Below are 133,580 nucleotides of genomic sequence, written 5' to 3'. Positions count from 1 at the left end.
AAAACTGGAGTTTTGAAAGATGGAGAGTCCAGGGAGATTGTGAATTCTCTGACAGGGAGGTCACAAGTTATCCCTGCATGAGTGTGAGGTTTCTGATTTTTAAAAGCTGTTTAGACTGTTTTGGTTTTTTTGTTTTTTTTTTTTGACTGAGACCATCTGCAAGATAGAAGGTTCCTGAATGTTGAGGTTGGAGGTACAGAAGAGCAGACAGACATGGGGGAACTCACCAGTCCATTGTGGGAGTAACCAGGATGACAAAGGGGTTGCTGTGGTGAGAAACCTTTGATTGCACGGATACTGCGTGTCAGTGGCAGGATGTCCTGTTGTCCTCTTAATGGCGGAGGTACTGTGAGGGTTCGAAAGGCCACTCACTTGGCTGGTGCCTAAGGTCAAGCTGTACTCCCAGCCCAGCCACCTCGCCCTTGCCAAGTCCTCCAGACTCAACTCACTGAACTTGCTTGAATTAAAACAAAAAAACAAAAAAAAAAAAAAAACAAAAAAAAAACCAAACACTCCCCACCCTGGCAAGCAGCCTGGACAGTTGTGAAACCAGATAATATGGCTCAGATGCTGCAAGCCCAGGGACTGTTTTGAGTGGGAGTGAGAAAGGCCCGGGCACCTCCTATGGCCATCTATGGGGCTGGGCAGCCTCTCAGATGCCCAGTGGGAGTAGGTGGAGCTGTTGACTCCCACCAGAACCCCCGCCCCCGCCCCCAAAGCAGGTCCTACTGTAAACCTGGCTCCTCCTCTGTGTGGAGTTATCACACATATGAGTGTAGCGATGCAGACCCCTGATGGTTTGGGGTCTCTGCAGAAAGCAGATGTTGGAGGTCTCTGTGCTTTAGATGGTTGAGAGGCCTAGACATTGCTCGAATGGGATAGGTGGGGACATAGCAGGGCAGCAGCTCCTGTTGGAGGGTGCAACTGGGCTAGAAAGGCTCTCCATACCAACTTAGAGTCAGAACCCTCAAATATCTCTACATTTGAACTTTTTTTAAAAAGTGAAATCTCTCAATTTTGACAAGTACATTTTTTTTTTTTTTTTAAACCAAACTGAATGCTGTGGGCCAAAGAAGACAGTCTGTGAACAGGAATGTCTCACGTGTCCTGAACAGCTCTGGCTGAAATGGAAATATGGAAACAGATGACTAGTAAGGCCCCCCAAAAGTGTTCATCAGGCCAGTCACCTGGAAGGCAGAAAGACCACACCCCGCCACAAAGGGTTCTGGGAGAGTCATGAAATGAGCCATTTGTGGCATGATCAAAATAGAAGCTGAGGCCATGGGACCTCAGAGGTGTGGGGACAGCCTGTCAAACAGAAGGGGGTTATTAATGCCACACACTAGGGGACTTATGATGGAGTAAGCATCCATGTCACAGTCACATGGGAAACAGGAAAAAACAAATGACTGTCAGAGTAGACAGTTGCTGAACCAAGCTGTCACCAGCTGCTGGGGAGGCTGATGCTGGAGGCTCACAAGTTCAAGGTCTGCTGGGGCAAGTTAGTGACATCTTACCTCAAAATGGAGCATAAAGTACGGGCTGCAGGCTGGGACTAGAGCTCAGTGGTAATATTTGTATGACATGTGTTCGTTTCTGTGGTACCTGTGTAAGACACCAAGGACAGAAAGTCAGTTAGTTGTCCTAGCCTGGTTGTAACTCAGGTCAAACCCTACATCCATGTGTCCATCTACAGAAGCCAGCTGAGCTGGGTTTAAGCCTGGCTGAGGGAGTGGAGGTATCTGCTGCCTTGGTGGCCTTGATCCAAGAACTAGTCAGAGCTTATCCCCACACCCCCACCCCCACCCCATATTTCCCATTGGCTACAGAGGAACCTGGGAAATGTAGTCTTTACTCTGGTAGGTCATTCTACCACTGAAAACAGATCCTGAAGGGAGAGACTTCAATCACAGCCACAGTGCTTTTGTTGTTGTTTTGGTTTTTTGAGACAGGGTTTCTCTGTGTAACAGCTCTGGATGTCCTGGACTCATTCTGTAGACCAGGTTGGCCTCGAACTCACAGCTGTGTGCTACCACACCCGGCTGGCTCACATTCTTAACCATTTGTATTGGTGATACCCTTGAAGCCAGAAGGCCAGCTGAGGTGAAAAAGACGATGCCAAAATTCACAGTGCAGAGGGCTGCTAATGGAGCCAGTCCGGGTGCAAATCTTAATTGCAGCTCCCACGACGGAGGCCAGGATGTGCTTGTTGCCCTCTTGATAACAGAGTCCCGGAGCTCACACATGGCTCCGTGCCTGCTAGACTTCGGTAGAGATGGTGGCATATCTTCTGCACCCCCATACATGTGCCGGAATGTTCCTGGGAAGCTGAGAACAGGCCATTCATTCCAAGTTCAGGCTCTGTCAGGACTCCCCGTGAGGTGCTGTTTTCAGATTGTACTGTGTACCCCGGTTCTTTCCACACAGAGCTTGGGGAAGGACACTGGCTGAGGATTTAGATTCTGTCATTCACTGTGGGTGGCCACCACAGTGTAGCCTTAGTGCCCCATACCTGCAGAGACCCTCACATGGGGGCCGGGGCTGGCACTGGGCACACTGATGGTCGCTGCTATGTGTGTGCAGGCATGTGTGTGCAGGCATGTGTGTGCACATGCGCATATGGCTTGTTTCCCCTAAAGGGGCAGAGAGTCATGAGGAAGCCCACCATATTACTTTCCTTCTGTAACCACTCCTCTCCTACCTCCTCGTCCTGCTGTGAGCTCCATCAGACCATGTCCAGCTGCCCACTGACATCTTTCTTAGGGTCCCCATGTGTCACACTTACCATACCCAGCGTGACCTCTTAGTTTTGTCACGCCTCTCTCTGGGGTTGCTCACAGGCTTCCCCGTGGCACTTCCAACTTTCCGTTCACTCAGCCAAGACCTTAGAGCCGTGCCTGACTTCCTGTCACTGTCACTGTCACTGTCACAGTCCATCAACAAACCTCATCGTTCTTCCTGAAACATTTGCTGAGTCCCTCTTCCCAGCTGCCCTGTTCCCACCCTAATCCCCAAGGTCTGTCCTTCCTGGCCCTTCCCCACTCCCTCCCCCCCACCCCCATCCCCCCCCACAGCAGGTAGTACAGTCCCATCAGAACCACTGTAAAGCCCCACCTACTAGGGATGGAGACCTGCCCCCCACAGCTGCCACAGGGTCCCGGAAGCGGCCCCTCCTGTTCCCCTTCTCTTGGCCTCCTCCATCCCTGCTAGTCCTCCACCCGCAGGACTCCTTCCTGTTGCTCCAGTGGTGGATTTGACACACACACCTCAGGGTCTTGGCACTTCTTTTCCTCTATATAGCAGTGGTTCTCAGCCTGTGGGTCGTGACCCCCCTGGGGAGTGGGGGGGGGGATTGCCTAAGTCCATCAGAAAACACAGATATTTACGCTGTGATTCATAACAGTAGCAAAATTACAGTTATGAGGTAGCAACAGAAAAATGATCTTATGGTTGGGGGGGGTCAGTACAACATGAGGAGCTGTCTTAAAGAGTGGCAGCATTAGGAATCCTCAACTCATGGCATGTACATTTTTGAATATCCTTCCTTGGGTCTGTGTTCCCATGCCTCCTCCTCCTCAGAGGACCCTTCTGTGAACATCCCAGCCCCACAGGGATCTGCTGGCTTCTGCCGTCTTCTCCTCTCACCAGCCTGTGCTCCCGGCCTGCTTCTTGCTTCCTCTGACCCTTGCTCTGGCCCTTTCTCCCACATGGCTTGTTGACTGCCTGGCTTCTAGACTGCCAAGTCTGTGCTGGGTTCCCTCCTGCGTGCCTCCCAGGCCCAAGAGAGCCTGGCCCACAATGGGTGCATGGATGGCTTCACACAGCAGCCCACCCCATCACATCTTCTCCCACTACCACCCCCAACTCCCCCATCCCCACCCCCATCCCCGCCCCCACCAGCTACCAATTCTCCCTTTTCATCTTAATGCACACACAGGGGACTTCAGCTGTCCTGGACGCTTCTCTGGACCCTGGTGCAGCTGTCCCCACCTTCACAATGGCAGCCTTCTCTGCCCTCAGCCTTCATTCTGCACATCTGCTGCCTCCAGCACAGAGCTCACAGCGGCACACTAGAGTGTGTGCACACGGCGCCCTTCTTCCCTCGTCTAGCTGCCCCCTCGCCTGCCCACCTGTAGGCCTGTGGCAGCAGAGTTCCCATCTGCCCCCTGGAGTCTGGGCTCCTCTAGCAGTAGGGACCTCCCCTGAGAGATTTGCCTCTGAGTGTGTGTTGGGGGGTGGCGGGGGTCTGGGCTTTGCCTGGGTCATCCAGCCCACTCACTGAAGGTCTACTTTCCCCTGCCTCGTCTGCCTCTCAGATCCAGCTCTGTGTCCTTTAACTGAGCCAAGCATAGGGGCACACGCCTGTAATCTCAGCCCATAGGAGGTGGAGGCAGGAGGACCAGGACTGGAAGCTCATCCTTGTCTTTGTAGTAAGTCTGAGACTAGCCTGGGCTACAGGAGACCATCTTAAAACAGTGGTTCTCTGCCAGGTGGTGGTGGCGCATGCCTTTAATCCCAGCACTTGGGAGGCAGAGGCAGGCGGATCTCTGTGAGTTCAAGGCAAGCCTGGTCTACAAAGTGAGTCTAGGGCAGCCAAGATTACATAGAGAAACCCTATCTCGGGGGGGGGGGGGGACCCAAAACAAAAAACCAAACAAACAAACAAAAAAACCCAACTAACCAACCAACCAAAACAAAACAAAAAACCTAGTGGTTCTCATCCTTCCTAACGCTGTCACCCTTTAATACAGCCCCTCACACTGTGGTGACCCCCAACCAAAAAATTATTTCGTTGCTACTTCGTAGCTGTAATGTTGCTACTGTTATAAATTATCATGTAAATATTTTTTGGAAATAGAGGCTTGAGAATGTGTGATCACAAATAAAATAGCCCAGCAGTTAAGAGCAATTACTACTCTTGCAGAGGACCTAGCTTTGGTCCCTAGCACTCACGTGAGCTTGCAAACTCCCTATAACTCCAGTTCCAGAGGATCTGGTGCCCTCTTCTGGCTTCCTTTGCACCAAGCATGCATGCAGTGCACACATATATATGTAGATCACACATACACATAAATCAATCTTTTTTTTTTTAATCCCCAAATTCCCTTAAACCCTGAATCTCTAGCCTTAGCACCTTTAAGATCAACAGTACTCTAACATTGCTTGTGACTGGGACCTTTCCCCCGAGTCTCAGTTTCCCCTTCTGAACAGCAGTGTTTTGACATGGGTAAGTTGCCCAGTGCCCATGATATGCACTACCCTAGGACGGTGTGACCAGGCTCCACAGTTTCAGGAGGAGGAAGCCCCTGGGAGGGGGAGGAAGAGTGAGGCCTGGGAGAGTATTCTGTCAGACTTGAGTTTCATTTCTGAGACCTGTATAAAAAACCTGCTGTGGCAGTTTGTGCCTCTCATGAGCCCTGAAGAGCCAGAGACAGGAGGACACTTGGGGATCACTGGCCAGCCAGTCTAGCCAATTGGGGAGCATCAGGTTCAGTGAGGGATATTGAGGAAGATGCCTGATACTGGTTTCTGGTCTCCACACTTACATATGCAAGTATACTTAGAGACATGCACACACACACACACACACACACACACACACACACACACACACACACGCATGCATGTGCCACACACAAATAAAAAAGTGGAGAAAGCACAGCCATGAGTGTCCTCAGTTCCCTGAGTGTGAGGTGTGGGGTGGGTGGTCAAGGTGTCCATCTGAGTCCTGACTGTCCCTCACCCTTACCCTCACCCTCACCCTCAACCACACACAGGTTTCCTAGTATTATAGAGACCAGGTGCCACCACCCAAGAGCTTAAAATGAGATGTTTTCCCCCTCTGACATCCCAAATCAGCTGTCCCCAGGGTCAGGCTCTGGCTAACCCGCTCGCTCTCCACACCCCAGGCCTCTGTGGCTAAGTGGACTCCTCCTCTTTCTCTGCCTCCATCTTCTAGGGGCTCTCAGTTCCAGGTATCTGTGTCTGGATTTCCCTGTAGAAGGGGACTGGCCTAACCCACTGTAATTTTATCTAAGCTTGATCAGCACAGAAGCCGTCACTGTGCAGGAACCAGGAATGAGAGCGAGTTCCTAGAATGTCACAGTATGGCTCACATGGTGTTCATCTCCCACAGGCCACTGGCCTCCCTTCAAGAGCCGCCCTCAGGCCTGACTTCAGAAGAGGCTTCAGTGGTGCCCAAAGCTTACCTCTACATTTTGTTTGATGTTTGAGACAAAGTCTTATGTAGCCAAGCTGGCCTTGAACTTGCCATGTGCCTTACTAGTCCCTTCCCAGTGCTGGGCCCCTTAGCGGTGTGCCTCCCATGCCTGCCCACTGGGTTTTAACTCTGCAAACAGGAAGCTAACTCACACCAAGGTGGGGGGGGGGGGTGGTCCCAGGGGATGGGGTGGGTTAGGCCCTAGGCCACATAGTTGCAAGCCTTTTTCGCAAGGAAACACAGCGCCCCCTATGGGTCAAATCATGAGAGCAGTGATACAGGATGCTGGCTGCATCCTGGAGCAAGGGAACTGACTGGCGGCTGCTTGGTGGTCCACATGGCTTCTTCACTTCCCACCAAGTCATTCGTCTGCGTGGATTAGTTTATGCTTATTGTTCTGAGTTTTGAACCTGAGTGTGTTTTGTATATAAATAAGGAAAAGTGTGTGCATGTGGGGTTTTTGTTTTGTTTGGTTTGGTTTTGGCAGAGTTTTAATATGCTCAAATTTTCCCAGCATTAGACCTGACAGGAAAGGATGTTATAATTGATTGCGAAACTTTTCCAAGAGTTATTCCTTATTTCTGGAGATCCTGCCCCTGATGGTGGTGGCAGCCAGTATTTGAATCGCAGATGCCACACGCCTGCCAGCCGGCGCTGGTCACCAACATCCCCCAGGGAATCTGCCTCCTTGCTGGCACCTGAGTGCCACCCCATGTCTCCTTGATGGACATGCTGGAGAAGTTTCCTATCAAAACCTCCCTTTGTGACAAAACTCCCAGCTTTGTTCTTGAAAACTGCTGTTCTAGCAGCCGTTCAAGTTGGGGAGTAACTGGCATAGAGATTTTTGCAACTGTGAATTCCTTTCGGGAGGAAATAAGGGAGGCTTACAGATTGGTTGTTGTTGGAAAGGGTTGTTGGTGAGTCGCCTCTGAGAGCAGCTTTGAGGGGTCTGATGAATGCCCCAGTCCCTGAGGAGATGTGCACTGCCAGGGTCGGTGGAGCCTCCAGGCCTGCTGTAAAGGCTCCTGTGGATTGTCTCCTCCTCCTCCTCCATCCCATCCTTCTCCACGTGTCTGCACTTTTAAGAGGGTGGAGGGCTGGGCTGGGGACAGAGCGGGGAAAGCGTTTGCTTTGCAAACAGAAGGACCAGGGTGAGATTCCCCAGCACCCCAGTAAAAGTCAGGATAGGTGAGCCCATGTATAGACCCAATCTCAAGAAAGACAGGATCCCTGGAGCCAGCTGGTAGGACTGGTGAATTCTGGGTACATGTGGGAGACACTTCAGTATGTAAGGTGGAGAGTGACCAAGGAAGACACCTGATATCAACCTATGCTCACATACACACACACACACACACACACACACACACACACACACACACACCCTCAGGCATACATACAAGTAAACACACACACCACAAGCATGCACACACACAAAACACACAACACACAACACAGGCATGCAATACATACACACACACATACACACCCCACAGGCATACACATACACACACACCACATAACACAGGCATGCAATACACACACACAAATACACACACCACACCACAGGCACACATACACAAACAACACACAACACAGGCATGCAATACACACACACTACACAACACAGGCATGCAATATACACACACCATACCACAGGCACACACACACACACACACACACACACACACACCACAGGCATGCAATACACACACACACATCACCACAGGCATGCATACACACACACACACACACACACACACACCCTACACACACCACAGGTATGCATACACACACAACACATAACACAAGTATGCAATACACACACACCACACTGTATCATAAGCATGCACACACACACCACACAACAGGCATGCATACATAAGGGAAAAGAGCAGAAAAGGTCTGACACTATAGCTACGTTTGGGGAGCGCTTGCTTAGCATGCAGGAAACCCTGGGTTTGGCTGGTCCCCATCTCTGCATAAAGGTGTGGGGGTACACACCTATAATCCTAGCACTCAGAACATGGAGGCTGGATTGAGAAAGTTCATGGCCAGTTTACCCCAATAGTAATTGAACAGGCCTCAGAGCCTCTCCCTGATGCGAGCACAGTCCCTCCCAGCTAACTGGGTTTGTGCGGAATGAATGGGCTCTGTCATTTGCTACAGCTGCCTGAGTCTGGCAGGGGAGGCTGAAGGCTGCATTCAGTTAGAAACCCAAGCAACCCTCTGCCTGTCCCCTCCACCCACAGCCCAGCCTTGGCCCGATGCTCTGGGGTGCTCCACAACTCAAGCTCTCTCCATAGCAACAGCCCCACTAGGAACAAGCAGGTAGGAAAAAGAAAAAAGAGCCTAGAAGAGATGGGCTCAGCCCTAGTAAGCTGCCTGGCCCTTCTTTCCCCTGCTCCAAAGAGGACCACAGGGGACGCCTTGAAAACTGGCATGCCAATTAAAACCCTCCCCTGGCTGTTCTGGGTTCACAGCACCTTCTCTGGTGGGCCCACCAGTTCTGATCCTTCTCAGGCCACACAGCCCTCTCTCTGCTGGCTTTCAAGCATGAGGCAGTCAGTCATTCCTGCCCTGGGACCTTGGTACTTGTCTCTAACACGCAGTTTGCCCACTCCTCTGCTGTGGAGAACTTTGCAGACCCATCCCCACTCTGCCCTGGGGAGAAGGTAGCACTCCCATCCAGGCAAGGAGAGAGAACAGGCATCCACCACAGAAACCTAATGATGGGTTGGGGCTGAGGGCGTGGCTCGGCCCAGAGCTGTGTGGAGGAGAGGGCTCTGGATTCAGCCCCCAGCACTTCCTAAACCAGGCATGCAGGCACATGCCTGTTATCCCAGGGTTCAGAAGGTGGAGGCAGGAGGACAGGGAGTTCAAGGTCATTCTTAGTGGCACAGCTATTTCCAGGCCAGACTGGGCTTACAAGAGGCCCTGTCTCAAAAGAGGGAGGGAGGGAGGAGGCTTTCCCACAGCCTCTGACCCTCTGCTCCCACACCCACTGCTCCGCGGAACAGCATCACCGGGCAGCTTCCTCTTTGCCTCCACTCATCTCTCATCTCAGAACACTCCCAGAATGTAACGGAGTTGATTTATCCACACTCTGGCAGTTCACCATTCAAATGCAGACTGAGCCACGTGCTAACCTTGAGTGCAGCAGCCTTGAGTGAAACAGAGCTGGTTGCAGTTCTCAGAAGAGCCTGGCTCAGCCCGAGGGACCCGAGGTTTATTTAACATACTTCCATCCCCCCCTCCTCAGTCCAGACAGTTTGTCTGCCAAAAACCTGAGGACTTCAGGCCTGCGGCGCGGCACGTCACGTGTAATTGTTAGATCAGCCTGGACTTTGTCAAAGTCTTGTGGCTCTGTTCCCGGGAACCCCCAGCTCCCCCAGCTTAGTGGGACTGTCTGTGCTGTTCAGACCAGGAACCCCCAGAAACCCAGTGATAGCAGGTCAGAGTTGCCCAGTTCAGAAGCTTCTAGAACTACAGGTGCCAGGGATGGGATTTGAACTGTTGGGCCTGCTCACCTTCTGTTTGGCATTTGTTAAAATGCAAGTGAAGCCATTATCGAAAATGGCTCCCATGGGAAGTAGACACTCCTACTTCCTATAACGGCATAATCAGAAATCGCAGGCACTCAATACACCGACTTAACTCGTGGAAGAAAATGCCCAGAGTCACAAAGGAAGCCAGTTACATCACAGTGTCTTATAAACTGGTGTGTGCCTGTTCCACACTTGTGTCCAGGTTGCACTGCTGATGCTGGGCAGGTCTGGTACCAAGGGTAATAGTTCCAATATAAGTGGCTGTCCCATGATAGGTAGATACTCCTGACTCCACTGGTGACAGAGTCCCAGATCCTGTCACTGGAGCGTGTAGCCTTCCCTCAGATTGTGGGGGTATATGCTAGTTAGAGGGTAAAGGAAATAAACAGATATGAACTCTCCCACCCAAGTTCACAGGCCGCCTGATTTCCGGCTCCAAACAGCAGGTTAGGAAACCCTTCCTGGAGCTGGAGAGTGTGGTTTAAGAGACCCTGGGTTCAGTTCCCAGAACCTAAGTCAGGCCTGTAAGTCAGACCAGAAGACAGGACCTCCACCCCAGAAGCACTATACCCGTGCACACATACACACATGTACACATACATATGTGTATATACACATACACACATATTTGTACATGTACACACACACACATATATATATTCACACACATATACATGTAGACATACATATATACAAATAAAACCCTTTTTTTTTTTTTAATCTTGAAAGAAAAGAAACCCTTCCCTTGCTTGCAATGGCACACACTACTTGTCACTCAGGAGGCTTAGAGAAGAGTGTTTGAGTATGGGGTTAGCCTAGCTTACATGGTAAGTCTTACCTCACAGAAAAGAACTCTCCTTAGAATGTATTGAACCCATGACTATCTTGTGCCACTAGAATGCTTAGAGGCTCCAGACTTCCCCCTCCACCCATTACCTTCCCCTTGAGCCCTGTCCCGCCCCTTGAGTGCCTTGCCCGCTTCAGGTCCACCTCAGTGGATGACCAGTGCCTCAGCATCACATGCCTGGCCTCCTTACATTCCTGCTCAGGCCTGCTCCTGCCACAGGGAGGATCCAGCAGCACGCAGCACACCAGCAAGGCAGGAGGCAGGCTGGAAGCGCCCGCAGCCTCCACAGCCTGGCTGGTGTCTGGAGGGTCTCTCACTGACACTGCTGCCCATCCCCCACACCCCAGAGGTTTACTGTGGGCTTGCTCACAGGGCTGTCGTGTGTAGACATAGGATGCAGAAGGAACAGAACACAAGAGCTCTTTCTTTGCTTGACATTTAAGTTCAGTCACAGAGGATCAGAAACAAACAAACAAAAATTGTAAATTGCTGACAATACCATAGAGACTAAGTCAGGAAGGAGAGGCCGCTCAGGCGTGACCCAGCAAACTTCTGGCAAAGATGAAGAACTGTCTGAGAGCATCTGCAGTAGAGAAGGTCTTCTCAAGAGAAGCACCAGAGCAGAGGCCCTGGGGCAGGAAAAGGTGCTGCCAGGGCTGAGGAAGAGCTGCGGGATGGAGTCTAGGTGACCCAGTAGGAGGCGGTCACGCAGGACTTTGCAGTGCTGACACACACTCTGGCTTTTGTTCAGGTGTGACAGGGAACTGACGATGGGTTTTTCAGAGTATGGTAGAACCAGATTGGTGGCTTCAGAAAGTGTCTCTGGCTACTATGGAGGAGGGACTGGAGGTTAGAAGGAAGTGGTGGGAAGGCTCGGGCGGGGACAGGCAGGGAGGGTCCTAGCCTGGACCTGTGCTGTAAACAGAGCTGCCAGGCTTCGAGGACAGTTTGAGGACTCCTAAAGAGCTTCAAGGTATGACCCTCCTGACCACAGCGCTGGGTGAGGAACAGGCTGGGGCAGATAGGAGGCCATACTGAAACCTGCTCAGTGTCAAATGAGTCAATTTGGAGGGAAATATGTGTGCACCAGATACAGAGGGTCTGTGAAACCAGCAAAACATGCGCCAAGGCAGTGACAGCCGCAGCAAGAAGTTGGCGTGTGGGGCGATGGCCCCGTTCTGTTCCTCAGAGCCCTCTCGTGTGAAGCGGAGCAGTCTGGTTTTGGCAGGCTGGACTTTTGCGTGTTCCGCCTCATTTGTCGCTGACCTTCCTAGTTCCCCCAGGGAATGTTGTTTATTGTCGTTGGCTGGGTTCCTCCATCACCAGTCTAATAGATGCGTGTCTCTCCAGGCAGATGGCCTGACAGTATTTCCCCTGTCCCAGGAGTCTCTAGGCCAAGACCAGTCACATCTGGCTTCAAACATTTTCAGTTCTTCAAAGACAAGTGTTCAGCTCCTCCGTACAGAAGAGTCAGGACCCTGATTTCTTTGGCGTTCTTCCCGTGAGCTGACTGTGGTCACACTGGTGACTGTCCCGTGGTGTAGGTGCAGTCACCACGGCTTAGAGGGAAGTTCTTGCGGGAGGCCAGCTGAGTCTACATGCTCTGAGTGAACACCAGGCCCTTCAGACTCCCAGGCCACACAATTCTTGACTGTGGGTTCAGTCTGAGTGTTGGCAGATGTGTTTGTGGTCCCCCTCGCCTCTGCCTACCAGTGCCAGGAGCACGTGCTCTCAGCGTGGCAGACAAAACTCCAACAGTGTCCCCAGGGAGGTAGAGCCACCCCTGCTGGTCCTACGCACCTTCATGGTGCTCTGCACACAAACTGCACTGGGTTGACAGATCCCCCTGCACCCCGTTCTTGTCACGTTGTATATATATATTACAGACACTAAAATAGGAAGCCTTTGGGATTTTGTTTTGGTTCGCTTTTCATTTTAGTTACACTGTGTACGACACGTGGGTGGAGGACAGGGAACGCCCTGCAGATGTCTGTTCACTCCCTCCTCTACCACGTGCATCCTGGAAATTTGAACTTAGGTCATCAGGATTGGCAGAGGATGTCTTTACCCACTGAGCCATCTCTCCAGCCCGTAGACAGCCTTTGGACTAAAGTGCCTGGCCTTGCCCAGAGGCTGTACAGTGCGGCCTGTATGGCCTGACCACCTCAGTCAGCTCCATCCTGTCACTGCTGGCTCAGCCTGGACTCAGCTTTGGCAGGTGCTGTGCTGGGGCCAGTGTCCAGACAAGCTTGCTGTCTCTGGGCCTCCATCTGTGGGGGAGGGGGAGAAACAAACAAACAGGGAAGCAGGGCCTCGGTGGGTTGGTCTCAGAGAACGCTGTGGAAAGAAGTGACCAGTGAGTGCAGAGGGAAAAGGGGAAGGCGGGGGCATCTTGGGTCAGGTGTCACACTGAGAAGAGGCTGGTCCACGAGTGGACAGATGGGGTATGGGTGTCCAAGGCAGAGGGAGGAATTGTGTGCAGATAGATAGATGTCTTGGGGTGCATACGTTAGAGGTCTGGGGCATCTGAACTCTGTGAGCCAAGTGCAAGTCAATGAAATAGCCAATGGTCATGAGTTTGGGGCGGGGGGGAGTCCATCTGGCTATTTGCAGATGATTGTAAGAGGAGATGAGAGTGGAGGTTGAAGTCCAGGCATGGGTGGGTGTGGGTATGTGCGCTCTCTCCTCGCCTCTTCTCTTCTCTCTCCCACCCTCCTTTCCCCCTCCCACCTCCCCCTCCCTCCCCCTCAAGGGTCTTGTATGCATTTGAGACACACATTCTACTAGTGAGCTGGACCCTCTAGTCCCTAAACATCTCTTTTTGGACTTTCTTGCCCAGTGGACTCTTCACTTGAGTTCTGGACATAGGCTCAGGAGAGCTACCTGCAGGGCTCCGGAGACTTGGGTAGAGCTCTTGATCAGTGGTCTCCTGGTAGCTCCTTAGGACCCAGCACCCTTTTCCGCTTTTAGGTCTCTGACCTCAAGGACGGAGTATGACCTCTCCAGCCTTCCTAGGAACAGGAGGACATGTTGACTGACAGTGGCGACCTTGATGACTGAGGCACCAAAGTCAGGTGGCTGTGGTACTCCCAGGGTTACAAGAAAGGGAGGGAAGGAAGAGGAAACCCTGTGCCTGTGGGTGTATTGGAAGGGAACTGCCGCACGAAAATAAGTGTTGAATGAAATGTCAGCGTGCGTAGTGTGAGTCAGCGGGTCCACTCCAGAACACCGTGACTCCTTAGTGGTTATTTATCAGTTCTGTTGATAGATGTGGGTAGAGGTGGCGTAGGATCAGCCTGTGCCAAAATAGCTGTTGTCCTTGAACCATCCCTGTTGACAGCCCTACCCAGATGGTCAGGGACCAGAGAGGGAGGAATGGTCTGTGTGCTGCAGGCTAAGCGAGCCCTCCAGGCAGCTCTGCAGCAGTCCGCAGGACGTATCCGTCACCGTCGCACCTTCCGCAGGTGCCTGACCTCTTGCACAACAGTGAACCGTAGTGCTCAGCCATCACTGCCAAACAGGGGGGTGATGCCCTCTGCGTGGTGTTCTGCAAGGAGCTGGCAGGTCCAAAGTGCAGATGTGGTCACTCTGCAGGCTTGTCCTTGCCCATTCTGTCACATGCCACCTGCATCCCAGGGTAAACGGGGAGCAGCACACACACACACACACACACACACACACACACACACACACACACACAGAGTCAGTGTTCCCTGGGCTGGGGAGATGCTTAGAAATGAAAATGCTTGCTATCTTATCTGATCATGAGGACCCGAGTTCGAATTCCCAGCACCCACAGGAAAAAGCCAGGTGGGATAACACATATCTAAACTAGCACTGGGGACACAGACAGGGAGATCCTTGAGCATGCTAGCTAGTCAGGCTAACCAACTGGTGTGCAGAGTGAGCCAATCTAGGTCCAGTGAAAAATCTGTCTAAAGGATAAGAAGGAGAGAGCTAGGAGAATAAACCCCATGTCAGCCCCTGGCCTCTACATGCACACACACCCCTACACACACAAACACACACACTCCTACACACACACACACCTGGCCTCCACATGCACACACATACACACACATACACACCTGGCCTCCACATGCACACACACCGCTACACACACACACACACACACACACACACACACACACACACACACACACACACACCAGAATGTGTCCTGAGATTCCCGTTTGTTGTGGCCATCATACCCACAGTGATGCCTTCCAGCCAGCTCGTCGCTTTCCCCAGTCACTGCAAGACACAGCTTTTCCAGACCACAAATACATCGTTATGAGGCAATTTGAGTTTGTTTCAGGGCTGGGAGAGATAACAGAAGGGCCTGGGCCTCCCATCAGGCGTCGAATGGCTCCCCAGCAGCCCTTAATGCAGGCAAGTGGAGTGAGACAGCCAGGAGGGGAGGTGCTTGCCAGCCAAGCTGCCTGCTCCGAATGTCAGGCACTGGGCAGGGCAGAGCAGGGAAGGACTCAGGGCCGGTCCCTCACAAAGGAAGGTGAGCAGGCACGTGGATTCACACATCTGGCATCAATTAGCATAGGTACAAACGGGCAAGAAAGGAGCTGGTAGGATGAGGAACAGATGTTTGTTGCAACTTTAGACGTTTGCAACTTTAGAAACTTGTAGCAAAATACATGAACAGTGAGTGAACAGCCAGCCTCCATCTCTGCAGGTCCAACCTCTGCATCCACCCCTGCATCGGAAGGGCTGGGAACAAAGCGCATCTGGGCTGGGCACAGCTAGGATTGTTTTCTTGTCATGATATTCCAGACAGGAAGGTGTAACAACTATCCACATAGCTTTATGTCAACTCGAGTGGTAGTAGGAACCCGGGGACCTGCTAAAGTGTCGTGGACTCTGCATGTGGGTCTGCAGCCTAGAAAAGCTGTGTCTCATGGTGATCGGGGTTAGAATTAGCTTCCGGTATCCACAAGGCCCTGGAATCACTTTGGAGACAGAGGGGAACCCTGGTATTGCCACTATAGATGGGGAGACTGGGGTGTCAAGAGATTGAAAGAGCCGGGCACAGTGCCTCAGTCTTGTAATCCGAGCACTCAGGAGGCTGAGGCAGGAGGACCAAGTGTTCTAAACCAGCCTGAGCTACAGAGCAAGACCCTATTTCTAGAAGCAAAGAAAGAATAAAAGATTTGCCAACGGCACAGAGCTTTCAATGCATAAATGCATAAATGCATAAATTCCTTTAAGGTGAGGATTTGGGAGGTGATGGGTTTGTGAAGTTGTTAGGGTTTGTTTGTTTGCTGTTTTGGTGCGTGCACGCGTGCATGTATGTAGAGGTCAGAGGTTAACTTCAGGAGCCCCTTCTCCTAGCACGTGGATCCCAAGGATTGAACTCCGTTGTCAGACTTGGTGACAAATGTTTTCACCCACTAAGACATCCTGTTTGGTTTTTGTTTGTTTGTTTGGTTGGTTGGTTGGTTGGTTTTACCTAAAAGGGCCGTCGCTTCCTTTGGGAAGCACAATACCCTCACAGACTCTGACAGTCGGAAAGCTGTCCCTGGGTTCCCTACGTCATGTATGCTCATTATTTTTGCCATGCCCATTTTTCTTCACTGATGTCATTTAGGATTGCCCCCAGATACCAGTGGCATCCTAGGAACGGTGGTGACCCCCGCCCCCTGTGCATTTCTTATCTGCTGTGTCTTCCTGGAGTATTTTCTTTGTCACCGAGGAGCACTCTCTGGTGACTGCTCTGTCACTGGGTGTGTGAAGTATCACTCACCACTGCTCACCTTGCTGTCCACCCAGGAACTGAATGGCTTGTGTAGCAATTGTGTCAACTGCACACCGTGCAGGAAGGGTCACACCTGACCCTTGACCCTGATGTCCCGGCCACACAGTTTTGTCCTTTACTTAATTCATTCATGCATTGTGGTGACGGGCTCCACCACGTAACGAAGGGCATTTGTAACTAAACCATGGCAGCTGGCACTTGTGCACCTCACCAGAATCGGGAATCGCCGGCCACTGTCAGGCCAGGGCGTACAAATCACTTCCCCACCCTAAGTGTGTAAGACCTGGACCTGGCTCACCGGACCAGCTTGCTGCGCACTCTTTCGGGGGAAGTCAATCCAGCCCTGCTTCCTGGGAACAGGCATCAGCTTGCAGGTTGTCTCTGGCCTTTCCTGACCTGCCGTAGTCTTAATCTGTTGCCAAATTGTTCTACCACTGCCCCAGCCCCCAACCTCCTCCTCCCCTGTGCACTATCTCAGCCACCGTCACTCTGAGAGTACAAGTTTTCCAGCTCCAGCTACGATCTTGGCTCTCACTCCAGCGCTCTCTCTCTCTCTCTCTCTTGGCTGCATCTCCCAGCCCCCGGCCCACGCTAATCTGCTTCTCCCACCTCCACTGGTGCCGGAATAACCATTTTAAAAACTGCCCTGGGGAAATCTAATCAAATGAAAGCGGAATCTAATTTGGTACTAAAAGCCTCTGACTGAAGCCCTGATTTGTGGGGCTTCGTGGAGCCTGGATAATAATAAGGTCTTTCTGGGTTTCGTAAGGGTCCAGGACTGGAGAGAAGAGAGGGTGAGAGATGATGACAGCAACTCTGATGCCCCCGGTACGGTACACGAGGTGGATGGGCAGGGAAGAGCACTGTGCCCTGAGCCCGCTGGCCTGGCCAGGCACTGAGAGTTGCGAGCATTCAGAGCACTCCAGCATCACCTTGGCCTCAGTCTTTGGGGGTCCCCAGCTGGGAACCCAGAAGGGCTGGGAGGGAACCCAGTGCCACCATGGGATTCAGCCATCTTTCTCCGGTTCTCACTCACTTATCTGTACTGTGAGGTGCTGATTCATATACTTCCTGAGCAAGCTATGGTCCTGGGTTCCTTTTGGGGGCACGGCAAAGGCTGTGAACATATCCCAGGACACCACACATGAAATGCAACATCTAGTGGGTATGGACTCTGTAAGACTTTAGCCACTTTGCTGTTCATCGTAGCTTCTAAGAGCTGCAAGATCCAGCCTCTTTTCCTGTGACATCACCTCCTCCCTCCCTCTGTCCTTCTTGGATTCCTCAAATGTCCCAAATGTGCTCCTACCACAGGACCTTTGTTTGTACTTGGCAGTTCCCCCTGCCTGGCACAGTATCTCTCACCCCCCCCCCCACCCCAGGCTGCCACACTACAAGTGGATACACTTCAAGCCTGCTCCCAGCAGGTCACTTGGCTAGCTAGGCTGCATGTTCCCATGGCTACACAACCTTCTGAAACAGTGCCACCTGCTGGGGAATCGAGTGTTCAAACACCTGAGCCTGTGGGGTACATTTTAGACTCAAACCATAACACCATCTCAGGAAGTGCAGTCTGTAGGTGACCAACCAGCTCTGTACATATATGACAAAGGGTGTTGAGTAGATCTGAAGCCATACATGTCCTGGGGCTGTTAACCTACATTCAGCAATTCCGTGTGGTATCACTGTGGTTTTTATTGATAACTGGTTCTGGGTTATTTTGTTGTTTTGTTTTTGTTTTCCGAGACAGGGTTTCTCTGTGTAGCCTTGGCTGTCCTGGACTCCCTTTGTAGACCAGGCTGGCCTCGAACTCACAGAGATCCTTCTGCCTCCCTGACACCACCACCACCACCACCTCTAAGTGCTGGGATTAAAGGCATATGCCATGCGCCTCGCTTTGGTTCTGTTTTCTTATTTCACTCTTTATGCTTCAGTGACTTCAAAAAAATTTCCCATCCTCATGCATATATATTTTTTGCATTAAATATAATTTTTAAATTTAAAATTTTTATTTACATATATATATCTAAATGTAAGTATATGCTATGTGTGTGCAATTGCCCACCATGGCCATAAGAGGGCGCCAGATCTACTACAGTTGAAGTTACATGCAGTTGTGAGCCACCTGACTTGGGTGCTGGGGACCAAACCTGGGTCCTCTGCAAGAGCAGTATGCTTTCACTAACTAGCATCTCTCCATAACTAGCATCTCTCCACTAGCATCCTAGTATTAGGGTAGGGGGGCATAGTGGTGGCGGTACCCTATTTACCTTCTTCCTTCTCAAAAGAATGGTAATAGTAATGGAAGCCAACCTGTGACTGGTAAAGACAACGTGGAAGGGCCTGGCTTCTTCTGATGTTGTTTGGGCTTCCTGGCCATGTTCCAAGCTCCAGGTGAAACACACACACACACACACACACACACACACACACACACACACACCATGCGCTTACGCTAAAAATTCTTTTACAAACTGCATCCCACCCCACAGCTCCCTCTTAAGGATAAGCCAAAATGCTGTGAGCTCCAGAGTTCCCAGTTTGTCCCATCAAACCCACCAGTCATCTGTGCTAGTGGTCAGCAAACTATGGCCCATGGACTACATCCAGCCCTCTATCTGTTCTTGTAAATAAAGGTTTATTGGGACACGGCCACATCCATTTGTTGATGTCTTTTCTGTGTCTGTTTTCTACAAGAGTAACTTTCACAGAGCACTAGCGTACTGTGGAAGGGCCCGCTGGCTGGCCCCCGCTATCTGTGGGCTCTCCCCAAGCAGGAGAGGCAGCGGGGCAGGGAGTGGAGAGGTAGGACTGTGAGGAAGTAGCCTGTGGCAGAAAAGTCACCTGCAATGAGGAGAGAGGTCACCAAGACACTGGGGATCATTAGATCTGGTTTGAGGCGGCTTTGATCCCCTACGGCCTTTTAAACTCTCAGAGTGTGGTTTCAAAGAACCCAGAGATGCTCCAGGGCCTCATGATGGTAGAGGTTTTCCATAAGGTCACGGTTTCTCCTCTTGAGCACCACTGACATTTTATTCTGGAAGGTTCTTTGTGGCTGGGAGGCTGCCTCGGGTGTTGGAGGGAGGGGCATCCATCCAGCAGCCCTGGCGTCATCCGTTATAACACTAGCAGTGCCACCTCTGTGAGTTGCCAGGGTTGTCTGGGGACAAGGACAGCCTGGATGGAAGGGCCACTGAGGGAACTGAGCACTGCGAGGCATCCTGACCTTGGCCCTAGGCAATCCTGGAAGTGACCTTACCATGCTCTGGAGGAAGAGAAAGGTTGGCCTCCTGCTCTCTCAGAGAGCATCTGTCAAATCTGCATGCCTCAGGTCTTAGTCACCCCTGTCAGCCAGCCAGGAAGTTCCTGAGGCACCCACCGCCTAATCACATCTCATGCTAAATATCTGAAGTTCCTGGGACTCCCATGGTGCAACTGCCTCACGCACTCCCAACTTCACGTGCCCTGGCATGCACGCACGCCTGCACGCATGCATGCGCACACACACCAGGTTCTGCCTGCTCATCTCTCCATCTCCCCGCAGAAGGCTCTTCCTGCTTTCACCCCTCTCTGGGGCCTAGATCATTCCCAGCAGTCTTCTCTCTGCATGCCCTCATGCGCGGCTGCCCATGGTCCTGCACTACTGTGCGGTCCTCAGAAGACATGTCTCCTTCGACCTGTACCTTAGGGACTCTGGAATCCAGCGGCCCAAGCTCCAAGGAGATAGTTCTATCCCTCAGCTACCTGCCAGGTCCCCAGAGAGCCCACTCTGTCGCAACCCTAACCTCTGAGCCAGCAGGTTGCCCTAGTTCTGTTCTCAAAGGTCCCCAAACGGTGTCTTCTGGGCCCACAGGAACTCAGCTCCCTTCTGCCTTCCCCTGTAAGCACCCCTCCCCCACCTCTTCATATATATATATATATATATATATATATATATTGTTTGTTTGTTTTGTTTTTGTTTTTCGAGACAGGGGTTTCAGGACTCACTCTGTAGAACACACTGGCCTCGAACTCAGAGAGAGCCGCCTGCTTCTGCCTCCCTGAGTGCTGGGGTTACAGGCATGTGCTACCGTATCTGGCTCTCTCTTCATGTCTTGAGTTTTGCACCAGCATCCACTGTACACTAGCTGGCACAGGGCTCAGCTCCCGTCAGTGTGCTCTGGAGCTCTCCTCCCCTCCTACCACAGACCGTTAAGGTCCTATGCTGGCCTCCACAGTGGTGCAGTGACCTCAGTGTCACCATGTGGAGATAGAGGACTAGGGTGTTGAAAACAGTCTGTCCCCCGCTCCCCAGTCCCCAGGGAGAAGCTCCAGTGCTCCTCTCCTGATCAAGTATGGGCTGGTGTGATTTTTGTTAACAGCAGGCATCGTGGTTGACAAGCACAGACACAGAAGTGCGCAGTGGCCAGATGGCTGCTCCACAAAGGCCACCAGTGAGGCCTCTATGTTTCTGCAAGAGAGAAAGCAGACTGTGGTGCTAAAGCCCCCCCGCCTCCCCAAGCCCCTCCCACCTCATCCCCTCCCTACATCCAACACTGCCCAGCACCATAGATATTTTTCTTTCTGCCCAGCTTTTGAATGTCATTAAATTAGAGCTTTTAAAAGCACCACTGGAAATGGATATTTTAATATTTATTTGGAGTTTACCAAGCACTGCCCAGAGTAGATGGCAGGAACCAAACCTAGGTTCTCTGCAAGAACAGGATGGTGCTCTTAACCTCTGAGCCGTCTCCAGCCATGTAAAGAGCCTTCGTGGTCTTGCTGTCGTACCGTTGGCATGGACCCACACGCTTGAACGGAGCGCAAGCCTGTGCCATTTTCTATTATATAAATACATTCCAGAGTGTCATCTCCATGCCTTCCCGCTAATGGCCTTGTTTCTATTTGCTTTCTGAGCGTGCCACCGCCGCCAGTGTGTGACATGATGAACAAGCGCACGCTTTTCCATGGAGTAAATACTCAAGTTTCAAGTTGCTGGGTCAGAGCCCTGTGTTCAAGTTTTGCAGGTGGTGCCAAAGAGATTCCAAAGTGTTGTGCCAGCCCACCCACCCACACCCCAGCTATCTTCAAGAACCTCAGTTGCTCCCCATCCCCATCAACTTCCGGGGAGCCATCAATTTATCTGAGACTATGGAATATAGACTCCAGAGCACCCATAAGCCTGACCAAGCAGAATCTTGGTCACTGTTCTATTGTGGTGAAGAGACGCCATGACCAAGGCAACTCTTATAAAAGGAAGTATTTAAGTGGGGCTGGCTTACAGTTTCGGAGGCCTGCTGCCAGTGTCACGGCAGGGAGTAGCTGCAAGTTACATCTCAATCCACGGGCCGCAGGGACAGGGGGACGAGACTGCGCCTGGCATGGCTTTTGAAACCTCAAAGCCCACTTGCAGCAACACACCTGCTCTGGCAAGGGCGCACACCCTCTAACCTTTCCAAGCACGCAACTCTGTGACCCCATGGAACCTTCTCATTCACGCCACCACAGGAAGGGCTTGCCATTCTTCTCCCTAATGCACAGCAGCAGAAACAGCCTGTTTGCGTCCCACACTCACAGGCCACAAACCAGCATCCAGGATGCTCATCCATAGAAATCAGTGACGTGGTTGGTTGGTTGGTTGGTTTTTCAAGACCGGGTTTCTCTGTGCAGCCCTGGCTGCCCTGGAACTCGCTCTGGAGACCAGGCTGGCCTCGAACTCAGCCTCCTGCCTCTGCCTCCCGAGTGCTGGGATTAAAGGTGTGCGCCACCACCGCCCAGCTTGATATCTTTTTTTTTTTTTTTTTCCAAGACAGGGTTTCTCTGTGTAGCCTTGGCTGTCCTGGACTCGCTTTGTAGACCAGGCTGGGCTCGAACTCACAGCAATCCGCCTGCCTCTGCCTCCGGGGTGCTGGGATGAAAGGCATGCGCCCCCACCGCCTGGCTAATTTTTAAAGGACATATTATCTGCTGTAAATTATTTTAGTTATTTCTATGGCCATATTTCAAAATTCCTTGATTTCCTTCTGTAGTCCTACTATATGTTTTATCTTGTACATATGAACGCCTGTGAGAAGAGGCGCTGGGCTCCCCCTCTTGGCACGGGGCAGAGGAGGGCATTGGTTGGTGTCTGGCTGTGACTGTTTGCATCATGTAGTGATGCCAAGGCCACGTCAGGCTGTCCCCTCACCACCTCTTACCTCTGCTCCCTGCTCCCTTGCAGCTTTCTTTGGAAAATACCTGAATGAGTACAACGGATCCTACGTGCCGCCTGGCTGGAAGGAGTGGGTCGGACTCCTTAAAAATTCCCGCTTTTATAACTACACGCTCTGCCGGAATGGGGTGAAGGAAAGGCACGGCTCCGACTACTCCACGGTAAGCTGTGCACCCCCAACCCTCACCCCTCACTGCCGCAGCTAGGAGAGCCCTGCTCTTAGCTCATCTCCCGGGGTTGCAACGCATCCCCCAAGAGGCCCCCCCTCACTGTTCACAGAGTGGGGACCAGTTGCAGCCTTTCCCACTGTGCTCCCCACTCTCCTACCCTGTTTCCCTCCACCAAGCTTCATTCGGGTCTTGGTTCCTTTTCTGTTGTTGTAATGCCTTGACAAAAGCAATGACCACATGCTGCCGTCAGGTCCCCTCGCCACCCACACATCCAGGAGCCCAGCCAGGGAATGGTGCCACCCATGGTGGGCAAGTTTTCCCACCTCCTTTAAAGCAATGGAGATAATCCCTGCCTCAGCCATGTCCTAGATTCTGTTAAGGTGACAGTGAACACTGTCATAGCGTGCTGTACTTGCGTATGTGCTGCCTACCCTACCCTCAGCTCCTTGGGGGCGGTGATCAAGGTACAGTCATAGCTCTATCCCTGATGCCTAGCATGACGCAGGGCACACAGGGTGCATTCAGTCTAAATGCCCCAGTCCTCACCATCCTCCTGTCTCTCCCTCCACCAGGATTACCTCACGGATCTCATAACCAATGACAGCGTGAGCTTCTTCCGCACATCCAAGAAGATGTACCCACACAGGCCTGTGCTCATGGTCATCAGCCACGCCGCTCCCCATGGCCCTGAGGACTCAGCCCCCAAGTACTCACACCTCTTCCCCAATGCGTCCCAGCACATGTAAGCCTCAGCCTTTGACATGGCAGAGTCGCCTCCACCAGGGATGGGAGGGTCAGGGCTTAGCCACAATGGGACAACAAATAGCGATGTGCCTGAGCCTTCCCTATACCCCTCCTGGTTAAAGAAGCCAAAAGCTACCCATCCATGCCAGCACGTGAGAGAGTCAAGAGTGCAAGGCCAACCTCAGCTACATAGACAGGCTAGCCTGAGGTACATGCAACCCTGTCTCAAAAAAAACAAGTAAACACCAAGAACAGGGAAATGGGGGAACTAGCTGGAGAGATAGCTCAGTCTGTAAAACACAGAAAGATCCCAGAGACCGGCTCTGGGACATAGGCTAGCCAGCCTGGCTCAGCCCACAATGGAAGGTTCCTGGGTTGGGATCTGTGTCCTCAGACTCAGCGGCTTTGCACACCTGAGGTTTCCTCTGTGAGCCTGTGTTTACATGATACATTTAAACCGTTCTTCTTGCATGGAGCCTGTCTGTGCTCTTCACATTGCTGTGACGAAAGGAACTTAGGAAAGATTCGCTTTCGTTCCCAGTTTGAGGGTCCATGGCAGATGGTAGCTAGAGCAGAAGGCAGCTGGTCACATGGCATTTGCAGTCGGGATACGGCTTTCTTTTTATTCAGCCCAGGACCTCAGCCTAGGGGATGGTGCTATTTTCCACATCCATGAAGGCCCATCCCGCTTCAGTTAAATCTCTCTGGAAACACGCTCCCAGTCCCTAGGTGACAGCAAACATACAGGGGTCACAGCTCTACCAGCTACATGGGGGTGGCAGGCCTTCGATCTTCATGGTGACCCTGGTGTATCTGTTCTCTGTTGCCACACAGCAAATGACTCCAAACTTTAGTACCATTAAGCAGCAAGCACACATGGCCTGACGGCCCTGTGCTAGGAGCCTGGGGCGGTGACTGAGCTGGGGTCCCAACTCAGCTGGTTGGTTGCATGGAGCCTGGGGCAGAGAGAGAGAGCTAAGGTCCTGACCCAGGTCTTAGTTCTTGTGCGAGTCTCTCCATAAGGCAATGCACATAGGGAAAGAGCTCCAAGATGGATGTTGCCATCCTTTCTACCCAGTCGGGCTGGGCACACATATCACTGTGCCATCAGAGAAGCCTACATAGGGGTGTGAAGACCAGGAAGAGGATCATCAGGGCCACCTTTGATGCTGTCACACATAGTGTTCCCATGTTACAGATAGGGAAACACGGAGAGGTACTAGGTACCCGAGGTGACCCAGCTGCGGAACGCCAGAGCCAGGGTTCAACCCCAACCACCACTAGGCTTCTCCTCTCACTGCCCATCCCCCACAAGTCCTCCACCCAGCTCCCTAGTACAGCTTTCTGGAAAGTTTTTCTTGGCCTTACACTACCTCAGGATCAGCAGTGACACTCAGAAACTCTTGCTGTGACATTCTAAGGTGACAAGGACAGGGCAATTTGAACTCCGCCTTAATATCCAGGGTGTTTAATTTTCATTACAGTCAGAATGCACCGCCCTCCCCCAGCTCAGCTCTAATTGCTTTGTGACAGTGTGAAGCTTGCAGAGGGGACAACAGGGTATGGTGACCTTTTGCTCCCCGGGCTTCAGGGAGGAACTGACAGAAGATAATGAACTGCATTTGCGGGACAGCAGGCTACCCTCACATACAAGGACAAATAAATGCCTACCTGCCCAGCTCCCTGACACCCACTGCCCCCTTTCCCACAGTGGGAAGCCAACAGTCACTCCATCACCGGCCAGGGCCAGGCTCCTGACAGCCAGGTGTGTGATGTTTGACTGCCTGCTCCTGTACTGTTCCTTTGAAGTGAAATTACAAACTCTGACAATGAATAGCAACCCCCAGCTGCTTGCCCAGAGACTCTTCATGCCACCATGGGGGGGCTCTTGACTCTGGAAAACAGCTCCTAGCAGTTCTACAGTGGTCAAGGAGAGGCGAGAAAGAGGGCGGAGTTCTGCATGGATGATGGAGTGCAGAGCCTCCAGGTAGATACCCCCCACCCTCAGCAAGCTTGGAGAGCACTACACAGCTAGTGGCAGCCCCTGTTCACTCCTCTCAATACCCCCAAGGCCCCACTCCCATGCAGACACACTTTCAGACACTGAAATATAGACACACAGGAACATGGGCCACACAAGCATACATGTTCAGACACATACCTGGACATAGACAGATACATGCACACAAGTACGCATAGACGCTCCATACATATGCAGACACATACAACAGACACAAAAGAACTCACAGAGAAAAACATTGGTAAACACATTTACACATACACACACACACACACACAAAAAAAAAAATACGAATGCAAACAAACAATTATGCACAGGCACATATACACACAAATACAAAGACACACACAGATATGTAGATACACACATGACTAGGTGAACATACAGGTACAAAAGCTCACAGATGTGTGCACATATACCTGCCAGCCCTTAGCACATCTTCCAACACATGACATCTGAGGGCAAGCCGTCCCAAGGCCTGTGAAGACGGGGGCTGTGCTGATAGACTGGTGTGGCCGGTCGGTATAAGGGGTCCCACTGGCTGATATGAGGCGGGGGTCACCTCATTGCATCACCTAGTGTAGGGAAAGGCCCTTTAGGGACACCCAGACAGCCATCAGGTGTTTGGGGAGCCGAGCCTGGGGCAGGTCACTAGCTGGCACTGAGGACCAGCTCTCCAGCCTCTGGCTCCATACAGCCTTCCAAAGTGAAAGGTTGATGGAGATCCCTCACTAGCTCCCAGTGGCCACCTGCACCACCCTCTGGGAAAGATGCTCCCAGATAAGAGAGATGTCAGCCTGACTCCTAGTGAAGTCAGGGACAGCCATCGCATCCTGCTGTCTAAGCCCGGGTTACAGGAGTGGCTTCCCCATACTGCAGCTGACAGCATGGCTCTGCCACCACCCCAGCAGCCTCTTCTGGCTCCCTGAGAAGGAGGCTTGTTCCACACGCAGGTCATGCCTAGGCCAGCCGCATGGGACACGGGCATTTCTCATAATCAAAGAACGCATGGGCTGGGAAGAATTTGGTGGCAGGAGGCTGCCAGGAGTCGGGAGCCTTGAGGCTCTGGCTTCCTCAGAGGCACACAGTGGCAGGTTCCTGTCTGTCAGGAACCTGCTGACAGTGGTGCCATCTCTGTACAAGACCCTTTGACATGTGACAGAGTGCTGGGGTTCCCAAGTGGGGCCAATGCCAGGGAGAACATTGGCTGTTCTGACGAGAAAACCTGTCCCTCCTCTGCCTCACACAGCCTCCCATTCCCCTCTTCCAACTCCACTCCGAGAAGTCTGTCTCAAGCAAGAAACACTCTCGGCTGTGCTTTTAGCTTTAGGGGTAGGGATGGGATCTGAGGGAACCAGGTGCTCATGTTCTGAGACCCAGTGGATGGTGGAGCAAGGCCTTCTTCCTGTGGTTAGGTTTTGGTTTTACAGTTTGTGGTTTTTGTTTTGTTTTCCCAGAGAGGGTCTCACTGTGTTCAAGCAAGCCTTGAACCTGTGATCTTCCTGACCTAGTTTAAAGGGAGACAAACCACAACTGGACGAATAGTTGTGATAAAGGGTCAAAAGCGTGTCTTATGTCCCAGATGTGGACTTCGTCAAAGTACATGGGCCCTGCATGCACAACTGTGTGTGACATCCTTCATCTATTTGTTGCTTTCTCGAATCAAGGTCGAATGCAAAGAGATCACCTATCTGTAGCCCTCCCTTCGCCAGAGGGTCAGCCATTTGTGTCCCCCAGGGCCGAGGGATAAATACCACACACAGTGCAGGGATGGGAACTTAGCTCCCGGCTCTGAACTGGAACCTCTTTTAAAGGGTTGATGACTGAGCTCCGGAAAGTTCTCAAAGAAGGACTCGTGCCAAGCTGCTGGCTTTCTGCACTTGGGGACTCAAGTTCACTCCATGCTCCGCCACCTCCATCTACACCTTATGTTGGAGAAGTGAGGAGATGGTGTTTAGTGGAGCCCCGAGTCTCAGTCGCCAGTCCACTTGCCCCCTGCCCCCCCCCCCCCCACTGCAGCAAGCTGCCATGGCACTTTTCCTGACTGCCTGTGTTTGTCACCAGCACGCCGAGTTATAACTATGCGCCCAACCCAGACAAGCATTGGATCATGCGCTACACGGGACCCATGAAGCCCATCCACATGGAATTCACCAACATGCTACAGCGCAAACGCCTGCAGACCCTCATGTCTGTGGACGACTCCATGGAGACGGTAGGCCCCGCCCTCGAGAACCTGAGTCAGAGGGCCAAGCATTATGTGGACCTGGGAAAGCATGCTTAGAGCAACCCAGAGAGGGCCTCTGACTCCTGACATTTTCCCATGAGCCTATGCTTCTTGATGAAACCACTGCTTTTCTTTTCTTTCTTTCTTTTTTTTTTTTTTTTTTTTTTCCCCAGGCTGGCCTAGAACTCACTAAGTAGAGAAACTGGCCTCCTGTCTCAGCCTCCAAGTTCTGGAATTACATCCAAAAGCCACCGTGCCCGTTGCTTCAGGTTTCTTTAAAAAACAAAACAAAGCTGGGCATGGTGGCACACGCCTTTAATCCCAGCACTCGGGAAGCAGAGGCTGTGAGTTCAAGGCCAGCCTGGTGTACAAAGTGAGTCCAGGACAGCCAAGGCTACACAGAGAGACCCTGTCTCGAAAAAAACAAAAAACAGAAAAACAAAACAAACACACAATTTCAGTAGCTTTGAGCTATAACTCATGTGCCATGCAGTTCATTCAGTTAATGTAGGATGCAAGGTGTGTTTTGTTTTGTTTTTAAGACAGTCTATTGTAGCTCAGACTGGCCTAGCACTCACTATATAACTGAGGAGGACCTTGAATTCCTGATCCTCCTGCCTCAAACCTCCCAAGTGCTAAGATGACAGGTGTGCATCACATGGTTTATGTGCTGGCCTTGTGCCTGCTGGGCAAGCGCCCTGTCCAGCTAAGCCACATCCATAGCCCTCGCTGACTTACATCTACTCCAAGTTGTACATTCCCACTGTTCATTTTGAACAGTCTCATCATCCCCCATCCCCCAGGGGGGGAAACACTTTCCCTCAGCTGTCACCCTGAGTCTCAGCAGATACTAAGCTCTTTCTGTCATTCTGGACATTTTGTGCAAATGGGTCATATGAAATATGGCCTTTTGGGACTGGCTTTGTCCCCCCAAAGCACAATGTTGTCAGGGCTCACCCATAGTGAAGCATACGTCAGAATCCCCAGGACCCCAGGCTAGGGTGAGCTGACTCCCACAAGTTGTCTTGTGACTTTCACACACACACACACACACACACACACACATGCAGGCAAGTACACACGCACTTCTTGTATTGAGGAATCATACTGCATTGTGTGGGCTAACAGCTCACTCACTAGGGATCCATAGCTATCTAAATTTAAATTAATTAAAATGCTATAAAACTCAGATTCCATTCCTTGGTCACACGAGACATATAGTTCATGAGCTCCATAGCCACACTGGGCAGTGCTGACTTTCATGGTCACCATCACAGGAAGTTCTGTCTCAGGTCACAAACTCCTGCTCAGGCCATATCTAGATTCATTCATTCATTCATTCATTCATTCATCTGATGCCATTTATTAAGGGTTAGTGCAACTGGGACCCAGTTGGCACAGAGCAAAACAGCAAGATTCCCACCCGTGGAGCTTCCTTCTCAGTGTGGGGACTGTGCACAGACAAGGGGACAGATGTAAGGAACAGTGAGGAGGGGAGCAAGCTCATAATCAGTCCAGTCCCACAGGCCTTGTGGAGAATTGGGTTTACCCCACGGTGTGGAGGGGTGGTGAGACTGGAGGGCTCCGGTTCCCTGCCCCTCGCACTGGGTCCAGCCACCTCACCTCTGGCCTCTGTTGCAGATTTATGACATGCTAGTAGAGACCGGTGAGCTGGAAAACACCTACATCGTGTATACTGCCGACCATGGCTACCACATTGGCCAGTTTGGCCTGGTGAAGGGCAAGTCCATGCCCTATGAGTTCGACATCCGGGTCCCGTTCTATGTGAGGGGCCCCAACGTGGAGGCTGGCTCTCTGTAAGTGTGTCACCTGTCCCCATACCCCAGGTCCCAGGCTCACAGGGAAGCCTTGGATTCGCCTTGGTCTGAAGCTTAGCCTCAGGCCAAAGCACGCCCCCCCCCCCCCCACCAGGGGCACAATTCCAGAACAGTTAAACCAGCCAGGGAGGACTCTAAGGAGTCCTTTTTATACCCTTCAGAGGCAGAAGCCAAGAGCTGTGAGCTCCTTGTAAAAAACAGCCAGGTGGGGTTTTGTGCCAGAAAATACCAGAACCTGGGTGTTCCCAGTGCGTGGGAAGGCTCCCTGAGCTGGGCTGTCACTCTGGTGGCTGTTGGGGAGAAATCTCAGACCTAAGGCAGGAGCCATCATCAGCTGAGCCTGCTCCGGGTGGCAGCACCGAGCAAGCCTATCTACCTCCCTTCTATTCGTTCTTCATGGACCACATGGGCCATGGCCCTCAGCCATTCTCCTTGGCCTAACCTTTGAGGTGGCAACCTGGAGCAGAGATGAAAGAAAAGGCTGGCAGTCAGGGTGGCCTTGTCCCTGTCATAGTTGAGGATGTAGGGAAGATTAGAATTTGCACAGCAGACCTTCAAAGCCAGCAAGAGTGAGACAAAGAAAATTCCAGAGAGATGGGCTGAACATCTGACCACATAACCACTGGAATGGTTAACTGCCACCCTGTTGCTAGTTAACCATGGTCTGTGCGGGGCCACTGTCACACGGATGGCCACTGAGCGGATCACCCAGCAATCACTGACTAAGATGTGATCCCAGAATCCCCCAAACACCCTGGCGTTGCCACCAGACTCCTTAATTAGAGCCAGAAGTGTCACCCAGCTGCCTGGAGGAAGGTCGTTCTGGGGAGAGGACAGCAGGGGCTTAGAGGCCAGACTGTGCATGCCCAGCCAGTAAGAGGGTGGGCATGGGCCTAGAAGCAGAGGAGGTTAGTCTTAGAGCAGGTGACCTTGTCAACTCAGCGCCTTGGTAAACAAAGGACAGTCCAGCTGGAGCTGGCCTCCATACGTGTCAGAGTAGCAGGACAGAGGCTCCCTCATCTGCAGATGTACCTCCTCCTCGCCTCCAGCTGCCTCTGTCCCAAGCTAAGCTAACATCCAGGTGGCCAAGTTTCCACTCCCCCTGTCCCCCGCCCCAGGAACCCCCACATCGTCCTCAACATTGACCTGGCCCCCACCATACTGGATATCGCCGGACTGGACATCCCTGCGGACATGGATGGGAAATCCATCCTCAAGCTACTGGACTCAGAGCGGCCAGTGAACCGGTGAGAACAGACCCAGGGAAGAAGGGTCGGCTCCCTAGCCAATGTGAACTCAATGGAAGCGTTGGGAACAGGAAAGGTTGCTTAGCATTAGGAACTAAGGATCTAGGTGCCCCACTGTAACCCACGAGAGAACAAAGAACCAGCCCCATCTGGGATTCTGTCCTCCCATCTGGAAATGATAAGACAGCCTGAAGTAACAGTACCAACTGTGTGATGGCAGGGGCACGGGGACTGTGCCGTGTGCCGGGGATTCCAGCATGTTGGCCCTCACAGAAACCCAGGAAAGGGGACTTAAATTATCTGAATCCTAGAGAGGAAAGATGATGTCGGGGAATTCACTCTCGTGACAGCTATGGCTTTTATGGCCCTAGTGATGGGTGGTGTGGCTGTGACATGTTCCAGGTGTCCTGGGCAGCAGAAAGGAGCAGAGATTAGGGGCTGGGGTGGGGGTAGGAGCGTGGGGTGGAGTTGAGATGAGGGTCCAGAAGGGCAAGAGTGACCCCTAGTGGCCACCACTGAAACTGCCCACTGGATAACAGGCTTGATGCTTGGTGCCACCCTTGGCCTTGCTCTGAGACCTTCCTGGCCTTTCCTCCCAGAGGGTCCAGCCCTGAGGTTCTGCATGTGGCTGGCTGCCCTGTAAGGCAGTAGATCCTCCACCTGAGGGAGCTGGGAGAGTCTGAGATGTACATGTGCTGGGGGTGTGGGAACACAGGGCACTTAGAATTGGGGTCCAGAGTAGAATATTGTCTCTCAATGTCCCCATATGTGAAATGGAGAAGACAGCATGCTTTATATACACGGGCTCCAATTACACAAACCCTACCCCTGCAGACACTCATTAGCCCAGAAGAGGGGGGTTATACCTCTGCCAGCATTTAGGGGCCTACGTTCCTGGGAGACCACCAAAATTGACACACACACACACACACACACACACACACACACACAGGCACACAGATGTCGATGTAACTAGGTAACATCAACCCCAGAGAGGCATTCAGATCACATCTTGGAGAAGCTGCCCTGCCCTTAGGGTATTGGGACATTTCCAGGGTCCCAGTGGCCTTAGGGTATTGGGACATTTCCAGGGTCCCAGTGGCCACTGCCACCTGCCCCAAGGTCTGGGGCACCTGTGCACAGGGCTAGGGGAGAGCGGACCTCACCGATAGGAAGCTGGATCTGCTTGTTTTCTAGGTTCCACTTGAAAAAGAAGCTGAGGGTCTGGCGAGACTCCTTCCTGGTGGAGAGAGGGTGAGTGCTGGGCAGGGAGACCCCTGTGAGGAGCGCCTGCAACTGCAGGCTGTAGGAGGCAGACTAGTGATGTCCTGGTGACAGGGAGCTCAAGAGGCTGTGTGTCCAAAGCCCCGGTCACAATTAGGTAGCTGATACAGAATTCTAATCCGGGGCTGGAGAGATGGCTCAGTGGTTAAGAGCACTGACTGCTCTTCCAGAGGTCGTGAGTTCAATTCCCAGCAACCACATAGTGGCTCACAGCTATCTATAATGTGATCTGATGCCCTCTTCTAGCCTGAAGGTGTACATTGCAGGCAGAGTGCTGTGTACATAATAGTAAATAAATAAATCTTTAAAAATAAAGTATAAAATAATTCTAGCATGTTCCACGAAAGCCTTCACTTACCAGGAAACTGGGACAGAGGGGAGGACATCCTATTGGGACTCTAAATGAGAGAAACATGAGAGAATAGCAAAGTAGAAGGATCCAGAGGGTCCTAGAAACCTACAAGTAGAACATTATGATAGGCAGATTTGGGCCCAGGGGTCCCACTCAAACTAAGGCACCAGCCAAGGACAATACAGGCGGTAAACTTTAAACCCCTACCCAGATCTAGCCAATGGTCAGAACATTCTCCACAGTTGAGTGGAGAGTGGGATACGACTTTCTCACGTACTCTGGCGCCTCACATTTGACCATGTCCCCTGGAGGGGGAGACCTGGTGGCACTCAGAGGAAGGACAGCAGGTTACCAAGAAGAGACTTGATACCCTATGAGCATATACAGGGGAAGGTAATCCCCCTCATGGAACAGTCATAGGGAAGGGGAATAATGGGAAAATGGGAGGGAGGGAAGAATGGGAGGATACAAGGGATGGAATAAACATTGAGATGTAACAAGAATAAATTTTTTTTTTTTTTTTTTTTTTTTTGGTTTTTCGAGACAGGATTTCTCTGTGTAGCCTTGGCCATCCTGGACTCACTTTGTAGACCAGGTTGGCCTCGAACTCACAGCGATCCGCCTGCCTCTGCCTCCCGAGTGCTGGGATTAAAGGCGTGCGCCACCACGCCCGGCTTTTTTTTGCTTTTTTTTTTTTTTTTTTTTTGGTTTTTCGAGACAGGGTTTCTCTGTGTAGCCTTAGCCATCCTGGACTCACTTTGTAGACCAGGCTGACCTCGAACTCACAGTGATCCGCCCGCCTCTGCCTCCTAAGTGCTGGGATTACAGGCATGCGCCACCACATCCGGCTTAACAAGAATAAATTAATAAAAAAAAAAAAAGAATTCTAATCCGAAGGCCACATGTCTCCTTTCAACGTATTTGGCAGAGCCTGGACAATGTCTTTGTTGCTCATTTAATTCAACTCAGGCCATCTAGGACAACCAGCTCCGATAGACTTCCCATTAAAACCCCGGGTACTTTCGACAGCTAGACACCCATCCTCCACAGTAGGTCTCCATAGAGCTGTGTAAGGTGCCCCAGGGCTCCCCGCCCAGTTCAACCAGCCCCACATCTCCTTCAGCAAACTGCTCCATAAGAGGGATGGTGACAAAGTGGACGCCCAGGAGGAGAACTTCCTGCCCAAGTACCAGCGCGTGAAGGATCTATGTCAGCGCGCCGAGTACCAGACAGCATGCGAACAGCTGGGCCAGGTGAGGAGAGGGCCTCCAGGAGGCCCTGGTCCCTGTCAGAGTAGCAGTGACCTTGCACCCTTCCTGCAGGAAAGCACCAGCAGGCAGCTCAAGTGTCGGATGGCCTTGCCTTCCTGCTGACTTCTGTGGTATCCTCTTTGTGGCTGGCTTTCCATTTATAGGGGAATTAGGAAGCGGCTTTTAAGATTTCTTTTAAGAGCATTGATTACCAGAGAAATGCTAAATATAATCCTGGTTGTACCCAGGGAGAGCAAGGGCTGGCGTCCAGAAGAGGGTTTTCCAAGGTGGGCTGTGGAGAGTGGGGAAGAGTTCACTGGGTGTGTGAGCCTCAGAAGGTAGAGAAACCGGAAGGAAGAGGTGAGAGAAGAAAGCGCCTGTGGGAACACAGAACAAGCAGGAGTGGGGCTCCCCTGGCCCACATCAAAGGGTGTGAGGGCAGTAGGAAGCCATGACACAAGAGACTCTGGCCACTGGGTAAGTGGATTGGTGGGGAGAGGGCAGGGTAAGCAAGACCTTGAAAAGCAGTCGAGGACACTGGGCTACATGTCATAGCTCCAGCACACCTCCAGTTCTTTGACCCCCACCCCAGCCGTGCTTTCTCTCCAAGTAGGGATCACGACACACCTCCTTCATGCTCTAGTTTGAGTTGTGGACAGGAGAGAGGAGCAGGCACTTAGAGGTGTTAAGGGTTTGGCGTTTGCCAAGCTGAGCGTGGGCAGGGAGAGGAGAGGTGGGTGTGGTAGGCAGGATGCCTGAGGCCCTGCTGTGTCTCATAGAAGTGGCAGTGTGTGGAGGACGCTTCTGGGACGCTGAAGCTGCACAAGTGTACGGGCCCCATGCGGTTCGGTGGCGGTGGTGGCAGCAGAGGCCTCTCCAACCTGGTGCCCAAGTACTACGGGCAGAGTAGCGAGGCCTGCAGCTGCGACAGCGGCGGGGACTACAAACTGGGCCTGGCCGGACGCCGCAAGCTCTTTAAGAAAAGTAAGTGTCACGGCTGTGGAGAAGCAGCCAGGGTTCAGGCCATGTGAACTGCCAAACAATTATACAGATGCTTGTCTCCAGGCCTGGGTGTGGCCAAACCCCTCACATGTCATCATTTGAGAGGGCAGCAGTGCTAGGACAGGCCACTAGGAGGCTGGGAGGAAGTGTGGACAGGGACCAAAGCCAAGCACATGGGGCCAGCTGGGCACTGTTGGCTAGGTGCCCCCTTCTGGGTGGGGCCCAATAGTCTGGAGAGGGCATCATCTCCCTCAAATGACCACTCTCATGGTGAAAGAAGCAGACAGTTGAGGGCCTGACAAGAAGCCAGGTAGCATGGACAGGCCTTAGTGTCAAAGGAGGAAGTGGTCAGGTCTGGATGTGATTTGAGGGACAAGCCACCGGACCATGCTGACAGCCTGCTTTCAGAGTCCACACTGGCAGACGCCCCTGCTCCCCAAATCCACCTGTGGCCCACATAAGTGGAGGTCAGAGGACATCTTGCAGAAGTTAGATCTCTCCTTTTACCGCATGGGCCACAGGGATTGAACTCGGGTGTGAAAGCATCTTTTCCTGCAAGGCCATCTCACAGGGTCATCACTTGTTGCTGAGCCTGCTCGGTGTAAGCATCTCCCCGGGACCTACTTCCAGGGACAGATCTCCCCAAGTCCACAAGTCAACCAACACCTGAGACTCACGACTGGGGATCTCATCCCTACCTCACTTGAAGACCCACAGCCAGGGATGCCTGGCCAGCCCATCCCAGCCTCTTTAACCTGTCATCCCTCTGACACCCACAGAGTACAAAACCAGCTATGCCCGTAACCGCTCCATCCGCTCCGTGGCCATCGAGGTGGATGGTGAGGTATACCACGTAGGCTTGGATAATGTGCCCCAGCCCCGTAACCTTACCAAGCGGTACTGGCCAGGGGCCCCCGAAGACCAGGATGACAAGGATGGTGGCAGCTTCAGTGGCACTGGCGGTCTTCCAGACTATTCTGCTCCCAATCCCATTAAAGTGACCCATCGGTGAGAAAGTTCAGGTGGAGGTTGGAGGTTATGGGATAGGCTGGGCCCCTCTTCACCCCTCAGGGCCACTCATGACCCCCTTTCTCTTGAGCAGGTGCTACATCCTTGAGAATGACACAGTCCAGTGTGACCTGGACCTGTACAAGTCCCTGCAGGCTTGGAAAGACCACAAACTGCACATCGACCATGAGGTACGGCCTCTAAGGGCAGCACAATCGGGGTGCATAAGCTAGTAGCAGCATCCACGGGGAGGGTTGAGGAGGACAGGAAGACCTGGGCAGGGGAAGAAACAAAGAATTGTGCCTTCCAGGATCCACAACCCCCCACAATAGGAATCTGAGTCATAGGACCTAGCCGCCAGCCACAGGTCCCAACCGGCGTCTGACAGAGTTCTCTCTTCTACAGTCTCAGTGGTGGCTCCACTAGCTCTTCCCTGGGACAGGAGGAGGAGTCTGCTCCTTCAGGGGATCCTGGCTGAGGGGAGGGGAGGCCCCCCTTCCATAGGCAGCAGCACAAACAGGTGTGGCTGCACCCTTCCAACCCACAGTTGCCCCGTAGTCTCTAGGCTTCTCCCGTTCCCTCCCTCAGATTGAAACCCTGCAGAACAAAATTAAGAACCTGCGGGAAGTCAGAGGTCACCTGAAAAAGAAGCGGCCAGAAGAATGTGACTGCCATAAAATCAGGTGAGGGGGTGGGGAGCACAGGACCCTGTGGACACCGTCCTGCGGACACACACTCCCCTCTCGGTACTGATCCCATCCTTTCGTTGCCTTTTAATTGTATCTTTATTTGTTAAGATAAGGAGCTCAGGGTCTGCCCCTCGGGTGGCCAGCTCTAACAGGGCACAGGGCCCTTGCCTTGCACAGCTGGCTCAGGCAGGGTCAGAAAACTTCTAGACAGAGAGACTCAAGGTCCCTGCTGCCACTCAGGTTCTGCCTGCCCTCGAGAGCATCCCACCCGCAAAGAAATGGATTCTATCTGCAGTAACTGTCCAGCGGGGCAGTCACATAACACATGTGGCCAGAATTTGACTTGACTTAAAACCGAAGGAACCACACAGTTCTGAAGACTTTAGCTGACTCAGGCCTTGTAAAATGCAGGTCCCAAAAGTCCCCTCTAAAGCAATAGGTATGTGACATGATGGGAGCCAACATTAAGAGGCCAGGGCTGCTACCTGCTGAAGGCAGGCCCAGCCTCCAGTCCGCGTTAAATTATACCCACCTTGACCTTATAAAGTCTGGCTTGGGGCAACCAAGCCGAGCATGAAGCTGGCAACCTAGGGAGTGTAGAACCCTCAGAAGAGGAGAGAGTGGGCAACAGCAGCACATATGGGAGCTCAGGAACCCCACTGCACACTTGTAAGGGTAGCGTGCAAGGCTGACTGCTGGGGGCTTGTTGGGGGGGTTGTCTGTTGCAGTTACCACACTCAACATAAAGGCCGCCTCAAGCACAAAGGCTCCAGTCTGCACCCTTTCAGGTAAGGGTAGGGACAAGCCACAGAGGGAAGGTGCGAGGCTCCCAAAGACGGCTACCTGCCTGTAGCTAAAACATTTAAGGAAAAGTATGGAAAGTAGGCTGGGTTTTCCCTGGGAGGTAAGGTCCGTGCAGTCCTTGGTAGGGCTGGCCCCAGGTCCATACCAAGACCTCCAGAGGCCCCACTGTGGCTGGATATGGTGCTGTAGCCACACTAAGCACTGGGCACCCACTTCTGTGCTGCCAAGGGGGCTGCAGGAGGCTATTAGAGGAGAAAGGCCCTAGGGTCTGGTCCTAGCTGTGACCTGGGCAACAGTGGGACTTGGATCCCTTGATGATTCTGTCCAATTACAAAGCTAGGGTCATTGACCCGTAAGGGGTCCTAAGTGTGTGTGGTCCTCTGTGCCCCAGGAAGGGTCTGCAGGAGAAAGACAAGGTATGGCTGTTGCGAGAGCAGAAACGCAAGAAGAAACTGCGGAAGCTGCTTAAGCGGCTGCAGAACAATGACACGTGCAGCATGCCAGGCCTCACGTGCTTTACCCACGATAACCATCACTGGCAGACGGCGCCTCTCTGGACGCGTGAGCAAATGGGCAGGCAGGGGCTGGGAGGGCTGTGCATGAGCAGGCAGGGACAGGCAGGAGTTGGGAGGGCTGTGCATGAGCAGGCAGGGACAGGCAAGGGATGGGGGCCTTTGCATGAGCAAGCAGGGGCAGGCAGGGGTTATGGTTGAGGAAGCTGTGTACATGAGCAATCAGGAGAGGTAGGGATTGGGAGCCTGTGCATGAGCAGAGAGTTGGGGGGCCTGTGCATGGCCACCTACTTTCCTCAAGCTTCAGAGGGCTGTACTGCTGGACCTTGGAGGTGTCCTAGAAACCTGTGCCTGGCATCAGCCTGTCACTTGGCATTTAGAGCTCAGGGAGGCGGACAGGCTCATCTTCCTGCGGGCACAGTAGGAACATGCTTTCTTCCCTCTGCAGTGGGGCCCTTCTGTGCCTGCACCAGCGCCAACAATAACACATATTGGTGCTTGAGGACCATCAACGAGACCCACAACTTCCTCTTCTGTGAATTTGCAACCGGCTTCATAGAGTACTTTGACCTCAGTACAGATCCCTACCAGGTATAGGTGCCATCAGAGAGCTGGGGAGACAGGAATGTGGGGGAGGCAGGTACCACCGGTTTAGACCCACATGCTCCTGCAGAAGAACAGATATGTAAGTCCCACCAGGTCCCTAAAATGGGAGGACTGAGTTCCAAGGCCACTTGGGAGACTGGGACTCTGGGTCGTGGACACGTGTCTTCCTTCGTTGCCCACAGTGTCTCATCTATGCTGCAGCCCTTCCCTCTTCCTCAGGCAGACACTGGCCACCAGGCTTAACAGCGCATGGCGCTACAGGATCAGGCCACGTTCTGGACACTCCAGACTGGCATGGACAGTATAGACAAGCAATCCTAACATTCACCCAGCATGCACCGAGGCCAGCTCTGGGCAGTGTTCCTTTTTGGAAACCATCTCAGCACAGATGTGACTGAAGTGCCTCAGAGCCACACAAGACAAGCGGCAAGGCACTTGGGAGCCAGAACTTTGTACCATAGCCGTTCTTGAGGGTGACCTTTGTAATGTCCAACCATTGAACTTCATTTAAAAGCAGTGTGACCTTCAGCAGCCATAGCACTAGTAGTCACAGGCTGCCAGTCTTCCTTCTCTGAAGGTGACAGTGTTAGTTAAGACTAGACTAGGCCCCAAGGTCCCTGACCCACCTCCATAGCAAGTGGCTGCTTTCCCATCAAGGGAAACAAAAGGGTGCTGACAAACCCAAGGCGGAGGGGGCTCTTTCCCAGCTATGCTAGTGGGCAGCTGCAGAAGTTCAAGGTTTGCATTGCTCCCGGCTTTCCATCCCCACTGAGCAGGCCTGGCAGAGAGCCTGGGACACCCTCTAACTCCCTGCTCACGGTGGCTCCTGCAGACGTGGAGGTTGGGTGTAGACAGTACCCCCATAACACCACCTCTACACTCCCTTTGACCACTCCCTTTCCCACTAGCTGATGAACGCAGTGAACACACTGGACAGGGACGTGCTCAACCAGCTACACGTGCAGCTCATGGAGCTGAGGAGCTGCAAAGGCTACAAGCAGTGCAACCCCCGAACCCGAAACATGGACCTGGGTAAGTAGGGGACCCGGTGTGAAGCCTGCCCTCAAAATAAGCCAAGAATCACAAGGCAGGAAAGGGTACAAGTCAAGATAAATGCTGGGGAAGGTCATAAACACCTTCTGGCTTTTACAGAGCCATGCATCTGTGCAATCTATACAGGACACAAACCTCTCTTTTGCATGTCCCTCCCTTTTGTTCATTACTTACTAAGAATCTAACCCTGTGAGTTCCTAGGCAGCAAATGTAGGGTGTAAGATATGGAGCTGCTCAGGGAAAGAGTCCATGCGTGGAAAGCCTTTGCTTGAACAGAGTGAGACAGGAACATACATTACACTGTGACCACTGGGGCTCTGTGACAGATCAGAGGTGACCATCGCAGAGGGAGAAACATGGAGAGACGAGAAGTGGTGGGTACATAAATGTGACCAGTGTGGCTGGAGCAGAAATGGTGGAGAGTGACGCATGACAGGCAGGTTTTGCAGGACACAGAAAAGTTGAGACTTCGAGACGGTTTGGGGAGCTGGTATAAGGGTTTACATTTGGGCAGTGAAAGTCAACCCTTAAAAAGACAGTGATTACTAAGTAGAGAGTGAAGCTGGACCTGGTAAATAGTGGCGTACAACACGGTTGTCCAGGGAGACCGGCCGGCACTCCGTGTGAGAGTTGATGGATTTGAGGTTTGGTGCTCAAGGCCACACAACATGGTGATTCAAGGTGAAAAAAAAGGACGTGGCACAGGCTACTCCTGGGCTTGTGGATGAGCTGGGGGAAACCAGCAGCTCTAAGCTCAGGATGCCAGCTGGATGTTTTGTTTTTTGAGACAAGAGTCTCTCTGTGTGGCCTTGACTGTCCTAGAAGAAGTCACTCTGTAGACCAGGCTGGCCTCGCACTCAAAGAGAACCGCCTGCCTCTGCCTCTCAAGTGATAGGATTAAAAGTGTGCACCACCGCACCCAGCTAGCTAGATGTTTTAAGATGGTAAACACTACAACCAAGTGTAGGAGGAATCTCAAAACCCTGGCTCACCGAAGGGCTAGGGAGCTTCTACCTGTTTGCACTATTATGCCTCCAGTTCCTGTCAGGAAAGTGGGAAATTGAACAGACAGACCCAGATGTGCCAATATGCTTCATGATGGGGTGGGGGGTAAGGGGGGGGGGGTCAGAGGTGAGAGGGAGTAGCGCAGAGAAGTAACAGAAACCACCTGACTCTACCCTCAAGTGCAACTTTGTGATGGTTGTGCCTAGCACTGTGCCAACCCTATGAGGTGTCCCCAGCTTAACAGTGAGTAAAGTGAACCCACTGGCTGACTCCATGTCCACGTACTCGGTCACACCACCATATCCTCAGAAATTCAGAGTGCAACCATAGGGGGTCCCACCCCCACCCACCGCCAGTGAGCCTTGTGTGGCACTAGTACCCACCACTGAGCTCATGCAGCCTAGGCTAACTGGGGCTAGCAGAGGGCAATCACCAAGACCACCTAGCAGACTGAAGGTCCTCACCATTTGTCCACTTGTCCTGAGCAAGGAACACTAGCAGCGTCCCAGCGTGTGACAAGCCGAGGGGTTCTTAGCGATCACAAAGCTTGCTGATGCTTGTACCATCTCACTCACTGTTCATCTCTCACTTAGGGCTTAAAGGCGGAGGAAGCTATGAGCAATACAGGTATTTGGATTTGTTACTAAGTTTGGGCTAAGTTTTCCCTCATCTTGACCTGTCCTGTTTTTTATGATTATACCTATTGAGAAACTGTTTACCTGACCCATACGTGATAGATGTCACCTCAGACACCATCTTTGCATAGTTCTTGGGGGGGGGGGGGGGGGGGAGTGCGAGCAACACCATTTCCTTTATGGTAGTTAACACACATTTTCCTTCTGGCATCTGAAATTTTAGGCAGTTCCAACGTCGAAAATGGCCAGAAATGAGGAGGCCTTCTTCCAAATCACTGTGAGTTAAAAACCAGTTTGCAGACAAGCAAGAGTTCTGACTTGCTCACTTCAGGCCTTGTTGCTGCTGTTGTCTGGTTGTTTGTTGTTTTCCAGTCCTGGCAGTTGAAGCCAGGAATTGTGAAGGGCAAGAAGAGCTCTAGCACCAACCCCACCCCAGCCCTGCCGTTTCCTTTCCCTGGGGCTGTTCTGTGCATGCTGTATCTTTATATTTATTCTCTGCTCCCCTGCTAAGAGGGGACAAAGTCATAGCTGCTCTTCCTCTAAGATAATGTGAATGCGTTTCACACTTCAAGTTAATAGCTGACCCTAATAGATCGCTGTCCTCTCTGGAACAGCCTGTAAGCTTGCGCCATGACTTAGAGCTGAGATGAGGCTGTGTACTACAGCGAACAGACAACTTGAGGGATGTAGCTGTGGGAGCGCTGACAGTGTGCACCCTTCTCAGCAGAATGGCTGTCACGGGCCATGTGCAGACTGCTGCGACCTGCAGTTCACCTCATGTCTAGTGGGGGGGGGGGGGGGCAGGTAATTTGTTCCCTGAGGATCTGGATACAGCTCTGCCAGATCTCTCAAAGATGCAAAGGTTTGAGAGATCTTTAATACTGGCAGCTCATCTGCAGTGACCCACCCAGCCTACCCTCATCCCTCTTCGTTCATGTGAACCTCTGTGGCCAGCTTCCAGAACATGCACCTCAAATCCCTTAGTTACAAATCCAGCCACGTCCTTAAAGCAGAGCCTGCAGTATGGGATTGACTTAAAAAGTGCGGATAGCATCGTGATTGCCAAAGGCTGAGAGTGTGCTCTGTCCTGCAGGGGACAGCTATGGGAAGGCTGGGAAGGCTAAGGAGCCATGAAGAGGAACCTTCAAAACCAGCGGCCTTGTGTGGCTGCCCAGGCAACGCAAACTCCACACAACCACCAACAGACCAGTGCTTGAACTGGGAGGCCTGACGGGAGGCAGGGTCTGCTCTTGGGACAGGAAATCCTGAAGGACGACGCCCAGACTTCCTGAGGCCTTTTTTTTTTTTTTTTTTTTTTTTTTTTGCCCTGCTTTGCTTTGGATCAAGTCTCTCCAGCCTGTGCAGATCGCATTCTCACATCTAGAGTCTCTACCTGTCCTCTCAGAGGCTCGTAAGGACAAAGGAACTGATTGCCATGGACGCTTCCTCCAGGGATGCCAGTCGCTGGGATCTCCCCCCAATCGTATAGGGAAACAGGCTTGTTCTAACCTTCTTACTCTTTGGAGAAAGCATGGATATGGGCAACTCCCAGGTGCTGCCCACAGCACAGTCTGACAATGAGTCAATAGCACAAAAACTGTACCATTCACCTGGCTGGATGACCAGGCTGCCTCAGAAGCTGCCTTCACTGTACATATGTGACCACTCACATGTAACCAACACAGGGGCCTTTAGGGGAGTCTCAAGAGTGGTGGTGTCAATAAACGTTCTGTGGCCAGCGCCGATGAAAATCCCTTGAGCTCATCGACATTTCTGTTCCCGCCCAGGGTTCGCTCTTTTGTTGTCCATCCCAGAACTGATGTTTTCTAAGGTACTGAAAACCCAAGTTGATGTGTGTCCTGTGTTTCAATGACGTTGTATTTGTAAAGAAATTTCGTAGTATGAGTGCCATCTTACAGTGTTCACAGCCCCCAGCCAATGACTAGCTATTGGTATGAGAAAAAAAACTTTGAATTTTTGTAAAAGGCTATCTTGGGATTTTTTTTTTTTCCTGTCTTTTATTTTTTTCACTTTTTCTTTAAGCACTCAAGATGTTGTCAATGCCTTTGGGAAGGGCGCACCTTCAGCTGAGAAAGTCTGGAGAAGCAGAAGGTTGTACACTAATATTAAACCTACCATGCTTCAAGAGGCCTCACAGGTAAGTCCACCAGCTCTGGGGCATCTATCTGTAAAGTCTGTTTCTCAACAGCAAGGCATTCACCTCGGCCTGTCCTTTGTTAGGCCAAGCAGGTTCTCCACGGCTGCCAGCATGCTAGGTGGGTGGAGGCAGAAAGGTCCACCCAACCCACATCTCAGCAGAGGCTATTCGCATTTGTCTGTAGCAGTGTTCTTCAACCTGGGGGTCCAACAAGCCTTTTACAAGGGTCACCTAAGGCCACTGAAACCACGGATATTACTATTCACAACAAAATTACAGGTAGCAGCAAAATAATTTTGTAGTGGTGGAGGGGGGTCACCACAGCATGAGGAACTGTCTCAAAGGGCCACAGCGCTGGGAAGGTTGAGGACCCCTGGTGTAAACAGTCCCGTACTTTCCGGCTCCAAGGACGCCGAATGTCCTTGTTCCTTATCCTTCTTTCACCCCTGCCTGGCGTGGAGGAGAGGAAACGCATGCTTAGGCTGAGGTTTAAATAAAAACCTTTATTTACAAGAGCATCCAGACAGTCGGCAAGGCATTCAAAGCTCACTCCAGCTGAGTTGCCATGTGATGCCTTGCAGTGTAAAGAATGACTTCAATTTAAGTGACACTTTTAATATAAACTTGATTAAAGCCACGTTTGTTCTCAGTGCTGTCAGTCAGTTTCTGAGAATTGACTGCTCTCAGAATCACACTTCCATCTTCTTCAAACCTCCATACACTCAAAGGGAAAAGAAAAAGGGAGGAGGCAAGAAAGAAACAAAACACCGCCCTGTTCTTAGCCATCTGCACTGAAGGTGAAAACAACCCCTGTTGCCTCGTAGCAGGCTGCAGTTTCAGCTAGCCTGGAGGCTTGCTCGCTGGGAACAGAACTCACAGCCACGGCAGGCAAGAAGGGGCTGGACTGGCATGTGGCCACCTGGCAACCCTCTGCAGGGTCCGGCTGCATCTACCCCTGAATCAAGACATTTCTAGGCTTATGAAGCCTCATCTTCCATAGTACCCACTGCTGCATGTCCCCGACTCCTCTCACGTCTAACCCTGAAAAACTAGAGTAGGGCTGTTATTGGCGGGGCCAGAGTTTAGAGAGAAAGCGCTCTAATACCAACAGCAACAGGACAGCTTCATTTATTTTTGAAGAAACATGTTTCCTTTATATCATCTTGATCTTCATAAAATATACTTTTATTTATATATCTTTGGATTCAGCAAAAAAGTAGGTACTGGAAATGTCCCACATCATAAAAGCAGATGAAAAGATTACTTATACTGTTTGCCCCAAAGACACCTAGGCTTAAAGAGGAGCCAGGGGGAGAGGGAGGGGGCGAGGTAGGCAAGAGGAATACAAAGAGAATGATCCAAAGAAGATTAAAGGGCAATTCAGGTTAAAAAAGAAAGAAAGAAAGAAAGAAATCCCAAAGACCACTAAAAAGAAATCAGAATTTTGAATTTGCACCAATAAAAATCAGTAAGTAGAAAATACACACAATAAACTTCATTTTTCCCCATACAAAAAGGAGGTGCCAACCAGTTAGCCTGGAGTTGGGATGCTGAGGGAAGAGTCACGAAGTTAAGGGGCAGGAGCACCACTGTGGCCTGCACACACAGTCTAAGCCAGGAAGGCTCTGCCGCCACCCCACCCCCCAGCCCAGACAGGTGTGGCCTGCAAGCCGCAGTACACAATGGAGGCTACTGATGGACTGACAGCCTGGGGCCATGTCAAGTCCATACAGAGGTGGCCCTGGAAGCGCAAGCTTCACCTGTTCACAGACAGGTCGAAGAATGAAGTGACGTCAGGGACATTGAGAACAAGTGGCTAAGTGTGTGGGCTTTAGATTTTAACTGGCTCTCAGAAACTGACACCAAGGCTGGTGGAGATATCTGAAAGCTCCAGATATCCTAATAACCCAATTTCACTTAACTGAACCTAAGAAAAGCCAATTAAAGAACATTACACTGACTAGAACAGGTGCAAGAAGAGAAGCAGTGGGAGGGGCTGGCGAGTGCCGAGGCCCTCACTCCGACTCAGCAGTGCTGTGGGCCTGGCGCTGAGCTCAGCACCCTGATACAGAGAGGTAGTAAGAGACCCCCATGAGCAGAACAACAGGAGAACAGAGCAGACACCAGGCCACACAGCAAAGGCCCTGGGCCTTCAATCTAAACGTGGGGCTCTGGTCCTAGCAATAGAAATCGCCCCTAAAATGATGAACTGGCTACGTACTCAAGTTTTCCAAAACTATTATCATTTAATTTATGGACTGCTTAAAAAACACAAGATTCTTTTTTAAAGTCAATTTGCTTTGCTCCTTTTTTGTTTTTTCTTTTAAAGCTCACTTCCCCCATATCTATTCTTTCCCTCCAAAATTAACAAAGTGCGTAGTTCTCTCGTAAAGAAAATGTTTTAAAATTTAAATGCCTACATGTAAGCAAATGATCACTTTAAACAGCCTTTAGATTAAGAGACTGAAGAGTGAGGCCTTTAGGGCAAGGGGAGCTGCAGGCTGCTCTTCCTCCTAGGCTGTGCGTCCCAGGTGTCCCTTTGCCTGTGGCCTCCCTGCATGGAGCTTACAGATATTGACAATGTTAAATATTTAGCTTCACAAACTCTGTAAAAATGAGCTGCTGTGACCTACAAAAAAAAGGTATGTACATATTTTCACATAATACAATATCTTAAAAGATCATATTTACAAAAAAGAAGTCTATTCACAGAGACACTGCGAGCTTCTGGTTCAGAGTGCAGTACCTGGCCGTGGGTTTCACAAGTTTATTTCAAAGCATTATTGCTCTACCATATAGGCAAAGGGTGACGCCAGTACTTGAAAGGAACACACACACAGAGAACAGCCATGTTCTTGTCCTAACAGGTTAGTGCAGACAGAAGCCGGGAATGTGGTTCACCATTCCTCACGCCCTCAAGAATATTGCATTTCTCCGTGACTTCTTAAGTAAAGTGCACTTGGCTGCACATTAGTGTGGGAAAATTAAATATTGTCATCTCATTTTCCCTTCTGCAAAGCCATTTAACATCAGTGACAAATCCTTGAGAATTACAGGGTATGGGGACCTCATCAAGAGGGAATCTAAGACAAAAGACTCTGGGGACTACACTTGTAAAGGACAGGGGCGCAGAAACACTGATTCCACTGGACAGAGAGTGACATTGAACTATTTGCTGACAAAACACTTGAAGGCAGACTGTGCTCCTCGTCCAGTGCTGCGAGACAGAAACCCTAGCCACCTAGATTTATGTGAAGACTTTGGCTGGCAAGGCAGAAGGAAGTGACACAGGAGAGTGGTCTGTCTCCAGAATCACATCCCCATGAGGCAGAACACCATGCCACACAGAGGCAGGGCATCAGGTAGACAGTGCGCTTCAGCTTGAGACCTAGTTCTGCTCAAATGACAGCACTTGGAACATCCGGTGGTCAAGCTGGATGCCTAGACAATGACTCGTTACCTCCCGGTGATCATGTGCAGTGCCATCTGTACAGTGAATTCCTCATTGGCCCCACTGGGGAGATGTCAGCAGTATTTCTGTTCGAAAGAACACACAGTCAGCACAGCAGAAAGCCATCTGTACACTCTGCCACACACCGCTGGCTGAGAGACTCTTTAGAATCAGCTTCAACACAAACATGCAACATCTTAGGGCCTTCAAACCAAATGCTTTTCAAAATGCAGCATTTTGTTTCAGTTATATATCCAAGTCAAAATCTACAGACCACCTTGACTGTTAGGGTTCTGGGTCTAAACAAAGAAGGAAAAAGACTTGGGGAAAGGTAAGAATAGATGCCTATACCTGATCAGGACCCATGGGCATGCCAGACATGGGCATGGGGGTCATGTTCATCTGTCCCAAGTGACCACCACTGCTGTTCATGTGCACCATGTTGTATGCTGCAGGGTTTCCCTGCGGGGCAAACTGCTGCTGGGGAAAGGAGCTGCAAAGGAAGGGTAAATTGTTGCTTCCAAATCAGTTCAGACTACAGGGCACAGAGACTCACATTTTATCAAATGTCCCTCTACCTAAGCAGAAAACAGAGAAAAACAACTTTTCTATTTTTTGTTTTGTTCTTATTATAGTGAGACAAGGTCTCTCTATGTGCCTCTGGCTGTCCTAGAACTCCCTATGTAAATCAGACTAACCTCGAACTCACAGAGATTCTCCTGTCTCTGCCTCTCAAGTGCTGGGATTAAAGGAATACACCAACGCACCCTAGGGAAACTTCTTGACAGCCTGCCTACCTTCTATTTTTTCACAGCTGTCAGGTCAGTATGCTTACAGATACAGGCGTGATACAAAGCAACCTCAAAACAAGCCATATGCCTCATTTCTAACTCAGAGCCAAGCCAGTAAGTGTAATTGACAAACAGGTTCATGACTCCAACACTAGGATGTAAAAACAGTCACACTCCTTACCTGTTCCTGGCCAGGTTCCCTGATGGCCACCCCTTCATTTCTGAGGACTGGTACATGGGTGCAGTCTGAGGATGCTGCACCATGGCATTCTGGGAAGGCCCCATTCTTGATGACATCATTGCACTGGGAGGACTGGATACTCGACCAAATGCTGGATCTGGTGGTTGTCCCATTCCTTGAAGAAAAAAAACAAAATTCCATGTTCAAATGCCGCATCCTAGAGTCACCTTAGGTGGCAGCGGATGGTAAGGAAAGGACATAAAGGCCCAAGGAGCTGCTCTGGGTGCTCTTGCTTCTCACTGAGATGACAAAGTCATGGGGTTTACAAGAAAAAATGCCATCTAGAGCAACTTGGAAGGCAGCTGCTCCCTGACCGCCTGTGAGAGAGAATCCTTCCCAAACGGCAGGACTGCATGCTGAAATGCAAGCTGCTTATTGGGCTCCCCAGCAAGATACCTTTACTCCATTCACCCTAGAACCTCCCCATAGGTGGGACAGAAACACAGCGTGCTTAGTAAGTGCCCAAGTCACTGAAGAAAAGACTGAGAAGCCCACACCTGGGATCTGTCCCTCTGGCTAGAGTGTCCAGAGACAACACGACATTCTTTGCCACTGGAACATGAACAGGCAGAGGAAAGTTTATGTTTCAAATAAGAAAGGAGGTGCTGGGGCTGAAAACTTGCCCAACTCTCTCCCCATCACTGTGGCACTCTAGCTCCCTGTTGCTTTACCTGTCAGTTTTCCTGAGAAACCACAAGCACAACAGACCAACCTAGTAGAGCCTGTAACCTTAGTAACAGTATTGGGGAAAGGGATACCTGCCAGCTTACCATAATTTGTTGAATATGGGAACTGTTGTGGGGAGGCTTGTGGCATTGCTGATCCTGTCAAAACTCCATCCATGCTGGGAGAGGCGGTGACATTGGGAGGCGGGCTGAAGGCCTGGGGCTGCGGCTGTGACATCATCATCGCCATTCTCTGCTGTTGCAGGTGATGGTGGGTCAGCAGCTCTCGTTTTTGCTGGGCAGCCATTTGGGCATTAAAGAAAGCCTGCTGCTAGCCAAGAGACACACAATTACACTTAATTTCATGCAGTGCCCACAATACATGAGATATCAAAGAGAAAAAACACTCAGTGTCTTCTCTGTAATCAAAGAAAAAAATACAAAAATGGGTCTTTACACCCGTGCCTTCTAAGTGCGTCTCAGCAAGCACATGACCCCATCCTCTAGGATCAGAAGCACTTACACATTTCCAGAAAGCCCGGGGTATCTTACAATACAGCCACTCACCACAAAGGGAACTAATCCAGGTGAGTTTCTTGATGGTTTTGTTTGTTTGTTTTTGTTTTTCGAGGCAGTGTTTCTCTGTGTAGCCTTGGCTGTCCTGGACTCACTTTGTAGACCAGGCTGGCCTCAAACTCACAGAGATCTGCCTGCCTCTGCCTCCCTAAGTGCTGGGATTACAGGAGTACACCACCGAGCCTGGCTCCTGATGGTTTAATGAAGTAACCCTTCTCCCCAACCCCTCATCACTAACAAAGCAGACAAAGAGTGAAAGAAAAAAATACAGGGCTGGAGAGATACTCAGAGGCTAAAAAAGCACTGGCAGCTCTTCCAGAGGACCTGGCTTCAGTTCCCAGCACCCACAGGGCAGCTCACAGCTCTAGCTCTAGTCCCAGGGGATCTCATGCCTCTTCTGGCCTCTGTGGGCATCAAGCATGCACGTGATATACACATATATACATAGGTAACACACTCATAAAATAAAATATTAAAATTTAGGAGAAAGTGTGATAGAACCAATTCTTAAAGAACTTTAGAGTCCTTCTGACTTGTTTACTAAGCATGGGCTGAGGAGCAGGCAGAGGCCAGCCTGGGCAGCACCCTCCTCTGCTAGGACCTTACCTGGGGCTGCATCATGGGCCTCATCACAGCAGCACCACCAGTGGGGTTCTCCATCTTCATTTCAAGTGCCTGTCGGCTCTGATTCAAAAACTGAATAGAGATGGGTTAGTGAGGTCAAGTGGAGCACCAATCAGCTTTATAAACACCTACCACCACCCAGTGAGATGATCTCTCCAAACCCACTGAGCTGGGAAGCCACATATGAAATAAATTGACTCGTTTCCACTCTGAAGAGAGTCGGCTCAGCAGCTGAGAGCATGCAGTGTTCCTGCAGAGAGCAGGGTTCCTTTCCCAGCACACTCAAAGACTCACTGTCCCCACCATCTACAGCTCTAGCAGATCCCACACCGCTGGCCTCTGCAGGCACATACATACATAGTATGTAAAATAAACCTTTTTTTTTTTTAATGGAAAAGAAATGCTGACAAGTCCTTGCCTGATTGTAAAGCTTTGTTTGGCACAAAGAGCAACTGTGCAGTTTAAATAGCATAGTTACAGGAGCTCAATGGACTTGCAATGTCAGGTTTCCCAAGGATTGTTCAGATAATCAAAGAAACAACTCTCATTTGATCAGACGATAGTGAGAATAGGCACACAGCTTCCCAAGTTCTAAACCCACTTCAGAAAGAGCCATACCCTGGCTCAGGCTCACAGCCACTCATCTACTCACGTGAGTTAGTGCCACCATATGTAATAAGCACACTTATCAGCACTTATGTGCAACTTATGTGCAACTATAGAACAATTATGTTTTTAAAGCAACTGGGATTAAGGGAACATTGGGAAGAAATAGAAGTTCTATTTAAAATAGTAATTATTTTCAAATGTTTATTCTTATTTTAAATGTGTCTGCAGGTGTCAGTGTGTGGGTTTGTGCACATGAGCGAGACTTTCCAAGTCAGAAAGAGAGGACATGGATCCCCTGGAGCTACAGTTAGGCTGTGAGCTGCCCAACATGGGTGCCAGGAACTAAGCATATGTCCTCTGCCAAAGCAACACATGTTCGTAACTGCTGAGCTCGTCTCCAGCCCCAAAGTACTAAAAGCTTTGGAAAATATCAAGAAGCGTTACCATTAGAAACTGCTGAATCAACACATGCCTGCAATCCCAGCATGTGAGCCTGAGGCAGGAGGCCTGTCCCCTGGGCAATTAGCAAGATTCTATCTTTAAAACAAAAAGCTGAAATCAAGGTTTAGTTATTTGGTCATCATACTAAGGAAATGCCTTCCAAGGACTGTCAAGACACCTGTTTCTCCAGGGGAAATGATTTCTGATGTTTTAACCTGTTCTGTTTGAAACAGGGTCTCCCTGTGTAGTCCTGGCTGGCCTAGAGAATTCATAGAGATCCCCCTGCCTCTGCCTCCCACGTGCTAGGATTAAAGGAATGAGCAGGGAGTGACTTTAAGAATTAAACTAAGAGCCAGGCGTGGTGGTGCACTCCTTTAATCCCAGCACTTCGGAGGCAGAGGCAGGTGGATCACTGTGAATTCAAGGCCAGCCTGGTCTACAACTCAAGTCCAGGACAGTCAAGGCTACACAGAGAAACCCTGTCTCAAAAAACAAACAAACAAACAAACAAAAAGAATTAAACTAGGTTGCCTGGCTTGCTTGGAAAGTACATTTACCCACTGAGTGGGTTGCTACTGCTAATGTTATATCATAGAATATATGTATAGAAAGACACCAAATCTTATTGTTTTTTAGATTGATTGATTGATTTAATATATTTGAATGCTCTATCTGCACGTACACCTGCATGCCAGAAGAGGACATCAGATCCCATTATAGATGGTTGTGAGCTACCATGTGATGGCTGGGAATTGAACTAGGGACCTCTGGAAGAGCAACCAGTGCTCTTAACCTCTGAGCCATCCAGCCCCAAAGATAACCAATTTGAAAACACACTCCTTAACAAGGAATGTCTCCACAAACAAGTGAAAGCAAAAGGAATTCCTTTCATTAGCAAGGAGTGGAGAGCCAATGGCAAGAACCCTGAGGAACATAGCCTGAGAGCCACCATAAGCCCGGGCAAGTGCACAGCTGGCTTACCTGCTGGCCCTGCAGCCTCTGCTGAAGCTGCATTCTCAGCTGCTTCGGGGTATTTGTCCTTGGTCTCACGATGCTGGCTCTAGGATGCATGCCTTGGAGAGGAAAGCTGCCTTGCTGGCTTATCTGACTCATCATAGAGTTAAAAGATGGTGACTGTCCCTGGAGGTTAAAGCCTCCTTGCATTGGAGGACCCTGGGCTGGGTATGTCTGTCCATACAGTGCTGCCTTCTGATCCATCATTACTGCTGCTTCTTGGCCTTGAAAAACATCCTGTTTGGACTCCAACGCTTGTCCCTTAAACATCAAACACACAGGAACAGTGAAAGTAACCAAAGCAAATGTTCCAAACCAGGTTACAAAAAACCAAACCAATACAGTCAATACAGGTAAGCACTAAAGTCAATGCAGTGAGCAGTGAAGTCAATACAGGTGAGCAGTAAAGTCAATGCAGTGAACACTAAAGTCAATGCAGTGAGCACTAAAGTCAATACAGGTGAGCAGTAAAGTCAATGCAGTGAGCACTAAAGTCAATGCAGTGAGCAGTAGTGCCTCAGAATCCAGAAGGAAATCAAGATTCCTGCCTGGAGCTGCATAGGAACAAGACATAACCTCTCTGCTGGGAGCTGGGTCTTAGCACGAACCAGACTCATATAGACATTCACATAGGCCTTTTCAGTAGCTACAATGTTTTCAATATGTGAAGAAATACTATTTGCTCAAGACCAGAGTTCTATATAGTAAGGACCACACATATCTCAAACCAAGCAGAAATAAATCAAAATCGCAGAGGACAACAAACACATTCGCTTGAGACAGGGTCTCTCTGTGACCGTCTGTCCTGGATCTCACTTCGTAGACCAGGCTGGCCTCAAATTCTGAGATCCATCTGCTTCTGCTTCCCAAGAGCTGGTATTAAAGATGTGTGCCACCATACCCAGCCTAGAACTCAACTTTTTCTGGGCTACTTTGGAACAAGTTTTTGAGGCAAAGAGCCTATCACAAATGCTCAGTACCCAACCTTGACCTTTTCCTCAAAATCTTTTCAGTTATCCTCAAAATAACACACACACACACACACACATGACTGAGTAGGTGCATATTCAGAAGCATGAATAAATGACCCTCACACCTTCACTCTTATTCCTAGAACCAAGCTTTCTTCCCACTATTAGGACCTTTGGGAGAGCAGAGGTGCCTATCAGCTGAGAGACCAGCAGACAAAGCTGAAGTGCCTCCTAAGCATCGGATAGTACAAGGGGACCAGCCACAGATGATAAGAAAGAGCTGTGCATGGTCACAGGCAGAGCCTCCTGAGAATGCTACATCGGGGATAATTTTTGACCAAGAGTCCAATCAGCTGTCAATCTTACACTGTTCCTTCTTACAGGCAATGTAGTGCAGTAGGCTGGGAAAGTTACTCTCTGTCAGGACAAACTAGAGCAAATGAATCTGCAATGTCGTTTTCTTCTTGCCTTTTTTGGGAAGTGTGGGGGGTGGGGGGAGCTAGAGAATTTCTTCCTACCTTCTCAACAAAAATGTATGGGGGAATCTGTTGTGTGGATATTTACAAATGACTTTAATATACTTCTACCCTTTGACTTGACTGAAAGAAGCACCAGTAAGTCTTGTGTAGTCCTGGGTGGTTTAGAACTCAGGTCTGTACGATGGGGCAACCATGACTTAAAGAGATGGGAGAAATTGTCAAGTAATTTGGTTAAAATATAATAAATAATGAGTATAAGTAACTAGATTGACCAGTTGTCAAAGATTTTCAATAAAAGGAAATCAGTGTACTATTTTAGGTTTTAGTAGCAAATAACTGTTAATAGAACTGATTAAATTGTGGGCTATAAGGTAGCTCAACAAGTAAAGGTGCCTGCTGTCAAGCTTGATGGCCTAAGTTCAAACCCTGGATCCCACACAGGAGAACAGACTCCTGAAAGTTGTCTCATGGGCTCCACATGTATGGCAGTACACATGCATGAACACACACAGAAAATTGTTTTAAACTTTTTAGGACTGGTGAAATGACTTAGTGGTAAAGACCTGTGCCAACAGTTCTGACAGCCTGAGTTCGATTTGCCAGAACCCACATGGTGGAAGGATAGACCTGACTCCCACAGGCTGTCCTCTGACCTCCATGTGTGCAACGTGGCATGCATATGCAGAGACAGACATGGACAGACACACACAAAAATAAAATGTAATAACACTTCACAAGTATGTTCTTTCAATTTAAATAAATTCTCATATAAGATGATATAATTTAGGTAATAACTGATGAACTACAGGGAAAAGCACTTCTCATTCCCAGAGTGCGTTCCCCACCTAAAAGCTAAAGGTGGTCCCCCATCACTATTTCTCAAGAGGTCAGCATTGGGTGACAAAAAATGAAAGCCACGTGTTCCAAAGGATGAAAGAAGAGTGTCTCGGGTGCGCTGTGTACCTTTGCCTTCTCCTGGGCCCCCAAACCAAGAACACAGTGATAAGCCTTGTCCTGCGGCTCTACTCTACCACCCACACCACTGTCCCTGCTCCCCTACTCTAGCCCTTGCTTACTTGACTGAGGGGAACGCGTACAGTTCCGTCTCAGGTTTTCCTCTTGCTATACTTCCTGCCTGGGTGCCTTAGACATGGAGAATAACTAGTTTTCAAATTATGTGTCCTACCCCAAGCACCTCTGAACTCAGCTGGCTTATGCAAATGAATCCTTGACATCTTTCTTTACCTGGGTGTCCCTACCCCCTCAAACTTAGTATGCAGAAACAGAAATCAAGCATTTTTTTCCTTCCTTCCTTCCTTCCTTTCTTTCTTTCTTTTTTTTTTTTTTTTTTTTTTGGTTTTTTGAGACAGGGTTTCTCTGTAGCCTTGACTATCCTGGACTCACTTTGTAGTCCAGGCTGGCCTTGAACTCACAGCAATCTGCCTGCCTCTGCCTCCCAAGTGCTAGGATAAAACGCGTGCGCCACCACGCCCAGCCAGAAATCAAGCTTTTACCACGGCCCCACAAGAAAAGCAAACCCGCTTTCCTCAGATCTCCCCTGTATCCCAGTGCCTGGCTCCCCGGAACACCTTCCTTCCAGGTGTATACAAGGTGTGCCCATCACCCAGTCTCCCTGCTGCTCACATCTTCCCATTCTACACATTCCATTCCCAGGACCCTCCCAAGCCTACCGAGGATTCTTGCAGTGATTGGCACCTGTGCTTCTACTCTGTCTTGTCATTCCAACCCTGCTCACTCCATACACAGGCACCTTTAATAAAGCATTTGTATCTTATGTTGACCACAGCACACTGACTATGCATCAACCTCTTGCCCACTCTACTAAAATGAATAATGAATTAAGAATGTTCTGGGCTTGGTGGCGCATGTCTTTAATCCTAGCAATTGGGAGGCCTGGTCTACAGAATGAGTTCCAGGATAGCCAGAGCTGCACAGAGAAACCTTGTCTTTAAAAAAAAAGTGTTCTGAGACCCGAGCCAACCTAACCGTCTGGCAAGTACAGTATAAGCAAAATTTAGCTAGATATTCAAGGCTCCTTCGTCCAGCTTCTGCCAGCCACCTTCACTCCTAGACCATTTCTCCATTCCTGGAGGTATTTATTTAGCACTGTCTAAATTCCCTATTGGAATCTTGTCTCCTCTCTGATCACAGACATCATACTGTAAATACCTATCACCTTGAGTATTTACATAACACTTTCGCCTTACTTTCATTACTGTTACCTGTGTAGGGCGTGTGCGTGCCCCACCGTGCATGTGGGAAGGTCAGGGACAACTTTGTGGAGTTGGTTCTCTCCTACCACTTTTATGCAGACTTTTATGTGAGGACCAAATTCATGTTGCCAGCTTGGGCCAGCACAGTCGAAAGTATTCTGTGGGCTATCTGATCACCTTGTTACTTGTCATCTATGGCTATTTTTACAGATGTACTAGTCATGATTTAAATGCTTCCCAGGTAACAACTTAGCTTTTACTGTTATAAATTATTGTTATGAATATAAACCAGGCGTGGTGGCGCATGCCTTTTATCCCAGCACTCGGGAGTCAGAGGCAAGCCAATCTCAGTCAGTTCAAAGCCAGCCTGGTCTACAAAGTGAGTCCAGGACAGCCAAGGCTGCACAGAGAAACCCTGTCTCAAACAAACAAACAAACAAATAAATAAATTACTATGGGTATTAAACACAATTTTGAAGAGTTTGATGGCTTTGTTTGTTTGTTTGGGGGTGCTTTGTTTTTCACACAGGGTTTCTCTATGTGGCCCTGGATATCCAAGAACTCACTTTGTCGACCAGGCTGGCCTGGAACTCAGAGATCATCCTCCTCAGTGCTGGGATTAAAGGTGTGAGGAGCCACACCCAGCAACATTCTTAAACTGAAAATAAAACTAAAACCAAGAAACTGAGAGAAAAGAGAGACAGACAGACAGACAGACATGGGGAATGTCAAGCTGCGTGTGTTTGGGCGCATCACACTGGCACATGGCCAGCCTGGGAACATAGGGACTGAAAGGTATGGGCGTGAGTGCTATGCCTCCATGAAACCAAACAGCTCAGCCAGGTGATCCTGAATACTCTTATATGCCAACAAAATTAAAGCCTCATTAGAAAACTATAGAAACACAGGTGAATGGCCAACAAACGTAACAAGATAAGCATGCTTGCAAAGAAATATGGTGAGAGCTGGTAATTTCAGTAAATGTCTTTTAAAATAGTCGCTCTATTATTTGTGTGGTCATCTGCCTAAGGCACCCCCCAGTACAGCAATGCTGAGAGAGGAAGAGCTGAAAATACTCATCTAGAATTCATCTACTACCACCTTCCTTCGTGAGACAAGGTCCTGATGTGATGAACCAGCCTGACTCCATCTTAAGATTAACAGCCATCTCATTACAGGTCAAAATAAGTTCATTCCCATTTTCCGTAAAACTTGGGTTTGACCATGTCTTGACCCACCTTCTGGAATTTGACGTGTTCCACGCCCTAACTTCCACCCTGATAAGATGTTCTGCCAAATAATTTTGAAATGTGCTGCCAAGCTCCTACATAGCCAAAACCCCTTGAAAACCCCCCAGCCTTGAAGTTGTAAAGCTAATATAACCGCCCCCCCCCTTCTCCTATGTTCAATGCCTATTTTCTCAAACCCCACTTTAGGGAAATAGCCCTGTCTGGAAGAAAATATAGCTTGCTAAATTTAACCAAAGAATTTAGGTAATGGTCTTTAATTTCATTTAGTGGGATTAACCTATGCTGGCTGGCCTTTAACTCCTGGAATTGTGTGATTTTTCCTGACTTAGCTTCCAGAGCTGCTGGGACACCAGGAATAACATAACCTGGGCCACTCTGGGTCTCTTAAATGGCTCACATGCTCAATACTCATCAGTTGAGTGCTAGAGAGAATCCACTATAACATGAAATTATACCTACAGATTCCACAAGGTTGAAGGATGGCCTGATACAGGGCAGAGTCCACAGAATGAGGCCTTTGATAGCTGACAATGGTAGTGACTTGAACTGACACTCTTGTAGAAACACACAAATACTCATGGGGGTATAGATATACTGTTTTAAATCTAAAAATGCATGTCCACAAATTATTAACAATACCCCCTTTATTGCTCATATAGGGTTTTAAGGATGTTTTGTATGTTCTTTCCATCTTTTATTTCAGAATTTGTTTTTGCTGTTGTTTGGGTTTTGAGATAGGGTCTCACTGTGTAACTCTGGATGGCCCAGAATTTGCTGCTATATACACCAGGCTTGCCATGGATTATACAGATCTGCCAGCTTCTGACTGCTAGAGTGCTGGAACTGAAGGTAAGCACCACCACATTTGATACATTTATCAGAAATTTAGAGCTGGGAGGCAGAGGCAGGTGGATCTCTGTGAGTTCAAGGCCAGCCTGGACTACAGAGCGAGTTCCATGACAGCCAGAGCTGTTACACAGAGAAACCCTGTCTCAAAAAAACAAACAAACAAACAAAAACAAGAATTTTAGGTAAAGACCTATAACCAGAAAGTAGGAAAGAGCACAACAGACCAAGTTTGGCTGCTCTTCAGCACCAGGGCCAGGTATCTCTGAAGTTGGGCATCAGAGCTGCTCAGCATTTCTTCAAATCCCTTTAAAAACTCTATGACAGGGGCTGGAGAGGTGGGTTCTTCAATGCCCAGCACCCACATCTTCAGAGGATCTAAGGTCAATTCTTATCACCCACATCAGGCAGCTAGTAGCTGTTTGTACTTCCAACTTTAGGAGATTCAATGCCCTCTTCTGGCTTCCACAGCATACATGTGCCAACACATAAACACACATTCCTATACAATCCTTATATATGTATGTATGTCTAGCTCCCTACCAGCAACTAAGAGGCCCACCCTAGGGTTACTGTTGGACAAAGACCTAGACATTGCCCCATACAACTTACACAGAAGCAACCATCCAAAACATTTCAACAGTACTTGTGATGCCTGGCATGGTGGCACACACCTTTAATACCAGCACTGGAACAGGCAGAGGCAAGTGAATCTGAGTTCAAGACCAACCAGGTCTACAGAGTTCTAAAATAGCCAGAGAGCTACAAAGAGAAATCCTGTCTTGGAAAAACAAAGTTAAAATAGTGAAAGCATATTTTCATGAGATGGGTATACAAATAGGAAAGAGGAGGGCTGGAGAGATGGCTTAGAGGTTAAGGATGCTGGCTATTCTCCCAAAGGTCCTGAGTTCAAATCCTAACAACCATATGGTGGCTCATAACTATCTGTAGTGGGATCTGATGCCCTTTTCTAGCCTGTAGGCATACATACAGGCAGAATATTGTATAAATTATAAATACATATTTTTTAAAAATAAGGAGATGATAATGATCTGGCTTGCCATGGTAAATCTTGTTTAAAGCAGCAGTCTGCCTCCTTGGCACACCTAACGGATTAGCTACGTACTGAAGTATATAAAAGTACTGAGCCATAAAAGTAAATAGCAAGCTGGGTGGTAGTGGCACACATCTTTAATCTCAGCACTTGGGAGGCAGAGGCAAGCAGAGTTTGAGGCTAGCCTGGTCTACAGAGCGAGTTCCCGGACAGCTGGGGCTACACAGAGAATCCTAGTCTAGAAAAAAAGCAAAAAAGGAAATAGCATTTGTTGGGGCTGGAGAGAGGACTGTTAAGAGCATCTGCTTCTCTTGAACAAAATCCAGGTTCAGTTCCAAGAATCCACATTTTAGCTCATAACCATCTTTAAATTCAGCCCCAAATGATGCAACATCCTCTTCTAACATCTGCACACACCAAACAAACACATAGTATACATATATGAATGCAAGCAAGCACTCATATATCTAATAAAGTCAAATTAGTAAATCTAATATTTTTAAGAATTGGATAAACATCATTAGGGCTGAAGAAATGGCTCAGTGAAGACAACTGGATGCTCGTCTACAGGATGTTCTCAGCACCACATGGTGGCTCACAGCTGTCTCTAACTTTAGTTCCAAAGGAACCCATACCCACTTCTGGCCTCTGTGGGTGCCAGGCATGTACCACATGGTGCACAGATGTACATGCAGGCAAAATACGCATAAGCAGTGTGTGTGTGTGTATTGTTTGTTTGCTTGTTTGTTGAGACAGGGTTTCTCTATGTAGCTCTGGAACTCACTATGTAGGCCAGACTGGCCTCAAACTCAGAGATTCACCTGCCTCTGCCTGCCAAGTGCTAGAATTAAATGTGTGTACCACCACCACCCAGCTAAAATAATACCTTAAAAATAAAGTTAAACTAGAAAAAAAAAGGGGGGGGCACAAAAACTGTGTAGTGATTTCATTAAATCTCTTCTTTGGCTGAGGAAAAACAAGAAACACACACTTTCTCACAAGTGATACAGGTCCACATAGTCTTGTTTTACGCTTGTGTTTGTCTTCATGATGACACAAACACAAGTTAACTGCAGCTCACCTGGTTCACAAGCTCAGGAATGCCCAAGGCCCTGTCGATTTCCTCCAGGCCGGTGGCATCTGTGTTGCTCAGGAGTGTGTGCAGCTGGTCCAGCAGAGCTCTCTCATCACTCTGGCCTTCTGGATTAGAAGGTGGCCCAAGCAGCTCATCCAGAGGATTCCTAAGAAGAGGCCTAGAGAAAGACAGCTCTAATGCTGCTGGGCTGGGATCGATAGGGGTGTTCCACACCAAAGACCACAAAAAAGCAAAAGAAAAATTTTAGTTGTGTTCTTTTGTTAGTGTTGTTTTTTGTTTAGGCTTTTTAAGTTTTTGGAGAGTCTTCCTAAGTACATTAGCCACAAACTCACATTCACCAATCCCTCCTGCTTAATGCTAAATGCTGAAACTTACACAGTGCCCACATTGACATCAAAGTAAAACTAACCACTGTAGGATGCATCTGGGGCTGGAGAGCTGGCTCAGAGGCTAAGAGCACGGACTGCTCTTCCACAGGCTCAATTCCCAGCAACCACATGGTGGTTCACAACTACCTATAATGTGATCTGATGCCCTCTTCTGGCATGCAGGTGTATATGCAGATAGAGCACTCATAAAATAAATCAATCTTTTTTTTTTTTTTTTTAATGCATCTGTTTTAGCTGTTCTCTGACCTCTGCATAAACACATAACTTTAAAAAAAAAAAAAAAAAAAAAAAAGATGGGACTGTAGAGATGGCTCAGTGGTTAAGAGCACTGGCAGCTCTTCCAAAGGACCGGGGTTCTATTCCGAGCACCCACATGGCAGCTCACAACTATCTGTAACTCTTAAGATCTGACACCCTCACACAGACATACATACAGGAAAAGCAGTATGGCACATAAAATAAAGACAAATAAATTATTTTTAAAAAGATGTGGGCAGGGAATGTTGCTTAGTGGTAGTTTATATAATAATAACAACAACAACAGAATGAACTTGCTATCTTTTCTTTTTTTTTATTATTATTATTATTATTATTATTATTATTATTTAAAGATACAAGAGTTCACTCCCATCCTTACCACTGAAATGTTTATCCAGTATTCAAAGTTAATTTTCAGGGGATGGAGAAATGGCTCAGCTAACTGCACCCACATATACATGTGATTCCAGTTACAGGGTATCTATGCTGTCTTCTGGCCTCCATGGACACACATGATGAAGAGACATACATGAAGTCAGAATACACACATGCATTTTTTAAAAATAAGTACGTCTTTTTAAGTTTTTCAGAAAAACTGAGGCACAGAATCTTCAGAACTGGTCCTGCTCAGACTCTTAAATCCAACACAAACATTTTCCAAGGCACAAAGTACAGCCCTACCTGTTTTGAGTCCCATGGGGACCTTGTTCCATAGGCAGCATGCTCTCTGGCCAGGGACCTGGCTGACTAGATGGTGCTGCTTGCCCATAGGGGTTGACCCCCATTCCCATGGCAGCCTCACCGGCTCCTGGGGGAACAAACCAGAGCATAAACTTTCAAAGAAGCCAACAGTCAAAATTACCATAAAATATGTAATTTTCAGCCCGGTGGTGGCAGTGGCACACACCTATAATCCCAGCACTTGAGAAACAGAAGCAGGTGGATCTCAGAGTTCTCAAAGCCAGCCTAGTCTACAGAGTGAGTTCCAAGACAGCCAAGACTACAAGAAACCCTGTCTTGAAACTCTCCACTACCATGCCCAAAAAGCAATTTTCCCTTTCTTCTTCCTCTTTTTTTTTTTTTTTTAAACATTATTTTTATTTCATGTGCCTTGGTGTTTTGCCTGCACATGTGTCTGTGTGAGGGTGTGAGTTATAGACAGTGGTGAACTGCCATGTGGGCGCTAGGAATTGAACCCAGGTCCTCTGGAAGGGGCAGCCAGTGCTCTTAACCGCTTAACCATCTCTCCAACCTTCCTCTTTTTTTTTCAAAGGATGTATTTATTTATTATATATACATTGCTTTGTCTGCATGTACACCTGCAGGCTAGAAGAGGCCACCAGATCTCATTATAGATGGTTGTAAGCCACCACGTGGTTGCTGGGAATTGAACTCTGGACCTTTGGAAGAACAGTCAGTGCCCTTAACCTCTGAGCCATCTCTCCAGCCCCCTTTCTTCCTTTCTTAAATTGTGTGTGTGTGTGTTTTGTTTGCTTGGTTTTGGTTTTTGTTTTTTTGAGACAGATTTCTCTTTGTAGCCTTGGCTGTCCTAGACTAGCTTTGTAGACCCAGCTGCCCTTGAACCTTGAACTCACAGGGAGCCTCTGCCTCCCCAAATGCCATTGCATCTGAGTCAATTTTCATTTTTTTTTTTTAATTGAAAGGGACTGCTTACTCATTTGAAGCATCTGCTGCTGTTGTTGCTGCTGCTGCTGCTGCTGCTGCTGTTGCTGCTGCTGCTGCTGCTGCTGGTGGTGGTGGTGGTGGTGGTGCAGTGTTGGTCTTGTGCCTGGTAGTCGATTAGAGCGAAGAGGCAAGGTGGGCACTGAAGCCCCCATGGCAGGTCTTGGTAAAGCAGCACTGTAGTCTCCTCCTGGTCTTCCCAGGGGGCTTGAAGCCAGAGGTTCCATTCTGCTGGCTCTTGAGTTAGTTAAGCCCCAGTCTCCTGAGGAAGAAGCCGGGTTCACAGGAACGTTTCTGTTAGGTCCGCCTAAAACAGGTAGAGCTCATCAGGTCTTAACCAAAGCATAACAAAGCCCTTTGTGCACTGGGAGACCCATTAGATACAGCAGTGGCTGAGATAGCACTATCATCCTTAGAGCAGCGCTGGCTGATTACTAAGACACTATCTCCAAGCCTCCACTCCCACACACTTATTACAGGTTAGAAAGGTGGCCTGAGCCGGTGGAATATTTAACAGTTTAAATAATCAAGACATTAAACAAAGGAGAGACACCCAGGGAAGAAACAATGTATTAATAATAAATTAAAGTATTGAAGATGTTGCTTGATTTCAATGTTCAAGTGTTTTTCGGCATTTTAGACGTAGTTCTCAAGGAAATCACTACACTTAGAAATAACCTACCCATGTTGGCACCGTAATTCTCCTGACTCTCCATCATTCTTGGATTCCCAGCCAAGACGGGCTGTTTAGATATCGTGGGAAAATTGCTGACATTCTTCACTGGAGGGCCTGAGCCAACAGAAACAGGGCTATCTAGAGACACCGCTCGGTTATACGGAGGACGAACAGGCTGCCCAGGCTGTGGACTTCGCAAACCTGTTGGAAACAGAAGCTTGCCACATCAGTCTCCAGCCCTTGCTGAGTCAATGTTTACATAATCTAGTGCAAGAGACAACCACCACTAATCCCCACACACAAAGTCTTTCTCATAAAAACAAACACTACCATTTTCTTTTACAAAATAAAATCATGTCAAAGAGAAAAGAAAAGGGAAAAAGTGCTGGAGAGATGGCTCAGGGGTTAGGAGCATTCTTCCAGAGGTCCTGAGTTCAATTCCCAGCTCACGGCCATCTACACTGGGATCTGATGCCCTCTGTGGAGGTGTATATACAGAGGCAGAACACTCATATACATAATACAATTGTAAAAAGTAAAGGAAAAAGAAAAGCCCAAATTCTAAATAAAGACAAACAATAATCTGCATGTTGTAGCCTACTATGATAGTGCAAGCCAAATGTGAGAGTGCCAAGTCACAGACTGAGTGGCATGGCTTAGTAGCCCATGTTTAACAAGAATGAGGCACTGGGGACAGATTCCCAGCCACACAGGCAAGAAGGAAGATAGAGAAAATGCAACAATGTTTTTAATTCCTAGAGCTTCTTCCACATATGTATTTATGAAGTATATTCTGTATGTACAATTCTACAATAAAAATAAGCTGTTACGCTTCCTTTCCAGTCAAATAGAGAATAGATATAAATTTTTCCCAACCTTTTTCTTTTCTTTTTCCAACCTCTTTGATTAATCTGACTATTCATTTCAGTTTAGGAAACAGTACAATTGAAAACAATGAGACTCTGTCTCAAAGAAAAAGAAAAGTCATAACTTCTAGGTGTGGTAGCTGTGTCTTTAGTCCCGGTACTCAGGAAGCAGAAGCAGATGAATAAATTTTGAGTACACTGGTATGCATGCGTGCACACACACTCAAAATTAAATTAAATGTAATTTGTTTTGTTTGTTGTTGTTGTTTTTCAAGACAGGGTTTTTCTCTGTGTAGCCCTGGCTGTCCTGGAATCCTCTTTGTAGATCAGGCTGGCCTCAAACACAGTAATCTGCCTGCCTCTGCCTCTTGAGTGCTGAGATTAAAAGTGTGTATAAACGTAATTTTTAAAAAGGAAAATAACTAACACAGATAATATCAATGAGTGCAAAAAACCAGAAAGGCAGAGTATCTGCTCTCTAGGTACAAGCACTGCCGATTCCTGGTCTTGATATAAGAGAACGTGCAACTGTACTGAGAAGTTTCCAAACAAAAGCTAGCAGGGCCTTTGGGACGCGTCTGAGTCCCAGCACTGGGACATGGAGTTAAGACAGCAAGTCCGTGGCCAGCCTAGGCTCCTCAGAAAGACCATGTCTTAACTCACATACCCAACCTTACCCGTCAAAAAAGAAAAACTCTGGCTCTTCCTTACCCAGAGAACTTGGTCCTGCAAACATCTGCTGTTTGGTCCCTGGATGACTGCCATTTGTAGGATTGTTGTAAAAGTCAGAACTAGTCAAATCACCAAGAATAGCATCTAGATTATCCAGGTCTCCAGATACCTGAAAACAAAACTTTTAAAGTTATTCTGCACATAATACTGAATGTACCTATCCATCAACCAAAACAACCCACCAAACAGGAACCCAGTAAAACGCAACAGTGATGTAGGGTGTTGTGGTGCGCACTTTTAATCCCAGCCGTCTTGAGTTCCAGGACAGCCAGGGATAGACGGCGAAACAGGGATGTAGAAAGAGACCCTGCGCCCTATGAAGCATTAGTCTTTCATTCCCGGAGAAGAGTGCTTTCCCAGGGTTAGCAAGATGCTCTCACAGAATGTGCTCATATGCATGAACTCTGGAAAGAAAAAAAAGCTATGCTGCTAAGTTCAAACTTTTCCTAATAAAGTCTACCATGTTTTTAACAGCCCAATCTGTCCATTCCAACACAACTACTCCACTAAAATACTTAAAAACTGACCACTAAAAACTTATTTATAGGGGCAGCAAGATGGCTCAGCTTGTAAAGAACCTTGCCATGCAAACCTGACAAGCTGAGTTCAACCTCCAGTCCCACAATGGAAGGCATGCATGCATCAAACACCGCCACCAAGATATTCTCTCTCTCCCTCCCTCCCTCTCTCTCTCTCTCTCTCTCTCTCTCTCTCTCTCTCTCTCTCTCTCTCTCTCTCTCTCTCTCTCTCTCTCTCACACACACACACACACACACACACACACACAAACCATTATAAATGAAAGCTCAGGGTTATCCTTAAATTAAAAACTAACAATGTATACTGTTACCACGTTAGGTTTATAACACAGAAATGAAGAAACAAATGGCGTCTGGAAGAGACAGTGACTTACCTCCTCATTCGTCTCTGTCTTAATTTTGGGCTCCTTCTCGTGGCTGGAGGTGGGATTGGTGGAGCTGCTGCACTGACTCAGTTTACTGTCCCCTCCATCCGCTTGGGGCTGCAGCTCTTTGGCAAGCACATCACTGGGGTCATCCCTGTCCAGCAGGTATCTGAGAAGGGCATTATTCTCCTTCTTCTTGGGACTCAGCTGCTCCTGCCTAACAGGGGCTTCGCCACAGGAAGCAGTACTGCTAGTGTCTTTCCCAGTGGCTTCTGCAGTAATCTTGGCGACCTCTGCTGGGGAGTTGCCATTCTGCAGCAACTTATGCAAAATCCGGTGTTTCTCTTGCAGCAGAGACCCATGCACATTGGAAGTGGAAGAAGACACTGCCCCTGGTGTTGAGGAGGACACTCCAGAGGGGCTGGTGACGCTAATGGAAGAGTCTTTGCAATTTGAGTCTAGGGGAGAGTTGGTCAAGGAGGAATGGCCTCGGTCATCAGAGGAGCACGTCAGTAACTGCAGCAGCTTCTTGTGGCCTTTGCTTTCCAGGGCACCCCTTTGAGTCTCTGACCCCTCCCCACTGCTCTCCTTGCCTTCTTTGTCATTGGGGTGATCTCTGCTATTTGACTGACACACGGAACTCTCCACTGGATTCTGTTCGCAGTATAAGCCTAGGGGGCTTTTAGAATCCTGACTGCTTGGTTTACTTGGCTGATTTATATTCATATTGGGAGAGTTATCCAATTTGGGGCCTGGTGAAGACAGAGTAGATAAAAGAGAGGTTCCCACACCCTCACTGATGGCTTGCAGGGCACTGAGAGAGCTGCTGGAAAAGCTGTGACTACCTGTAGTGCCAGAAGATCCCATGGGAGAGTGTACACCTGCATGTGGAGAAAGAGCAGGAGAGAGATGTCAGACACACTAAAAAACACAATTTCAAAGCTCTTATTGCAAAGAATGACAGTAGTGTGAGAAGAAAACATAAGCAAAAGAAAATGCTACTGTGGATACCTGCAACAGGAGAGAACTGGTGTGAGGGCATCTTTGGACTCCCACGATTACGAGGAGAAATCATGATGTTTTGCTGGTTGGGGCCAAGTCCAGGACTGCCATGAGGGGGGCTGCTCATGCTGAGCCCATAGCTGTTGTTCTGGTAGGAAGATGGTGATTGCAGGCTCTGTCCTGGGGTCAGTGAGGCCACGCTACTGGAAGCCCCGTACCTAGCTCCACCCATCTGCCCTGTGTTGCTGGGGTCTGCCACGCCATAGGGCCGGCTGCCCAACATCTGCACACTCTGATTTGGAGACATGTTCATGCTGCACCCTGCTGCAGGTCGAATGCCTTGTCCTGCAGGACTTGGGTTTGGTCTGTATCCATTCTGCTCTCTGCAAAGAAACAAACAGAGTTCTTAAAACCCGCAGCAATGTACAAAGGAAAGGTAGAGTGCAGGAAAGACCTGCCCTGGTGTCACTAGGTGTCCCTCCAATACCAAGTGGCAAACCCGATCTAGGCGCTAATCACCAAGTCAGCCTGGCACTTTGTGATGTGTTTTCAGTTTTCAGATTTAGGTGTGTGTGTATTGGTATGTTGTCTGCGTGTGTGTGTCCATATGCATGCCTCCTTCCTGTGGCGGTCAGAAGAAGGCATCGGATCCCCTGAAACTAGACGTACAGATAATTGTGAGCTGCCATACGAGTGCTGTGAATCAGGTCCTCTGCACGAACAACTGCTCTTAATAACTGAGCCATCTCTCTAGCCCACATATTAAGCAAGTGCTCTAACCCACTGTTTATTCTGAGACAGGGTCTCACTAATCTACCCAGGCTGACCTTGAATTTATTCATTAACTCAGTCAGGTCCAGAACTTGAGCTTCTAAACCCTCAGCTTCCCATGCAGCTGAGATTACAGGTCTACACTACCAGGTCTGAATTTGTGAACTTGATTGTTCTGGTTTGTTTGTTTGTTGTTGTTGTTATTTTTAATGGGTCTAGCCTATGGGTCAAATTTACTATGAAGCCAAGAGGTTTTCTTTCTTTCCTCGTTCCTTCCTTCCTTTTCTTTCTTCTTTCTTTTTTCTTTTTTTCACAGTGTTTCTCTGTGTAATAGAATCATGGCTGTCCTGGACTCGCTTTGTAGACCAGGCTGACCTTGAACTCACAGAGATCCACCTGCCTTTACCTGCTGTGATTAAAGGCAAGCACCACTACACCTGGCCAAAAAGTTTCCTTAAATTCATCCTCTGCCTCCACTTCCCAAGTGCTGAGAACACGGAGCATACTGCTGTACCCAGTGCTAGGATCAAACCTGGGGCTTCATGCAAGGCAAGCATTTTCCAGCTGAGCTACATCTAATAGTTTTAAATGAGCCAGGAAATCTAAATGAATGACACCAGCACAGGGTGACTCTAACAGCCATGTTATGTGGAGCCTCTGAGGCCTCGTTACAGGTGACCAAACCTGGGGCTTAACCTGGGAGTATGTGCCAATTCCTCAAGACAATCAGTGGATGAATCTCCTCCTATGCAATTCATTTACCATTAAAAACATCAGTGACTACTACCCTTTATATTTATACTGTTTACTCTAAAATTAATCACTAGAAGCAATGTAAATGCACCACTAGAAATGAAAGGTAACAACATAGCATCCACTATTCTCCCAGCATACCACCCCCTCACTGACATCTCGCACTCCCATACCCTGACCTTACCCAGGAGCCAATTATTTAGTGGAAAATACTAACTTTTAGATTTAAAAAAAAAAACTTAAAGAAAACATTCTACGAATCCAAATTTACTTCACCAACTCCAACAACCTTCCTGCCTTTTCTCCCTAAATATCAAGAGCAAAGCATACTGACAACATGGGTACATTTAGTGTCATCACCTTTGAAGAAAGTGGGTTGAGACGAAGCCGTGACGATCATTCGTTACAGGATTGCGGAAGAGCTTGCTTTTGGTTTGTGCACTCACAATAGTTCCATCTGCCAGTGAGAAGCGATATACTGGGGTCTCCGCGTGGCCATGAATATAAGCTATTGGGGAAGAAAAGCATACTGTTACAAGTACCTGAGACTAGACCCACGCATACAGAAACAGACAAGAAGGGACTGCACTTCAAGTACAAAGCTTTGTAAACCATGTGGCTATCACTAAAGCATAGAACAGCGATGCTCAAAAGCCATTCCCTCTCCCACCACCACCAAATAGCAGGACAAGGGCTAACCACACCGTGAATGCCTTGCAGAACATCAGCAGAGAGATCTACTCCAAATGCCTTTACCTTCTTGATAGTGACGCTTCTGGGACCATGACTGTCCATCATTCAGACTGAAGAACCTCTGGATGCATCTTCGGATCGTGTCTTCAAAGCCAGGCCTCATGGAAGATCTAAGTGAGTTTGTGTCTATATTGACAACCTTTCCTATCAGAGATAAAAACAGGAGATTCTAACCCGGCCCTCAAGTACCTGCTGCTGCTCAGCTGATTAGCCCTTGAAAGTGACATAAAGGAGATAATCTCAGCTCTGCCTTCTGTCCTTAACACACAGCAGGAGGCTGCTCAGGCTGCACTTCCTGCTGGGGAATGAGAGAGTGCATTATCACTGGTAAAAAGCATGCATTACTCTTAATGCGCCATTTATAATGAACAGGTGCTACCTGTAAAAGTAGTGTTTGAGTTGGGTTTTAAATGCTAGTCTCTAAAGTGTTTAAAGGAATTTTATTTAGCCATTATTTAGTGTTACTTGGAGGAGAAAATAAGACTGCCATTTCTAAGTGCCATTATAGTCAACTGCCAAGGATTTTACTGAAATTATTGTTTTTGTTTGTTTGTTTTTTCGAGACAAGGTTTCTCTGTGTAGACTTGGCTGTCCTGGACTCACTTTGTAGACCAGGCTGGCCTCGAACTCATGGCGATCCACCTGCCTCTGCCTCCCAAGTACTGGGATTAAAGGCGTGAGCCCCTATGCCCTGCTTACTGAAATTATTTTATAGTCATTTAATAAAAACAGGCTGGGGGGCTGGAGAGATGGCTCAGAGGGTAAGAGCACTGACTGCCCCTCCAAAGGTCATGAGTTCAATTCCCAGCAACCACATGTTGGCTCACAACCATCTATAACAAAATCTGTATACATAATAAATAAATAAATCTTTAAAAAAAAAAAAACAGGCTGGATTGAAAGATGGCTCTCAGCAGATAAAACTGCTTGCTCATGACCTATGTTACATACTCGGAGCCCAGATAGAATTACCTCTTGACAAGAGCACACACTCATGAACACACAGAACCAACAGGAATAAGAACTCTTTATAACAGCTTCCAAGTCAGCTGGTTTTACCTGAAAGGTCGTGTCTGGTAATAAAGCTCTCAGGACTGGATGGGAATGGCCTCTCTCCTGTAGTCACACGGCGTGCCACACAGATCATACAGCACTGTAAGTCTACAACAAAAGGTTACCGGGTCAGATCACACTTAGTTTTAGTTGTGACTCTTCAACGGGTGACAGGAACAGGACATGGGTAGGAAGAGCTTTGATGGGCACAGTGCGTCGTCTTACCTTCCCCTTCTTCCAGCATAGCTCGAGGCTGAGACAGAGCAAAGCACTGCATTGTTTCGTATCTCTGGCGCGTTTCAGGACTGGCATTCATGTCTTCCAAAATATCATGTGTTTTCATCAACATGCGGCAGTTAAATGTGTGGCTTCTTTGTCTCTGGGTCTCATTAGTCCAAGAAACTCCATTAACTTTGGAAAACAAATTAAAATGTGAAAACAAACTGAAATTCTCTTTTACAAACCAGGTAAAACTCAGTCAAACACTATCAAGAATTCAAGCTAGTGCTGGGGCTGGAGTCGGGGCTTAGCAGCTAAGAGCACGTGTTGCTTTTTGCAGAGGATCTAAGTATGGTTCCCAGAACCCACATGGTTGCTCACAGCCACCCCTAACTCCAGTTCCAAGAAATCTAATGCACTCTTCTTAGCTGAGGAACACATATGATACATATACATACACTTATGAGAAACACATACACACACGATAAACATACACGCACATATGATACACATACATATGTGGTACATATACATACACCTGATACACATATGGCGCAATGCACATATTATACACGTGTACACAGTGAAATGCTCATCAAACACACAATTTTTTTTTTTCCTTTTTTAAGACATGGTTTCTCTGTGTGGCCTTAGCTGTCCTGGACTTGCTTTGTAGACCAAGTTGGCCTTGAACTCACAGAGATCTGCCTGCCTCTGCCTCCTCTCATGATAGGATTACAGGTATGCACCACTATGCCTAGCTCAAGATATTTAAAAATTAAAGGTAGGTGGATGGAGGGATGGCTCACTGGTTAAGAACACTTGTGGCTCCTCCCAAGGACCAGCTCAGGTAGCTCATAAGCATCTCCAGATGATCTAATGCCTTCTACTGGCCTCCAATGACACTGTAGTCACACACGGCATACATTCACTTAGATACATACACATAAGTTTTTAAATAAAATCTTTAAAAACCCAAGCTATAAGCTGAATGTGGCCGGGAATGCTGCTAGTCCAGCTACAAGAAGGCCAAAAGATGAGACCCTACTCAGAAACAGAAGAGCAGAGTCTAGCTATGTTTTCTCATCACACAACTCCCATGTGGTGACACCTACATAGAACATTTTAAAAGGACAATAACAAGGGCTCTAAATAAGCTCAGCCTCAACCCGAGTCCCACTGAACATTTGGGCCCATGGAAAACTGAGTCTGCTCAGGCCATAATGAAAATGTTGGGGGCAATCACATGTTAAGTCTCAGTGCCTGGCTTCTAAAAGGCACATTCAATTTCTTAAGAAATAATTTTAAAAATTGAATATACCCATAAAACACATGTATATGCATACCTGTAGCCAGGTGTGGTAGCACACACCTCGAATTCCAGCACATAAAAACAACGAGATAAAAACAGAAGGATCATAAAGTCAAAGCAAACCTGGACCACACGGTGAGACCCTGTCTTTCTCTCAAACAAACAAACAAAAAAAGGCGCACCTGTGGATTTCGGTAAGTGTTTAAGGAAATCCTTCCGGTCTTGCTCATGTAAGATGCTGTAGACACTTGTGTTAACCAGGTCCTCCTGCTTGTACTGCAGATACTGTGTAACATTTTCTGACACAAATACAATGTTTCCATCTCGATTCACCACAAACAGAAAACCATCCAGTGCCTGCAGTGGAATGCGTGAATACAGGCTATTATGAAAACTGTATCCCCGCAAAAGCATTAAAGCCCTTCCCCCGGTTTTGCAAGGTTTTGGGTTAGGGTTTAGGTTAGGTTTATACTAGCAAATAGTCAATAGGAGTAAAGGGGACAATTCAGTACAACTGGTGTCCCTTATAAGGACAGATTGAAAAGATACCAGGGAAGGCATACTCATGTTAAGACACAGTAGAGACCAAAGGGAGAGGACTCAGGAAACACCAGCCCTGCCAACACCCTGATCTTGGACTCCTACCTTCCAAACTGAAGAACTACGCTTCTGCTGTCTAAGCCATGACAGTCTGCCACTGCAGCCTTAGCAGACTAAGACTACAGCCTTGTCTGTACAGCAGGGGAAATAACCTCACAATTAGAGTGAACTGCAAACCATCATTCTATTAACATTAGCATGATTATTTCCGGGCTTATAAAAAGAATTAGGGGGGGGGGGCGGAGTAAAGGTAAGTAGGGAATGACATAGTATACACCTTTAACCCCAACATTCAGGAGGTGGAGGCAGGAGTTGAGCTCACCTTAGGCTATATAGCAAGTTCAAAGACAGCCTGGGCTAATGTTACACCCTGTCTCCAAAAAAAAAGGAAAAAGAAAAAAGAAAAATTGTCTGCATGTTTTGAGACTGTGTCTCAAAAAAAAAAAAACAAACAGCAAAGAGAAAAGAATAAATAAAAATCATTCTTAGTGCTCCCCAGTTTTCCACCTGATCCCACATTAAGCTATAAGAATTACCATACTGTTCCTGAACAAGTGTGTAAAAGAATTTTAAAATGAATGAACACAAAAGTAGTTGAAATGACTCACTGAAAGAAAGACCAGTTGTCAAGTAAACTTGCTGAAGCGCTCGCCGGCCTGAAGTAGACACTGCGCCATGGTTAATCAGCTCTTCTCAAGGCAATTACTTTAAAAACATGCACATGTTTAATGTTTGAAATTGCCTCACAAGCTGGTGTGCAGCTCCATCATAGAGCAGTTGCCTAGCATGCATGAGGCCCTGGATTCCCTCCCCAGCACCATGGATAAGTAAAACTCTCCAAGAACACCAGCTGAGGTAAGCATGTCATTCGGATGTAACATACTTGCCCGCTGTGGTCCCCTAGCATTGTGAAGCCCGGGGTTCAGTCTCAAGGAAAAGGAAAAAGTAAAGCTGCCGTGTGCTGTGCAAGCAACCATGGGAAAATTCATAGAAGGGTGTTACTGGCCTGTGAAATCACCAGCTACTCTATGGCAAAGAGATCCTTGGCTTGTGTGTGTGTGTGTGTGTGTGTGTTGTATTTTCAGTTGGATACAGTGTATAACATACAGTGCCAGGAGGGGTATTTTAGCATGGCTATAAGAACACTGAGCTCTGCCTGACGAGTGTAAAAGCTTTTTCTCATTTCCAACACCCCCTATATCCACCCCATATAATCACATGGTAAAATCAACCAAAGCACAACATGCTTCGGATAGCTACAGTCCTCACGCCTACCTGTAGGAGAAGCGGTCCTAAGGAGTCTTTATCGATGACTCCCTGTCCTGTAGAAGACACATCAGCCTTCTGAACATCATCATCACTGGAAATAGTTTTTCCTGAGATACAGAAGGAAGCATCATGGTAAACAGCACTACCTTAGCCCTTACACACACACGCACAGGCACACTGGGGGTAGGTAGCATGTCCACATACATGCAGAACACTTACTGCCTGAAAACAAAATGCCACAACTGAGCTGGGTGTGGTGGTACCTGCCTGTAATCCTAGCACTCAGAAAGGCAGAGGCAGGTATATCTCTGTAAATTCAAGGCCAGCCTGGTGTACAAGAGAAACCCTGTCTCAAAAAACTAAAAGTGGCCGGGCGTGGTGGCGCACGCCTTTAATCTCAGCACTGGGAAGGCAGAGACAGGCAGATCGCTGTGAGTTCAAGGCCAGGTTGGTCTACAAAGTTAGTCCAGGACAGCCAAGGCTACACAGAGAAACCCTATCTCGAAAAAAAAAGAAACAAACGAACAAAAAACAAAACAAAAACAAAAAACAAAAAAGTGGGGGCACAGGGGGTATGGTACAACTTAAAATTATTAAACGTCACTGTTTCCCAGAAAGGCACTACTTCCCAGTTCACTTTCTGCTGGCATGCTAGCTTTTAGGCCCAGCTTCCCCTCCACCAGTATCCGGCATGCTGAGGAACACTGGTCTTCTACCAAATTCTCTGTTAACTGTTTCCTAAAAAGCAAAGTTGGTCACTGCACGGGACCTTGGGGTATAGCTCAGTGGTATAGAGTCTTGCTTAGCACAAGTAAGGCCCTACTCAACCACCTAGACCCAAAATGGGAAGAGAAGGATTTCATATATGTTAGAAGTTCCAAGGACTTTGGTGTTTTTCTGACGTTGTGATACCTTGTTCTTTTATTTGACGTATCTGTCTCACTGTTTCCTTTAAGATCACACATTTATCTGGTTTGACGTTGAAGTTGTCAATATCGCTCAGATTTGCAGATATCAGCTCAGCCAATTCTTCTATGTATTTGCTCTCCTGCTCTCGTCTCCACTTTTCACCACTGTAGGCAAGACTGCAAAGAGGAGAAGAGCCATGACTCACACCTCTCAAGAAAGCTTCGAGAAGAATAAGTTTCATGTGGAGACATACTAAACTCAGCCAACAAGAACATCAACTGCGGTGGCACAAGGTACACACTAGAAATGCCCGCAGCCTCGCTCAGTTCCACTGTGACCTGCCCCAGCTCCTCCCATCACCTACCCCTGTCCAGGAGCATCACAGGGCAATTTGCGTTTTCGAGACTCAGTGGCCAGCGGGTCCAGGGAGCCTTCACCTAGTCCACTCATCTCGACCACAGATCAGCAGCTAGGAGGAAGAGGCAACAAGATAAAAGCACTAACATATGCACTTCCAATGAAGGTGTCATATGGTAGGATGGCTCTATCCTGCAGTCCAGAAGTACCTTCTTTGTATATTTTTGCTATGAACGAGTGTGTTCACACAAACTCGGAGGTCAGCTGCACTGTTATGCTGGGCATGGTGGTGCAAGCCTAACCCCAGCACTCAAAAGCGTAAGCCAGGAAGATTAAGGATTCTGGGTAAGCCAGGTCTACACAACAAGATCCAGGCAATTCTAGGCCCTGTGTCAACACACATATAACAAAATAAAAGAGTATCAAGACTCCAATCTTGATACAATTCTGAATTTTATTTATATCAAAGTAGAACACAGACAAAAGCACACCCTGTGATTTGGTAAGAACTGTTCAAGTGGTGAGCCCAGACTAGACTATTTAGATTTCTTTTTCTTTTTTTTTTTTTAAGTGTGTGTGCGCGCGCGCACATGGGCACGGGGCAAGCACCCTGTGTGTGGTGCCCACAGAGGCCAAAAAGGGCAGTCAATCTCCTGGAGTCAGAGAAGCAGTTACAATCCACCACATGGGTGTGCACACAACAGAACCAGCCCTCCAGTCCCCAGGCTCTTTTCTAGGTAGCATTCTGTCCACTGGATCATTTCTCTAATATTTACCACATAATGTCCCACTGTTAGGTGCAAGTTAACCTACACTGAATAAACATGACGGTAAAGCTCCACTACCTTCTACTTCAAGCCATACTCTCTTGACAGAGGTTACCATCAGCCACGCCACAACCACAATTTAGATACTGATTGGTGGAAAATTAATTTGTCTGGGTTAAGTTTCAAACACTAAGATGATAAGCAAGGGTATTTCTTTTTGAGCGTATAATGGGAGGGTTTGATTAAGCTCCGTTTACTACTAAGATTTTCATGTGTGGTAAACTCTTACTTGAACCCGACAATCAGTGGCCTAAAGAATCCTGAGTCTAAATATTAAAAAGCATCTAGCATTTCAGCCACTCTGCCTACAGGACATATGTCCACTAGATGGCACAATACTACCAGAAAGGCTAATTTTAAAAAAAAAAAAAAAAAAAAAAAAAGCGCACACACATGATCAACCTTAAAATATGTAGGTCATGTTTGGTTTGAGACAGGGCCTCATTGCCCAGACAGGCCTGGAACCCACAATTGCAGCTGACCCCGAGTGCCTGATCCTCCTGCCTCTACTCCATACTGGGACTACAAGTGCTTGCCGTCACATCTGTGATCCCACACACCTTTCAAACCCTCACATGGTTAATCAAGAGCATCACGTAGACACGCCACTAGTGGTAAACAGTCTGGTTCTTTTGACTACAGAACCACAGCAAATCTAGCTGCATTACCAAGTGGCTCTTTCATGTGCTTCATTCAAAGATTATTTTTAAACTGAGCATCAAACTGAGCAGCACTGAGCACTAGCATGTCTATTTTTACTTAATTTATTCCAGAATTCTACACAGCATCTTCTTGCCCTGATGTTAAACACAGGCTGAGCTGCAAACCCAAGTGGAAAGCTGTCCGTGAAGAGCAGTTCTCGGTTTGTCTGTACTTTGCATGCTACACCTGGCTCTCCTGTGAAATATAAGGCCATGCGTAGCACATAAAGGCGTCAGAACAGAGGCAGTTCAGAATGCCCTTCCTCTTCAGAAGCTAACCTGCTTCTGTGCCACTCGGTAAGATCATCTGTCACAAATTTCAAAATGAACAAGAATCTGAAAGAGACTTCGTAGACTACAAACACTACCAGTCTTTCCGTAGGTCACAGCCACACTTGGCCCCGATGAAGCTCTGGCATCCACCAAGTATACAGCAGGAAATGACTGTCAGTGGAGGGACGCCAATTTAATGTAGCTGAATGCAAAGACTGGCAGTTGCTGCCTCAAAAAACAGTAATAAAAAAAAAAAAATGGTATATGGCTTAACATTAACCAACTTCCTTTTTTGTTATCTCAGGGTTCACACAAGACAAAGGGCTTGCAAACCAACCCAAAGCACAGGGACATAGAAGCACTCCTTGACCAAAAGGAAGAAATAGGGTGAGGACTCAGAGGGCAGAGGTGCTTGCCGGTTCCAGGCAACCAAAGATCCATCACTGGGACCGACAAGCTGGAAGGAGAGAACGTGTGTGTTCTGTGTTCCATATGTGGACCAAGCACACATGCACACATGGGTCACAAATAAATTTTTTTAAAAGATTAAATGAAAAATATCAGTAATGCTAGTATTCCGTCTGAACAAGTTACTTTAAGGCTTCAACCAGTCTCTGCTAGTTTATCATTGGGTAACCTACCCCTCTCATTTTGGTATGAGGTTTTTCTTAGGCCTTAAAATAACTTGCTTTTCCTAGGTTCGAAAATGGGAGGGAGAGGGTGGCACAGAGCAGCGTGGCACTGAACGTCTCACATATATTGAGTGGTTACTCACTGGTTACTCACCATGCTAACACACACACACACACACACACACACACACACACACACACACACAAGTGATACATTCTGCTTTGCAGATGGGGAAGTGGCTAAAGAGCTTGCCACCATCATCACAACTAGATCCAGAATGGAAGAGCTATAAATGACTACAGCTAACAAAAGGCAAATGTTTCTTCTCCCCTTTACCCCATTTTATTCCCTGTGATCACCAAACAATTTATGCCACTACCTCCAACCAGCTAACAGAAAGTGCCTCAGTTCATCAGTAAGATCATAAAACATGGTAATATCTTTGTTTGTTGTTTTGTTTTTCAAGACAGGGTTTCTCTGTTTAACAGCCCTGGCTGCCCTGAACTCACTTTGTAGCCCAGAGATCCACCTGCTGGGATTAAAGGCGCATGCCACTACACCTGGCCACAGCCGCATTTTAAAAAGCTAAGAAACAAAATTAAAAATTAATTCAATTCTACTCATGCCATCTTTCAGAACACCTTTCCACAGCTGACTCACAGCCTTCGTTCTGTAATCCCCTCTTCAACATTCTGGTCACATTTCAGGATATGGAAATTAAAAGGGGGATGGTTCACAGGTGACACTGAAAGACCACTGTGCATAGGTTGTTTCGCTTCTAATGGTCTTAAAAGTGGACCAAACAAAAATGAACCAAACATGCTGTATCATTCATCTTCAGATACTTGTGTACCAGCGATGTGTTTAATATACAAGCCCATTAACAATTTTTATTTAGTTTCTCATATTAATGATAAGTAATACATTTAAAGCTCAGAAACATATGTTTAACATGTGTGCATATGAAAAGCTTTAAAAGTTTTTTGAAAATGTGAAAACAAATTAAGGCTCCTACTATCCTTGATCAATGTCAATTTCCATGCACTCCTGTCTGAACAAAGCAAAGATCTAGAAAAGGCAGTTTTGAATCCACCAACTGCATGTGCTGATTATACACAGCAAATTCTACTAAGGTCAGAAGTGTAGGTTTACAATATCAACTTCTAAACAGCATTGTACTTTTGTTTTTCCTTTTGAGACAGGCTCTATGTACTAATGAATGACCGGGAGCTTGCTATATAGACCAGGCTAGCGTTTACCTGCTGACACGCCCAGGCTAACATTCTTTTGAAAACAGATTTAGAAACAAAAAGTCATGAGAAAATAATTACAAGTGTGGCCCCTAAACGGTATAAAATAGCTGTAACATTATTTCACTCTTTAAACTGTAAGGCTGATATTGAGGCCAATTATATTTCTTAATTTTCAAAATTAGTACTGTAAGAGGTATATTATGACTAATGTGAAGGCTTGTTTTGTATGTTCATTCTGTGGTGTGTGTGTATGTGTGTTGAAGTCAGAGCCCATTTATGCAAGGCAAGCTAACTCCTGTCCTTGAACCAATTTTTTTGTGTATTTGTCCATATTAAATAAAATTCTCATTCACAAACAAAAACTAAAATTTTAACCAGTGCTACAAAAAAAAATAAATAAAAGGGTACTGTATTAACAAATATGAATTCGAAGCTGGAGAGATGCTCAGTGATTGAAAGCACTTGCTCTCGCTGAGGACCTGAGTTTGTTTCCCAGCACTCACAGCTGTCTTTAAGCCTAGTTCCAGGGGAGCCAACAGACACACACATGGTACACATTCACACATGCAGGCAAAACATTCATAATCATAAAATAAATAAGCCTAAAAGAAAGATAAATTTTTCATGCCAGGAGTGTGCCACTCTTGAATTAAGAGATAAAAAAAAAAAATACTCTGAGCTTGAGGACAAGCTGGGCTATTATAGAAAGACCCTGCATTTTTAAAAAAAGGTATTAAAAAAAAAAAAAAAAAAAAGCCGGGCAGCGGTGGTGCACGCCTTTAATCCCAGCACTCGGGAGGCAGAGGACAGCCTGGTTTACAAAGTGAGTCCAGGACAGCCAAGGCTACACAGAGAAACCCTGTCTTGAAAAAAAACCAATAAAAAGAAAAAAAGAAAAACACCACGAGCCCAGCGTGTTGGTGCAGACCTTTAATCCCAGCACTCGGGAGGCAGAGGCAGGTGGATCGCTGTGAGTTCAAGGCCAGCCTGGTCCACAGAGTGAGTCCAGGACAGGCAAGGCTACACAAAGAAACAAAACAAAGCACACATGAATTCTAAAGTACTCATTACATATTACGAAAGTTGTCAGTAATACTTAAAGGAAACTACCTTGACCACTACTCTGACTTCAGTAATAAAACACAATTCTTCATAGGAGTTCTCTTTAGAAAGCAGTTACAGTCTGTGATCTATGCTCAGACAGCCATGGAGGTGCACACTTGTAATCCCAGCACTTGGAAAGCTTCGGCAGAAAACTGCCCAAGTTTAAGAGTCCAGTTTGAGCTATAGAGCAAGTGCCAGTCTAGCCAGGGCATCATAGCCAAAACTGCATCTCAAAAAAAAAATAGCAATGATTATATATGCTGCTATTATTTAATTTATTTTGAGAGTAAGAGGCTGGTGCATGTGCCACAGTATATGCCATAGCACAACATACTACACACTGTAAGGCACTGTCTCCTGTTTCTGCTTCTGCATCTAACTACCCCAGGAGTTTCAGGAAGACTCTCTTGTCTCCACTCCCATGTCACCTTAGGAGTGCTGGAATTACAGGTGTACATCATTGCACCTGGCTCTTTATGGGGGTTATAGAATTCAGGTAGTAGTGCCTTTACCCACTGAGCCATCCTTTTGGCCCAATGGTTACTTACATTGTCAACACTATACTCAAAATACTGAAACAAAATAATAAATGGATCAATACTCTTGCTTTAGTAAGCCTACTCTCCATCCCAAATCTACTCATCACTATGAGCAGTCTGCTTCTCATGAAGGACAACCAGCCTCCTCGAACTGGAACTGCCAGAGGGGAGGGGAGGGGTGGTTCACACCTGCCACCCCAGCCCACAGGAACTCAGGCAGGAGCATTGCCAAGATGTGCGTTACAGGCCACCCTATTTCACAACATAAGGCCCTGTCTCAAATAATAATAATAATAATAATAATAATAATAATAATAATAAGAAGAAGAAGAAGAAGAAGAAGAAGAAGAGCGCACACATACATAAAGAATACATACATACATAAAGAATATATTCTCAAAGAATGAATCTAAATTATTCTTTTTAAAAGAATTTTGTTGTTGTTGTTGCTTTGTTTTTTTAAGCAATCACATAATTCCAAGTAAAAGAGTTATTCATTTTTTCATTTCACTCAAATTTTTCATTTTGAACAAAACTACTTAACTGTCCTTAAATAGTGATTCACCAAAATTACAGTGCAAATTTTAAACTGCAGCTATAAGCTTGAATGTAAAAACTAGTTTTAAGGGTTTTGAAAAACTGGGATGAGCTAAGTGTAGTCACACACCTGTAATCCCAGCACTTGAGAGGCAGGAAGAACAGAAGTCCAAGGTCAGCCCAGCGATATAACTAGGCTAGAGGTCAATATGAACTATGAGACCTGTGTCAAAAGAAAAATAAATTGAGGTGAAGGCTGAGGGGGCACAGCTTAGCAGTACAGGGCTTGCCAAGTAAAGGCTTGATCCTCAGAACTGGAAGGCTGAGCACAAAATGCACTGCTATGTCAGCAGTGGTAGATCTTTATACCAAACCCAGATCTGAATATGTCTTTTTGTTTGTTGGTTTGCCTTTATTTTTGTTTATCGAGACAGGGTTTCTCTTGTAGTCCTGGCTGTCCTGGACTCGCTTTGTACACCAGACGGGCCTCAAATTCACAGAGATCCGCCTGTCTCTGCCTCAGAGTGCCGGGAGTAAAGGTGTGCACCACCTGAATATAAATCTTAATGAAGCAATACAAAAAAAAAAATAAGTTGAGAAAAATTAATTATGCAGAATATAGTTCAATCTTATAAAGCTTCAAGAATGTGTACATATATAGTAATTTGAAAGTTTTAACAGGAAGTAAAAGAACAGCATTCAGGGACAGACACATAGAGGACAAATAAAAATCTTAAGTTCAAGTAATGGGTTCAAAAAGATACCTCCACCATATATGGTGGCACACAACATACAAAATATTGCTTATTTTAGTGTTTTACATTTTAAAACACATAATGTGAATAGTTCATCAGCCATTTGAAGTAGGTGCAAATACATACATGCATACCGTTTATTACTCCCATTTAATCCTCAAAGGAGGAGCTCAACTGTAACACAGATCACTCCAACCCATCAAAGTAGCACAGGAAAACAAAAGCTGGATGCCTACACGACAGTATCAGCTGCTTCACTCTTGCTCACAGACTCTACCTCCACAGAAGCGAGCCACTTAGTGCTGTTCAAGAGCTGCCATTAGGGCCGGCTAGGTTTGTTCTTTGTTCTGGTTTTCTTTTTAAAAGAGAGAAAGAATACAAGACAGGGGATCAGGGAGGGGAATAAATATGACCAGAATGTACTGTATAATTTTTTTCTTTGGTTAACCTGGAGGAGAAGTCCAGTAATACCCCTAACCATACCTACTGAAAACTTCATCCTACCTTCTGGGCAATGGTGGTGCACACCTTTAATCTCAATAATTAAGAGGCAGAGGCAGGTGATCTCTATTGTGAGTTTGGAGCCACCCCAGCCTACAAAGCAGGGCAGCCAAGGACACACAAGAGAAACCCTGTCTTGAAAAATAAAACAAACAAAAACTTCATCATGGGCTGGAGAGATGGCTCAGTGGTTGCTCTTGCAGAGGACCTGGGTTCAATTCCCAGTACCCAGAAGTCAGTTCACACCTCTTGGTAACCCCAGTTATAGGGAATCTGACACCCTCACACAGACATACAAGCAGGCAAAACACCAATGCATGTGAAATAAAAAATAAAAATCTTCATCCTACCACTTGGTGAGGGAGTGATAGAAAATAGAAATATGGATCAGAACAGGTCATCAATGACAGAATGGATTCTTCTGGTAAGTTTGGGGTGAGGGGTGTTTTGGTTTGGCTTTTTTGCATATAACATCTGTGTCCCTGGCTGTCCTGGAATTCATTGTGGAGACCGGGCTCTCAAATGCTGGGGTTACAGGCAGGCACTAAATTACAAATAAGGGATTGTGTATCCTGACTTAACCCCACAAACACCTCCCTTAAAGAATAATATTAGCATTCAGCGCTGTGGTGTGCACCAGTAATAATAGCACTCAAGCCGGGTGAGGTGGCACTGCCTGTATTCGGTGCACTCAGGAGGCAGAGGCAGGCGGATCTGAGAGGTCAAGGCCAGCCTAGTCTACAATGTGACTCCAGGACAGCCAAAGCCTCGCAGAGAAACCCACTCTCGGGTGGGACCATTGAGGGCAGAGGACCACTGAGTTCAAGGCCAGCCTGAGATACATAGTGAGACCATATCATCTCCAGCCTGGGCAACATAGTAAGCCGCTGTTAGCTGTTAATCTCGCTAACAATCATGTGTAAGCAATTAGCAGGAAAGAATATCTATATGAAAAACCAGATCCGGCAACCACAAAAAGTTGCAGTTACAAAGAACCGGAGACGTGTAATGTGTACAAATTGATCATCATGAAAACTTACAGAAAGACCACAGCCCTGCCCCACTAGCTTCTACACCAGGGAACTAGCCATCTGTGCTTCCTGGCTTTATACTCAGAGTTAGTCTATGGAGGCAAGCAACTGGCAAGATTAAAGGATCCATATTTACCTCAAACAAAATAAGCTTAAAAATAAACTGTTTGGCTTTAAAGAAGCATCCTTTATAAGCTTCCCGTCGCTGTGGCTTGTATTTTAGTAATAGTTATATAATCGAAGCATATAACCAAAGCAAATTTTTTGAATTAAAATAAGGCAGGGATAAATGTAGTTCTTATAAGGCAGTGGTCAATAGCCAGTGCTATTTCCACTCACACTGATTAGCTATAATCAGAACTTTTAATGATACTTACTTTGCATGGGGAAAGGGAAGGTGATGTGTGTGAAGGTCAAAGGACAGCTTGGGGATATCTCCCACCATGTGGGCCTCAGAGAGCAAACTCAGGCTGTCAGGTTTGGCAGCAGGTGCCATGACCACCTGAACTATCTCACCAACACATCAGGGACCTTTTAGAACTAGAATCTTAGTGAATTTATATATATATAGGCAAATATATATATATGGGCAAATAATAGCTATTCTACCCACACTGTATTTCTGTATCCATGACATTGTGAAGGCTCATCTTGACTGACAGCTTAAATGGACTGAGATACCAGTGCCTAGGGTGCCTCTGTGAACTCTCTTCTAGAGCTGGCAAGTGGGCAGCCAATGACAGGGTTAAAAGGCCTATCCTAACTGTAGGTGGCACCATCATCCAATAGGCCAGAAGACCAGGTAGAATGAAAGCCAGGAGGGAGCCTGCAAGGGCAAGGACAAGCTCTGAGTCAACTCATTAGGATAAACAATTCAAAATGAAACCAGCATAGGTCCCTGACTACTTTTGGTACTTAGGCTTAAACACATGAACATTGAGCATTCTCAGCAGATGGCGGTAACACTGAGCAGTACCCCAGCCACTGTCCCTTTTTTCTGTAAACAGGAAAAGGAACATAAGAAAATTTTGTAGCAAAATTACAAATGGGTAGAAACAGCACATAACAGAAGCAGCCAGGGGACGTGAGTAAATGCAAGTGTGAAACTGCCACGCTCCTGATCTAGAGAAGGCTAAAATTAGAAACAGAAAGTGGAACAGAAGTAAAACACAGGAAAATAGCAGAGCAGATAGGCCTGTTTAGTAAATGTGCCCATGGAGGGTGGGATCCAAAGAGGCACATTTCAGGAATGGCTAAGCAACAACTGGCAGGATAATAAATACACGCTCAGCTAGCTGAGTAATAGGTAAGTGCTTTCTGAGCAATCAGGCAGGTTTTTCTATTCTCGTTTTCGCTATTCTGATGTAATATTAAAGTATAAGAACAAGCTAGATGTCATTTGTCTATACACATGGGTTGGGGCTGATTACAGTTTGTTTTTAGACAAGGCTCCCCTTGTAGCTCTGGCTAGCCTGTCTCTTCAGGGACTAAAGCATGCACTGTCATGCCCAGCAGATTCCAATTTTAACCAAAAGCCTTTAAAATATTCACAGAGAGGCAGGCAGGACCACTTCCCTCCTACCCCCCTTGAGTGTGTCCATCTGTATACTATAGATACACACACACACACACACACACACACACACACACACACACACACACCTATGTGCCCCCACAGCCCAGCTCCACTTGCTCAACCATGTCCTAAGAAGGACATAAGCACAAAGTAAGTTGAAGCCACAAAGCAGAGAGCAGAGCCTTCAGGCAGTTCAAGTAAAAAAAGAAAATTACAGCGATCTAGTCAAGAAAAGTACATGAATTACCTGCTGGCCCAGTCAGTAGGATGCGTAGAAGCTTGTTTTTACCGATCTCTGAGTCCACTGTTCAGCAAATCATTTAATCCTAAGGACAAAAGTGGAGGTGGGCTTTATTGTCTTTTCTTCAAATTAAGCATCTGTATTAGTCAAATATAAATTATCCCCACCTCTCCCTTTGGTATGAGAAAGCCACCATGCACACAACCCCCTCTGGGAATTGGAGTAATGCCCTTTTTGCCACATCAATACTTGTAATTATTTCTTAAAAGTTAACCATGGCATTCACAATGTGGTCTTCATAAAAGACAGCAGGGTGTATAATGTGCACTACCACTCACTCTGATGGACAGTCAAAAGTATCAACCAGACTTCAAATCATTTACTATAGTCAGTTAAAGGGATACAAATCTTAATTCTAGATAAAGCCAACCTGACAACCTGAATGACACAATGAAAGCAACAGCCTTGGCTTCCAAAACAGCCTTTCAAAAGCCAGCTTCCTGAAGTGACCTTGTACAAGAAAACCTCAATTAAACACTTGCTATGTCTGCTGTATGCCAGGACTGTACTGGCACACACCTTGAATTGTAGATCTTGCGAGACAGAGGCAGACAGATCTCTGAGCTCTAGGCCAGGCTTACAAGGAGCCAGAGCTACACAGAGAAGCCTGGTCTCCAAAAACCAAGAAAAACAAAAAAGCAATACCCATGAAATAAGCATTTGATGAACACCAATGCCTGTGCTACAGGCAAAGATGAACAAAACAGCACCACAAAATAAGTAACCCTGAAGCACTATGTGAATAAGACAAATTCAAAACTCTCTGCCAATAAGTGGGTGGTAGTGGCGCACGCCTCTAATTCCAGCACTTGGGAGGCAGAGGCAGAGGCAGGCGGATTGCTGTGAGTTCGAGGCCAGCCTGGTCTACAAAATGAGTCCAGGTCAGTCAAGGCTACACAGAGAAACCCTGTCTCAAAAAGAAGAAAGAGAAGGAGAAGGAGAAGACAATGACAAAACTCTCTGCCAAAAAATAACTAAGGAAATCGGGCAATCTCTGAAAATATTACCTAGATTTATAATCAAAATGTGTGTTAATTCCTCACACTCACAAGCACAGTCACATGCATCTGCAATCTCAGAACTGGACAGGCTATAGCAGAAGACAGCTCCAGCCAGCCTGGGCTATACAACCAAATCCACTCTCAAAAACAAAACAGGTGGGAACACAGTTCAATGTGAGGGCTTGACAGCAAGCACAAAGCCTAGGTTCAATCCCAGAACCACTACCTCCAAAAAGGTAAAGGGAATCTAAAGATTGTTTTATTTATTAGTGTGCATGTGTGCGTGCACACGCACGCGTTTCTCAGTACCTCATGAGAGAAATATGGAAGTCAGGACAATTGTGTGTGTTTTCCCTCTGCCCCATGACATAATGTAAAAGTGAAAGGACAACTTTCAGAAATCTGTTCTCTCCTCTACTGTGGGTCCTGGAGGCCCAGCTCAGCTCATCAGTCTTGGCAGCAAGCACCTTTACCCCCTGAGCCATCTTCCAATTCCAGTAACACTTTATATAATGTGGGCCATCTAAAAATTATATGGAAGACAGGATACATAAATGAAATGCATAAAGGTAACGGTAAGCAACCATTTTTTGCTTCTGCATGGGGGTGGGGGGACAGGGGACATGGAGGAGGGCAGTATGGAAAGATTGACAGCAAAGTACAGTGGCACATCAGCATGAACATGCCATAGTGAAACCTAGTACTGTGCATGCTAACCTAAACATAAATAAAAAACAATTTTTTAAAAAATGTTGGGTGTGGTGTCACATGCCTTTAACTCCAACATCAGGCCAACCAGTTACACAGCGAGACCTTATCTCAAAAAAAAACGGTGTGGGGCACACTCTTCCACTTTTTAACACCTAGAGACTAAAGAGACCGCAATATCCTAGAGGCAGAGCAGTCTATAAACTGGCCTCACCTCTTTGGCAGAGCTGAAGTTGGTAAGGACCTAGCTACAGAAGGGAAGCAGGCTTGTCAGCACGCTGCTTGCAGCTGCTTGCTCTACAGCTCCTCCCTCCCTCCCTCCCTCCGTCCCCCCTCTCTTCCTTTCCCTCAGTCTCACCCACTCTCTCCCTTTCTGAAAAGCTGTGTAAGAGCCCTGCAGGAGCACACAAAATAAGTACAGGCCAAAGGGGTAGGAGTGGGGGGGGGGGAGGTGAGCAGGCTCCACCAGTAGAAGACTTTCCACAGGAACTGCTACAGGGTCGAAAGTTTACAGTGGTTTCAATTTCACCTTTTAGCAGCCAATCAGCAAACAGAGCCGACTCTGACCCTCGGGCTGCAGGAGCATTAACTCCCAGGCTCCCAGGACTGCTGCTGCCACTGCTGCTGTTCCTCTGCGATCTCTTAAGAAGGAAAGGTAAAAAAGGCAGCAGATACCCTAAGTTCGGGTGACAATTTTATTTTAAACTGGTGTTTGAGAAGAAAAATGATTTGATAATTATCCTCTTTCTCCTTCAAGTCATGGTTTCTTTATCTTAGAGCATCCAACAAACCAATTGCTAATGATATGAAGACAAAGAATTAATCAGGGTAGGTTAAGAAAAGATTTTCCTCCATGAGGCTCCATGTAGGTTTCCAACAACCTACAGATGACAGGAGATGACGACCATTTAGTTCCCTATAAATGCTTTAAAAAGAAACTCGATAATGAAGCCCATCAATTAAAGTGTTTAGGCCTCCACTCCCTCAGGTCACTGATACAAAGTGCAGTGTGCCATCCTTCACAAGAGGAGTCTACAGAATACAGCCGAGTTCCTGCGGGGGCCATTTGTTTCCCTGTATTCTTCTCTCCAACCCTCCAGGACCCAGTGTAACAAACTGAAAGTAAAGCCTTTCAGCAACAGACAGAACTGCCCTCCTGATTGCTTTTTATATAAATTTCCTACAAATGCAAAAAAAAAAAAAAAAATCAATATAGTAATCCATTCACTACTGTTCTCAGCATTCTATACAAACAGTGAGCAGGATCAAGATGGAGAGCAGAGCAGGCACAGGCGCCCCCACCCCACCCCGTCCCTCTCTCCCTCCCTCCTCAGGGCAATGAGGTAGCACGACATTGAAGCCCAAGAGCTTGAAGCTAGCATGAATATTTGGGGGTCTATCAGTTCCATTTGGGGTGCTTGTTTTAAGGGATGGTTGAAGGAGGGCTTAAAACAGTCTCTCTCTATGACCTCAAATGGCAAAAAAACAAAACAAAACAAAAAAAACCCAGCAGCAATCCTCCTGTCCCAGCCTCAAAGAGCCGGGGTTACAAATATGAGCCATTATTCCTTGAAGCACACACTCTTCTATAGAAACGATCTACTAAATCCTAAATTTATAAAGAAGTCAATTTATAGATAGCAATGTTTTCTCCCTCACTGATAAACCAATTGGTTGAATGTTAGCAGGGTTTTTTCCCCACTCCCAGACAGGGTTTCTCTATATAGCCTTGGCTGACCTGGATTCAGCTTTGTAGACCAGGCTGTCCTCAAACTCAGAGATCCAACTGCCTCTGCTTCCTGAATGCTGGGATTAAAGGTGGGTGCCGCCACCACCCCCCAGTGAATTTTAGCAGTTCTACAAGTTTAGATTTGAGACCGTTTAGATTTGAGGCAAGCAGCACCACTGGCTATTAAAATGACCCCATATAGGATAGTAGATTTTATCCAAACCAAAAATATCAAATACCCGCTATTTCTGAAATCCAATGAGTAATCAATATACTAAAATGCCTCATTTACTACACAACGGCAAAAGCCCAGAGAACAGCATACTGTCTTCATTACACAGAAAGTCTACAGAACATCACATGTTTCAGACCATGAAAAAAAAACACAAAAAGCCAATGATGATATTATAATTTCAAGTTGAGAAAAAAAACGATACAAGTAATTTTCTACTAGGAACTTCCAAGCCCCCATGATATAAATTTTTTAATATAAGTCTAATTTTAAAATTAGATCAACCTGGTGTGGTGGAGTACCCCTTTTAATCCTAGCACTCGGGAGGCAGAGACAGGTGGATCAATGTGGGTTCCAGCCTAGCCTTGTCTAGGTCAGCCAAGGCTATACAGAGAAACCCTGTCTCAAAAAACAAAACAAAACAAAAATACACCAAGTTGCCTTTCGACGGTGGCAGCCATCTTCCAGTAACTTGACAAACACAAAGAGAAAGAGGAGGGGCACTCACTGTACATTCTCTAAGCCTTTTAGGAGACATGGATTTGTTCGTGTGGCCACGTACATGCAAATCTACAAAAAGGGTGATATTGTAGACATCAAAGGAATGGGTATGGCAAAACAGAAAGTCTACCATGTCACCCAGCATGCTCTGGGCGTCATTGTGAGCAAGCAGGTAAAGGGCAAGATTCTCACCAAAAGAATGAATCGATGTGCGCACTGAGCACAGCAAGCGCTCTAAGAGCAGAGACAGCTTCCGGAAGTGCACGAAGGAGACCAAGCAGAAGAAGGAGGAGGAGGAAGCCAAAGACAACGGCACCTGGGGCCAGCTGAAGGCCCAGCCTGCGCCACCCAGACAAGCACACATTGTGAGGACTGGCCAGGGCCCATTCTCTACAAATTCATGGCCTAATGAACAAAAAGAAATAAAGGGCCTGGACTATTAAAAACAAAAACAAAAACAAAGACAAAAGGCCAGCCATAGTGGCACACACCTTTAATCCCAGCACTTGGGTGGCAAAGGCTGGAGGATTGCTGTGAGTTCAAGGCCGGCCTGGTCTACAAAGTGAGTCTAGGACAGCCAAGGCTACACAGAGAAACCCTGTCTCAAAATAAATAAAAACAAAAAACATCTAGTTGGTTATTTTTAACAAGGCTTGCAAAAGCGTACAGGTGTGGGTGTGGGTATGCGCTCATGAACATTTTATTTGAAGAGTCTTCTCTTTTTACAGACTGGCCTCATTTCTAAGGAAAATGGATGCGACAAAATTTTACATCATGTCAGCAAGAATCTTTTTTGTGTGTTCTGATTTGATTAATGCAAGCCAAGGTCACTTACTGGACAATGCCTACCACTGCAGCTGCAGGCACAGACTGCCCTGAGACGGGGAGGAGAAAGGAGGTAAGAGTGTTTACTCTAAGCAAATCGCACCCATCCCCACACCGTCTTCTTTTCCCCCCCCACATCATCTTCTTGCCAAGGAAGGTATGACAAGAGCCTAAATACAAAATATTTCTATTCCTTAATATTTAAACACATAAATAGGATTCAGTATGCATAGTGTTCATGTCAAAATTATATCCAAACGGTCCTTCCTTTTGTGAAAAAAAAAAAAAAAACTAACAACAAAACAAAGCAAACAATATTTGACTATACAGTACAAATAATCCCAGACACCAAAGGAAACTGAACCAGCAACACAAGATGACCTGACCATGGAGTGCAAATGCCTAAAGGAAGACACGCCCTCACAGAGGCCACAAGTAAACTAGCAGCTCTTTCACCTGAAACCAGGAAAGGTATAAGTCAGGGTAAAAATCTGAAACTCATATTAGAAAGTAATTCATAAAAATTTTGAAATGTAATTGAATCTTTACTCCATAGCATATGTAAGTACTGTTATCTCTTTAAAAGTATATATTAAAGCAAGTAGAATGTATCAGTGTCAGCCAACATAGCTAGGAAACCTAAACGTACTACATACCCCTCCTGAACACAGCTCAGTGAACTGGATAACATGCCAGGCAGAGTCAGGAAACCTGCATCTTCCTGTAATTTTCTATAATGGCTGTCTATAAAAGGACTGTGTGTCTCATTTTACTTTTCAAATAACAATCAAACTATGATGTTCCAGATACCTATAATCAGCAAGGCACCATGTGGCTTTCTTGGTTACTGTTTTATTTTTAATTTAAAAAATTTATACAATATATTTTTATTATATTTTCCCCTTCCCCAACTCCTTACAGAGCCTCCCTATAGTTTTAGATTTGAGGTTTCGTCTCATTATGTCTTCTAGGCTAACCTCAAACTAGAAATCCCCCTGCCTCAGGTTCCTAGATTCTAGAATCTGATGTGCACCACTAAATCCAACTTGAATAATCTTGTTTTTCATGCTGCGAGTGGGGCCCGGGGCCTTGACAACTGCTCTACCTCTGAGCAGCATTCCCAGTGTTTCTATTGTCTTCTGCCTTGTTTTATGTAGAACAAGGTCTCACTATGACGCCCAGGGTGGCATCGCTTAACCCTGACTGAGCTTGACCTCAGGATACTCCTGCCTCCCAAGTGAATACCACCACACCCAAGTTGTATGTATAATGGCTGTGTAATTAACACAAAATCCCCTATTTTAAAAAAATGGGGGAGGGGGCCTGGGGAGATGGCTCAGGGTAAAGAGCACTTACTGCTCTTCCATAGGACCCAACATGGTGGCTCTCCACTGTGTTAACCCCAGTTCTAGGGGATCTGATGCCCTCTTCTGGCCTCTGAAGACACCAGGCACCCATGTGGTAAACAGACCTACATTCAGGTAGAACACCCAAACACAAAATTTAAAAATATATAGTTTCAAAATAAAAAGTGCCAAGAGTTGCCAGGCGTGGTAGCATACTCCTTTAATCCCAGCACTCGGGAGGCAGAGGCAGGCAGATCGTTGTGAGTTCGAGGCCAGCCTGGTCTACAAAGTGAGTCCAGGACAGCCAAGGCTACACAGAGAGACCCTGTCTTGAAAAACCAAAAAGAAAAGAAAAAAAAAAAAAAAAAAGCAGAAGTTCACAATGTTGCTCATTAAGCCCGGCACTCTGAAAACAGGCAGGAAGCTTCAGCATGTTCAAAGCCAACCTAGGCTACATTGCCAGAGCCACCTAAGAGAGAACAAAACACCTTTGTGGATATGCAGATGCGCATCGTTTCTATGTTCTACATAAATTGAGAATACAACTTCCAGGTTGCCCCCATGCTTTTTCTGACAGCTTTCTGTATCACGTCTGCAGGAGGAGGAGCTAGTCGTGGCTGTGGTAAGAAGCAGCTCACAAGACCTGAGAGCACAGCTCTGGGGGTTTGTGGTTGCTCCTTTTTCCATGACACAGGAGACTAAGCACCAGGCCCAGCCCTGCAGCTGGTATCATAAGTCCCTCCCAGTCCATGTGACAAAGCTCAGGCAGCACCCAGAGTCCTACCACCAAAGTGTGGTGAAACTCTAAAGGTCCCCAAGAGGAAGGAGGTCTTTAGGCCACTGACTCTGGGACTGTGGGACTTGGCCTCGTCCTCTATTTTCACTTCTCTGTAGCAAGGGTTGCCCAGCATGCATCTCTAACATGTGCTAAGTAGCCAAACCATCCAAAGGACACAGAGTGATAACTGGGAAAGCTGGAGTGTAAACGTGTCATCTTATCCCCAAAACATTGGAGAAGCATTTATTTCAATTATAATCCCAAAAGCACCCCGAGTTTTGTTTGCTGTTTGCTTTTGGCTTGATTGTGTGTCTTGTTATTGAGATGAGGTCTGGCTATGTCATGTTTTCCTAAATTTCTGATAAAATGTATTATATATTGGAGGTTGTTTGTTTAGATTTAATGTGAGTATTTTGCCTACAAGAATTCTTTTTATGGTTGTTGCTCACAGAGGCCAGAAGAGGGCGCTGGACCTAAATCTGTCTGTCTGTCTGTCTCTCTTTAACCCTATATTTTGAGTTTGTTTTATTTTTTAATTATTTTATCATTTTGATAAGAGTAAGTTTTTCCCTTCATGTATGACTGTGCATATGTGTGTGGTGTCCTCTGGTAATGGAACAACAGACTTCTGTGAGTTACCATGTACCCATGTCCTCTGGAAAAACAGCCAGTGCTCTTAACCCCTGAGCCAATGCTCCAGGGCAGCAGCGTGCGGTCTTTTTCTTTTGAGAGAGGTCTCACTTGTAGCCCTTAATGACCTAGAACTCACTATGTAGATAGACCAGGCTGCCCTTGAACCCATACAGATCTGCCTCCCGAGTGGTAGGATTAAAGATAGACACCAGCACACTTGGTTGGTTTGGCATCATATATTGGCTTAAGTGTGGGTCTTTCATTGATTTATTCGGCCATGGTTTAAAATGAGACACATCACTTTAGGAGCAGATTAACCAAGAATATTATGATAACGTCTCTTGTCCTGCTTATTTCAAGTAACAGTTAAGAAGAATGAGTAACAGGTTCTCACCCTTCCTTTAGGTCCAAGACGTTCTGCTTCAAAGTACAAGTGAGGAAAAACAAATACAGTCCATGAATTCAGAAATATGTATATGCAATTCCACACTAGGAGTAAGGTTAAGGAGATTACTCATTAAAGTAAACCTAAGTTCAAACCCCAGCCCCTGTGTAAAACACCAAGCACAAGCCTACAGTCCCAGAACTCTGAAGAGGTAGAGACAGTGGATTTCTGGGTTGCCTACACAGCTAGTCTAGCTGAATCCACATAGTCCAGGTTCAATGAGAGTACCTGCCACAAAAATAAGAATAAAAAGCAAATAAAGACACCCAACCAGGGCTGGCATGGTGGCACATGCCTTTGATCCCAGCACTTGGGAGGCAGAGGCAGGGGGATGTCTGAGTTGGGGTCCACCTAGTCTACAGAGCAAGTCCCAAGACAGCCAGGGCTACAAAGAGAAACCTTGTCTCAGGAGAAAAATCTTTTTATTTAATTATTTCTGATGCTTTTCTTATACTATTAGTCCTAATGGTTGTGGTCTTGGCTGTGCATTGAAACCATCTCTCAACTGGGCTTAACTGTAGCCTCTCTTTCTCTCTTCCCAGCCACTAGCTCATGTGATGCCTGTAGGTAAGGGAATATCCAAGCCAGCCTGGTCTACAAAGTGAGTCTAGGACAGCAAGGACTGTTACACACAGAAATCCTGTCTCAAAAAAACAAGCAAACAAACAAAAACAAAAAACCCAAGATCCTGTCTTCCCCCCCCCCCCAAAAAAAGGGGTGGGTCACAGGGTATCGTGGTAAACCCTTTTACTCCCCATACTTGGGAGGCAGAGGACACCAAGGTTACACAGGAAAACTCTGGCTCCAGGGGGGAGGGGACCACCCTAATCAAAGCCAAACTTCAGATGGCAAAGACAGAGTTTGAAGTACCAAGAAGAAGAGTAAGCAGACTAACCCACAAAGTAAAGCACAGGTCTGCGCAATAAGCATATAACAGACATAGCCCACAAAGAGGTAGAGTGCCACGCCAAGGAGGACTGCAGTAACTAAACTAGGAAGTGAGTACCCAAGGAAGCTAAGTTTAATGATGCTGGGCTATCTCCATAATCACACACTCAATATCCCACAGCCAGAACAGACAGCATCTCCTCTTAAGGAATCATGCAATGGAAAATGCAGCAAGTGCTCAACAACCCAGGGTAACATCACCAAAACATACAGAGTAGTGGTCCATTCCCTCTACTCCAGCAATGGGGAGGTTACATCCCAAGTTGGAGTCCACTCTGAAAAAGAGCATGTCTTGCAGCATTATCTTTATGCAGCTGCCCACACTCTGGGAATCCGCCCTGGTTAGACTGAACTAGGAGAACAGTGCTGTCACTGCATGTTTGTCGGCAGGACCAATAGACAGTCCTCATACAGGCTGAGCACTGTGGCTGTCTCTCGGCTGTGCTATGGACTTTAACAAAAATTAATTATTTTAAAGGGTTAAAGGTGAAGCTCAGAGATAGCAGAAGGAAAATAAATAAATAAAAGGAAGCTGGGTATGCCTATATTCCTAGCACTCAGGAGGCAGAGACAGGAGGATCTCTGAGTTCAAGGCCAGGCTTGTGGACAAAGTGAGTCCAAGACAGACAAGGCTACACAGAGAAACAAGGTCTCAAAAAACAATGAACAAACAAAGCAAGCAAGCAAGCTACACAGAGAAACCATCATGAAGATAGATAGATAGATAGATAGATAGATAGAAAGATACATACATACATACATACATACATACATACATACATACATACAGAAAAATATTTGCCAGAGATGTCTCTCTTGGACTGAGGAGACAGTAAGTGCCTGATGCATCAGCACAAGGCTCTGAGTTATACTTCCAGCACCATAGAAAAGCTCTGAGTTATACTTCCAGCTGCACACATTATAATCACAGCACTGCAGAGACAGATAGGAGCAGCCCTGGAGAAAGCTGACCAGCTAATCCAGCCAAATGAGCAACCCAAATGAGCACCTCAAAAAATAAGGTGAAGAGGCATTCTGGAAAATAAGCAAGCCTTCATGTGCATACACAACCACCTAACATATGTGCCAAGCACACAAGTACTCACATATATACATTCACTCCTGGAAAGAGTCTGAGAAATAATATTGCAAAATAAAGTAATCCCAGTACTCAGGAAGCAAAAGCAGGTGGATCGCTGTGAGTTCGAGGCCAGTCTGGTCTACAAAGCAAGTCCAGGACACCCAAGGATACAGAGAGAAACACTGTCTTGAAAAACAGCAAACAACAAACAAACAAACAAAAGAATTAAATTACAAAAAAAAAATAGTAAAAGGAAGGCTGAGTGGTGGTAGAGTACAGAGAAACAGAGCAGGTGGATCTCTGTGAGTTCGAGGCTAGCCTGGTCTACAGAGTAAGTTCCAGGACAGCCAGGGATACACAGAGAAACCCTGTCTCAAAAAACAAAGACAAAAATTAATAATAATAAAAAGAAGCTTGGCACGGTGGTGCGTGTCTTTAATCCCAGCACTTATGGGGCAGAGGCAGGAGGGACCTGCTGGTCTACAAAGTGAGTCCAGGACAGCCACGGCTGTTAGAGAAACCTGCCTCAAAAAACCAATAGGTAGATAGGCAGGCAGGCAGGCAGACAGACAGACAGACAGACCTAAATTTTCAAATATGTAAAACATGTGGCTGGGAGGAATGGCTCAATCAAAAAAGCGCTTGCCTTCCAAGTACAAGTCTCTGTATTTGATACCTAGTACCCATGTTCAATAACAAATAATACAACAACCAAAAACAACACTGTGAGCCTGGTGGTGCTCTTGTAATCCCAGCACTAGATGACAGAGACAAGATGGCCTCTGAGGGCTCCTGCTCAGCCAGTCTAGCCTAAATGTTAGCTCCTAGGTAAAGAGAGACCTTGTGTAAAAGGAAATAAATTGGCATTTCTGTGGATGACACCTGAAGCTAACCTACACACATACACATCAAGGGTGGGCAACAGGGATCAGCAGATAAAGGTGCTTGCTGTCACAGCTAACTAACGAAGCATGATCAAGGATGACCCCCTGGAACCCACACAGTAGGACCTAAGTTGTCTTCAGACACAGACAAGCATGTGAAAAGACACTAAACCATAAATGCCATGAGTAACTGCAAGTTTCTATGTTGAAATACTAACAGACACTGAGTAGATCTGCTAAACATACAAAACGATACCAAATGCTGAGGAAAATGCAAACCAATGGGGCTTTAGTGTGCTGATGATAAAGATATAAACTAGAAAGGAAAAAGAAAAAGAAAGTATATTTAAAACTTAAAACTCACCATCATATGGCAATAACACAATGTTTACAAAACTATAAATTGCAGTAGTAACACACTAACTTATTAGGAAGACTCTCATGTCAGCTCCAGTAGCTGATGAAGCATTCTGACAGAGCCATTCTCAGATATGCTAAAATCCCATCTGTCTTCCTGCAGCATTAGGGGGCGGCGGGCGTTGTATTCTATAGTCTAAGCAGATTTTTAGGCAGCTAATGAGAGTCAAAATCTACTTGCATTTTTAAAAAGTCAATTCTCTAAGTCCTGTCATAATGTCTTAAACAAATCAAACCAGTCAATGAAAGCTACTAAGTTGAGTGCTGGAGACGGGCTCAGCACTGGCTGCTCCTCCAGAGGACCAAGGCTCAATTTCCAGTTCCCACATGGCAGCTCGCTGTCTGTAACTCCAGTTCCAAGGACTCTAATACCCTACCTACTCATGTTGCACATACACGCAGCAAAACACCCATGCACGTAAAAGAAAATGCAAAGAACGCAAGCTGGCTACTGTAGTGAATGGTCGTGGTCTGCTGTCCTCGCAGGAAACCTTGTCTAGGAGCAGCAGCAGCAGAGTGTGTGTGCTGCACCCCAGCTGTCCTGGGACTCAGAAGCTGGAGATGGCCTTATGCTGCTGCTGCTGCTGCTGCTGCTCCTCCTGTTTCTCCTCCTCCTCCCTCAGCCTCTGAGTGCTGTGACTGAAGCAGGCATCCAAGCTGTCTCTTGTACTTATCAACCCCTGCCTCATACCTTCCTGCTGGAAGGCAGTCTGTGTGTGAGCCTTTTGCACTGGCTCAGCTACAGAGCTAACACAGTAAGCATGCAGCACTGTGTTAATTAAATGGGAGGGGACGCAATATGGTGAATGTCCAGAGCTATGGGTTCCATTCCCAATATCACCCCACCAAAAAAAAAAAAAATTTTTTTTTAAATTATAATTAGGGTGGCTCAGTGCATGAAGGCACCTGCCACCAAGCCTGGCAACTGAGTTACATCTGGGTCCTCTGACCTTCACTTGTACCCTGTAGCTCGTAAGAACTCCCATATACAAAAAGAATAAATAGAAATTTAATTTCATATTTTTTCTTGCTTTTTTGAGGTTTTTTTGTTTTGCAGTGCATGAGCAAGGTGTGGTGGCGCACACCTTTAATCCCGACACTTGGGAGGCAGAGGCAGGAGGATCGATGTGAGATTGAGGCCAGATGAGTCCAGGACAGCCAAGGCTACACAGAGAAACTCTGTCTCGAAAAACCAAAATAAATAAATAAATAATGCATAAATCGAGGTAAGAAAACCAGACATGGGAACATGCCTATAATAAAGGTGTTCTTAGAGGCTAAGGCAGGACTAGTCTGAGTTTGGGGCTGGCCTGGGCAACATGAGTTCAGGCCACCCTGGAAAATCTTATAATGTGATGATTGGTATGTGCACGCACACACACACACAAACAAACACACATACAAAATGGAAGGTATATATATTTTTTGTTTTTGTTTTTTGGTGGGTTGTTTTTTGTTTGTTTGTTTTGTCTTAGCTACTTTTCTATTCCTGTCATAAAACACCATGATGGATATAACTGATGAAAGACACTTAAATTTGGCTTATGGTTTCAAAGGTTTAGAGTCCATGGTGGTGGAGCCAAGGAACAGCTGGGAGATCTCATCCTGGCCCACAATCGTGAGCAGAGGGGGAGCACTGGCAATGCCAAGAGGCTTTGGAACCTCAGAGCAGGACACCAGTGACACACCTCTGTTGGCTCACTTTGTGTGTGTGTGTGTGTGTGTGTGTGTGTGTGTGTGTGTGTGTGTGGTTTTCCGAGACAGGGTTTCTCTGTGTAGCCTTGGCTGTCCTGGACTCACTTTATAGACCAGGCTGGCCTCGAATTCACAGAGATCCACCTGCCTCTGCCTCCCAGGTGCTGGGATTAAAGGCGTGCGCCACCACGCCCGGCAGAAGGTATAATTGTAAAATAGCTTTTTTCCTTTTATCCTTTTATTGTTTTCTGATAGGGTCCCATCTATACTAGACTTGCCTCAAGCCAAGCCAAGAATTACCTTGAACTTCTGGTCCTCCTGCTTCCACTTTCTGACTGGCAAGATTACAGGTGTGTACTGCGCCTGGATTCAGTTTCATTCTTTTTTTATTTTTATTTTTTCTATGGTTTTCCTACTGTAGCCTAGGATGTCCTTCCTGGACTTGCTTTGTAGCCTGGAACTCACATCCATCCACCTGCCTCTGCCTATCAGTGCTGGGATTAAAGGTGTGCACCAACATGCCCAGAACTTTCGTTTCTTACTCCATAGCTTCTGGGCAAGACTACTCAACATGGAAAGGCATTTTACTGAACCTGTGCTGTGGCCTCACAGGTGAACAAACAGACGCATACACACACACAACATATATGTTTAATATTAGACATGCAGATTCTATATTTCTATAGTTAATTCTAATCTTCTGACTTTAGCCAAGTGTGACGAAGAGGTACATACCTATAATCCTAACACTGACTGCCTCTTTAGTTCAAGGCCAGCCTTGGTTATATATAGTAAATCTCAAAAGTCCAAAGGAAAACGCCCTGCTAACTATTTGCTGCATGGCTAGCCATACTCAGACTTTACCTGCTCTCTCTAAATGTACCTAGAAAACAAAATCTCTCTGACTACAAGAACACATTAAATAAGTTGACAGGCAAAATGAAACTAGTCTGTTTGGAAGATTTAGCACTCTACATTGTATATAAAGCAGTTCTCCGCTCCCTAAAATAATCCAAATTTTACTACACCAACCAATGACACTGCAAGGTCACAATGGGCATAGGAACCACTGTGTTTTTTAGGGAAATGAGGTGCATTTACCTGAGCAAGTTCCCACAGCAAGGGACAGATGATGAATCAGTACAAGACCTTGGCCAGTCCAAGATTCTTTCTTCTAGATCACATACCACAATTTGCTTGGTTTTGTTTTAATTCCATTCATTCATTCGTTTGTTCATTCATTTATATATTTGTGGGGTGGGGGCACGCACATGGAGGCCAGGACAACCCCATGAGTCAGTTCCTTCCTTCCATCATGTGGGTCACAGGGATCAAACTCAGGTACTCAAGCTTGTCAGCAAATGCCTTTGACTCACTTAGCTTTCTCACTGCCCTAACTGCTTAGATGGATTTAAATCAACTCTCCTTTTCTAACTTAGCAAAATAATCCTAGAAGAACACACTGTTTCACAAATATGAGGAAGGAGATACTCATTAGCAGGTAGGGACTCTGTGGAATATTTACATTATCTACAGATCTCTTCACCAAGAGTTCAATGTAAAATATCTTGACCTGATACTGCATAGGAGTCAGCTCTGTAAACACAGAGGTGACACTGCCATGGGAGGGTGAATCCTAATTCTGAAAGCACAGCTACCAGTTAGAGTATAATTAGCTAAAAACCCAGAGTCAGTCGGGTGTGTACAGCATTTACTAGTTGTTTGCTCTGTACAGGAAGCAGTCTCAGCTCTGATCTCAAAGTCACCTTCCAGCACTAACAGAAGCACGTGGCTGAGTCCTCCTTGCCCAGAACAAAACCCACAGAAAAGACTAGTGTAAGAGGACATTTCTTTTCACGTTTTCTTTCACTGAGAAACAGCTTTATAAACCATATAAGACATATGATACCCATAACTAAAAGATTACAATTTAGATTTTGAAGACAAGAAAAATTAACAGGAGCGTAGGACAAAGAGTATATGATACAGAAGCCAAGTAGACAATAGGTCTCTGAAACTGAGTTTGGAAAAAGCATGGACAACCATCTGGTTATTATATGAATGAAACTGCAACTTATAGCTCGCTTTACCATAGAAAAGAAATACTAAGGCATTTCTGCTATCATACTGGTGAATGAACAAATACCACAGGAGGCATGTTCAGATGTTCTAAATGCAATCAAGTTAAGGTGTTGTATTTTTAAAAACAAGGAATTATAATCAATGTCTTTATAGATTTGTCACTAACCTCCCAGTCTGGTAGGTTAAAATTCAACCTTCAAAGTACTGGTTAGGTTTTCTAGAAACGCTCCAGTAAGTCGACATAATAATTAACGTTATTTGATCTACAAAATCTGAGTACTCAGTGCTAAGAGTGATGAGTGACCTTGAGGCAGCACTTGGAAGGCAGTCACCATGGCAACGCTTCCACAAAAGTGCCTCGTCCTCAGCAAAAGGACCAACCCAGAGCATACGGATTTTTAAAACAGAAAACCTCAACCTGCACCCACAGTGAGGCAGAAAGACAGTTTCTTTTAAGAAGTCTCTACATTAACCTTCCTGTTTATTCTTCAAAGAAAGCACAAATTAGCTTCACAGCCATACATCTGGTCTAGCAAATTTTATTTTGATTTCTCTTTATTTGCTAAATGGGAAAAATAAGTACCTAATTATTTCATTTTGAAAAATACAAGTTTAAATTTTTCAATACAATCAGTGCTACTTTGGTGTACTTTAAATCACTCAGGAATGGTAGGTAGCACAGTAGTAATCCCAGCACTGAGAAGCCTGAGACAGGATGACAGACAGTAGGATGCTGGCCCTGGGGTATATACGGCATCAAAAGAGAGAAAGAAGGGCCATGCAGGGACAGGAGGATACTGCAGTAAGGAAAGACATTATCGTCCTTATGTACGTAATGAAGAAAACACAAAGGGAGGCTGAGTTCAGCCCCAAACATAAAAGTGCTCCCATGGCTGTTTGCACACACCAAGACCTGCTACACTTGGTGTTCTGGTGATTGTGCGCACCCCACCACCACCACCAGCTTCCTGAAAGCCAGGAGGAGTCATTTTATTATCACAGCCGTCAGCAGAAACTCAGCACCAACCAGATACTGAACAACTTCACAATTTTTCACATAGCTACCAAATTATTCCTGAAAAGCTGTGTGTCCAGGCCAGTTACTGTTTTCATCAACCCAATTACAAAACAGTAATTGAGATGCCATCGCATACACACATCTTCAATAAGCTGAACATCACTTGTACACATTCAAAGGGATTAGAGATTGCTTCATTTGTCTGTTTGTTTTGTTTTCCAAGACAGGGTTTCTCTGTGTAGCCTTGGCTGTCCTGGACTCCCTTTGTAGACCAGGCTGGCCTTGAACTCACAGCGATCCTCCTGCCTCTGCCTCCCAAGCCCTGGGATTAAAGGTGTGTGCCACCACACCTGGCTTGTTTTTCCACATGTACATTGGTGTTTTGCCTGCATGTATGTCTGTGTGAGGATATCCGATCCTCTGGAACTGGTTACAGACAGTTGTGAGCTGACATATGGGTGCTGGGAGTTAAACCTGGGATCCTTTGGAAGAGCAGCCAGTGCTCTTAACCGCTGAGCCATTTCTTCAGCCCTCAAAGAGACTGTTATCCATGTCTAACTCAGAACTTTTACGGGAAGAAAAGAAAATTTCAACTCCCTTTTCTCCTGAAATATAAATGCCTGTTCCTTCTCTGACAGGGATTTATCTACTCCCAATCCCAGGACTTGGGGACTGTGGCCGAGCAGTTCCCAGGAGTCTAAAGCCAGACAGCCTGGCCTACCGTGTGACTCTCAGTCTGTCTTGTACTTTAATTTGAGACTGTGCCAAAAATCAAAAGAAAATATCATTTTATGCTTGAGAATATCCTCCTGATCCACTCTAATATAAGGGCATATTTGAAATCACTGTATTCCATCTGCATAGAGGCTGGGTACTGAAAAAACACAGCAGTGACTGTGTAAAAGTGGTAAAAGCCGGGATGAACACTTCTTTTCCATTTTGACTGTACATGAATCTATTTGTTCATTCTCCCCTGCTCCACCCCATTGATCATTAGTTTGCTAAACTACAAGGTTTGACGAAATGACTCCATAGGTAAAAGTATTTTCCATCAAAACTGTCCACCTAGTTTTAAAGCCCTAGGAAAAAGAAGACTCCCCATGACCTCCACATGTATGTCATGGCACACATGCACACACATTCAAGCTAGTCTACATGGTGAGATGCAGGCCAATCAGGGCCTCATAACAAGATACTGGGCAGGTTTTTCTTCTTCGTTGAGACAGAGTTGCTCTATGTAGTCCTGGCTGCCTGGAACTCACTATGTAGACCACACTCATCTCAAGCTCACAGAGATCTGCACTGCCACTGCCTCAAAGTCCTGGAACTAATGGTGTGCATCACCACAGCAGGCCAAAAAAAAATTTTTTTTTATATTAAAAAGATAGCTGGGCGCAATGGCACATGCTTGTAATCCCAGCACTCACGGAGGCAGAGGCAGGCGGATCTTTGTGACTTTGAGGCCAGCATGGTCTACAAAGCGAGTCCAGGACAGCCAAAGGTACACAGAGAAGCCTTGTCTCTAAAAACCAAAATAAAAAAAGAAGAAAAAACAAAAACAAAAAACCAGAATAAGTACAAAATTGGTTGACTTATAATACACTCATTGAAATACTATATAGTTTCTAAAAGGTTCACAACATAGTATAAAACAGTAAAATCACATTTCTCTCTTTATAAGTGCTATATACACATGGCGCTCGGACATAAAAAGTCTGAAGCCAAGCACAGAGGCTTGAGGTTGAGGGAAGAGATCTGACACTCCAAGACCAGCCTAGGCTATATAGTGAGGACCTGTATTTAAAAGATCAAAAAACATAACACTAAAATTACATTCCCTCATTTTTTTCCTTTAATATGTTCTGTTATCTATAGAAAACACATACTCTTTATAATAAGTCTTTACACCTTCGAATTTTTTTATGCATTACATGCAACTCAGAAAACTAACACTAACTTAGTTACCATTCTGAAAAAGTACTTAGTAATAACTTTTTTGGGGGGCAAACTCTCACTATGAGCCCTGATTGACCTGGAACTAGCTATATAGATCAGATTGAGCTGAAACTCAGAGAGCTGCCTGTTTCTCCCAAGTGCTGGGATTAAAGACATGAAGCACCACAACCAGCTTCCTTGCTTTGTTTTAAGATTTTATTAGCCGGGCGTGGTGGCGCACGCCTTTAATCCCAGCACTCAGGAGGCAGAGGCAGGCGGATCGCTGTGAGTTCGAGGCCAGCCTGGTCTACAAAGTGAGTCCAGGATGGCCAAGGCTACACAGAGAAACCCTGCCTCGAAAAAACCAAAAAAAAAAAAAAGATTTTATTTATTGTATGAGTGTTCTATTTGCACGTACACCTGTATGCCAGAAGAGGGCATTATAACACATTATAGATGATTGTGAGCCACGATGTGGTTGCCAGGAATTGAACTCAGAAACTCTGGAAGAGCAGCGAATGCTCTTAACCACTGAGCCATCTCTCTAGCCCCCTTCCTTGCTTCCCTCCCCCACCTGCCCCCACTGGTTTTTCCAGACATGGTTTCTCTGTGTAGTCTTGGCTGCCTAGGCTTGCTTTGTAGACTAGGCTGGCCTCGAACTCACAGCTATCTGCCTGCCTCTGCCTCCCGAGCACTGGGATTAAAGGCGTGCGCCACCACTGTGTGCTGCCTGTTTTTTTTTTTTTTTTAGACAAGATCTCACTGTGTAATTCTGGCTCACTTCAGATCCACCAACCTCTGCCTCTGGAGCACTGGGGTGAAAGCCGTGGCCATCGTGCCCAGCTGTAAACCTTTCTGAACCATTCATTCCAACCAAATGTCTGGCACCCACATGTCCTCGGGGACCTGACATCCACTTCTGGCCTTCTTGGGCACGAGGCATACAAGTTATACACAGATATACATGCAAGCAAAACACTCAAATACATTAAAATAAGCAATATACATAAAAATATATTGTTAAAGTAGAAGACGTACTTCTTGGACCATTATAGATGCCAGCCAGAAAGGCAAGATCGGGTCTTAGAACAAGCTCCCATACCTCCAGCAGTGTGGTTAGGTGCTGTGGCTAGACGGCACCTGCAAACGGGATCAAAAGCCAGTGCTGATTATATATAAATTGTCATTTTGGGGAAGAAAAGTAATGTAAATATGTTGGCTATAGATAAGAGAGGTACAATGTCTGTAACAACTACTGCTTTTGCACTGGCAGCCCGGGGCAGCACAGGTGGCTTTGTATAAGAAGGGCCCTGTGGTAGTGTTCAAATCAAGGCTCCAGACCACAGCCATTATTTCATTAAGTTTCCTTATCTTGCCCTTTCACACTCTGGCCCTTTATGTAATTAAATTCCGGGCATCTGAGAGATTTTTCTCTTTTGGAGACACTATCAGGTAATCCAGACTGGCCTTGAGCTTTCTGTGGGTGAAGAGGACCCTAAGCTCCTAACCCTTCCTTCTCTAGCTCCTGGTGCTACTATCATAGACATGCCCACTGGCCCAGCACTTCGCTCTATTTCTAGAAACAGTTCCAGCCCTAACAGATCATGGCTAAAATTAAGAGACTTCCTTAACATACCCCACAGAGTTTGAAGATAAAAGATATGATTCAAGAACTGGAAAGATGCCTCAGTATTAGAGGATCCAGGTTCAAGTCTCAAGAGCATATGATGGCTTATAACCATCCTTAACTCCAGCTCCAGGGGATCTAACACCCTCTTCTGACCCTAAGATCAACAAGCATGTACCTGGAGCACATGCATACATGCAGGCTCTATCTGATTAAATGTTTTTTTTTAAATATTTATGTATGTGCATGTGCCTGTGTGAATGTGTGGTGCATGCATATGCACACCTGAGTTGATAAGCACACAAGTTTCATTTCTTCTTCTATTTCTGTTCCTTTTTTTTTTTTTTTTAATATTTTATTTCATTTTAATTTATGTGCATTGGTGTGAGGATGTCAGATCTTAGAGTTACAGACAGTTGTGAGCTGCCATGGGGATGCTGGGAATTGAACCTGGGTCCTTTGGAAGATCAGGCAGTGCTCTTAACCACTGAGCCATCTCTCCAGTCCCGTTTCTTTATCTGAAATGTTGGACAGCATCCGGACAGAGGGGAAAAGGAGTGGCTCAGATAAAGGAAATGAGGCTGGCAGGATAGCTCAGGAGGTAGATACTTGCTAACAAGCCTGACGAGGGTTCCATCCCTGAAACCCATAGTAAGAGAGTTAACTCTTGTAAGATCCCCGCCGTGTGTGTGTGTGTGTGTGTGTGTGTGTGTGTGTGTGTGTGTCCCACAAGCAAAACAGTTTCACTAGCTGAAAATACATCCTAGAAATATATATATTATAAAAATTTATTTAGTTGTTATTATGTATACAGTGCTCTGCCCACATGTCCACCTGCAGGCAAGAAGAGGGCATCAGATCACATTATACATGGTTGTGAGCCATCATGTGGTTGCTGGGAATTGAACTCAGGACCTCTGAAAAAGCAGTCAATGCTCTTAACCTCTGAGCCATCTCTCCAGGCCCCACCCCTAGAAATATATTTAAATCCTAACCTAGACATCTCTCCAGCCCAAATTTATGATTTGTTGTTGCTTGTTTTTTGAGACAGGATTTCTTTGTGTAACAGAGCCCTGGCTGTCCTGGTCTTGCTTTGTAGGCCAGACTGGACTAGAACTCATAGAGATAACCTGCCTCTGCCTCCTGAATGCTGGGATCAAAGGCATGTGTCACCACACGTGGCCTAAATTTAAGATTTTATATGGAAGTATTAGCGTTAAGACATTATTGGGTATTTTCCTACATTTGAAATCAATGTAGCTGGGCGGTGGTGGAACACACCTTTAACCCCAGCACTCAGGCCTTTAACCCCAGCACTCGGGAGGCAGAGGCAGGTGGGTGGCAGTTTGAGGCCGGCCTGGTCTACAATGCAAGTCCAGGACAGTCAAGGCTACACAGAGATGCTATATGCATGTTGAGTAACAAACCCGGGTCCTCTGGAAGAGCGAGTCCAGGACAGCCAAGGCTACACAGAGAAACCCTGTCTCAAAAGAAAAAAAGAAAGAAAGAACAAAATCAATGTAGTTTGTTGGTGACAGTGTTTCAACTGGCTAGCCATTTTCATTTGCTTTCCTATATGGAACAGATCTTCAAGTTCAGTGAGAGACATCTCAAGGGGAAAAAAATCAAGAAAATAAGGAACAATACCAAAGACCACTTGCTCTGGTCTCCTCGTGGGCATGCGTGGGCATGAGTGCACAGAACTGTGCTCATACACATACTAATAATACTAGTTAGTAAGAATAATAATTAATAATTTTTTTAAAACACTGAATGGGCCAGAGAGAGGTAGGTCAAAGGTGAAGAGCACAGGCTGCAGCTGCAGAGGACCCAGGTTTGACTCGCAGCACCCACCTAGCAGCCCAGAACCATCTAAAATTACAGTTCCAGAATATCTGACTCCCTCTTCTGACCCCTGCTCCTCCCCCCCGAAAGACAAGGTGTACACATGGTACATATAAGTACATTCAGGCAAGACACTCATACACACACATACACACACAAGTATTGGGGCGGACGGTGAGACAAGGTTTCTCTGTGTATAGCCCTGGCTGTCCTAGAACTCACTTTGTAGGCCAGGCTGGCCTCAAACTCAGAGATCTTCCTTCCTCTGCCTCCCAAATGGTAGGATTAAGGATGTGCACTACCATGCCCAGCTATAAATATGTCTTAAAATATATTTTTTAAAATTCACAACTGAATCAATGTATAATCTCAAATTTTGAAAGGGAGGGTTAGAGCCGGGCGTGGTGGCGCACGCCTTTAGTCCCAGCACTTGGGAGGCAGAGGCAGGCGGATCACTGTGAGTTCGAGGCCAGCCTGGTCTACAAAGTGAGTCCAGGATGGCCAAGGCTACACAGAGAAACCCTGTCTCGAAAAACCAAAAAAAAAAAAGAAAAAGAAAAAGAAAGAAAGAAAGAAAGAAAGAAAGGGGGGTTTTGAAAAAACAAAGCTAACCAGAGCTGAGGATGTAATCAGTGGCAAATGCTTTCCTACCAATGAAGTCCTTGCATGTATGATCCACAGAATGCCTGCAATTTTATCTCTTAGCAAGTGGGGGCAAAAGAATGACAATTTAAGGCTGAGCCAGCAAGACAGCTCAGCAGGTAAAAGTCAATTGCCCAAGTGTGACCACCTGCATTCCATCCCCAGGACCAATAGAGTGCAGGAAGAGAACCAACTCCCAGCAGCTGTTCTCTGAGCTCCACACAGTGGGGCACCTTCATGCATACACCAAATACAAAGAAAGTTCAAGGTCATCCTCAGTTGTACAAAAACCTCCAGACCACAAAGACCTTGTAACAAAGTTCTCCCCACAAAGGGGACACAGTAAGAAACCCAAGAACAAAGTTACAAACACAGCCACTGAGGCAAACCATTAGAGAAAAATCTTGCCAACAGAAAAGTTTAGACAAAGTAAAGCAGAAGCCTTTACCTGTTGAGCCATCTCACCAGATGCCAGCATAGGCACTTTATAAAAAAGCTTGCCAGGCAATGGGGATGCATGCTTTTAATCCCCCAGCACTTAGGAGGAAGAGGCAGGCGGATGAATCTCTGTGAGTTCAAGGCCAACCTGGTCTACAGGGTGAGTCCAGGACAGCCAGGGCTATTACACAGAGAAACCTTATTTCAATAAACAAACCAAAAAAAAAGAAGAAGAAGAAGAAGAGGAGGAGGAGGAGGAAGAAGAAAAAGTAAAGTAGCCAGAGCAGGTGTTGAAAATAAAGAGCTGTGTGCATTGTCCTCTCCAGTTTCTACAAACAAAACTCACAATACTTACCTGAAAGAGAAAAACAATATTATTTATGGAATAAAAACCTCTCTCAGGAGACAGAGGAAATTATGTACCTTTAAAGTCATCTTATAATGTGTCCACTAATCATTTTTCCAAAGGTCTTACAACTGTAGTTAGAGGCTTGACCTGCAGGCTTCTTTGAACACAACACTGCAAAACAGAGATTTATCACTACTCTCCAATCCAAATGATTTAATATAACATATTTCTAAAATATTACATATATCTAAAGATATGCCTAAAGATCACATAAATTCCCAGACCTAACGACATGTCAAATCAACTAAAGCACACCTAAGTAAGGCATGTCAGTCCTCCCTATTTTGAAAAAGAATTATTTGTTGGAATAGCATGGTGAATATATGAACAAATTAACTCTGTATTGTCCCAGAGCCCCCGGCGCTGGGGACCAAACCCAGGGCCTTGGACACAGAGACAAAAAAGGCTCAACTACTGCACTTCATTCCCAGCTACGTTCTGTAATCTTTCCAAAGAACAACACTCCTTTACCCACACATGTACCAGAGCATGTACACACATGAATACAACATATGCACACAGAACACACACACCAGAAATGTTTTAAGTGAAGAATTAAGCAAATTTAAAGACCTGAGGAAAACACATACTCCTATAGATGACAGTAAAAGTAATTATAGCAGGGTGGGAGAGATAGCTCAGGTTAAGGCCCCTAGCTGGTCTTCTAAAGGACTAGGGTTCAACTCCCAGCACCTACATGGCAGCTCACAACTGTCTGCAACTCCAGTTCCAAGGGATCCAACACCCTCACACATACATACATACATACATACAGGCAAACCACTGATGCACATAAAATAAAAATAAATAATTTTTAAGAAGGAATTTATAGCTTATTGGCAAGAAAATGAGATTTAAAGAATACTGAGCCTCAGCCGGGCGTGGTGGCGCACGCCTTTAATCCCAGCACTCGGGAGGCAGAGGCAGGCGAATCGCTGTGAGTTCGAGGCCAGCCTGGTCTACAAAGTGAGTTCAGGATGGCCAAGGCTACACAGAGAGACCCTGTCTCGAAAAACAAAAAAAAAAAAAAAAAAAAAAGAATACTGAGCCTGGTGTGGTGGTGCACACCTTTATTGCCAGCACTCAGAAGCCAGAAGCAAGTGGATCTCTGAGTTAAAAGCCAGCATGGTCTACAACAAAGTGAACTCCAGGACAGGCAGGGCACACAAAGAAATCCTGTCTCAAAATAAAAATAAAATAGTAAGACTAAGCCAGGTGGGGTGGTGCACCACAACCAGCTTCCTTGCTTTGTTTTAAGATTTTATTAGCCGGGCGTGGTGGCGCACGCCTTTAATCCCAGCACTCAGGAGGCAGAGGCAGGCGGATCGCTGTGAGTTCGAGGCCAGCCTGGTCTACAAAGCGAGTCCAGGACAGCCAAGGCTACACAGAGAATCTCGAAAAAACCAAAAAAAAAAAAAAAGTAAAACTAAGAATATTGGCAGAATACAAGGCTCAAAAAGACTCTTGCAAGGGGGAGGCGGGGAGGGCAGGGGTAGGAAGAGCAGCATGCTTGAACATCAAGTAGCTAAAAACTCCTCTACCAAACAGTAGCTTAGCAGGTATGGTGGTGCTCCTGTAACCAGCGCATTCCAGACAACCAGAGAGTGATCTACATTTAAAGTCTAGCCCAGCCAGAACTACATGAGACCGTACCTCAACCATGAATGAATGAGAAAGCTAAGCACAGTAGCATGTGCTACACTCTGAGCACTTGGGAGGTGAAGGCAGGAAGATCAAGTTCAAGGCTAGCCTAACAAATACTCAACCCACTGACATCATCCTTTAACAGACACACAATTCCTATAATATCAATAAAGTCCTATTATCATTATATATTCAGGAAACAGACAAATATTTAAATATGTGCCGCACTGTCTATAATTAACAACAAGTTCTTCTTTGGCAACAGATGTTTTACGTCTACCAATTAAAAGAAAATCAACATTCATTTAAAAATAAGCCTGTAGCCGGGTGTGGTGCCTCTTGCCTTTAATCCCAGAACTCGGGAGACAGAGGCAGGTGGATCCATGTGAGTCCAGGTTACACAGAGAAACCCTGTCCCAAAAAACAAAAAAATTTTGTGTATGTGTTTGTGTTTCATGCCTGCATGGGTTTGCGTGAGCTATGTGCATACAGTGCCTACAGACGACAGAAGAGGCTGCCCTGTCCCTTAGAACTGAGTTACAGGCAGTTGTGAGTCACCCGATATTGGGATGGAAACCAAACCTGGGTCCTCTGCCAAAGCAATAAGTGCTTTTTTTCTTCTTCCCTTCTTTCTTTTTTTAAAGATAGGGTCTTTCCCCAGGTGATGGTGGCGCGTGCCTTTAATCCTAGCACTAGAGAGGCAGAGGCAGCAGATCACTGTGAGTTCGAGGCCAGCCTGGTCTACAAAGTGAGTCCAGGACAGCCAGGGCTACCCAGAGAAACTCTGTCTTGGGGGAAAAAAAAAAAAGACAAGGTCTTTCTATGTAGCCCTGGAAGTCATGGAATATCTATGTAAGCCCGAACCGCCTCAAAACCAGACCAGCCTGCATGCAGAGATGTGCACCACTTCCCCTTGCTGCAGTTAAGTGCCTATAACCACTGAACAACCTCTCCATCCCCCAGAAAAAAAATTTTAATTGTACAGGAAGTTATTAGTAATCCTTATTTTCTTCTTTGCACTTTTCTGTTTTCCACAGGAACACGAAATAATCACTTTTATAATTAAAAAAGAAAGGAAAGACTTGCTTTGAGAGGGAAATAAAATCAAAGGTCTTTTTATAAAATAACCAAAAACACGATTTAAAATCTGCACAGTTCCCCATTTTGTTAAAGACGGAAGCAGAAAGCCTTCTGGGTGTGGTGGGGCAGGCCAGCACTTGGAAGCCAGAGATAGGAGCATAGTAACTTTGAGACCAGCCTGGGTTACATAATGGAAAGACCATCTCAAAATGCAAGTGCTACAGACCTAACTCAGGGCTGGAGTGCTTACCCAGCATGTGTAAGGCCTGCGGTTCAAACCCCTGCACTTAGCAGGACACAAGACTGCTTCCACCAAAAAGCCTTTGCTTGAATGGCTCTCACACAAAACTCTTCCCCTTCCGAGTCCTTCCTCTTGGGCTTGTCTTAGCTCTTTGTTCACATGTTGCCTAGCATGCAGAACGCCATGGCAAACACAAACACACACACACACATACACACACACACACATACACACACACACACACCCCCCAGGGGCAGAGGGTGGTGGAGGTTGCTGGGATCAGCCAGTTTGAGGGCAGACTATAAAGAGGACAGGGCAGAAGACTTTCAGCAAGAAAGGCTTCCAAAAGTAAAGTGAGCAGGGAGAGGCATGGCTGGAAGGGAGACAAGGGAGGCTGCTGCAGGCCATCCGGGAATTAGGATGAGAAGAAAGGAATAAATAATTGAAAATTTAGAGAAGGCTGGAAAGGGAGTCATGAAGAGGTCAGAAGACACACAGAAGCCAAGAGACAGGATGAGACTGAGCAGGGAGGACTAGATGACAAGAGGGTGCAGGCCCTGCTTCAGCACACTGTTGCTCCAGCCCAGAACACAGTTACTTGTGCATTTCTATGACTTTATTTCTCACCCTCAAATTCTTCACTGGAGATGCTTGGTGTTTTTAAAGTTTAGTTTGCAGGGCAAGGTTTGGTTTGTTTTTGTTTTTGTTTTTGTTTTTGCTGTTGTTTAGTTTTTTGGTTTGTTTGTTTTTGTCCTTGTATTCTGTGTTTTGTTTAGACTAGGTCTTTACAGTAAAGCCCTTGCTGTCCTGCAACTTATTGTGTGAACTAGGCTGGCCTGAAACCAATGTTAATCCTCCTGCCTCAGCTTCCCAAGTGCTGAGGTTACTTCTTCCTCTTCTTTTTTTTTTTTTTTTTCCCTTTTCAAGACAATGTTTCTCTTGTAGTCCTGACTGTTACAGACCAAGTTGGCCTCCAACTCATAGAGACTGTGAGTTCTGGGCCTGCCTCCGGAGTGTTGGAATTAAAGAGAGAAGTGTTTAAAGTTTAGCTTAACCCAGAAAGCCCTCAGCTTTAATTCCAGCACTTGGGAGGCAGACACAGGCAGATTTCTGAGATGGAGGTCAGCCTGGTCTACAGAGGGAGTTCCATGACAGCCAGGACTGCACAGAGAAACCCTGTCTCAAAAACAAACAAACAAACAAACAAAAAACAAAAAACAAAAAACAAGGAAGTTTAGCTTTAAGCCAGCATGGTGAAGCAGCAGTTCCAGTGACTTCGGCTGAGGTTGCTGAATTCTTTGAGCCCTGGGCTTCAGGCCAACCTGGGCAATATGGTGACACCATCTCTCAAAAGTAAATAAGTTTAATTCATAAAACCTGACTAACCCTTCCTTCACTCTAACATGTAAGAGATGAAGCAGGACAGGCTTAGTTTACAGTGTGTCTGTGATCTGCTCTTCCATACTCAACTTTGCCAATTTACAGCAACCTGGGCAAATGGGATGATCTGTTCCGTGCTGAGTTTAAAGAACAGTCAAGTTCATTATGAAGCCTGCTGTTCCTCCATGGCACTAACAAGTTAACAACTTTGAACAGTTCCTGAATGGCACCAAATGAAAACTGGATCTAAAACCAGGCATGGTGGCGCTCGCCTTTAATCCCAGCACTCAGGCAGATGTTGTGGGTTCAAGGCCAGCCTGGTCTACAAAAGCACTGTTACACAGAGAAACCCTGTCTTGAAATTTCTAGAAAGAAAGAAAAAAAGAAAGCTGGATCTATCCAAATCTTTTTAAAATAATTTTATTTTATGTACATTGGTGTTTTGAGTGCATATGTCTGTGTAGCGGTGTCAGATCCCCGAACAGGAGTTACAGACATTGTGAACTGCTATGTGGGCACTGGGAATTGAACCTGAGACCTCTGGAAAAGAAATCAGTGCTCTTAAGCACTGAGCCATCTCTCCAGCCCTCTATCCAATCTTGATGCTTACTTCTCTGAGTATTCTACACAAAATAAAGTCCTATAAATTTAAATAACATTATAGAAAAAATGTTGTATCAGATGCACTATAGATCCACTATAATCAAAGTCATTTGGAATCATGAGATGTATAGATAATTTCCAAGCTCAGCATTTACAGTGAACCTCCCAAGGCAGCCCTAGAGCAAGCACAGCCCTGGGATGTGTGGCTTTGCACTGCTCATGCAAGTGGCAGATGCCATTTTCTCACTGACAGGAGCTTCAAATTCCAGTCAGGCAACTGCAGTCACACTGAATCAGGAATATAAGCATGCCTGCATGTTATTATGGGAAATAGTGGAAAATTTCACAGGCTGACATCCAGAACGTCTGCGGTTCCTTTTCATATTTCTTTCTTCCTGCAAAGCAGTTATTAAACCAGTCCAATTTTTTTTAAGCTGGAAATTTCCACTGTTTTTAAGTATCCTTTTTAGATGTAAACAGAAAAAAATGTTCCAAAATTCCAGTATAACAAGAAATTATTCAGATAAAAAATAATTAAAATACAAATCTTTAATTAAGTGAAGGCAATAGTAAATCATCTGGGGTCCCCATCACCTTTGGGAGAAGAGAGACATCCAGTAAGACAGGCAGGAAGCTTAAGGGTACAATAATTTAATATAAATACTACAATGCTACAAATATGTTGAGATGCTGGCTTTCTCATTAGTATATGCTATGAGCACTCAAAAGCTGACCTAAGTCAGTAGCTAGTGAACCCAGAAACCACGAAATAAGACCAGCATGGTGGTTGGAGCCTGTAGTGATAGATGCTCCAGAGGCTCAGGCAGGAGACAACATCAGGACCAGTATGAACAGCAAGATCTCATCAGGGAAGGGGGGGGGGGGGATAGTACACAAATCTTTGTAGAAATATATACTCTACACATCTATATAGCTCACATTTTTCAAGGCTGGTATGCAGCTCAGTGGTAAGGCACTGCCTAGTGTGTGCCAAGGGTCGGATTCCTAGAACTGAAAGTGGGGGTGGTTTCCAATGTTTTTAAAACAAACAAACAAACCAATGTCCCTGGGGGATGTTCCCAAGCACCACACATCCAAGTGTGGTGGTTGTGTCTGTAATCCAGAGCTTTGGAGGATGAAGGCAGGACAATTGCTGTGAGTTTTAAGGTGCAGGTGACCCTGACTCAAAATATAAACTGGTAAATTTTAGGGGGGATTTTGTTTTCTTTCTTAATTTTGAGGGAGCGATTCATAGGCAAGACACAGGAATTCGAGGTCAGCCTTGTCTACAGAGTGAATCCAGGACAGCCAAGGCTACAATGAGAAACGCTATCTCAAAAAACCCGAAAAATAACCATAGGCAAGATACTCTTTGCAGTGACAGAGGCAGGCCCAGAGCTTCATTCCTCAGATGTACACTCAAAGCCAGTGTTTTTAGACAGGATTTCAGCACCTTTTCGTTGAGATCACACTAGAACATATGTAAAGCCTTACATTTTAATTTATATTAAATGAGAAAATAGACAAAGATTATTTCCCCCTTTTCAAACAGTGCCCTGTGTAAGCCAGGCTAGTCTCAACTTTACGTGTACTGAGGATGACTCTGAGCCCGACTCCACCTCCCCCAGTATGATGGAATTAAGCCCCTGTTTATAGAGGGCAGAGGATCAACCTTCCTAAGCAAGTACTCTAACTGCACATTCTGAGCCAGACAAAGACTTACTGACTCATTTTATTAAAGGGATAAAAAGTGTAAGTTGCAGAAATTGAAAAATCAAAAATGACTTTCCATGGTCAAATACAATAAAAACTAATTTATGCTTAAGATCACACATAGGAGCCGGGTGCGGTGGTGTAATCCCAGCACTTGGGAGGCAGAGGCAGGTGGATCTCTGAATTTGAGGCCAGCCTGGTCAAGACAGCCAAGACAATCACAGAGAAACTCTGTCTCAAAAAAAGAAAAAAAAAAAAAAAAAAAACAACTTGTATTTTTCTTTTTTTGTTTTTTTAAGACAGAGTTTCTCTGTGTCCTGGACTCCCTTTGTAGACCATGCTGGCCTGAACTCACAAAGATCCAGCTGCCTCTGCCTCCTATGTGCTGGGGTATTTTTCTTTTTTTTAAGTTTTTTATGACATACTCATTTTTATTTTATGTGTCTGTGTGAGAGTGTCAGATATTGGAGTTACAGACAGTTGTGAGCTGCCATGTGGGTGCTGGGAATTGAACCTGGGTCCTCTGGAAGAGTAACCAGTGCTCCCAAGAGTGAGCCAACCCCACTTGTGTAACTTTCATTCAAAATCTAAAATACTTATTTTTCCTACCATCCACACATGATCCCAAACTTGAACATAGTGTACACATCCCTGAGTGATCAGTTAAGAGCTACCCCACCACTGACTCAAAAGGTAAAGAGCACTGTGCTGTTTGGTCACTTCACAGGCATATTAACAAGTACTGGGTGGTAGGGGGGGGGGGGGCGCTTGGTGATTCGGCTCAAGTCTGAGGGGTTTTTGTTGTTTTATTTTGTTTGAGAAAAAGGGACTCATTATGTAGTCCTAGCTAGCCTGGAACTCTCTCTGTAGACCAGGCTGGCCTTACACTCAGAGATCTGCTTGTCCCTTCCTCCTGAGTGCTGGGGTTAAGAGGGCACTATTTTATGAAAGGCCTCAAGGTCAAAATCTGAAAGAGGCACTAAATTCTGATACTTTAGCTTTTCTTCAACAGGCCATGGATGGTCTAAGTACAACCACATGTTAGCATATTCCTGTGGATATACCTTCATGCAGGAATGATGGGCATGCCGTGCATCTTGGATACAGTCCTTATTATCTGGCTGTCCTGGAACTCACGCTAGAGTCCAGGCTGGTCTTGAACTCAGAAATCCACTTGCCTCTGCCTTCTAGTCCTGGGATTAAAAGCACGCACCACAACTACTCAGCTCAAGTTTTATTTTTCTTTTCTTTTTTTTTTTTTTTTTCCTTTTCTTTTCTTTTAGTTATCTGTTCTAGGGGATGAGTGTTTTGCTCACATGTATATGTACTGTGTGCATAACCCGCAGAGTCAGAAGAGGGTACTAGAGCTGTTAGAACTGGTATTACAGATGTGGGTACCAGCTCTTTACAAGAATAAGTGCTCTTGCCAGGCATAGTGCTGTCTTGGGAGGCAGAGGCAGATACATCTGAGTTTGAGGCCAGCATGGTCTATAGAGGGAGGTGCAGGACAGCCAAGACTACACAGAGAAACACTGTCTGGAAAAACAAACAAACAGGCAGGAAGTGGTGGCATGTACCTTTAATTCCAGCCTGGTCTACAAAGTGAGCCACAACAAAACCAAAAAAGAAAAACAAACAAAAATTTAAAGAGCGCGGTAATTCACAGAAAGTAAAATTAATTTTAAATTACAACTACAGTAAGATTCCCACTACACATCCACCAGAACAGCTACAGCTTAAACAAGTATTAATAAAGTACTGGTGAGGATGTAAGATTGGAACAGGCTATACAATGGTATAGCCTCTTCTGCAAACAGTTTCATAGTTTCTTAAATAGCTAAACATACATTTGCGAGCAACAATCCTACCTCCCAGAAAATAAAGCCTTATGTTCCCACTCAAACTTGTATTTAAATGTTTACAGTAGCATTATTCAACAGCCAACAGTTGGAGACAATAAAATGGTGCTTGAATGGTAAATAGGCAATGCCATATACACAGAATACTTGGCAATAGACAGAACTAGTCTACAAACAGTATTGAATCACAGTGCTGAGGGTGGTACAACCTGGGCTAAGAGTGCTGCTTGGAGGCACAGCACTTGCCTGCACCGCACCCTTTGTTCAACAACCACCAGCAATCCCACCACAAGGAGAGAAATTATAAAGGGACAAGGCTGTGCTGGGACAAAGCCAATCAGCCCAGGGAGCACACCTGGAACCCGCAGACTCTGAAGCAGAACTGCGGTTCAAAGGCAGTCTAGTTAGACAGGAAAGCTCTCGCCCAGTTTAAGATTCACAGCAAGGTGCCAGCTCATCTTCACTCAGGGTTGAGAGGGTTGATGATAAATGACAAGAGATGGAGCCGGGCGTGGTGGCGTACGCCTTTAATCCCAGCACTCGGGAGGCAGAGGCAGGGGGATCGCTGTGAGTTCGAGGCCAGCCTGGTCTACAAAGTGAGTCCAGGATGGCCAAGGCTACACAGAGAAACCCTGTCTCGAAAAACCAAAAAAAAAAAAAAAAACCAAGAGATAATATACACTCCTAAACAAACTACATAAAAGCAACTAAGATGGATGAGTTTAATATAATCATAAGGTATTTGATAAATACACACATATACACATATGCATGCACACACACGTTTCTATACACTAGCAACAAGTTACTCAAAAGGCCCCATTTCAGCCGGGCGTGGTGGCGCACGCCTGTAATCCCAGCACTCGGGAGGCAGAGGCAGGCGGATCGCTGTGAGTTCGAGGCCAGCCTGATCTACAAAGTGAGTCCAGGACAGCCAAGGGTAACACAGAGAGACCTTGTCTCGAAAAAACAAAAACAAAAAAGGCCCCATTTCCATCCAGGCCAGCCTAAATGATATAGAGCTCTAGTTTATCTTTATCTTATCTTATCCACCCTTATCTTAGGATGGATAGATGGGTAGATAGACAGACAAACAGATAGAACAACCTATTTTAATCACTTTTTTTGTTGTGTGTTTGGGTTTAGTTTGGAGAGGGAGGGTGTTGTTTTGAGATAGAAGGTCTCACATAATTCCAAACCAGCCTCAAACTTACTATATAGACAGGAATAACCTTGAACTCCTGATCCTCCTGCCTAAAGGCTGAGATTACAAGCACCCATCACCACCTAGCAGTTGCCAGAGGTCTTCAATCCCAGCACTCAGGAGACAGAAGAAGGCAGATCACAGTGAAATGAAGGCCAACCAGGGCAACAGGGCTACCCTAAAACTCACAATGTAGCCAAGGATGACCTTGAATCGGTGATCCTCTTGCCTCCACCTCCCAAAACACTGAGACAATACAATTGTAAGCAGTTTCTTTGGTCCTGGGGGTTGAACTCAGGGTCTTGAACATGCTGGGCATTTTACCAACTACGGTGCATCTCCAATCCAGTCTAAAACTATATGGAGTGCAAAAGAATCTTTAAAAACACAACACAAGCCAGGCATGTGTTTAATCCCATGCCCTTAATCCCAACACTCAGGAGGCAGAGGCAGGTGGATCGCTGTGAGTTCAAGGCCAGCCTGGTCTACAAAGTAAGTCCAGGACAGCCAAGGCTACACAGAGAAACCCTGTCTGGGGGGAAGGGGGGACACAACACAAAACAGTTTGAAAGAATAAAGGTGGAAGATTCAGCCTTTCTGATTTCAAGACATCAATAATCTAGACTATGAGGGCCTGAGATGAACACATATGCTGAGAGAAAACAAGCACAGAAGCATGCCCAAAAAGGAGAGCTACATAGAGTCAGGTATGGTAATAAACACCTGTAAAACCAGCTCTGAGGCATGGGGATCTTGAGTTCAGTTCAGCTTGGTCTACATGACAAGTTCACTGCAGCCTGGGCTATTATACAGCAAGACAGTCAAAATAAAATGTATGGGGGGCGGGCTGGAGAGATGGCTCAGAGGTTAAGAGCACTGGCTGGTCTTCCAGAGGTCCTGAGTTCAATTCCCAGCAACCACATGGTGGCTCACAACCATCTATAATGAGGTTTGGTACCCTCTTCTGTCAAACATGCAAATAAATATTTTTAAAAATTAAAAAAAAAATAAAACGTATGGGCGTAGGAGTGTGGGAGAGAGGGAGAGAGAAGGAGGGAGAGAGAGGGAGAGAGAATAAAATTCAAAAAGAAAAAAGTTAATAAATTGATTTAGCCCTTCCAAAAAGTTATTTTATTAGACAGGCCATAGACTCCAAGAAACTATTTGTAAAACATCCAACAAAACTGCTGGCTTTAAGACTGGAGAGATGGTCAACTGTTGAGAGCCCTGGCTCCTGTTAAGAAGACCTAGGATCAGTTCCAAAACCTACATGGTACCTCACACTGTTTCTAACTCCAGTTCTAAGGAATCTGATTTCCTATTCTGGCCTTTCTGGGCACCGGGCATGCACATACATATAGATAAACAAATACGCTCCTAAAAAAATGTTTACCTAGCTGGGCTTGGTGGCTCATACCTATAATCCCAACACAATGGGAGGCAGAGGCAGGTGGCTTTCAGTGAGTGGGTGGCCAAAGAAACCATGTCTAGAAAAAAAAAAATCTTTCTTTAACTAAAACTACTTGAAACTTATCTATAAAAGTGGAAATCTTTGGGCTGGGTGTGATGGCGCACACTTTTAATCCCAGCAAATCCAGGAGGCAGAGGTGGGTGGAGCCCTGTCAGTTTGACGCCAGCCTGGTCTATAAAGTGAGTCCAGGACAGCCAAGGCTACACAGAGAAAACCTGTCTCGAAAAACCAAAAAAAAAAAAAAGTGAAATCTTTGATCCCAGCACTCTGGGAGGCAGAGGCAGGCAGACTTCTGTGAGTTCTTGGCTGGCTTGGTCTACAAAGTGAGTCCAGGAAAGCCAGGGCTACATGGAAAAACCATATCTCTAAAAAGCAAAAAAAAAAAAAAAAAAAAAAAAAAAAAAGAAAGAAAGAAAGAAAGGGGGAGGGGCTGGAGAGATGCCTCAGTGGATAGGAGCACTGTCTGCTCTTCCAAAGGTCCTGAGTTCTATTCCCAGCAACCACACGGTAGCTCACAACTATCTATACTGGAATCTGATGTCCTATCTGCCATACAAGTGCACATGCAGATAGAACACAATAAAAAATATCTTTTTAAATTTGGAAGTTCGGTAGGAGAATTGAAAAATCAAATTCAAGACCTTGAAATTGACAGGCAAAGTACAATACACTAAGCTACATGTGGTTTAGTTTTGTTTTGTTGTTTGTTTGTTTGTTTTTTCAGGCAGGGTCTTCTTTTCTTTCTTTCTGTCTTCATTCTTCCTTCCTTGTTTACTTATTTAATTTGAGACAGACAGATGGACTCCACTGCAGGCAAGTGGCGGTCAAAGGATAACTTGCTGACGTCAGTTCTCTCCTTCCACCATGTGGGTCGTCATCAGACTTGGCAGCCAGCAGCAAGTGCACTGAGCCACCTCACCAGGCCCTCAGACACGATCTTAGTTAACAGCATCCCAGGCTGACCTTGAACTAAAGATCCTCCTGCCTCAGCCTTTGCCGTTTGCTTGTTAAGTTTAATTTTACCTCATTTGTTTTCTTTCTGTGTGTGCCTGTGTATGTTCATGTATGTGAGTACCCACAAAGACAGAATAGAAAAGCAAAAAGAACTGAGGAAGGTGGCCTGCAGCTGGAGTTACAGTAGCTGTCAGCTGCCAGGAGTAGGAGCTGAGAACCAGGCTCATGTGCTCTCAAGATCAGACCCTCTCCAGCCTCCACTGCTGAGCTCCCAGGCGCAGATCAGCTTCCTTCAGTCCTGGAGGGCTTACTTTTGTTAGAATTAGTTTTGTTTGTCAAAACAGGATTTTAATCTACACCCTAGGCTTGCCTCAAATTTTGATGATCCTCCCGCCTCAACCTCTCAAGTGCAGGGCTTACAGGCATGAGCCCCCACACCAGACCCCGGAAACTACTTTCCAACTTTACACAGCCACATCTACTAATGGCAAAATCTACAGACATGTGAGTCAATTTAACATGGTATACTCTACTCAGTCAACACCACTGACCCTCCAGGAGGCAAGATGTGGGGAGCTGTCCTGTACTGGAATTAGACTTTCCTAGTTTCTGTGAAACTCAGGCTCTAACAGCAAGGGAAACTTTGGCTGGGACAAGAGTTGTGTCATTAAACACAACTACAGCAGGGAGGTACAGGCAAACAGATCAAAGCCAGGCTGGTTCCAGGGCTACATAGATCCTATCAAAAACAAAAAAGCAAAAAAAAAAAAAAAACCTACAACTAGTCAAATAAATGAGCCAGCCTGGACTACACAAAGAAACCCTGTCTAGAAAAACAAAACACAAACAAACAAAAAGAAACAGAGAAACAAACTTGGAACAGAGGATATATAAAGACACTACCTGTGTGGGGCTGGAAAGAGAGCTCAGCAGTTAAGAGCACTGGCTGTTCCTGGGGGGGGGGGGGGGTTCAGTTCCCAGAACCCACATGGTAGCTCAAAACTGTAACTCTAAATCCAATGGCTCTGACACCCTCGGGCCAATGTACATGAAATTAAATTTTTTTTGTTTTAAAAAGACACAGGAGGGTGTGGTGGTGGATGCCTTTAATCTCAGCACTCAGGAGGCAGAGGCAGAGGCAGAGGCAGGTGGATCTCTGTGAGTTTGAAGCCTGGTCTAAGAAGCCACTCAAGGACAGCCAGGACTACAAGAGAAACCCGCCTCAGAAAACCAAAAGCAAAAAAATAAAAAAGGTACAATCTACAGGAAAACTACTAGCTAGACTCTCTTAACCATTTCCAACTCACACTGCCAAGTTTTAGTCAGGAAACAGAATACATAGGCCATTTCCCAGCATAACTTTAAATCAGTAATTGCTTCGCTAATTGACAACCGGGTGTTAGAACCTCTGTCCTCTCACACTGCCAGCTCCCCCCACTGGACAGCACACACCATGTAAATCCACAACTTGTTGGGAAATCGTCATCCTTAAGTCAGCACTGAAAGCAGTGGCCACATTTGCATCATCTGCCTAGAAGAGCTGAAAGTGAGGGGTTGGTGGGGTGCGCTTGCAATCCCTGCATTTGGGAGGCAGAGGCAGGACAGTCACAAGGTGGAGTCCACCTACTCATCTACATAGCAAGTACCAGGCCTTAGCAAGAAAGACCCTGTCTCAAATAAAGAAAATAAGAACAAGAGGCCTGGCAGAGTGTCCCTATGCCAAGTCAAAAGGGAGGCTCAAGTACGAAGTCTGAATTCCAAGCTGCATCAGTAACACAGGAGACCTAGTTGCAAACAAAAACAAAATAAAACAGCCCTAGAGAGACTCCCCAAACTTACAAAGTATTGAACTCTTCACCAGCAGAACTCTCCTCAAAGTAACAAACTATCGCCCAGATAGCAGAAGAGGGAAAAACACTTCAGGCTTTCTTGCATGTATCTTTTTCAGCTGTTTTGAAACTGGGTAAAGGACCCTGCTGCTCTTCCAATAGCAGTTAACTTTCATTATAAAAACGTCAGTTTAGGACAGATTATGAGAAATAATTGCTCTTAAGTAAAATAATTTAGTCTTGAGTTTCAGTTAAACAGAGTATTCACCCTGAAAGTTCCCCTTTTTCTAGCAATGCCTTTCTCTCCCTCCCCAGGCTTTCTCCTCTATTGTACTGAAAGTCTTACATGCCAAAGATGAAGGAACAATGCCACAACACAGCTGCAGGCTTCCTGCCTGGCCGCCAGTCATTATTCTCAAGACCAGAGGACTTTCAATCGCTGCTTGGGTTGCTTTGAAATTCCCTCTTTCAGATTTCCCTCCTTCATGGACCATCTACTGAAAAGAATGGCTTCAAAACTGTCTTGCTGCACTAACCAAAACTCTAAGCAAACTAAAAGTCGCCAGCCTTGGGTATGGTGAGCTACAAATAGCTTAAGTTTGGTAAAAAGCCAGTGAAATGTACATAACAGGAGGGAAAGCACACTGTCTAGACACCGGAGAGACTTTCTCATAGCTAAATTAAACCAGTTTCTGGGGAACTTTTTTTTACATCAAAATTGTCAACATAAAAGACTAAAATATCACCATCAAACCTTAAAAGGGAGGAAAAACTACCATATTGAGAGACCTAAGTGTTTCAAATTATGAAAAGGGCCACGATGCCCCCCTTTCTTAAAGACGTTAAGATTACCAGCAATCACCTGACAACCAAGAGTCTCTCATTTCCTCCAATCACATTTAAATGTGGAACCCTCAGTAAAATCTTACTAGATTGCTGAGCTAGCCCAGTGAAGAGACTCAAACACAGATGGTTAATTATCTCCCCAGCAGACCCTGGGTTCTTTGCCCTTTGTCCAAAAGCATTAAAAAATGGAAGGTTTGTGAGTAACCACATGTCAAACTGGTAAACAAATTTTCCAGTATTGTTTTATACATCTAGCAAAACAAAGGGACCAACAACATCTAATAAACCCTCCCTCTAGTAAAACAAAATAATGCAACTAGTGCCCTGGAGTTTAGTGCAAAGGGATTCAACCTAAACAGCTAAGATTTGACCAACCACCAGGCTCACCCGCCTGAGGACAAGGAGGACTTCTGCAGCCCTTCCCATGCGGCAGCCATCCCACTCCAACTCAGGGCAGCAGGGCAGCCCAGGCCAGGATTCCCTTCCCACCATTCCATTCGGCATTACAGTGCAGCTTCATCCCTCATACGAAGGGATGGTTAGTTAAATATGCCTTTATTATTGCCCCCACTGTAAACTGACCTAGACAGCAATTCCTACCAAGCTAAATGAATGCTGACAAATTGGCAACTGCATTCTCAAGCTAAGAAGATTATCTAGTGTGTAGTGAGCTGGTCTCACTCCTGCTGAGCATCTTCTGGCCATTTTCCTGTTCTTTAACAACTTCCCAACAGAGATAGGAAAAGGAAAGGTGATTAAATCAAGTCAATTCCATCATTTACTGGGGGATTGAAAACAGGTTAGCTGTTAGGCAACAGGTTAGCCAAAAGAATCCCCAGAAATCGTCACAGAAAACAACGGATATATATTTACCTAACAAACATTAACTAAGGCAGCTGCGTGTCCAGAGCCCCTCCTCCACACTAACTGCTGAGTGTTCCCATCCTAGAAAGCACTCAGAGAGCCACATTTCGATGCAGCACTCCACCTCAAAATTCCCTGCAACACATCCTTTCCGTTTATTATGAGAAAAATCGAACACTCCTCTCCAGTGCTAATGTTTGGCTCCCAGAGCCCTAGCCAGTCAATATAGCAAAGAGCCTGCGCCACACTACTATGTCTGTCTAGCAGCACAATCCCAGCTGGGGCAGCTAACCCTTGCTCAATGGAGGGAAACAACTCTTGTTTTTCCAATCCCAGGATGCATTAGCAGAGTAAGGAGGGTATTAAATTGTGGCCAATTTGCTATGTGGACAAACTGCCACTGGAAGCAATAGTCATTCTTACTTGCAACAAATTAAAAGTTTCAAAACTATATCCTCTAGCAGAGAATTAAAATTATAGAGTTTTAAAATGCAAAAAGAAACCCTAAAGCCACTTACATCAACAACCAATTAGGGACAGGACATGTTGTGTCATCTAACCCTATTACCCAAACTAAAAGATACTTTTAAATTATTCTCAAACAATGTTTCCAACTTAGTAGCAACTATTCTAGAATCATACAGCTGTGGCACAAAAGAATAGATGGGGATGTGCTGTGTGACTGATCTATTAATGAGATGCAGGAAATGGACTCAGGTTCTCAGGTTGCCCAAGCACCTTTACCTACTGGGCCATCTCTCTAGCCCAAGCCTGGATTTTCCAAGTTACATTTTCATTGGTAAAATGTCCCCAACATAACAAGAAACTTTATTTTTCAATGAACCAAAATGAGCTTCCTGGCACATATAAGTGGTACACATGAACCCACAGGTATACACACATGCACACACCGCACAAACGTTTTTAAAAAATTAGTTGTTGGGGCTGGAGAGTTGGCTCAATGGTTAAGAGCACTTGCTGCTCTTGCAGAGCACCTGGGTTCACTTCCCAGCACCACATCCAGCACCCACATGGTAGTACAGCCATCTGTAACTCCAGCTCCAAAGGACCAAACACACTCTTCTAACCTCAGCAGGCACTGTGGAACATATACGTGCATGGAGACAAAATACTCACACACATAAATTAATAAAATAATTTAAAAATAAATAAGTTGTTATTTTACTCCAGTGTTAGTGAGACAGCGGCAGGAGAGCTACTTCTGGTCTTTGCCAGCCTGGTCTACACAGGGAGTTACAGGACAACCAGGACTATGCAGTTAAGACCACACATATTTCAGGGGGGAAAAAAAAGGAAAGAAAAAATGCAACTAAAAACATGGGTCAAGAAGGTATTAGTACCAGGCGGTGGTGGCACACACCTTTAATCCTAGTACTCAGGAGGCAGAGGCAGGCAGATTACTGTGAGTTCAAGGCCAGCCTGGTCTACAAAGTGAGTCTAGGACAGCCACAGCTACACAGAGAAACCCTGTCTGGGGAGTTGGGGGGGAGGCATTAGTGCTGGGCCATGATAAGTGCACACCCACACACATAAAATAGGGAAGAGGCCCACAGATCTGAGTTGGAAGCTACTCTGGCCTATATCCTAAGGGGGGGGGGGGGGATATAAAGAAGGCATTAATGAAAAAAAGAAAAAAGAAAAGAAAAGAAGGCATTAACGGACTGGGGATACAGTTCAGTGGCAGAGCATTTGCCTAGCATGCATAAGGCCTTTCCTTGGGGTTCCTTTGGGTCCCAGCACCCAAAAAGAAAAATAAGACGTCATATATATCTCAAAGGAGTATTGTACTCACAAATCTCCCAGAAAGGGGATCCAGGGCACCACATGCACTCCTTCCTCACAAATGAGTTCATATTTACTAAGAGGGTGGAGGTGCCCTAAAGAAAATTTTATGCCAGGGAAAATGCACCCTAAGATCACTTTCAAAGCATAATTAAATTGACTAGGAATGTGGACCAGTTATACATCATGGATTTGCATTCAAAATAATGTGGACATGGGGCTGGAGAAATGGCTCAAGGGTTAAGAGCGCAAGAAGACCCATGGATCCAAGTGACCACATGGGAACTCACAACAGTCTCTAACTCCAGTCCCAGGGGATCAGAATCTTCCTCAGGTACCAAGCACACATAGAGTGTGCACAGACATATATACAGGCAGATACTTATAAAATTTTATAAAACCGCCAGGCATAGTGGCGCACGCCTTTAATCCCAGCACTTGGGAAGCAGAGGCAGGCAGATCACTATGAGTTCGAGGCCAGCCTGGTCCAGGATAACCAAGGCTAACACAGAGAGGCCCTGTCTCGAAAAACAAACAAACTAAAATTTATAAAATTAAACTTTGTATTTTAAAATGTCAGAAATTATTTAATATAATCCCTTATAACCTAGCTCTGCTATCATTCCTGGGGGATTTCCTAAGATTATTTCCAAATGTCTTTGTGACTACATGACTTTATGTCCACCACATGCATGCAAGAGACCACGGAGGCCAGAAGAGAGCCAGAAGAGAGCATCAGATCACTGGAAACTAAAGCTGCAGATCGGTGAGCTGCCTTGTGGGTGCTGGGAACCAAACTCCAGTCCTCTGATAAAACTCCAAGTTCTCTTAACCACCAGGTCACCTCTTCGGCTCCCATTAAATAATTTTAATGAACTGTTTGTAATTTAGAATATATTATCTATTTTGATTTTATATGTATGACTGTTATGTGCATGTATGTATGGGCAGCATGTGCAGGAGCCTGGGGAACACAAAGCACTGGATGCCACGGAGCTGAAGTTTCAATAGGTTGTGAGCTGCCATGTGAGTACTGAGAACCAAACCTGGGTCCTCTGAAAAAGCTGCAAGTACTCTTAACCACTGAGCCATCTCTCTAACTCCCCTGTAGTAATTTTTAAAAAACTATTCTAGCAAAACAAAGTGGAATATGCCTACATTCTCACTGGAGAGGCTGAAGGAGGAGGCTGAGCTCAATCGAAGCCAACCTAGGCTACAGATCTAGTTGCTATCCTAAACTAATTGATTCAGTGATTCAGAGACTTACAAAAAATAAAAGATGGCCTGGCAGTGGTGGCGCATGTCTTTAATCCTAGCACTTGGGAGGCAGAGGCAGGCAGATCACTGAGTTCGAGGCCAGCCTGGTCTACAAAGTGAGTCCAGGATAGCCAAGGCTACACAGAGAAACCTTGTCTCAAGAAAGAAAGGGGGGGGGGGAGTAAAATATGCAGGGCACTGGTGGTATACACCTTTAATCCCAGCACTCAGGAGACAGAGGCAGGTGGATAGATGTGAGTTCAAGGCTAGCCTGCTCTACCAAGTGAGTCCCGACAGCCAAGGCTACTTGGAAAAACCCTGTCTCAAAAAACCAAAAACAAAGCTGGTCATGGTGGCACACACCTTTAATCCGATCACTGGGGAAGCAGTGGATTGCTGTGAGTTTGAGGCCAGCCTGATCTACAAAGTAAGTCCACGACAGCCATGGCTAACACTGAGAAACCCTGTCTCGGAAAACAAACAAAAAACAAAACAAACCACACACACACAAATATACAGGGGCTAGAGAGATGGCTTAGTTGTTAAAAGCACTTTTTACACTTTCAGAGGACCAGGGTTCAAATCCCAGCATCTGCAGTGAAGCTCACTATGCATAACTCAGTTCCTGGGACTCTAACACCCTCTGCTGGCCTGGACAGACCTCTGGCACAGATGTGGTGCAACAACAGAGGCAGAAAAAACACCCAGCACTGTAAATTCTGGGGGCTGGAGATTAAGAGCACTGGCTATCCCTACAGAGCACCCAACAGCCTCCTGGTGACTCAAACATGTTGCATTTGTTTGTTTGCTTTGGTTTTTCAAGACAGGGTTTCTCTGCGAGTCCTGGCTGTCCTGGAACTCAATATGTAGACCAGGTTGGCCTCAAACTCATAGATCTGCCCGCCTCTGTCTCCCTGGGTGCTGGGATTAAAGGCACCATGCCCAGCTCACAAACCATCCTTAAATCCAGTTCCAGGGGATCTGACACCCTCTTCTCACCTTTTCAGGCAATAAGCACGTACATGCAGGCAAAATACACATAAATAAAATAATCTTTAAGAAAAGAAAAAAGAGTGCCGGGCGTGGTGGCGCACGCCTTTAGTCCCAGCACTTGGGAGGCAGAGGCAGGTGGATCTCTGTGAGTTGGAGGCCAGCCTGGTCTGCAAAAGAGTCCAGGACAGCCAAGATAACAGAGAAACCCTGACTCAAAAAACCAAAAAAAAAGAAAAGAAAAGCTTGTTGAGTATATGCTGAAGTATGTACTGTGAAGAGCGCTTTAGTTAAAGGATGTTTTCTGATAGAAACATTCCCTGTAACTGCTTACAATTACAGCCCCCCACTTTTGTCCACAATTCCCAACTATAAAATATACTTCTTTCCATATGCCAAAAGCTAGCATGTGCCTTTTTGTTTTTTAATGCTGATTGGACAATTAAGTCTTTTCTATCAACATACAAAATACCCTGTAATTTCGGATCACGGGCTGTTTAGATTGCTGTTCATTTGCATTCAGAACCTGAAACCAGCTCCAGAGACACAGGAGCTACAGTGGCCGGGTATCGGTTTACAGGTCACAAGCAGAGGCTTCCTCTTACAATCAAGCCTCAGGGTTCTGTACCCCACCAACTACTATTTCTTTAAGGGTTTGAGTACAGCAAACAACAGAAGCACTAAATTCAAAAGGGTCTTTCTGGAACAGGGCGTGGTGGTGCTTGCCTTTAATCCCAGCACTCAGAGGCAGAGGCAGGGGGATTGCTGTGAGTTCGAGGCCAGCCGATCTACAAAGGGAATTCAGCACAGCCAAGGACAGAGAAACCCTGTCTCAAAGAAAGAAAGGGGAAAATAAAAAGTCTTTCTAACAGTTATTGGGGGAGGGGTGTTTTGTTCTTTGAATTGATGTAGACCCTGTGCACCGGGAGGGTGCCTGATGCTCACAGAGGCCAGAAGAGGGCGACTGGGTCCCCAGGAACTGGAGCTACAGATGAAGTGCTAGGAATCATTTCCAGGGCCTCTGGTAGAGCATCCAGTACTCTCAAGCACTGAGCCATCTCACCAGCTCCTACAGGTGTTTTGGTTTGGTTTGGTTTTGGTTTTGGTTTTTTCCTAAAGGGTTTCTCTGTGTAGCCTTCACTGTCCTGGACTCGCTTCGTAGACCAGGCTAGCCTTGAACTCACAGCGATCCACCTGCCTCTGCCTCCCAGCTCCTAAAGGTTTTAAGATAGCAAAAAAAAAAAAAAAAAAAAAAAAAAAAAAAAAAAAACCAACATACTACCCCACCTCATTTCTCCCTGTTTTTGCTTTCAGTATATATCAGCTGGGGTTTATTTCAAATACAAACATTCAAGTCTTGGCCAGGCATGGTTGTACACACCTTTAATCCCAGCACTCAGGAGACAGAGGCAAGTGGATTGCTTGGAGTTCAAGGCCAGTCTGATCTACAAATCAAGTCCAGGACAGGACAGCCAGGGATACACAGAGAAGCCCTGTCTCGAGGGGGAAAAAAAAGTCTTTAGTCCCAAAGCCACACACGCTCCAAGATATGCTAACAGTCACTGCCTCAGAGAGGGTCTAGAGTAGAAGAGGTTCCTTTTTAAGTGCTTCATACCTTTTCAGATGGGTGTCAAATGTAGAAAAAACTATTTTAAATAAATGATAGTCACTTAACTTTTTAAAAGAACAAAGAGCTCACAAACTCAAAGATTTGCATTGCCATGTCAGTTCACAGGAGTATTTGCTGAAGATCTGGAATCTATACACCCCTGGCTCCAGCCTCTCACTTCTGCAACACCTGCAGAAACAAATGCTGAGGCTTTCTCGAAACAAACTGACCAACCGATCAGAGCGCAGTCGTTTAAATCTCGGATCACAGCAACCCTGACATGGGGACCTCTGGTCGGTCGTATTCAGTCCAATTGGCCCTGTAGCAGACAAGGGACTCGCCTTCCTGGTTTTTTTGTTTTTTGTTTTTTGTTTTTTTTTTAACCGCACAAACTTAATTACAAAAACAAGTTGGCTTTGAAGCGCTACTCAGAAACTGGGGGGGGGGGGGGGGGGGCGCCTTTGCATTTGGGAAGGGTTAAAAAGTTTCTCGACTTCAAGACTGTCTCCAACCTTCCGTGTCATATAGTGTGGAGTCCTAGGATCCTGCTCCGTGGGCCTAAGATGCTCTGGCCTCTCCCAGCTGCTCTTCTGGTTAACTTTTCCACCCTGCACACCCTCAAACTGCCTACAAAGTAGCATTGCTTCCTACTTCTCTCACAGGCTGTGCGGCTTGGCTCATTTAAACTATTGCAAACACAATCAGTGAACGAATCAAACCTGGGTATTTCGGAAGGTGGAAGCGATCACGGTGATAGCTAATACCACACAGCAGAGCCCGTATCCACGCCGCTCGGAGAGCAGACCCCACACTCATGCCACACAGACAGCAGACCCCGCATCCACGTTACGAACACTTCAAACTCCTCATAGGCAAAGCGTCCACCCTATACTATACACATCACGGAACCCACATCCACCTCGTCCTCGCCCCACACAAGACCGCAGACCCCGCACTCATCCCTCATACCTCCAACTCACCGGGCACACACCACCTCGCTCGCACACCGCCCTCACCTTACACGCCCTGCATCCACCCTGCAGACCCCGCACTCACCCTGCATCCACCCTGGACACACCTCGCAGAGTCCCTATCCACACCACACACCTGGCACATCCCGCAGACCCCCCACATCTATTCCACACACACCACAGACCCTGCTCTCGCCAGGCACACACCCCGCACTCACCCCACACACTCCCCAGACTCCGCACTCACCCCGCGCGCACCGCAGACTCCGTGTCCGCCGCGCCTGCTCGCAGGGGAGACGCAGCTTCTGCCCGGAGGAGCCGCCCGCGTCCGCCCCGCCGGGCAGCGCCGGCGGGAAGAGGAGGCTGCGCTAAGCTTCTCCGACCCGAGACTCAGCGAGGGGAGCTCCAGCGGCAGAGGCCGCGGCCGCGAACTCCTTGCGACTCAGCGCGGGCCCCGGAGCCCAGCGCCGCCAGCCCGATCCCTGTCGCCCGCGCCGCGCGTTGCTAGGGACCTGGAGACCCCCGCCTCAGGCCATGCCGCCGGCCTCGCCCGCCGTCCGCCACCGCCTTTCTCTCTACTCACCGCTAGCCGCCATTTTCCCCCAACGCTGCTCTCGATCGGAAACTCACAGCTCAGCCCCGGCCGCCGACACCGACTCCGCTGAGGCCGCCGCCGGCGCTCTGAGGAGCTGGGGCTGCTGCCTCTAAAGCCACGGCGCGGGGACCGCTGGGATTTGTAGTTCCGTGGCCACGCCCAGCACTACGGGTCCCAGGGGGCCGTGCGCGCGACAAGGGGCGTGGCAACGCGGCCTGAGCCCCCGTCAGCCCTCCTGGGAGCTGGAGCGGGCGACTTGCGTTAGTTTCCCCGCTAGCTTGTCTCCATCCTGGAATTCCTGACATCTGTGGAGTGTTCATTGTGCACCAAGCACCGGTCCTCAAGACCAGCATCTGAGGGGGCGTCGTCCTTACTTTTCAGACGAGCAAACTGAAGCCCGTGGTGTGGAGCCCTGTTAAGTCAAAGGGTTTTGGGTCACAAGATGTTCAGTCCCCAGGTGTGGCCTCTCAAGCATCGTGATTTATCCAGGGAACATTCTACGTTACAGTGGGGAGAACTGGGAGACACGAAACTGTCACCACATATCTCCTGATAGGGTGCGATGCAGAGAGCAGAAGGCTACCTAGGTAGTGTTCTTGCCGAAACAAACCAAAATAAATGACCTGAATCTAACAGAAAAAATGAAACAAGCGCAGACGCCAGACATGGTGATGCGGGAGGCAAAGGCAGGCCGATCGCTGTGAATTCGAGGCCAGCCTGGTCTACAAAGCGAGTCCAAGACAGCCAAGGCTACACAGTGAAATCTTGTCTTGAAAAAAAAAAAAAAAAAAAAAACTTTGCTAGGAGTGGTGGTGCGTGCCTTTAATCCTAGCACTCAGGGTAGCAGAGGCAGGAGAATCGCTTTGAGTCTGAGGTCGGTCTGGTCTGCAAAGCAAATCCTGGAGAGCCAAGGTACACAGAGAAACTCTGTCTTGAAAAACAAACAAAATAACAATGGCTGAGCAACAATTGTAAAGGCACGTTGCTACAGAGCCTGTCTGTGAAGCACGGAAGTGTCAAGGCTATTCCTCGCCCAGCCGTGAGGTTGTTCTGCCGTTAGCCTATAGCCTCATGGTGAACAGGTGGCTGTCACAGCTGAAACATCAGATGAACTCACAATTAAGCCTCAAATGCAGTCAGCATTGGAATCAGAAAGTGTCAGGAGGGATACTATACCCCTCACAGACACACACACACACACAAACACACACACATTTTCTCTCACTATCCCACTTTCCCTAGCTCAAGCAAATGCCCTCCAGGGAATCCAGGATGCAGGGCCATCTCTAAATGCAATGGAATGCAGTGAATGTTTCTGCCTTGGGCTCTAAAGTGAACAGGTGACTAAATGCCTCTTAGATGAGTGATCTAGCCCAGGGGCTTTGCTCTCTTTCTTTGTTTGATTTTTACAGGGTCTCACTTTTTAGCACAGGCTGTCCAGGAATTCACTAGGTAGTCCAGGCTGGCCTGAAACCCACAGTGCTCCTCTTGGCTCTGCCTCATCATTGCTAGCATGAGCCTCTCTGCCTGACTCCCAAAGACTCTGTCTCACTACTGTCTCAGTCCCCCAATTCACTCTCTCTTGTATGCTGTGCTATGAGCTGGGAGTATAGGCTGTGGGACCAGGAGTAGAGAGAGCTCAGTGAGAGTGCATTTGCCTAGTATGCACAAAGCTATGCATTTAATCCCAGCACTCAGGAGGCAGAGGCAGGCATAGCTCTGTGAGATCCAGGTCATCCTGGTCTACAGAGTGAGTCTGGGACGGCCAAGGCTACACAGAGAGACTCTGTCTCAAAACCCCACACCCCCAAGAAAAAATCTGTAGTGCTAGATAATTCATAGTACTTGGGAGTGGGAGACAGGAAGATCACAAGTTCAAAACCAGCCCGACCAATTTAGCAAAGTCCTTTCTCAACTTTTCAAAAATGCAAAGGGGAAAATAAAGTGGGGTGTGGGGTGGGGGGAGGAAATGTAGCTCAGTGAGGGTGTAGCATGGAGTCCTAAATTCAGTCCTTAAGTGTGGGTATGGTGGTGTATGACTTTAATCTCAGCACTCTGGGAGTCAGAGGCAGGCAGAATCTCTGTGAATTCAAGGCCGGCAAGCCTGATCTACAAAAAGAGTCCAGGAGAATCAGGGCTCTGCTATACAGAAAAACCATGTCTGGGGTCTGGCTTGGGGGTGGGACCCAGCACTTGGGAGGCAGAGGCAGGCAGATCGCTGTGAGTTCGAGGCCAGCCTGGGCTACAAAGAGAGTTCCAGGACAGACAGAACTATTACACAGAGAAACCGTTTTGAATGTTGTAGTCTTGGTGGATGAAAATGGCAAAATTAGCTGACTTCGTCGAGAGTGTCCTTCTGATGAATGTGGTGCTGGAGTTTTCATGGCTAGCCACTTTGACAGACATTACCGTGGCAAGCGTTGTCTGACTTACTGCTTCAACAAACCAGAAGACAAGTAGTTGTGTATGAGTTAATAAAAAGAAGGAACTGGAAGAAAGAAAGAAAGAAAGAAAGAAAGAAAGAAAGAAAGAAAGAAAGAAAGAAAGAAAAGAAATCCTGTCATGAACCTTCCACCACCACCCCCCAAAAAAATTCAGTCCTTACTATCATGAATTAATTGGATGGATGGATGGATGAAAAAAGTAATGGGTTTTAGCACTTAACCGTCTCAACCCGCTAAGCCTGTTCTGCTACTTTCAGAGCTGTGCGATAATGGCTGGTTTCTTAACGTTTCTGTTCCTCACCTGAGAACAGCAGACAACAGCAGCAACAGCTGGAGAAATGGCTCAGTGGAAAGCTAAAAACTGCATCAAGCCTGGTGTGTGCGCTGACTACGCTAATTACAACTTCATGTGCCAGGTCCGGGCTTGGGGCTAGCAAGGGCTACCAACAAGAGGGGATAACAGTTTTCCCTGTCTTCCTCGCATCTTGCTTCATGGTAGTCATGACAGTCTGAAGTTTCCCTGCAAAGGGAACTAGATAACTCGGGCCTGAGCACTGCGCAAGCCTAAAACTCTGCTTGAAAAAGCCAGAGCTGAAAGTGAGCTGGCACCAGCCCACCTCCTCCCCAGGCTGCTGTCTGAGTTGCTTCACACCCATGCAAGGATCCGGGCTTATAAGGAGCGAGACAGGGACAGACAGAGGAGATATAGGGCCGGTGGAGACTATGTGTGGTTGCTTTAAAGTGGGGGAAACACGACCAGTGCTTCCTCACCAGTCGTAAAGTGCAGCCAGACTGGCTGCTCCCTTTAAAATGGGCTCTGGCGACCTGTGATGTGGTGTGTGTGTGTGTGTGTGTGTGTGTGTGTGTGTGTGTGTGTGTGTGCGCGCGCGCGCGCGCCTGGAGCTCGCTGCAGCCAACTTGCCCTGCCTGTGACCTACAAGTTGCT

General features: G+C 46.7%; 2 protein-coding genes across 2 annotated transcripts; one reads left to right on the top strand and one right to left on the bottom strand.

Moving 5' to 3' along the window:
- The first annotated feature begins 22,520 nt into the window (after positions 1–22,520).
- LOC127188365 (extracellular sulfatase Sulf-2) lies at positions 22,521–42,330 on the top strand. Its single transcript, XM_051144846.1, has 18 exons — positions 22,521–22,736; positions 23,318–23,487; positions 27,574–27,724; positions 29,378–29,553; positions 30,693–30,821; positions 32,019–32,075; positions 33,581–33,710; positions 34,487–34,691; positions 35,489–35,717; positions 35,812–35,908; positions 36,306–36,400; positions 37,135–37,194; positions 37,602–37,771; positions 38,171–38,313; positions 39,237–39,360; positions 40,980–41,013; positions 41,245–41,298; positions 42,115–42,330. Exons 1-18 carry the CDS (start codon positions 22,521–22,523, stop codon positions 42,143–42,145), a joined length of 2,271 nt encoding a protein of 756 aa, XP_051000803.1. The 3' UTR covers positions 42,146–42,330.
- Positions 42,331–45,493: 3,163 nt separating this feature from the next.
- Positions 45,494–130,334, bottom strand: Ncoa3 (nuclear receptor coactivator 3). Its single transcript, XM_051143815.1, has 23 exons — positions 130,179–130,334; positions 84,005–84,083; positions 74,035–74,139; positions 73,674–73,846; positions 72,768–72,868; positions 71,075–71,249; positions 69,587–69,772; positions 69,368–69,469; positions 68,312–68,452; positions 67,916–68,063; positions 66,041–66,414; positions 65,039–65,910; positions 64,105–64,234; positions 62,534–62,728; positions 61,844–62,158; positions 60,850–60,976; positions 59,507–59,678; positions 51,559–51,852; positions 49,510–49,599; positions 48,433–48,655; positions 47,603–47,777; positions 46,982–47,123; positions 45,494–46,716 (listed from the first exon to the last, which is right to left on the bottom strand). The coding sequence occupies exons 3-23, from the start codon at positions 74,118–74,120 to the stop codon at positions 46,705–46,707; spliced, it is 4,233 nt and encodes a 1,410-aa protein (XP_050999772.1). The 5' UTR covers positions 74,121–74,139; positions 84,005–84,083; positions 130,179–130,334; the 3' UTR covers positions 45,494–46,704.
- Positions 130,335–133,580: the final 3,246 nt, after the last annotated feature.

This window comes from Acomys russatus, chromosome 4 (assembly GCF_903995435.1).
Source record: "Acomys russatus chromosome 4, mAcoRus1.1, whole genome shotgun sequence".
NCBI classification, from domain to species: domain Eukaryota; kingdom Metazoa; phylum Chordata; class Mammalia; order Rodentia; family Muridae; genus Acomys; species Acomys russatus.
This window is presented reverse-complemented; position numbering and strand designations above follow the sequence as displayed.

What these genes read in the sequence shown, in the direction of transcription:
- Ncoa3 (XM_051143815.1), bottom strand. Translation starts at nt 74,120, where the DNA reads ATGAGTGGACTAGGTGAAGGCTCCCTGGACCCGCTGGCCACTGAGTCT. An exon ending in CCCCATGGGACTCAAAACAG is followed by an intron (nt 59,679 to 60,849) that starts GTAGGGCTGTAC and finishes GTCTTTCTCTAG; the next exon opens with GCCTCTTCTTAGGAATCCTC. An exon ending in GGCCCATGATGCAGCCCCAG is followed by an intron (nt 48,656 to 49,509) that starts GTAAGGTCCTAG and finishes CTTGGCTAGCAG; the next exon opens with CAGGCTTTCTTTAATGCCCA.
- LOC127188365 (XM_051144846.1), top strand. Translation starts at nt 22,521, where the DNA reads ATGCCAAGGCCACGTCAGGCTGTCCCCTCACCACCTCTTACCTCTGCT. An exon ending in TCAGAGCGGCCAGTGAACCG is followed by an intron (nt 30,822 to 32,018) that starts GTGAGAACAGAC and finishes CTTGTTTTCTAG; the next exon opens with GTTCCACTTGAAAAAGAAGC. An exon ending in GGAAGCTATGAGCAATACAG is followed by an intron (nt 41,014 to 41,244) that starts GTATTTGGATTT and finishes CTGAAATTTTAG; the next exon opens with GCAGTTCCAACGTCGAAAAT.